General features: G+C 43.5%; 1 protein-coding gene across 1 annotated transcript; it reads right to left on the bottom strand.

Moving 5' to 3' along the window:
- Nucleotides 1-21,308: 21,308 nt before the first annotated feature.
- On the bottom strand, nucleotides 21,309-99,913 carry HSD17B2 (hydroxysteroid 17-beta dehydrogenase 2). Its single transcript, XM_021702668.2, has 5 exons — nucleotides 99,367-99,913; nucleotides 59,467-59,679; nucleotides 53,496-53,681; nucleotides 24,336-24,473; nucleotides 21,309-21,715 (listed from the first exon to the last, which is right to left on the bottom strand). The coding sequence occupies exons 1-5, from the start codon at nucleotides 99,632-99,634 to the stop codon at nucleotides 21,372-21,374; spliced, it is 1,149 nt and encodes a 382-aa protein (XP_021558343.1). The 5' UTR covers nucleotides 99,635-99,913; the 3' UTR covers nucleotides 21,309-21,371.
- Nucleotides 99,914-118,170: the final 18,257 nt, after the last annotated feature.

Here is a 118,170-nt window from a genome sequence, read left to right as displayed (position 1 = left end):
TCTCCCACTCACAGCAGGCTCTCACACCCACATCCCCCTGTCTGACCTCTGCTTTAATCATTGTCCCCAATGGTCAGTCACTTCATCACGTATAATATCTGTGTCAAATGGATTCTGTCCTCAAATCTGACACCTCTCTGCTCCTGCCTCTGATTCTCATCTAACCTCATGGGGATGCCCACAAGTCAGAAATGGAGAATAACATAGGAACAAGGCGGGGGGGATTTGCCATTAAATGTTAGCCATGTGCCAGCAACAGTTCTGACATTCATTTGTTTAACAAACACTGAGTTCGTACACTTGGCCAGGCACTGCATTGTGGGCAGGGCTTGTAAACTATCATCTGTGCTTTACCCATGAAGAAAATGGGCTACACAGACCTTCAGTAACTCACTCAGTGCCACACAGCTTTTAAGTGCTAGATTTAGGATTCGAATGCAGATCTGACAAAGCCCGTGCTCTCTCTCTGATGTCACCCTGAAGGGGAAAGCAAAAGAATAGAATTGGGAAACAGGCAGAAAATAGCCTGGCCCCAAAATAAGACCATACTTTTTTCTAAACAATCTTTCAGAATCCTACTGTACTACCTATACATAGTATTATTGTACTATGACATTTTAAATTATATCCTTTTTTATAATCTTGCTTTTTATAGATGATATGAGTTAAATTCACATTAACCATCAATTTTCAACACAAAAGATTAATTTTGTAAATAGGGTATTCTCAATATTAGTGATCCAATATTAAGAATGTAATGTGGGGCGCCTGGGTGGCTCAGTTGGTTAAGCGACTGCCTTCGGCTCAGGTCATGATCCTGGAGTCCCGGGATTGAGTCCCGCATCGGGCTCCCTGCTCCGCAGGGAGTCTGCTTCTCCCTCTGACCCTCCCCGCTCTCATGTGCTCTCTCTCATTCTCTCTCTCTCAAATAAATAAAATATTAAAAAAAAAAAAGAATGTAATGTGAATATATGATAGCAAGAAAAAATTGAAAAAGCAATTATTTAGTTAGTGCTCACTTGAAGTATAACCATATATAATCACATACTCATTTAGATCATTCTATAAAATATTACCTAATTTGAAAGCAGGGACTATGCCTCACTCTTTGTCTGGTTCCAACCCCACATTCTTCATGCAGGGATTTATAAAAAATAGGTGTTTCATAGATAACAGTGAATCAAATGAAAATTTTCTCCTGTTTACCCAACCTCACATAAGCATTTTGAGTGACTCTTCGGAGAATCCACCTAACACATAGTGGACTCCTCAAAGATTTTGCAGTATAATTCTATCTGCGGGCATATATTCACAAACTCAAAATCTTCAAGCCTCAAGAGTAATGAAGTAGAATACACTATTTTCCCCAGGAGATCTTAAATATAAAACCCTTAGTTTGTGATGAACCACTTGCTCCCTTCTTATTTAATCCAGGTACCAAATTGTACTCACTTCTGTCAAATGTAAGATGCAAAGCATCCAAGGCTGGTTCTTCCCAGAAATGAACTCCAGGACCCGCCACATCTGGTAAGATCTGGCTGGGGAAATTGTCAGGCAGCACCTTAAAAGGGACAAATGGCTACTTCTGGCTGCCTCTGGTAAATTACAAGACAGAGATAAGAGAAGGAACCATTTGGTTACGTAGCACAGTTTAGAGAAATGTTGAGAGCCAGGCTGGTCTTTCCTAGCAAGCAAAAGGTTCTGAAAATAAGGAACTGAAGAGATGAAAGCTGGAGTGTTGTCAATAAAATTTGGTCTCGGGATAAATTTTTTTTTTAAAGATTTATTTATTTATTTGACAGATAGACACAGCGAGAGAGGGAACAGAAGCAGCAGGAGTGGGAGAGCGAGAAGCAGGCTTCCCCCAGAGCATGACCCTGAGATCATGACCTGAGCCGAAGGCAGGCGCTTAACGACTGAGCCACCCAGGCGCCCCTCAGGATAAATTTTGAAGTAAGCCCTCGAAGTCAAGATGCAGCTGTAAAACCATTTTCTGATTTTGAGATGTCAGAAGATATCAGGAGGGTGTGTCTCCTAGACCCTCTGTTATAAGAGGGATTCCAAGAACCTTAAGGGCGCGGTCACTACGTTTGGGGGTAGTTTGTCTTGTAGCAATGAATAACAAATACCAACTTCAAAACGTTCTCCACTCTTAGGTGCACAAATGCGGCATCTCAGCGTTTATTTCCATTTCTCTGGCTGCTAGTGAGTTTGAGAAGCTTTTTTGGAATACCTGTGATTCCCCACCCTGCCCCCCCCACCCCCGCCCTTGTAAATTAGATGACAAGATTTGAAAGGAGGAAAAAAAGTTTCTCTGAATTAACCAGGAGAAATCCGTCAAATGGGATAAATTACAATGTAGGTATTGCTGGAGAGAAAATTCAAGGGAAGAAAATAATGCCAGAATGTTAGGTTGCTGGCTGGCCCATCCCTACTCAGGACTGTGGTAACATTATAGCTGCCTTCAGAAGAATTGCTCAACAGATTATGGCCTGGATCCCCTTGATTCTGGAAAGTTGACATCTGGATTTTTAGAAATGACAGTCCAAATGGTCAAGTGAACAGTTCTGAAGTTGCTACTATCGTCTCTACCAAAAGGGACGGGAGCACCTGAAAGCCTCCAGCAGGAATCGAGCAGGTCCCACTGGGTCAGGAGCCTCAGTGGAAAAAGAAAGGCTAGAACACTTATCCTCTTATTGAGGCAGAGACAGTTGGGTGATAGCAGAGGGCTTCAAAACACGCTCCAGCACTGATGAATTGACAGCAATTTTCAAATGAGAAATTATTTCCAAACTTTATACCTGAGAGCAGAAGAGCAAAACTAAGAAATGCCTGAAGTCTCCCTGAGCTTGCTTATAGATGAAGAGATCACTAAAAACAAGGTCACTAAATAGGTATCAATGATTTCAAAGGTGGGAAGAAGTAATAATTAGGAAGCTACAAAAAGCTTTCTTGTGAATATGAATTATGCACACCAGAAGCTTATTGGCTTTAATACTTAAAAGTGTTAGTATCAGGGGCGCCTGGCTGACTCAGCCAGTAGAGCATGCAACTCTTGATCTCGGGGTTGTGAGTTCAAGCACTGTGTTGGGTGTGGTGATTACCTAAAAATAAAAAATAAATAAATAAAAAATAATTAGTATCATCTTATTCCAAAAACTCCAATTCATATTAAATCAACTCTGAGTATAAAAATGCTAATATAAACTCACTCTTCATTTCCTTGATGAAGGATAAATACTTTCATTCTTAAGAAAGGAAGGGAGGAGGAAAAATGGAAAGCTCTTTCTTTACTGAGCTTCCCCGAGAAGGGACCCAGGAAGAGATTAGCTTCAAGCTGAAGATTCTAAAAGTAACTCCTTTAAAAGTTTGGGACCACCACATCTTCACCGTACAGGTCTTTTGTTTCAACACTGTCAACCGCTAAGACAAATCCTTTTTAGTCATCGCAGAGGTGAAAGCAGGAACTCCACCCCCTTCCAGTTACCTGTAGTCAGTGGCAGTCCAGAAGCAGATGATCCTCCTTCTGATGTATGGTCAGAGGTCAGTAGGAGCCCAACACTACGCCACAAGTGCCTCTCCTCACTCCATCGCATCGTGTAGACATGACATCTCACGTCCTCACGAGGAGAGTAAGTACAGCACAAGGCCAGCAGGCAAAGGGAAGAGTCACTCTACCAGCAGGAGTAATTCTCATGGACTATCCCACAAGATTCTAAGGTTGCTGCTGCAGAATGGGGACAGACAGGAGTATGTATGGTACCCCAGGAACTCACTGGGACTCCTCTTGGTGTCTCCATGTCCAGGGAAAACAATAAATGGGAATTGCATGCACTATTACCTCACAAGGGCATGGTAACCAAAGGTTTGCAATTTTCAGAGATGAAGCTCTGGGTTACCTCACTGGAAAAGCAACCTAGACCACCAGAAGCACTGACAAGTGAGAGGACTCTAGTATGAGTGGTGGAAGAGGGAAATAATGCAGCAAGGACTGTAATTTGTCTCACTCATCCTCCGAGTTTTTATTTTTTACACTGTGACTGGCCACCACCTTGAAGAAGCACTGACTGGGCGGAGAGAACTAATGTGGAACACAAACAGGTATGGATGGTGTAAGGTACACGCTCGAGCAGATACTCTTGGTGACTTGCCCATTTACCTTACATCCCCACTTCATGGTGCCCCAGCCAACTGGATGCCCCTCTCTGTAGAACTTTCCCAAAGTTGTGGGAAAATGTTCTCCCGGGTTCTGCCTGGGCATAGCACACCGGAAGTGCCAGAGACTGCTTCTTCTGGGAGCAGCCTCAACCGATCACTGATCAGAGTTGGTATCAAAACACCCCATCACCACTCAGGAGGGACCATCTGGAGATATGTGTTTAACACCATTTTGGAGCATTTTCCCAGCAATTGAGCTCCAGTTGCCCTCAGTGCTGACTTGTTTGATCAGGCCGCTAATTGGCTGTTTTCCTTTCTCCTCACTCCCCTACAAGGGTTTCCTGCACCTCCAAAATAAACTGCTTCACCTGAATCCTCATCCAAGGATCTGCTTCTGGGGACCTCAAATTAAGACAGTATCTCTAAACCAGGCATGTAAATAAGTGTTAAATGTAAGTATAGATACACAGGCAGGCAGGCAGATGGATGATTGGTAGATAGCTGATAGATATGTCTATATGTTGTGATTGGTTGATACTTCTTTAAGTTTCTTTTATTTTTTATTTTTTAGATTTTATTTATTTATTTGAGAGAGAGTATGAGAGCAGGCTGAGGGGCAGAGGGAGAAGCAGAATCCCCACTGAGCAGGGAGCCCGATGCAGAACTTGATCCTAAGACCCTGGGATCATGACCTGAGCCAAAGGCAGATGCTTAAACCAACTGAATCATCCAGGCACCCCTCTTTAAGTTTCTTTTAATCTGTATGTTCCCTACTCCATCTCCCTCTTTTTCTTGCAATACATTTGTGGAATAATTGCTTGATAAATTTTAATTTAACAAAACTTGGTCAAATCTAATTCAAATTACATTTTTTTGCTTCCTATGAGTCATGCAATTTATAACCCAGGGAAAAGCCAGTGCTTTGGCGTGATTTCTTCCTTTTTTGCAGACTAATGCTGGAAACTTTTATTTATATTGTGGAAGGCATTCTCAGAATGTAAATGCTTGGAGGCTGTGGAAGCAAGACATATGTATATGAAAGTAAAATCAAGGGCTCTGAGAAGCTGGATAAGTAAAGTGAAGGAGAAAGCCAGAAATAAATGCCAAATTAATTTTTAATTCTGGGAATTGATCATGTTTGAATTGAAAATGTTTCTGTGGCTTCCCATTACACTGAGAATAAGAACCAGCCCTGTGTAATTTGGACCTGTCTTTGGATCTCACCTCATGAGTTCCTCTCCTTGCACCACTAGTAGGGTTTATGCACATGCTGTTTGCTCTGCCTGGGTAGTGCTTGTTCCCAAGTCTAAACCGGCTACACTGCAAGTTTAAAACCATAGATCAAACCTAGAAACAAGAAGTGAAATATTCCAGTGGCCACCAGGGGAACTTAGCCTCAGTAATAAGCAGAAATCAAAACTGTGTGGCCCAAGTGCAAAATGGTACAGCCACCTTGGAAAAGTTTTGCACCTTCTTACAAAATTAAACTTACTCTGTATTGTAATAGCTTCGTATGGTGACAGATGGTAGCTACACTTGTGAGCACAGCATAACATATAGAGATGTTGAATCAGTATTTTGTACACCTGAAACTGATGTAACATTGTGTCAGTATACTCACTGAAAAAAAAAATTTTTTTTAATTTTTTGAGAGAGACAGAGATAGTGACAGAGATAGCGAGAGAGAGCACAAGCAGGGAGGAGTGGGAGAAGCAGGCTCCCAGCCGAGCAGGGAGCCCGATGCAGGGCTCAATCCCAGGAGCCTGGGCAGATGAGCCAAAGGCAGATGCTCAACCAACTGAGCCACCCAGGCGCCCCGAAAAAATTTTTTTGAAGATTAAACATACCCTTACCATATGATCCAGCAATCACACTCCTTGGTATTTACCCAAAGGAGCTGAAAACTTATGTCCACATAAAAACCTCCATGCAGATGTTTATGGCAGCTTTATTCATAATTACCAAAATTTGGAAGCAACCAACCAACCAAAATGTCCCTCAGTAGTTGAATGGATAAATAAACTGTGATATAACCAGACAATGGAATGCTATTCAACACTAACAAGAAATGAGCTATGAAGGCATGAAAATTTACGGTGAAGCTTCAATGCATATTTCTAAGTGAAAGAAGCCAATCTGAAAAGATTACATACTGTATTCCTCTTATATTACATTATAGAAAAGACACAACTTTGGAGACAGTAAAAAGATCAATGGTTGGGGCACCTGGCTCAGTTGGTAGAACATGAGACTCTTGGTTTCAGGCTTGTGAGTTCAAGCCCCACACTGGGTGTAGAGATTACTTAAAAATAAATCTTAGAAATACAAAAATCAGTGGTTTCCAGGGTTTGGGGAGAGAGGGGAAAAGGGATGAATTGATGGCCTTAGGGGATTTTTAGGGCAGTGACAGTGATAGATGCATGTCATGATACATTTTCCAAGCCCACAGAATATACAACACCAAGAGTGAACCCTGAGGTAAACTGTAGACTTTAGGTGATTATGATGTGTCAAAGCAGGGGCACCTGGGTGGCTCAGTTGGTTGAGCGTTGGACTCTTGATTGCAGCTCAGGTCATGTCAAGCCCCATATCAGACTCCACACTCAGCACAGGGTCTGCTTGAGGATTCTCTCTCTCTCTCCCTCCTCTGCTCCTCCCCCAACTAACGCACATGCTCGCTTGTTCTCTTAAATAAATAAATCAAATCTTAAAAAAAAAAAAAAATGATGTGTCAATGCAGGCTCATCACTTGTAACAGATGTTCCCCTCTGGTGGAGGATGTTGATAGAGGGGGACACTATGCAAGTGTGGAAAAAGGGGACATACATGAAATCTCTGTGCCTTCTCTCCAATTTTGCTGTGACCTAAAACTTTTCTTTAATAAAATCTTCTAAAAAATAAAAAGCAAAAACTGTAGTTCATATGAGGATCTGGACAAGATGAATCCTTTAGGAAGTAGACCTTGAACTCAGGTTTAGAAACAGAATCAGTCTTTTTTTTTTTTTTTTTTTTTTACAGAGAGACACAGTGAGAGAGGGAACACAAGCCGGGGGAGTGGGGGAGGGAGAAGCAGGCTTCCCGAGGATCAGGGAGCCTGATGTGGGGCTCAATTCCAGGACCCTGGGATCATGACCTGAGCCGAAGGCAGACGCTTAACGACTGAGCCACCCAGACGCCCCCAAAACAGAATCAGTCTTGATGGTAGGTTATTTAGGTATAGAATTCTGGATTGAAAATTTTTTTCACATACCCAGAAATCAAGAGCTATTATTTTTCACAAACCCTCTCTGAAAGAAGTATTAAAGAATGAATTTAGAAAAATAAAGTTGTGTCATGCAAGAAGAATTAGGACAGGAATCAGCAAAAATTGGTTGGAAAATCTAAATATGCACTGATTATAAATTGTGTAATTATTTAGATGATTTAAATGTGTATTGATTGTAAATAGTCTAATTATCTGGTTTGTAAAATAATACCAGAAAAAAAAAAAAACATGAAAAATGGGAAGGCAACATTTTCAGGGAAGTTAAATTATATTAAGATCCTCATCTTACTCAAGAAAAGACTAGAAATACAAATTTATGTGAATATTATTTTTAAAAATACAACATTAAGTATACATGATAAAATTTTGAGTAATCATCAAAGGAATTGAAATAGAATATAGTCAAGTTAAAAAGAAGAGGTTAACGGGCACCTGGCTGGCTCAGTCGTTAAGCGTCTGCCTTCGGCTCAGGTCATGGTCCCAGGGTCCTGGGATCGAGCCCCACATCGGGCTGGCTGCTCAGCTGGAAGCCTGCTTCTCCCTCTCCCACTCCCCCTGCTTGTGTTCCCTCTCTCACTGTGTCTCTCTCTGTCAAATAAATAAATAAAATCTTTAAAAAAAAAAAAGGTTAAAAAAATTCATCCAATAAAAGATTTAGAAAAATAAGAAAGAAAAACTACATGGCAATGGCACAGGATAGACAAATAGATCAATGAAATAGAAGAGAATCCAGGAATAGACCCATATCTATATGGTCAATAATTTTTTTATAAAGTGTCACAGCAATTCGGTGGGGAAGGTAAAGTCTTTTCAACAAATGGTATAGGAACAACAGGATATCCATAGTGACAAAAGTGAATCTTGATTCCTACTCTCACCAGTGTGGGCTACACAGGTGCATTCATTTCTGAAAAATTCATCGAACCATATACTTGAGGTGAGTGTGTGTGTGTGTGTGTGTGTGTGTGTGTGTGTGTGTGGTGTTTATCATACATAAAACAATACTCAATTTAAAAAATCTGTTAGAAATGATTATGTCTAATTCCTTTTTTTTTTTTTTAAAGATTTTATTTATTTATTTGAGACAGACAGAATGAGAGAGACAGAGAGCACATGAGAGGGCGAGGGTCAGAGGGAGAAGCAGGCTCCCTGCCGAGCAGGGAGCCCGATGCGGGACTTGATCCCGGGACTCCAGGATCATGACCTGAGCCGAAGGCAGTCGCTTAACCAACTGAGCCACCCAGGCACCCCGATTATGTCTAATTCCTGTTCAACATTTTTTCTCAGCCCAAATGTTCCCTCCTCAGAGAGGTTTTCCATAACCACTTTAGACCTTCAGCACCTTCAGCCTTCTGGATTGGGCTGACTCAAACTTGCAAAAGGTAAAATGTTATCCAGCCAAGATTCCTTGTCCCCCTGCTCTACAACCTTCCCGCATCCTTCATGCTCACTCGTTCTTCTACCCTTGTTGAGCCCCTTCCCCTCTATGTTTGCACTGTTCCCTCCAAGCACCTCCAGCACCTTGCTCTACCCATTCTCTCCTTGTCTTCCCGTCCCAGTCTCCTCGTCCTCTCATTAGAAATGCCTGCTAGGTTGCATCTTGCAAGATGTTGAGGATGGCAAGGCAAGAGGTAAGAGCAACCACTTCTGGTGGTTAGTTTGGGCTTTCGAACCCCAAATTTGCTTGCCCTGCCTTCTGGGTATCTTATCAGAGTCTGTGCTGTTAATCCTTACTTGATGAATTGCTGGTCAGGATCCAAAATCATTTTTGCTACCCCTAGAGCAGAAGGCCTTGCAGGGAGGTAGGGTCAAAGCTGATTGCTACATTTTCTTCTCCAGTAGCAACTGCTCATCCTCTTCATTCTGGCACTAACTGAAGCATTGCAGGAGGCATTCTAAGGAAGGGATTGTGGAAACTATCCTTGGAGACCATAAAGCTGGGCAAGGCTGTCATGCATGCTTATGCAGGTTATGCATTTCACAGTATACCCTGCTAAGGCAATAAGAGGGGCCTGAAATCCAGCCTTCAACCCCCTTACCAAGCTCTGAATCCTTGGGACTATGTCTATCTGGCAGACAATGTTAAATTGTTTGCTAATTTGTAAAAGGTTCCATAGAGACTAGTATCCACCCTGAAACTTAGCCAGGGGAAGACAGGAAGGCACATTGGCTTTGGCTGGATTCAGGGTCCTGAGGTCCCAGAAGGCAATGGCAAAGTTCTACAGGCTTCTCTGGGTAGATCTGAAAGAAGGCAGCCTAAAGGCGTGAGCCAGTTTTCAGTGAGGCCTGTTATCTCATGTTTAGCAATAGTGTAAAATCAGTCACAGCTCCTGTGCCCAAGTTCCATCATCCACTCAGCTTTGGCCAAAGAGGTCCTTACCCCTTCTTGGTCCTCTGCCACCTGGCTTGTGCCTTGGTGTTTCAAAACCAGTTCCTGGATGAAACCGATTCTGTGGCTTCACACAGGCTCCTCCTTATGGCCCAGGGCTTATGGCCCTGGGTGCTAAACCCCTACACTGGGGCTGTCTTTAAGATCAAGGTCTGCAGCATCATGTGTCCCCAACAGGTGCCAGATGGGGACTAGAGTCACTTCTCAAGAGTCTAGGAGCAGGAAACATCTGAGTTAGAGTGACTTGAGCAGCCTAAGATGTCAGGCAATTATTCAGGGGAGAGCTGTTACCTTCTCACACCTCCTGGGGCCCATAGTCAACAAATTTATTTATGGGCTTCTTCTCAGAAGAGCCAGTGGTGGTTGGCTTGGTGGTTGGAGCCCTGGTAGCAAACAGCTAAAATCAAGAACCCTTTGTAATACCTGTCTGGAGCTCCCCGGGCACTCACTCTTAATAGTACTGATCACACATCCACATTAAACAACTATTTATTGAGTTGCTGCATGTTTGTCTTCCCCATCATACTGTCATTTCCCAGGACAGCAGGGATCCCACTGACTTGTTCCCAGATATGCTTCCAGTGCCTAGCACCATGCCTGACACAGGTAAGAGCTCAGGAAAAGCTTGAGTGGGAGAGGGAGTTGCTAATGCAGTGGATGGAGAGATGAAAAAGACAAGCTGGGGCTTGACGTTGAGTCAGGACCCTCTCCTGCTAACAGTATGGGTTGAGTGCACAAAGTGGACTGGGTAGATCAGAGAAGGCAGAGCAGCTAGGAGTCACAGAACAGAAACCTCTGGGCTCCAGTTGGGGTGTGTGGGATAGATAATGTATGAAATGCTTCTTCCCTTAGAGTTTACTTTGGTATTAGTATAGCTACACCAAGTTACTTTTGATTAGTATGTGCAAGTATTTTTTTTTTTAAGATTTTATTTATTTATTTGAGAGAGAATGAGATAGAGAGAGAGCATGAGAAGGGGGAGGGTCAGAGGGAGAAGCAGACTCCCTGCTGAGCAGGGAGCCCGATGCGGGACTTGATCCTGAGACTCCAGGATCATGACCTGAGCCGAAGGCAGTCGCTTAACCAACTGAGCCACCCAGGTGCCCCTGTGCAAGTATTTTTTTTAATCTTCTTGCCTTCAATCTTAGGATGTTTCTCATACCGATGCTCTCTTCATTTTCAATGTCTTTGTGGGCACTGACCCTCAGAATTTTGAGGAAAGTCTCGTTATATTCCTATCTACCACACAGTGAGTTTTGGGAAGACAGGGGCTGTCTCCTTTATTTTGGATCTGCTTCTCCCTCGCACAGCTGCTCACTCAGTGTCATTGCTTCAACATCTACCAGAGTGGAGTTGTCTCCCACCTCTCAGCAAGGCAAGAATTTCATTGTTGGTTAACAATGAAGCGGAAGTCATGGGACACCAAGACATAGAGATGAGCCACATCTTCCCCTTTTCCTTTACTGCATATGAATCATGAGGCAAGGTATTACCTGCTCAGCTTCTGGTCTCTGCCTCCTTGTGCTTTTCTTCAGTTGTCCATTCATAGCTGTCTTTAGAGGGAAATGTGCTGTCCCCTTTTATGAGTTCACTCTGGGCAGAAATAAAATACCAAAATGACCCTGAATTACTGTTCTTTTTGCCTTATTTGAAACATGGGTGAACCATCTTTTCCCCAATTCTGCATAGAAATATGAATATCAAGTGTAATTTTCAAGCAGGAAATGTTGACAATTGAAAGTGCATAATTATTGGGGCGCCTGGGTGGCTCAGATGGTTAAGCGTCTGCCTTCGGCTCGGCTCATGATCCCAGCATCCTGGGATCGAGTCCCGCATCAGGCTCCCTGCTCAGCGGGGAGCCTGCTTCTCCCTCTGCCTCTCTCTCTCTCTCTGTCTCTTATGAATAAATAAATAAAATCTTTAAATAAATAAATAAATAAATAAAGTGCATAATTATTACAAGAAAGCATAATTATAAGAAAGAACATTTCAACAAAGGACACAGACACACTGCTTAAGTCTGCTCTCTAACTACAGATGGACATGTCTTTATTGGAAGAGCTACATAGGCCCTGCTATAGCTCACTTAGGAAACTCATTACACAGTGGTACCAGAGGTCTCATGATGCTTCTGGGGGAGACACTCTCCAACAGCTTCCAATGGGCTTCAATGAAGCTTGACACACCATAGGCGACAATGAATGATTATTTCTCTTCCTGGGTCCTAAGTCTTCCCATTTCTCTTGATTATAGCAAGTCCATTTACTAGATAGATGGACCATACACCTCTGTAAAGTCACTAGCAGTACCCACCATAACTAAAAACAAATTTCCCATCTACTCCCAAGTTACTCATGCACTTAACGTACACCTCTATACCCGATGCAGACAAAACAACCCATCAACATGAGATAAAGAGCTCTGAAGCCATGGAGCTTATCTATGAAAGCCTGACTTAAGAAGAGCAAGTGAACATCTGTCTAGGATGGAAAAAACAAAAAAAAATAGCTCCCTTTGACCTCAAATTTTCTTTGCCCTTTCACCTTCCTTCAATGAGAGATGGTATTTATTTAGGTCTTTCTTTGTGGCTAAGCCAGAGATTTTGCTCTGGTTATCTACTGGCCCTCTCACTAATGAGTTAAATAAAACTTTGGTGTGTGTTCATTAGGTACTTGTATGAGATTTTAACATCTTCTGAAAATTATTCCTTGCCACTGTGGAAGAAGGAGGGGGATGGCACGGAAGTCCTGAGTCCTGCATTCCTGGCCTGGAGTCCAGAGGAGGAGAGGGGTTTGAGGAAGACACCTACACAGGCTTGCATTCTCCAGCTCATCCTAGGCTCTCCATCTGCAGGGAAGCCCACTCTGCAGGTAGAGATGAACATAGTATTATCAGTATCCTGCTCAGGCTACCTGGTTATTTAGTGATGAGAGAGATCTTATTGCCTTTCAACATCAGAGAAGATTTTAGAGACCTAATGAAACCCCATCAGTGTTATATCAGAAAGAAATATATCACCCCAAGTCCAAGCCCACTCTGCACATCATCATCTTCCATTCCTTCACACAATGCTCATGTTCTAGATCCCCACCCATCATTACTACGGCACCCTATAATTAGGAATATGGAGTAATAATAACTAATACTCATTGTGTGCCTACTATTTCCCAGGTAGATTCTAAGTACTTAATGTGGATTAAATTATTTAATACTATAACCACTCTATGAGATAGGTACCACTGATAATCACCCTCTCCATGTACACAGCAAGGTATGGAAGCACTAGAAAAATCAAGTAACTTCTCCAAGATCTCATAGCTCATCAAGGCAGAACTGAGATTGGAACCCCCGAGGAATTTGTGCTCTTAACCATTGCACGACAGTTCCTTTCAGAAATTAGAAGTTGAACAAACTTGGCTTAAAAAGCTCAACCCTTGGGATGATGAAAAATTCTGGAAATGGATAGAGGTGATTGTTGTGCAACATTGTGAATATACTGAATGCCACTGAATTGTACACTTAAAAATGGTTAAAATGATAAATTTTATATTGTGTATATATTTTTTTAAGATTTTATTTATTTTTTTTAGAGAGAGAAGGCACTGGAGCAGGGGGGAGATGGAGAGGGAAAGAGAGGGAGAAGGAAAGAACCTCAAGCAGATTTCCCAGTGAGTGTGGAGCCTGACACAGGGCTTGATCTCAGGACCCTCAGATCATGACCTGAGCCGAAACCAAGAGTCAGACGCACAACAGACTGAGCCACCCAGGTGCCCCTATATTGTGTATATTTTACCACAATTAAAAAAAATAATAATTCTTCTACATAATAGCTTTGAAGTGTGACTTTAGGCAAGTTCACCTTGTAAGCCTAGTTTCTTATCTAAAACATGGAGATGATAACAGTAGATATGTCATAGGGTTATTATAAGGATTAAAAGGTTCCTGGCAGGGCGCTGGGTGGCTCAGTTGTTTTAGGCGACTGCCTTCGGCTCAGGTCATGATCCTGGAGTCCCGGGATCGAGTCCCGCATCAGGCTCCCTGCTCATCGGGGAGTCTGCTTCTCCCTCTGACTCTCCCCGCTCTCATGCTCTCTCTCTATCATTATCTCTCTCAATAAATAAATTTAAAAAAAAAGGTTCCTGGCACATAGCAAGTCATAAATGATTGTTAGCTTAAAAAAAGAGAAGGAGTAGGGATTCTTATCAGGAAAAGTAGAAGGTATAAACCGTTGTTTGTCCATGAAAGATTCCCTTGTGCTCTTGTGGGAAGAGCATTAGCTGATTGGCATTGAAAGTCCCCATTTGGATCAGAATGTTCCTAAAGTCCCGGCAGCAAAAACACAGAGTAATACTGGCCTTCCCACCACCTGACCTCTACCTAGAGAGGACACACCAAGGTGACCTGTGTCCATGGTAAATGCACTCCCAGGGAAAGGGGAACTAAACAACTACTATTACTCCATTTGTGGGGCCTGTGTTAAATGCCAGGCACTGGCTAAATCTTTTGCTTAATTATCCTATTTAATCATCACAACAACTGCATGAGATTAACATTACCACTGCCCCTATGTTTGGAGTAAAAAGAAAAAAAAAATAATAACCCTAAGACACAAAGAAGTTAAACAGTTTGCTTAAGGTCATCCAGCTATTGAACAGCAGACTCAAGATTTGAACCCAAGGGGCGCCTGGGTGGCTCAGTTGGTTAAGCTGCTGCCTTCATTCAGCTCAGGTCATGATCTCATGCCCCGCATCAGGATCCCTGCTCAGCCGGGAGTCCGCTTCTCCCTCTGCCCCTCCCCTGCTTGTGCTCTCTCTGTCTCTGTCTCTGTCAAATAAATAAATAAAATCTTTAAAAAAATTTAAAAAAAAAAGATTTGAACCCAGGCCAGTGTGTTTTAGCCAGTTCAGGCCGCTATAATGAACACCACAGACGGAGTGACTTAAATGACAAACATTTTATTTCTCATAGTTCTGGAGGCTGAGAAGGACAAGACCAAGGTGCTGAGAGATCCAGTGACTGGATCTGGCTTGGAGATGGTTATCTTCTCGTATCCTCGCATGGTGAGAGAGAAAAGCAAGCTCTCTCCTTTCTCTTCCTGTAAACGACACAAATCCCACCACAAGGGCTCCACCCTGATGACCTACTCACCTCCCAAAGCTCTACCTAATACTATCACATTGAGGGTTAGGATTTCAACATCAGAATTTTGAGGGGACACATACAACCCATGACCCTGTGCAACTCCAAAATGCCCACAGCATACCACCTGGCCACTCAGACACCAAGAATGTGACATATTTGAAGCAATATTAACTGGTATTCCAAACATGAAACAAAAACAAATCACTGTGCAGGGGGAGGAGAGAGCGGTCCTTTGACCTTAAAGCAAAGACAGACCAGTAGAGCCATCAGCTCTTTGTATAAACCTCCCTGGAAAAGGTCTCCCTCCAAAATCCTCTTCCTTTCATCTCTCCCAACCTGCCCCTTACATCACAGCCCAAAGCCTTCTGTCTGGGGGTTATAAAGATGTTTCTCAGTAGAAACCAAAAAGAAGAGATGGGAATCCAGGACCTGGCTGGGTCCCCATCCTGCTGCAGTTGTGCAGGTGGGAGAGAGCCCTAGACAGAGCAGGAGAGGAGGAGAGGGCCACTGGCATGGTGTACGGGGAAAACACACATGCCATCCCTCTTTGTAAAGGGTGCATCTTTCTTGGTGCCGTTCACCCTGAGGACCCATGAAGATGTGGAGCTGTGTATTGGGAGTGGGTCTTCGAAAATGCTGTGGGAATGAGGAGGATGCAGAGGAGGATGTAAATTAGAATGCTTATGGTTACAAGCAACAAAATCTGAGTTCCGTCTTTTAACAAAATTTATTTATTTATTTAGTTAGTTAGTTAGTTAGTTAGTTAGTTTGTTATTTCACATCATCAAGGGAAGGTTGAAGGATCAGGCTTGAAAAATTGATTAACAGGACCAAATGTCTCCAAAGGGCTAAGCAACAGGAAATGCAACTATCATTGTGGGAGACTGCCACCATCACTCTTCATATGCCTCAATTGACATTCCATGTCCCAAGAAGGTCATAACATTTGTTCATTATACCCAAATCCTAGAGGCTGAGATGTGGGCAGAGGCAGGATTTAGATCTGCTGGCTTCTGTAGTTGGAGGAAAAGCATTGCTTTCCACCAAGATCTCACACATGGGAAATGGCTTCCACATAGGAAGGCAAGTAGATGCTGGGCAGTGTCCTCCCTCCCCCACAAAAAAATCCACCATTACAATGGCAATGACATGTATTGGCCTAGACCTCTTATGATTTTTCAGACCTGTTTTGTTATTTACCATGGGTATTCAAGATGTAAGTGTGAATTTTGTGTTTATCAATGAAATCTTTTTGTGCAAATATGTAAGACTTACCTAGAAATCGTACCCAAACCAAAGGATAGTATGTTTCAAGTTAGGACCTACTCTCTATGGAATTCATCTTGAATAGTCAAGAGAGAGAACATGGGACAATGCCAAAGAGAGAGGTTACATTATATCCATCAATGGATCATTACCTAGTTTGAAAATAGGAGGAAACACAGAAAGTAGAGCTAAATAGGAAAAATTTGTGGGGTGATTACCAGGTCACTGGAATACACTGACCATGAATGGACTATCCTAAAAGTAAAATAATTTAGCCTTGAGTTTGCTTATTAATCTTCCTGTTTCCCATGGTAAGCTGGGATTCTCACTTTAGTCATCTCTACATTTTGCAATATGGTAATTAAGTTTTATGATGAACCAGGACAGAATGTCTTATCACCCTAGACACAATGTACCTTACACTGTTTTCTAGCCAAATATCATTCCAGTAGTTTAGGACTGCCAGTGATGAGCTGAAATATTTGGTTTGCACCATGAGGCTCAGCAAGGATTTTGTTTCACCTTATTCCAGAGGCACCAGGTTCACAGACTGTGTGGATAAAACCCCAAAAGAAATTTTAATAGAAAAATTGCTTTTCTATGAGAGAGGGCCACTGAATGGTAATACTCACTCTTAACTCCGGTCTTATTTTCTTTAGTCTCATCAATTTCTTTCTCCCCTAGAACACTGTAGCATTATTTTCCTTGTTCTTCACTGAACTCTTCCCTAGAATGTGTATTTGTCAGGAAATAATTCTGTTGCTAAAGACAGAAAGCCAGCCTGAAATAGTTTAAAGGAAATGTATTGGCTCACCCAACTTGGAAATCAACCTAAATGGTGGATCTGTAGGTGTAGCTAGATGAAGGTGCTCAAACTGTGTTATCAGACCTTGGTTTTTCTTCATCCTTCTGCTCCATTTTCCTCTATCCTGGCTTCATTGTTGGTGGGCTCTTGGTGGGCTCTAGAAGCTTCAGTTAACATGGATACCCTTTTTCTCCCATTGCCTTAGCAATTCTCCCACCCCTGGGAGCCAAGATTGGCTCTTCTTGGATCAGAAGCCCACCCCTGAACCAATCTCTGAAGCCAATGGTATGAGTTGATTGGCCAGCCTAGGTCACATGACCCCTCCCTATGGTGGGGAGGTGGGGTCTCTTGAATGACAAAATCCCCCAAAATGGAATACTGAGCAGGCAGAAGAGTATGCAAATTCAGACTACACACATTGAGATCTCCCTATTTTCAGCCTTCAAATTAGTTTCCAATCTCTCTTCCTTTTGATTCTTATTTCTTGATGTGGAATTTTGAGCTGGGAATTGAACAGAGACTCAGAAACACCCATCCAGTCCTGCCACGGTCATCCCCACGCCTGAGATCCTGGAAGGAAATATTGGGTTACAAGACAAATGGGTAGAAAAACACTTTATTTTGAGCCACTCCAGAGCAGGTGTTCTAAGCCCCCACTGAGTGGACCACTGTGTGTGACCTGGACTGGGGACTTTCACTGGGCAGGAGGTACTACCACTCCACAGAGCTGTTTGCATGGAATTATTCTTCCTCAGAATTACACCATCCAGAATAGCATTCCAAAACTTGTTCTTTACCACCAGTATAATGAAACTGATGAAATTTAATGTTCCATTCAAATAATACAGTGAGGTTTATTTGTAGGCATTTATCAGCTCCTTATGTAATAAAGTAATCATATTTTCACTGGATGTTTTCCTAATTCCTCCCTCTTATCTCGGGTTTGTTGTAAGGATTGCCCACTTTCCTGCTTCCAGCATTGGGAAAATATAGAAAAGGAAGAGATAAAGAGGAGTGGGCGAGGTTTTGTATGCAATTTATGTGTGATGCTGTGTGACCAGGTATTACATGTGCCTTGTATCCTGACCTTGAGCAGAAGAGCAGGACTGGGAGGATGAAATATTTTTTGCCAAGAGTCCTATTGTTGAAACACCTGTTTGTTCATCATGCTGGTCAAATTGTGGGCATATTGGGGGCTTCTCTCTGCCATTAACTCTTACTGGTTTCTTATGGTAAACCAGGAACACCAATACTGGGCAGACATGGTCAGGGCATGGAGGTGTTTTGTATGTAATACTTGTCACTCTTGTTTTCTGAGAAACTATATGTATTGTGCTAAAAATGAAATATGTTTGGGGGCACCTGGCTGGCTCAGTGGGTAGAGCATATGACTTGATCTTTTTTTTTTTTTTTAATATTTTATTTATTTATTTGACAGAGAGAGAGATAGCGAGCGCAGGAACACAAGCAGGGGGAGTGGGAGAGGGAGAAGCAGGCTTCCCGCCGAGCAGGGAGCCCGATGTGGGACTCGATCCCAGGACCCTGGGATCATGACCTGAGCCGAAGGCAGACGCTTAACGACTGAGCCACCCAGGCGCCCATGACCCTTGATCTTGGGGTTGTGAGTTCAAGCACTATGTTGGGCATGGAGCCTACCTTTAAAAAAAAAAAAGAAATATGTTTAAATGCTTTTCGATACTTTCAGATTACAATCTCTGCTGCTTTAAAACAGGGTCTTCCCAATGAACGTGCAGTGGCATGCAAGATTCTCCCCCCTTCTCCTTCTCTTGTCCTCAGAATCTGGGTTCCTAAAGGCTGGTGTATTTGCACAGCACCGAGGATGTGACATTGTCTCTTACTCACTGGCCTCCCTTGGATTTCTCATCCTCACTTCAGCCCCCAGCCCAAGGCTGTTTACCAAGTGGGCTCTGCTGCAACACACCCCCACCTGCCCCAAGGGCATCCAGATACTTCATTCTTAGCTCTATTCCCTATTGTCTGCAGGAGCTTCAGTGACTTTTCCAGACATCCCCACTTCCACCCAGACCCAAGGGAGTCAAGATGGGAGTGGTGGGAAGAGGTTTTCAGTCTTTCTCTGGCTAAATAGACCACCTTGTGGTATACTTCCCTCCCAGGTAACCCCAAGGCAGGGTGGAAGCCCTCCTGGGGGGAACCAGTTAGGAGCTTCTCAGATCTGGGATTCTCAGCCCCTCTGGGTCTGTATCCAGCACCTTCTCCCCATGCCTCATGGAGTTTTCATCAGAACAGAAAGTAGGTCCCACACTGGTTTCCTAAAGGCTGGTGTATTTGCCCAGCACTACTCAGCCTGATGTCTCCAGCTCCCTCCCACTAAGCCCAAAGAGCTTTCCCCCTCCTTTTGTGGCCAACGTGCTTACTCTGTGGCCTAGAGCAGGGGTTCTCAGACATGGGTGTGCATCACCTGGAGGGTTCGGTACAATACACCCCCAGAATTTCTGATTCAGTGGATGCTGTCAGTAGAATAAAGGTCCCTAGTAATGATCATAGTACATGAATCCCCAGGACCTGTGAATATGTGACCTCATGTGGCAAAAGGGACTTTGCAGATGCGATTAAATTAAAGATCTTAAGATAAGGAGATTATTCTGGATTATGTGTGGGCCCAGTGCCATCCCAAGGCTCCTTATAAAAAGGAAGCAGAGTCGGAGGAGAGGAGACCACAGCAGCAGAAGTTGGAGTGATGCAGCCACGAGCAAAGGCATACAGGAGACTTGGAAGCTGGAAGAGGAAGCAAATGAATTCACCCCTAGAGCCTCCGGAAGGAATGAAGTTTCGCTGACAACTTGATTTTGGCTCCCTGTAGGAGCCATTTCAGAATTCTGACTTCCTGAACTGTAAAATAATAAGTGTATATTTTTAAACTGCTAAGTTTTTCATAATTTGTTACAGGAGCCATCATAAGAACCTAAAATATGATTGCGTTGGCCCCTGAGAATCTGCATTTCTAATCGATGCTCAGGTGTTGGTGACGCTGCGGTCCAGGGATCACTTTGAGGACCACTGCTTTATAGTGAAACACGTAATCCTCAGTCCTCCTCCAAATTCTGGTTACACAAACCCTTTGCTCTCTCAAGATCTGAAGCATGCAAATGAAAGCTTTGGCCTTGACAACTCTCATCTCCAAAAAGTAACCTATTCTGGAAATCAATGGTTAAAGCTTGAATTTTTTTTTTTTCTTTTCTTTCTGTTCTGCCGTAAAGCAATGATGGAGAACTACGGGGCAGTTGGCATGACTAGCCATTAAAACTTTATCATATTAATAATATCGTAACTATCTATCTCACCACCTTATTATTTATTCTTTTCTTTCGGGGGAAAATGCGGAACATCATCAGTTTATCTATTCTCCTAAAATCTCCATGAGGTTGGAAAATAGAAAAATAACCTGCACATTCTAGAAAGGAAATGGGACAAAGAGATGTTTACAATGTCTGGACCTCTGCTTCCCTCATGTCAAGCTGCTGTTTTTTTCTAGTTCCTTTTATGTGCCCCCTGTTCACCAGCTCCTCCCTTTTTGCCTCCCCCAGGTGAACTTGACCCCACCTCTCTTGGTATCTGACCTTGCTCCCTTTGGCTAGCTTCTCCAGGTAAAGATGTTGGCTTTTCCATCCTGGGATGCTCAGATGGAGGTGACAGTGATGGTTACTATGGACACCAAACCAGCCACTCACATGCCCTGGGTTTGCCAAAAGGCCTCTGGGGCCCTTCTTGAGAGGGGAGACCTCATCCTCTTATCTCCAGGCCTCCAGGGAGAGGAAGGGAGAGGAGGTGCGTGGAGCGCTGATTACACACTGGAATCAATACCTTGTATACAGTAGGTACAGCAGGCTATCAATTCATGGTGAGAAAAACTCCCCTTGACTCTGGTCCTTGCCAGTTCCTCCTCTCTTTTCCCTTCCCTACCTCATTTTTCCCACCATCTCTTTCTCTTCCTCCTCTCCTGACAGGCAGTGGAGCCTAACTCCACTGGAGTCAATTCTAACTGCCTTTTGCTAGCTGGGTGACAATGAACTAGCAACCTACCCTCTCTGATCCTTAATTCCCTTACCTGTTAAGTAGGGGTGGAGATACCTACCTTGGTTCTCTGATGAGAACTAGATGAGAGAATATCTGAAATGTATCCGTGCAGAGCAGGCACTCGATTAACGTCATTTCTACCCACTAGCCTTTTCACCACTAAGACCTAGTCAATCAACAGAATTCACAGGGAATGCAAGGTAGGAAACCACAACTTTAATGGGAAGTTCAAGTTTCCCTTTCGTTCCAAGACATTTCCCACGTATTTGCCCATGTGGCTTATTCTTCAGTTAGGCCTGTTTAATTAGCGCCCTGGGCAAGCCCCCTCCAAAGTTATGCAATTTTTTGCTAAAATAATCAAATATGCCAGTAGGACTAAAGGAAACAAAGCAGATCAACGAATAAGCCATTGCACCCGGAGCATAAAAGGCAAAGGGGCTCTTAGCAGACACAGCATGTCGGATGTCCAGGAGCACAGGGGACATATCTGTGCTGGCCTTCATGTTGATCAACTTAAGATAATTCCGCTGCTCGAGGATATAGTCCTGGCCATAGTCTTCCTGAACGTCAGAGGTAAGGTGGTCCAAGAGGTCCTTCTCCTGCTTGCTCCACACTTCACTGGTGCCTGCAATATCTGTGATGCAAGAAGAAGGGGGGGCTCAGATACTGGGGAGGCCAGATCGGGCATGTCCAACCCCTACCAGGGAAGCAGGCCCTTGTGAATTGGCTTCTGTTGGGAAGGAGGGGCGTTCCCAAACACCTTTTTATTTAAATGTGCTTTAAGTGGTATTTAATATATTTTTTTGACATACATACAGAAAAGTTCACACAGGACTGGGTTTCCACAAACTAAATAGCCCACGCAACCAGCAGCAGAACAAGAAGGCAAACCGGCCTGGAAGCCCCCACTCCCAACCCCCTTCCCAGGAGCCACTGTCCCAAGTTAACAGAATAGAGCAGTTTTGCCTGGATTTGGACATTATGTAAATGGAATCACGTATTACGCTGTGAGATTCATCCATGCACTGTGTGGTCATTCCTGTCAGTGCAGTTTTCCATTGTATAAATATGTCATACGTTATTTGTCCATTATACTGTGATGGGTATTTGGGTTGTTTCCAATTCAGGATTCTTACAAATAGTGCTGCCACAAACATTCTATTACATCCATTTTCATGATAATTATATACAATATAAAATGTAACATACAATATAATATACATGCATATATATGCATACCCATATATACATCTATAATTTTTTTAAAAGATTTTATTTATTTATTTGAGAGAGAGAATGAGAGAGAGCACATGAGAGGGGGGAGGGTCAGAGGGAGAAGCAGACCCCCTGCTGAGCAAGGAGCCCGATATGGGACTCGATCCCGGGACTCCAAGATCATGACCTGAGCCGAAGGCAGTCGCTTAACCAACTGAGCCAGGCGCCCCACATCTATATATAATTTTTAATATAGAAGTGATACCTATTTCTAGGTATAAAATTAAATATACAATGTTGACTATCATCTTATCTATCTAATAAATATAATTTTAAACAATACATAATAAATATACATTTAAATATACATTTAAATTTTAACATATAAATTATATGTGATTAAATATATAAACATTTAATATAGAAGCAATGGTTGCTTATCATATATAACTTAATTATATATATTTACTTTAAAATATAGTAGCAATGCCTGCTCATTACATAAAATAAAGTAAATAATAAGATGTATATGTTTTTAAAATTAATCTCCCCTAAGGTAACTTACAGTTTTGTGTGTCCTTCTATATTCCCTCCTTGTTCATACAAACATATATACGCATAGAAGGCTTTGGTTTAACTTTATATTATCAGGAACAAACAAAAACCAAAAAGGATCACACTATACAGTGTTTTCCAAAGATATGATTGCTTGCTTAGTAATAAATCACAGACCTGCCTCTGATAGTCAAGCTACAGATTTAAAACAGAGCAGCGGAAATTTCCCATTGAACAGCTTTTAGGCAACCACTTCTCTATCAAAGGACTTTGCAGTCATTCCTAGGTTTCGACGTTTCAGTGATGTTGCATAAATAGCCTTGCACAATGCATCCTTTTGTATTTTACTGTCGTTACGTCTGCAGGCAGCTCCCACAATGTGGTTAGCTGGTCAAAAGGCACTTGCATTTTGAATTTTAATACCTTCTGCCAGATTACTTTCCAGAAAGGATGCAGCACCCCATGCTCCCTCCTGCAAAGTGTGTGATCGCTCCAGGGATGGCTGTGAGATGAGCCTGGGTTTACTAGCTTGGGTGACTCCAGGATATCAGGTCTGTGGGGAAGCCTGGTTGTGAAACGTAAGCCAGTGACATCCAATTATACTCACAGAAATGCAAACGGATTTGCTCAGTTCTTTTCATGAAGGCACAAGACCACACGTAAAGAAATGATTACCCTGACAATTACTCTAGAGGTTTCTGGGTCTGGAACAGCATGTTGTGTGAACTATGTTCCTCCAGCTAACTCTCCCCCAGTCTCTGCTTTCTCAGGCTGAGGGATTCCTTTTCTTCTCCACTTCCTCCCTCTCTAAACACCTCATGGACTTTCTAACCACTTCTGTGGGTACTCTGTGCAGAGACCCCAAAGCTCGCTTTAGTGGTAACAAAGCCACCAGATTTCTGTCAACTTTCATCTGCCACTTTTGACACCCACAAACCCATCCCCTGCCACTTTGGGGCCATACACAACGAAATTGTTAGGGTGACCTGGACCTAAAGCCCATCTCGGACTCATACCACCTCTGTGGCTCTTAACCTCTCTGAGCCTCAGTTTTCTTCCTACCCCCCGCCCCCCACCGCACTCCTGGGTGGGATGTGTGACACTCCTCGGAAGCTCCCAACTGTCTTAATGTTAATGCCTTACTAAAGGGGAAAACAACCTGAACTTGACAATGGCAAGGCCTCCAGTATCTTGGAGGTCCTCTTTCGTATATGAAAATCCTTTTGAAACCTCCCTTTTCCTTACCTCCCCCAACTCCCAAGTATATAATCAACCACCCCTCATAATCCTGGTGCAGCAGCTCTCTCTGCCCTTGGGTCCTGTCCCTGTGCTTTAATAAAAACATGTTTTTGCCCCAAAGATGTCTCAAGAATTCTTTCATGGCCATTGGCTCCAGACCCCACTCCACCAAACTTCACCTACATTCCAAAACCACATCCAAAGGACCTTCAGCATCCCTGGGGCTCTTAGGCTTAGACACCTACTCGTCCTGAAGCCTCCAGGCTGGATGACAGAGACTTTAATTCCCCATTTGGAAAGCTCCTGTCTCATGACTGCTGAGAACATGGTCAGAGCCGCCTTGGATGAGCTATAGGCTGCCAGCTTTTCCATTGGGACCCCTCCTGTGGGAATGAGAGAAAAAAAATATCAGGTCTGATGTTTTCATTTGTTCATCCACTAAGTGTTTAAACAGGACCTACTGCATGCCAGGAACTGGTATCAGTGGTGACTAAGGCAGAAAAGGGGCAGGTAAGGGGCTTCTGTACCCAGGTTAGTGCTTGTTCTTGGTCACAACCATGACCTGGCTTCCCTTGCTTCTGCCGTCCATGACGGCTCCATCACAGCTGGTCCAATGACAAACCAAGTGTAAAGGTCAATCTGTCCTGGTTTCTAAGCTAAATGTAATTCAGGTGAGTTAAAGAGGATCTGCCCCAGCCTCTGACCTTCTCAGTTCAACCAACCACTATTCTGAGGTTCTGGGTGGACATATCTGGAGCACTGTAGTTGAACAAATTGGATCTAATACTTGTCAAAACAAGCAGTAATGCACACCATAGGGAACTGTGGGGCACCTTTGTATGAGGGAGTGAGAAAGGGCTTATTCTAGGAGGGCCACCTAGGGCGGGGGGGAATGCTCTTTATTGCACCTGGACCACACTTTGCTTAGAAGCTGGGAGAAACTGATCCTTCAACCGGGTCTATTGTTGGACCACATGTGCAGGAGGAGCTATGGAGAGCAGGAGCAAGGGGAGCCAGAGAAGTCAAGGGACCTTAATGGAATAAGAGTCTCTACAGATGTAATTAAAGTACGGATCTCAAGATGAGACCATCCCAGATCAGGATGGGCCCTAAATTCAATAATGGGCTTTCTTGTAAGAGACCGAAAACAAAACACACAGAGAACCAGGGGAACAGACCACGTGAGGGTGGAGGCAGAGATGGGAGGGATGCTGCCTCAAGCCAAGGACTGCCTGGAGGCACCCAAAGCTGGATGAATCAAAAAGACATTCTTCCCTAGAGTCTTTAGAGGGAGTTGACCCTGGTGACACCTTAATTTTAGACTTCTGGTCTCCAGAACTGTGATAGAACAAATTCTTGTTGTTTTAAGCCACTGTAATTTGTTACAGCAGCCCAGGAAATGAATACGGATGTGTTCCTGGTGTTCTTTTCTGGAAGACACCGAGACTGGGGTGGGCTGAAGACAGTGAGGCCTCACAGCACTCAGGGGACCTCATGGGGAACCCAGGGTGAGTGGACCATGACATGAGGGCTCCCAGCTTTGGCCAAGATTTCTCTAGTCAAAGAAGCAAGCACTGGGTGAATGACTAAACAAACTCAGACACAGCCATGCAATGGAATACAACTCAGCCATTTTAAAAAGTTCATTGAAAGGAATGAACTTGAGGGGCGCCTGGCTGGTTCAGTCGGTGGAGCATGAAGCTCTGGATCTTGTGAGTTTGCACCCTGTGTTGAGTGTAGAGATTACTTAAAAATTTTTTAAAACAGAAAGGAATAAACTTGATACAAACAACAGCATAGATGAGTCTCAAAATAATTACGGTGAATGAAAGAGCCAGACAAAAAATAGTATGAACTGTATGATTCCATATATTTAAAATTCTAGAAAATGCAAACTGATCTATAGTGATATAAACAGATCAGTGGTTACCTGCAATGGGGTGGGGGAAGGATTAGAAAGGGGGACAAGGAAGCTTTTGGGGATGATGGACAAGTTCACTATCTTAATTGTGGTGATGGTTTCCTGGGTACATACATATGTCTAAACTTACCAAATTGTGCACTTCAAAGATTTTATTTTATTTATTTTAGAAAGAGAGTGTGCATGAGCTGGGGGAGGGGCAGAGGAAGAGAAGCAGACTCCCTCCTGAGCACCGAGCCTAATGTGGGGCTCGATCTGATGAACCTGAGATCATGACCTGAGCTGAAACCAAGAGTCAGATGTTTAACCAACTGAGCCACCCAGGAGCCCCACAAATTGTGTTCTTTAAGTATGAACAGTTTATTTTATGTCAATTATAACTCAATTTTTTAAGGAAAGGGAAGGGAAGGGAAGGGAAAGGAAAGGGAAAGGAAGGGAAGGGAAGGAAGAAAACACCACCATCTGGCTTCCAGAGACCATAGACACATCAAGAAATGCCAAAGATGACTTCATCGTTATTTTTCTCTACCTAAATCCCCCAGGACATTTGCACAACTATCTCTGCATGGGTGGAAGACTTCCTGCGTTCCCTGCTCTTAACCTTTCCAGGCATCCCTGTCCCCCTTGCTTTCCCAGCCTTCAGCGATTTCTCAGCAAACCAAACATGGGTCCAGTTTCCTACATGTGCTTGTTTTTGTTCTTCTGACTTCACAACTTTGCAAATGATTCCATTCCCCTGCCAGAGTCTCTTTTTTTCTTCTAATTGGGTATGTTTCATCCATGGGAGAACATCTTCCTAGCCCTGAGTTCTCTTGGCCTGCATCCTACCTCTATCCCCAAATTAAAGATGTCAGTGTATTTGAGACCACAAAATATGGCTCATACTCACATCTAACATTTACTAAGGATCATTTATCAAGGTATACTTAAGTCATCACCTTATGGTCTGTAATGTGTAGGACAAACCACTGTTTTTTGATAGGCTTTCCACTACATCTTCCTAGACCCCTATAAAACACTGAATTCATTTCTGCACACAAAGAAAGCATGACTGCAATGACATTAGCTATTTCCATGCCTTAAATTTGATTATCTAGCCTTGATCTCAAAGCAAAGAATGCAATTAAAAGGAAAATGAGGAGGGGGCGGAGCAAGATGGCGGAGGAGTAGGAGACCTGGATTTCGTCTGGTCTCAGGAATTCAGCTGGATAGGGATCAAACCATTCTGAACACCTACGAACTCAACAGGAGATCAAAGAAAAGAATAGTAACAACTGTCTGAACAGAAAAGCGACCACTTTCTGGAAGGTAGGACGTGCGGAGAAGTGAATCCGAGGCGATATTCGGGAGGATAGACAGCGGGGGAGGGGCCTCCGGCAGCCGCTTCTGGCAAGTGATAGAGCCGCGGAGCACAAAATCGGAACTTTTAAAAGTCTGCTCCGCTGAGGGACGTCACTCTGGTGGCTAAGCGGGGGGTGGAACCCTCCGGGACAGTGTGGTCTCAGAACCCTCGGGGTCACAGAAAGACCGGGGGTGCCCCAGTGTGGCAGAGCTCCCAGGTATCGGAGCAGGGAAGCCAGCTGCAGAGGCGGAGCCCAGGCGGGGGCTCTCAGCTCGGGGTTGCCATAAACCGTGATCCGCGGCACAGTCGGGCCCCTGCTCCTCCAGCAGGGACCCAACAAGCGGCAGATCCGGGGAGACTCACCTTCCTCCCCTGGGAGGAGCCACGCGGGAGCGCACGGCAGGGATCTGCTGGGTTTGGAGACTCCACCCGGGGTCGGGTGCCAGAGATAGAAACGCGCGGTCACAGGCCGGGTGAGCAGGGAGTGCGGCTGGAGACTGGGGAGACGGGAGTGACTGACGGCTTTTCTCTGGGGGCTCACTGAGAAGCGGGGCCCGAGTTCTCGGCTCCTCCGGGGCAGAGATTGGGGGGCCGCCATTTTCACTCTCCGCCTCCAAAGCTGTACGGAAAGCTTGCAGGGAACAAAAGCTCCCGAGAGCAAACCGAGCGGATTACTTACCCCGGACCTGGCAAGGGCGGGCAATTCCGCCTCTGGCAGAGACATTTGGAAACCACAGCAACAGGCCCCTCCCCAGAAGATCAGCGAGAACAGCCAGCCAAGACCAAGTTTACCGATCAATGAGAATGGCAGAACTCCAGCGCTAGGGGACTACTGCACATAGAATTCACGGCTTTTTTACCATGATTCTTTAGTCTTTCAAAGTTAATTTTTTTTTACTTTTTTTTTCTTTTTCCCTTTTTCAACCAACATCTTATCAATCCCTTTTTTAAAAAACATTTTTATTTTTAATTATTAGAGTCATATTCTATTCCTTCATACCTTATTTTTGGCATATATATATAAGTTGTTCTCTCTTTAAAATTTTGAGATACAGTTTCTTCTAACAGATCAAAATATACCCTAAATCTCTAGTGTGTGGCTTTATTCTAGTCTCCTGCCTGATCACATTCTCTCCCTTTTTTTTCTTTTTTTTTTAATCCTCTTCTTTCTTTTTTCAACCAACTTCTTATCTTATCAATTCCTTTTATAAAATCTTTTATAATTTTCATCTTTACAGTCATATTCCATCCCTTCATTGTATTAACCCTTATTTTTGTACATATATAAGTTTTTCTTTCTTTAAAATTTTGGGAGGCACTTTCTTCTAACAGACCAAAATACACCCAAAATCTAGTGTGTGGCACTGATCTATGCACCAGCCTGATCATATTTGATCATATTCTGTTTTTTTGTTGTTTTGTTCTGTTTTTGTTTGTTTTTATCTTTTTCTTTTTTCTTCTTTTCTTTTTTTTCTCTTTCCCTTTCTTTTCCCCCTGCTTCAGGTCTTTTCTGATTTGTTTAGAGTATATTTTCTGGGGATGTTTTTACCCTGTTAGCATTTTGTTCTCTCATTAATCTATTCTCCTCTGGACAAAATGACAAGATGGAAAAAATCACCTCAACAAAAAGAAAAAGAGGCAGTACCGACTGCCAGGGACCTACTCAATATGGACATTAGTATGATGTCAGAACTACAGTTCAGAATGATGATTTTTAAAGATACTAGCTGGGCTTGAAAAAAGCATAGAAGTTATTAGAGAAACCCTTTCTGGAGAAATAAAAGAACTAAAATCTAACAAAGTCAAAATAAAAAGGCTATTAATGAAGTGCAATCAAAAATGGAGTCTCAAACTGCTAGGATAAATGAGGCAGAACAGAATTAGTGATATAGAAGACCAAATGATGGAAAATAAAGAAGCTGAGAAAAAGAGAGATAAACAACTACTGGATCACAAGGGCAGAATTCGAGAAATAAGCAATATCATAACATGAAACAACATTAGAATAATTGGGATCCCAGAAGAAGAAGAAAGAGAGAGGGGGGCAGAAGGTATATTGGAGCAAATTATAGCAGAGAACTTCCCTAATTTGGGGAAGGAAACAGGCATCAAAATCCAGGAGGCACAGAGAACCCCTCTCAAAGTCAATAAAAATAGGTCAACACCCCAACATCTAATAGTAAAACTTACGAGTCTCAGAGACAAAGAGAAAATCCTGAAAGCAGCTCAGGAGAAGAGATATGTAACCTACAATGGTAGAAACATTAGACTGGCAACAGACCTATCCACAGAGACCTGGCAGGCCAGAAAGGACTGGCATGATATATTCAGAGCCCTAAATGAGAAAAATATGCAGCCAAGAATACTATATCCAGCTAGGCTGTCATTGAAAATAGAAGGAGAGATAAAAAGCTTCCAGGACAAATAAAAATTAAAGAAATTTGCAAACACGAAACCAGCCCTACAAGAAATATTGAAAGGGGTCCTCTAAGCAAAGAGAGAGCCTAAAAGCAACATAGACCAGAAAGGAACACAGACAATATACAGTAACAGTCACCTTACAGGCAATACAATGGCACTAAATTCCTATCTTTCAATAGTTACCCTGAATGTAAATGGACTAAATGCCCCAGTCAAAAGACACAGGCTATCAGATTGGATAAAAAAACAAGACCATTGATATGCTGTCTGCAAGAGACTCATTTTAGACCCAAAGACAGCCCCAGATTGAAAGTGAGGGGGTGGAAAACCATTTACCATACTAATGGACACCAAAAGAAAGCTGGGGTAGCAATCCTTATATCAGACAAATTAGAGTTTAAATCAAAGACTGTAATAAGAGATGAGGAAGGACACTATATCCTACTTAAAGGGTCTATCCAACAAGAAGATCTAACAGTTGTAAATATCTATGCCCCTAACATGGGAGCAGCCAATTATATAAGCCAATTAATAACAAAAGCAAAGAAACACATCGACAACAATACAATAATAGTGGGGGACTTTAACACCCCCCTCACTGAAATGGACAGATCATCTAAGCAAAAGATCAACAAGGAAATAAAGACTTTAAATGACACACTGGACCAGATGGACTTCACAGATATATTCAGAACATTCCATCCCAAAGTAACAGAATACACATTCTTCTCTAGTGCCCATGGAACATTCTCCAGAATAGATCACAACCTAGGTCACAAATCATGTCTCAACTCGTACCAAAAGATTGGGATCATTCCCTGCACATTTTCAGACCACAATGCTTTGAAACTAGAACTCAATCACAAGAGGAAAGTCGGAAAGAACTCCAATACGTGGAGGCTAAAGAGCATCCTACTAAAGAATGAATGGGTCAACCAGGAAATTAAAGAAGAATTTAAAAAGTTCATGGAAACAAATGAAAATGAAAACACAACTATTAAAAATCTTTGGGATACAACAAAGGCAGTCCTAAGAGGAAAGTATATAGCAATACAAGGCTTTCTCAAGAAACAAGAAAGGTCTCAAATACACAACCTAACCCTGCACCTAAAGGAGCTGGAGAAAAAACAGCAAATAAAGCCTAAACCCAGCAGGAGAAGAGAAATAATAAAGATCAGAGCAGAAATCAATGAAATAGAAACCAAAAGAACAGTAGAACAGATCAACGAAACTAGGAGCTGGTTCTTTGAAAGAATTAACAAGATTGATAAACCCCTGGCCAGACTTATCAAAAAGAAAAGAGAAATGACCCAAATCAACAAAATCATGAATGAAAGAGGAGAGATCACACCAACACCAAAGAAATACAAACAATTATAAGAACATATTATGAGCAACTCTATGCCAGCAAATTAGATAACCTGGAAGAAATGGATGCACTGCTAGAGATGTATCAACTACCAAAACTGGACCAGGAAGAAATAGAAAACCTGAACAGACCTATAACCACTAAGGAAATGGAAGCAGTCATCAAAAATCTCCCAACAAACAAAAGCCCAGGGCCAGATGGCTTCCCAGGGGAATCCTACCAAACATTTAAAGAAGAATTAATACCTATTCTTCTGAAACTGTTCCACAAAATAGAAATGGAAGGAAAACATCCAAACTAGTTTTATGAGGCCACCATTACCTTGATCCCCAAACCAGATAAAGACCCCATCAAAAAGAATTACAGACCAATATCCCTGATGAACATGGATGCAAAAATTCTCACCAAAATACTAGCCAATAGGATCCAACAGTACATTAAAAGGATTATTCACCACGACCAAGTGGGATTTATCCCTGGGCTGCAAGGTTGGTTCAACATCTGCAAATCAATCAACGTGATACAATACATTAATAAAAGAAAGAACAAGAATCATATGATCCTCTCAATAGATGCAGAAAAAGCATTTCACAAAGTACAGCATCCTTTCTTGATCAAAACTCTTCAGAGTATAGGGATAGAGGGTACATACCTCAATATCATAAAAGCCATCTATGAAAAACCCACAGCGAATATCATTCTCAATGGGGAAAAACTGAGAGCTTTCCCCCTAAGGTCAGGCATGCGGCAGGGATGTCCACTATCACCAGTGCTATTCAACATAGTATTAGAAGTCCTACCCACAGCAATCAGACAACAAAAAGAAATCAAAGGCATCCAAATCAGCAAAGAAGAAGTCAAACTCTCACTCTTTGCAGATGATATGATACTTTATGTGGAAAACCCCAAAGACTCCACCCCAGAACTGCTAGAACTCACACAGGAATTCAGTAAAGTGGCAGGATATAAAATCAAAGCACAGAAATCGGTGGCATTCCTATACACAACAACAAGACAGAAGAAAGGGAGATTAAGGAGTCCATCCCATTTACAATCGCACCCAAAACCATAAGATACCTAGGAATAAATCTAACCAAAGAGGCAAAGGATCTGTACTCAGAAAACTATAAAATACTCATGAAAGAAATTGAGGAAGACACAAGAAAATGGAAAAACATTCCATGCTCATGGATTGGAAGAACAAATATTGTGAAGATGTCAATGGTACCTAGAGCAATCTACACATTCAATGCAATCCCCATCAAAATACCATCCACTTTTTTCAAAGAAATGGAACAAATCATCCTAACATTTGTATGGAACCAGAAAAGACCCCGCATAGCCAGAGGAATGTTGAAAAAGAAAAGCAAAGCTGGCGGCATCACAATTCTGGACTTCCAGCTCTATTACAAAACTGTCATCATCAAGACAGTGTGGTACTGGCACAAAAATAGGCACATAGATCAATGGAACAGAATAGAGAGCCCAGAAATGGACCCTCAACTCTATGGTCAACTAATCTTCGACAAAGTAGGAATGAATGTCCAATGGAAAAAGACAGTCTCTTCAACAAATGGTGTTGGGAAAATTGGACAGCCACATGCAGAAGAATGAAACTGGACCATTTCCTTACACCACACACAAAAATAGACTCCAAATGGTTGAAAGACCTCAATGTGAGACAGGAGTCCATTAAAATCCTAAAGGAGAATACAGGCAGCAACCTCTTCGACCTCAGCCGCAGCAACTTCTTCCTAGAAACATCGCCAAAGGCAAGGGAAGCAAGGGCAAAAATGAACTATTGGGACTTCATCAAGATAAAAAGCTTTTGCACAGCAAAAGAAACAGTCAACAAAACCAAAAGACAACTGACAGAATGGGAGAAGATATTTGCAAATGACATATCAGATAAAGGGCTAGCATCCAAAATCTGTAAAGAACTTCTTAAACTCAACACCCAAAGAACAAATGATCCAATCAAGAAATGGGCAGAAGACATGAACATTTTTCCAAAGAAGACATCCAAATGGCCAACAGACACATGAAAAAGTGCTCAACATCGCTTGGCATCAGGGAAATCCAAATCAAAACCTCAATGAGATATCACCTCACACCAGTCAGAATGGCTAAAGTTAACAAGTCAGGAACGACGGATGTTGGCGGGGATGCGGAGAAAGGGGAACCCTCCTACACTGTTGGTGGGAATGCAAGCTGGTGCAACCACTCTGGAAAACAGTATGGAGGTTCCTCAAAAAGTTGAAAATACAATCCAGCAATTGCACTACTGGGTATTTACCCCAAAGATATAAATGTAGGGATCTGAAGGGGTACGTGCACCCCAATGTTTATAGTAGCAATGTCCACAATAGCCAAACTATGGAAAGAGCCAAGATGTCCATCGACAGATGAATGGATAAAGGAGATGTAGTATATATATACAATGGAATATTATGCAGCCATCAAAAGGAATGAGATCTTGCCATTTGCAACGACGTGGATGGAACTGGAGGGTGTTATGCTGAGTGAAATAAGTCAAACAGAGAAAGACATGTATCATATGACCTCACTGATATGAGGAATTCTTAATTGCAGGAAACAAACTGAGGGTTGCTGGAGTGGGGGGTGGGTGGGAGGGAGGGGGTGGCTGGGTGATAGACATGGGGGAGGGTATGTGCTATGGTGAGCGCCGTGAATTGTGCAAGACTGTTGAATCACAGGTCTGTACCTCTGAAACAAATAATGCAATATATGTTAAAAAAAAGAAAAAGCAAAAGAAGAAGATAGCAGGAGGGGAAGAATGAAGGGGGGGAAATCGGAGGGGGAGACGAACCATGAGAGACGATGGACTCTGAAAAACAAACGGAGGGTTCTAGAGGGGAGGGGGTTGGGAGGATGGGTCAGCCTGGTGATGGGTATTGAGGAGGGCACATTCTGTATGGAGCACTGGGTGTTATGCACAAACCATGAATCATGGAACACTACATCAAAACCTAATGATGTGATGTATGGTGATTAACATAACAATAAAAATAAAAAACTAATGATGTAATGTATGGTGATTAACATAACAATAAAAACGTTTTTTAAAAAGGAAAATGAACGTGAAAATGTATGGAACGAAATACACACAGGTACAGGTCAAGTTGGGAAAATCTGAATAACACTGGTGGATTATCATTATTAGTATGCTGCTTATAATATTGTACTATAGTTTTGCAAAATTTAACCATTGGAGGAAACAGGGTAAAGGGTACATAAGATCTCTATTCTTTCTTAAAACTTTAGGTAAATCTATGATGACCTCAAAAATTTCAATAAAAAAAGAGCATAATATCTGCACCCTTGTGTTCATTGCAGCGTTATTTACAACGGCCAAGACATGGGAAAAACCTAAGTGTCCATCAGTGGAGGAATGGATAAAGAAAACTTAGTATATATATGCAATGGAATATTATTCAACCGTTAAAAATTAGGAAGGAAATCCTGCCATCTGCACCAACATGGATAGACTTTGAGGATCTTGAGGGCCTTGAGGGCATTATGCTAAGTGAAATAAGTCAGAAAGAAAAGAAATACTGTGTGATCTCACTTTATAGATACAGGGAATGGGTTGATGGTTACCAGAGGTGGAGGGTGGGGTGAAATGGGTGAAGGTCAAAGAGTACAAACTTCCAGTTATAACATAGGTAAGTTCCAGGGATATAATGTACAACATAGTGACAGTTAATGATACCGTATTATACATTTGAAAATTTGCTAAGAGAGTAAATCTTAAAAGTTTTCATCATAAGAAAAAGAAATTGTATCTATGTGAGGTGATGGATGGTAACTAACCTTTTGTGGTAATCATTTTGCAATATACACATATATCAGTATATTATGTACCTTAAACTAATACAAGGTTACATGTCAACTATATCTCAATAAAACTGGTGGGGGGGATGGGAAGAGCATAGGCATTGAAGAAGAGAGACCTAGAATAATTCAATTATCATCCTTATTCTTACATGATTATTAAAACTTTGGTCTGGCTCACATAATTTCGTTTTGGGAAATACTCGTCCTTACCCCCTTGTTTTTGTAGGAAGACTATTGATTAATGGTTCTGTCTTCCTCATTGAAAGGGGCAGACTGGCCCACCACAATACTCCATTCCCTGGCCCAGGAGATTGGGTTGGGGCTGAGCATGTGATCTCAATTGAGCCAGAGTCCTGAGGGTGGTGGAAGGGAGATGACCTTATTGTTTATTCCTGGCTACGTGAGTATGATAATGGTGGAAAACTGGAACTCCCAGGGGTCATTTCTGCTACCACATCGGAGAAGGTAAGCAAAGGAAAGCAGAGGAGCAAGAAAGGGAGAGCAGAAGTTGTTAAGTGGGGGGTGGCGAAGGGAAACAGGAAGAGGAGGTGGGGGGAAGAGCTATGATGAACCCACCTTACAACTTAGTTCTAGTCAGTGGGTGAGCTAATTAATTCCTTTTCCCTCTTCTGTTTTAGTTTGCGGATTGACCCTGTCACTTAAAAGAAAGAGTCCTGAGGCTTAACTGAGGAAATTTCATTATAGCATCTGGCATCAAACACTAGACTCTGGGGGAGACAGAGGGAAAAAAAAAAACCCCATTAAACTCTGGTTCCTGTCTTGCCTCAGATAACCAGCTGATTTTTCTTTTTTTTTTTTTTAAACATAGGCTCCACACCCAGCATGGAGCCCAACCCAGGGCTTGAACTCACACCCCTGAGATCAAGAACTCCACCCTTAACTGACTGAGTCACCCAGGTACCCCCAGCCGATTCTTTTTAAAGTTTTAGTTTCACAAAATGTTAAGAGTTCCAAACCCAGCTTTTTCCTTTTACTGGTGAGAAAGGCCCAAGAAGTTAAAGCAACATGTTCTAATTTGCAACCCAGTTTGCAGAGTTACACCCATCTCACTTCTCCACAATTTTACAGGAGAGCCTGTAATTTTATAGGAGAGCCTGGCTGGCTACCATGTCGGTTAGCAGAGGGCCGTGGTAAAGAGCCGATTTTGGAGCCAATGCTGCCTAGGTTCAAATCCCAGCTCTGTCATTGATGAGTAAAATCAATTAAAATCAGGAAAGTCATTTTATGTTTATGTATCTCTGTTTTTTCATCTGTAAATTGAGAATAATGATAGTATATGCATCACAGAGCTGTTGTGAAGGTCAAACATATTAATATATTAGAATAGTGCCTGGCACAAAGTAAGCTCCTTGTAAGAGCTTTCTTGTGTTAGGGCTACTTGAGGTTTTCAGAATTTTTCAATAGCCCAAAAGGATCCATATGTTTGGTGTTTCTTAGAATAGTTACCGCACCTGTTTCAGGCTCTACCAGCAGTACTTGTTTATGTGGATTTCTAGGACCTATCCTAGACCTACTGAATCAGAATCTGCAAATGAAACCAATCCAAGTGATTCTTTTGAATACTAAGCCTTGAACTATTACCTTAGGGTTTTGGTCACGTATTTCTGAATATGTGCTTTCAGGGTGACATACTGCGTTACAGATGGTAAGACAGGTGGTAAGAATTCATCATATCCCATATTACCAAACTACACAGAAAACATGCTTTGGACCAAACAGTTAAGACACATTTGTCTTTTGTATGATATCGAACCCTGTGATTCCTGGGGGCATAAGATGAAATAAGTGCAGATGTCCGAGTCTTGCTGACCGAGATCCTCACAGGGTCTCAGCATGCTCCCTTCCTGACTTTATGCACCCCTTCATTGCCTGTCCAGCTAGATTTGTAATTTCTGTTTTTGCTCCATTCAGGTTAAAATCCTATTGCCAGAAGGCAGGAAGGCAAGAACGTGGTAAGTTTATTTCCATTTCTAAGGGAAAACTTGACTTCCAAAATAGAGGGCTTATCTATGGGGACGCAAGAGAACTCGTGAGGAACATACAAGCCTGGGTAAACGTGTGGGTTATAGCTCTAATGACCATGCAGAGTACTGATGTAATTCCAAGAAGGCTAAGTCTTAGAAATCTACATACTCATCCACTAGCTGACATTAAATAAAACCAGAATGCCCGGGCGCCTGGGTGGCTCAGTTGGTTAAGCGACTGCCTTCGGCTCAGGTCATGATCCTGGAGTCCCTGGATCGAGTCCCGCATTGGGCTCCCTGCTCGGCGGGGGGTCTGCTTCTCCCTCTGACCCTCTTCCCTCTCGTGCTGTCTCTCATTCTCTCTCTCAAATAAATAAATAAAATCTTTAAAAAAAAAAAAAACCAGAATGCCCAGACGGACGAATATACACTTTGTGCTTATTTTTAAATTTTGTTTTTAAATTCCAGATCTGTGGTATATAACTCAGTAAGCACACTAGAATCACCTTGGGAACATTAAAACACAGCAAAACAAAAAACATAAACAAAAAACTTAATGCACAGGCCCTACCCTAGAACAATGAAATAAGACAATTCTGGCGGTGGGACCTGAACATCAGTATTTAAATAAAACTCTGAAGGTGATTTTAATGTGAGGACAGTTTTTCTGAGTCAGTGGTTCTCAATGTCCATGAGTATCAGAATCACCTGGGGAACTAATGAAGCACCCAGAGGTCAAGGTCCTTCAAGGAGAAACGAACCTCGGCTTTTGTGGTGTTCCCACACTCCCTGGGTGAACCTGATTTACTCCTGTGACCCCAAATTTTGAGACCCTCTGTTAATTGTTTTAGAGCGATAGTTTTCATACTTAGTAGCTATTGGAATTGCCTGGGGAACTTTAAAAAAAAAAATCTATTCCTCCCCCACCTTCCCACGTGATTTAATTGGTTTGTGGTTCATCATAGGCACTAGAATGTTTAAGAAGCTCCCCCAGGGGCGCCTGGGTGGCTCAGTTGGTTAAGCGACTGCCTTCAGCTCAGGTCATGATCCTGGAGACCCGGGATCGAGTCCCGCATCGGGCTCCCTGCTGTGCAGGGAGTCTGCTTCTCCCTCTGACCCTCCCCCCTCTCATGTGCTCTCTCTCTCTCAAATAAATAAATAAAATCTTTAAAAAAAAAAAAAAAAAAAGAAGCTCCCCCAGGTGATTCTACTGTGCAGATAGTGTTGTTAAACACTTCTAGAGAACATTTCTGAAAATTTTCCATATATTTCTATCCTCTGGACATGTAAAAGCTCATACCAGCTTGAGATCTGAAAAAAAACCTAATCTCTGATTTGGCTGTAGAAGGTGCATATGATCTCAGAGGCTGGAGAGAGACCAGGCAGTGTTTACCCTTGATCTAAATCTCACAGATGTGAGGGGTAAGATATGTTGTGTTTTGGGAACTGGGATTAAAGAAACTTTCTAATGCTGTGCTGGAAGAAGGTGAGTTTTTGTGAGCTGTGTAAGCCTGGATCAAAATATATTCCTTTCAAATTAATTGAGTGAAAGCCAGTCTCAAAAGGTTGCATATTGTATGGTTTCATTTATATGACATTCTTGAAATAAAATTACAGAGATGGAGAACAGATTCATGGTTGTCGGGGTTGGGAATGGAGTGAGGGAGTGGATGTGGCTATAAGGGGGTATCTTGGAGGATCCCTGTGATGGAACCCTTCTGTGTCTTGATTGTGTCAGTAGTTACAGGAAGCCCACACATAAGTGAGTGCAGATATAACTGGTGAAATCTGAGTAATTCTGTGCACTGCAGCAATGTCCTTTACATGGTTTTTAAAATTTAAATTTGGGGCGCCTGGGTGGCTCAGTCGTTAGGCGTCTGCCTTCGGCTCGGGGTATGGTCCCAGGGTCCTGGGATCGAGCCCCGCATCGGGCTCCCTGCTCGGCTGGAAGCCTGCTTCTCTCTCTCCCTCTCCCACTCCCCCTGCTTGTGTTCCCTCTCTCGCTGTGTCTATGTCAAAAAAATAAATAAAATCTTTTAAAAAATTTAAATTTAAATTTAAATTCAATTTAATTAACATATACTGTATTAGTTTCAGAGGTAGAATACAGAACCCAGTGCTCATTCCATCAATTGCCCTCCTTAATACCCATCACCCAGTTACCCCATCCCCCACCCCCCCTCCGGCAGCCATGTTTGTTTCCTGGAGTTAAGAGTCTCTCATGGTTTGTCTCCCTCTCTGTTTTTGTCTTATTTTATTTTTCCTTCCCTTCCCCTCTGTTCATCTATTTTGTTTCTTAAATTCCACATGAGGGAAATCATATGGTATTTGTTTTTCTCTGACTGACTTATTTTGCTTAGCATAATACCCTCTAGTTCCATCCACGTCATTGCAAACACACACACACACACACACACACCACATCTTCTTTATCCACTCATTGTCGATGGACATCTGGGCTCTTTCCATACTTCGGCTGTTGTGGACATTGCTGCTATAAACACTGGGGTGCAGGTGCTCCTTCGAATCACTGTTTGTATCCTTTGGATAAATACTTAGTAGTGCAATTGCTGTGTCGTAGGGTAGCTCTATTTTCCACTTTTTCAGGAACCTCCATACTGTTTTCCGGAGTGGCTGCACCACATTATACGTGGTTTTGATACTCCATGGTTATGCAAGATGTTATTAGGGGAGGTGGGGTGAAGGGTAAAGAGAACTTCCTTGTACATATCCTTGCAACTTCCTGTGAATCTATTAGTTATTTCCAAATAAAAGTTTAAAAAATACATACTCCCTTTAAGACAGGCTTAACAAGGGAGAATTGCCTAGCTCCCATGTAGGTCTTTGGCTGAATAAAGGTCCATAAAGTCTCCTAAAATTTTGGTAAATAAAACTAAAAATCTAAGTTTTTGAAGTTTGTCATTGGAGGCCAAAAAGTAAGGCCTGGCTTATTTGAAATTTTAAAAGATGAAAAATCCTCCTGGACAAGCTAGAGCTTTAGAAACATCTGCCAAGGGTGCAACCACATTTAAAGTGACAGTATACTTCTTTCCTGATGAGGGAGCAGAAGGCAAGCTGAGGACAAAGCACAAGCTGACACCCCACAAATCCCAACCCCACTACTCCTGGGTGGGATGTGTGACATTCCTCCAGGAAGCTCCCAACTGTCTTAATGTTAATGCCTTACTAAAGGGAAAAACAACCTGAACTTGACAATGGCAAGGCCTCCAGTATCTTGGAGGTCCTCTTTCGTATATGAAAATCCTTTTGAAACCTCCCTTTTCCTTACCTCCCCCAACTCCCAAGTATATAATCAACCACCCCTCACAATCCTGGTGCAGCAGCTCTCTCTGCCCACGGGTCCTGTCCCGTGCTTTAATAAAACCACCTTTTTGCACCAAAGACTTGTCTCCAGAATTCTTTCTTGGCCATTGGCTCTGGACCTCACCCCACCAACCCTCACGTATATTCCAAAACTGTATCATTTCTCACTCTATCCCACGCATACCCCCATCACAGATGTGGCTAATGTAAAAACAAAACTGCACTTAGCGCAGTACTTGCTTAGGACATACCAAAATTGAATGTTAGGTTTCCCCACAACAGATTCTAAGTAGCCAATTCCAATAAAATACTTGGGGTGACTTACTTACCCAGTCACCAATGGGGTTTATTTTAACCAACCACATACAGACCTATAGACTCTTTCTGATGTGGGAAACAAAGGCAGAAGAAATGTAGATAAAATTAAACGTCCTTATAACTTGCAGCTCATTGACAAATGCTTTAGGCAGGTGGAGTATAAGGTTCTTCCAGGAAACACCTGACGGTCTTAATGGGAAAAACAACCTTAGCTTGACACTGGTCAGGCCTCCAGTATCCCAGGAGTCTTCTTTAGCATATGAAAATCCTTTTGGAACTTCCCTTTGTCTTTACTTCCCCCAACCCCAAAGTATATAATCAATTGCTCCTCACAGTAGCTCTTTCTGTTCATGGGTCCAGTCCCCGTGTTTTACTAAAACCACCTTTTTGCATCGAAGATGTCTCAAGAATTCTTTCTTGGCTGTCCACTCCAGACCCCAACACTACTCCAAATCACATCGTTTCCACCCTCTCTCCTAACTGCAAACTTTCTATCCTTACTTAGTGTAGCCACCGTGACTATAGCATCCCACCCTTTCTCCAGAAGATTCCACATTCTACTACCTAGTTTGTCTGTCTCAGGGAAATATTCAGTGACTTTGTTCCCTGGCAAGTGAATAAACTCAGCGTTCATGTTGTTGATACTGTTGATGTAGTTTTGGAATACAGGTGGGGTTTGGTGGGGTGAGAAGGTTGTTCTTCCCTCTAGTAAGGCATTAACATTAAGACAGTTGGGAGCTTCCTGGAGGAATGTCACACACATTCCACCCGGGACAGGTTGGGGGGAGGTTGCAGGATGTCAGCTTGTGCTTTGTCTTCAGTTAGCCTTCTGCTCCCTCATCACTGTTGGTCATGGACTAAAAATGAGGGAAACTTGAAGTTACAATTTTGGAGCTTTCAAAAGAATAGTGTCGACCCCCTCTCTCTCTCTGTGCTGAGGCATGGACTTTTCCTGACTCCCTTGGTATGGCATAAGCAGTAAGTTAGTAACATATCCTAAGGTTCTACCAGACAAATGGCCCTGATGTCCCTTGAGATAACACGGGACCTCAAAAACTCTTCAGCACTGTCTGATCACTACCTACCTGATCCTCTCTTTTCTACCTAAAGCTAGCATATCGGTACATAGGAATTATGGGAGTCAAAGGGTTTTGCAAGTGGATGCCCCAGCAGGGGACAGAAATATTGCAACCTTTCAGCCTGAGGCTGTTGATACTGTGATTTATAATAAGAGATATATATTTGGCCCATTTCTAGCACAGAGCTCCTAAAACCCTTGGGATTTCCTAAGTGATGACCTCAGCAGATGTCTTTTGTTATGTTAATAATGAATGAGAAGAACTCACCTAAGGGCGGGGACTGGTTGCCAAGGGAACCAACCAGGTGATTCAAGGAGCAGAACTTTCAGTCCTTCCCCAACCCCCCAGCTCCTGGGAGGGGAGAGGGGCTGGAGATTGAGGTCAATCATCAATGGCCAAAAGATTTAATTACTAGTGCCCAAGTAATGAAGCCTCCATAAACACCTAAAAGGAAGAGGTTTGGAGAGTTTCCAGGCTGGTGAAAACATAGATTCAGAGAGTATGGAAGCTCCCTGGCCTTTCCCTATGCCTTGTCCTATGTATCTCTTCATCTGGCTGGTGATTTGTAGCCTTTAATATTCTATGTAATAAACTGGTATTCCAGTAAGTAAGCAGGTTTCCTGAGTTCTATGAGCAGCTCTAACAAATTAATTGAACCCAAGGAGAAGGTCCCTGGAAACTTCCTTCTATAGCTGGTGGGTCCGGAAGCAGAGGTGACAAACTGGCATCTGAAGTAGGGGGTTGGGGGGATGTCTTATAGGACTGAGCCCTTAAGCTGTAGGATCTGATGTTATCCAGGTAGATATTGGCAGAATTGAGTTGAATTACAGGACTCCACAGTGGAATTGCGTATAGGACACATTTATAGGGTGACAAAAAGAAAAACCATAGGCCCAAAATGGAGTCACTTATGCTAGGCCACATCACCCAATGAGGCTTAATACCTAACCTAATTACATTTTGAACCTCCTACAGAAATATAGTCTTAACTGGGTCAGTCAGGAGTTTTCTGGTCAACACCAATGAGTAATCTGTCATGAGGGCCCTCTCCATTCCCCCACCACCACCCCCAAAGGAAGATGAAGTCTTGAATAGACCCTCTGCTCTTCCCCCTAAGGGAAAGTGAATTTATCTGAAACAGTCCTTTCTTTTGCTAATAATCTCCGTGCCCCACTCTCCTTCCTATAAAAACCTTCCGTTTTGTACAACTCCTCAGATTTCCCCTTTACTTGCTAGATGGGGTGCTGCCTAATTCATGAATCAGTTAATAAAGCCAATTAGGTCTTAGAAATTTGCTCTGTTGCATTTTTGTTCTGTAACAAGGGGTCCCAAAGTCCCATGCCCACAGCAGCTGTCTCATTCTCTAATACCTTCCTAAGCCAGAACTCGGATGACCTTGTTTTACGAAAATGTAATGCGGGCTCCCAGCCAGTTTCTCCTTCCTCCAAGGTCATCTGGAGTCAACTCAAGTAACAAAGTCCATTCCTTTATTGAGCTTTTCCAAGCTGAAAATACAGACTAAGCACGTGGCCCCAAGAGAAGCAGGTTTGCTAATCTCCTTTAGGCATGGTTCACAGAAATTTGAGACTAATAGCATTTGGTTGTTCCTTGTAATCCGACAGTCCCTGGGGATGTGACAAACCATTTGAATATCAAAGTCAAAGTCTGGGACCTTGTCATTCAAAGTGTGCTTGGGAGCCAGGAGCAGCCCTTGGAAGCTGTTAGAAGTGCAAATCCTCAGGTCCCACTCCAGTGCTATTGAATCAGAAATCTGGGGGGTGGGCTCAATTTTTTTTCTTATTGTGGTAAAATGCATATAAAATTCACCATATAACCTTTTTAAGGTACACAATTCAGTGGCATTTAGTATATTCACAATACCATACAACCATCACTGCTATCTAGCTCATTCTCATTGTCTCAAAAGAAAAACCTATAACCATTAGGGGCACAGCTGGTTAAGCATCTGGCTCTTGATTTCAGCTCAGGTAGTGATCTCGGGGTCTTAATCTCAGGGTCATGAGTTTGAGCCCTGGGACAAGCGCGCATAAAGCCCCCTGTCCAGCCCGGAGTCAGGCTCCACACTCAGCCCTGAATCTGCTTAAGTTTCTCTCTCCCTCTCCCTCTGCCCCTCCCTGCCATACTCATCTGCTCGCTTGCTCTCTCTCAAATAAATAAATAATCGAGAGAGAGAGGGAGAGAGAGAGAAGGGAGGAAGGGAGGGAGGGAGGAAGAAAGAAAACAACCCTGTAGCCATTAAGCAGTCCCTTCTTATTCCGTCCTCCCGCCCCTGACAAAGGCTAATATGCTCTCCATCTCTCTGGATTTGCCTCTTTTAGACACTTCATATAAATAGGATCATCCAATATGTGGCTTTTTGTGTCTGGTTTCTGTCACTTACCATAATCTTTCCAAGGTTCATTCATTCTGTACCATGTATCAGTGCTTCATTCATTTTTATGGATTAATAATATCCCATTGTATGAATAGATGACGTTTTGCTTATCATTTCATTAGTTAGTGAACATTTGGGTTGTTTCCACCTCTATTATGAATCATGAATGCTATAAACAACCATGTACAAGTTTTTGTTTGAACACCTGTTTTCTGTTCTCTTGAGTATATGTAGGAATTGAATTGCTGGGTCATATGGTAATTCTATGTTTAAGTCATTATGGAACTGCCAAGTGTTTCCATAGAGGCTGGGCCGTTTTATGCTCCCATCAGAACTCAGGAGTGTTCCAATGTCTGCACACCCTTGCCATCAAGTGTTGTTTTCTGGGTTTTGTTTTGTTTTGTTTTTTGTAGCCATCCTAGTGGATATGAAATGTTATCTCACTGTAGTTTTGATTTCCCGCAGTTGTTTTTAACTAGCCCTCCTGGTGATTCTAATGCATCGGAAACTTGAAAAAGTTGTCCAGGGACCAATAGCATCCACTCAGAAGCTAGTTTTAGAAATGCAGAGTCTTAGACCAATTAAGACTGTTCAGTCAAATTCTGCCTTTTAATAAGATCCCCAGGTGATCTTTGAGAAGCGCTGGTGAAGGAGACATCCCTAATTGTTAACACTTCCTAATCATCTTTTAAATTTGCTAGAGTGAGGGTCTGTGTTTTTAATGCCCCATTTATCTAGTTTATTCTTGTTGGACAGTCTGGAAAAGCGAGAGGAACACAGAACTTGGAGTAAAACAGGCAAACCCAGGTTCCACCACTGACTCTTGCTCACGGGCTGGATGACCCCAGGCTAGTGTGCTTGATCTAGAAAAGGAATTAATATCTGCACCCTGCACCCATTAGAGTTAAAAGACTTTAGCCATGTGTAAGCATCTAATACAACTCAGCGCCAAGGAGTTCACTCAGTCTGGTTCTACCTCCTCCCCTCCCTACACTAGCCCTGGTTATCTTATGAGAGTTTTAGGGAAGCAAATCTCAGCTTTGGCCTTCTGTCACATCAATGAGCCTCTGAGGGACTGGCTAAATGATTTGCCAGATGATTTCCTTAAGGCAGCCAGCTTGGCAAGAAGTTTAGGATTGATCCCACAGTCAACTTCCCTGGACTAAGTAGGACCTTGCTCAAGGCTGGAACTGTGAATTCTATGGGATATTTACAATTTATAGACTTGTAAGAATCTCTAGGGCCACTTACTTTTGGTGTAAAGTAATTTTAATGCATTTTCAATAGCTTAGTGGGGTGGGCACCTATTACTGTCTCTCAGTAGAGAAGTCCCGTTTACTAGGGTACTTTCTCTGCACCAGTAGCTATTACTTTCTAAGCACTCAGAACCCACAGTGCGTTTAAATCTCCAGCCAAGACCAGAGGTTCTCGACTAGGGGCTGTTTTGCACGCGCACGCGTGTGCACACACGCGCACACACACACACACCTCCCCCCAGGGGACATGTGGCAACACTACGTGCATCTACTGGGTAGAGAACACAGTCACTGCTAAACATCCTGGAATGCATCAGGCATCCCCACATAGAAAGACAGCCTCTCCCCAGATATCAATACTAATGAAGTTGAGAAACACTGCCCTAGACTCAGGGGCTGCATCAGCCTATCACAGACAGATGATAAAATGGACTCTTAGAGATGTGGGGTGACCTGCCTGCGATCACCCAGCTAGTGATAGAAGAGCAGGATTCAAACCACAACTGGCTCAAAATCCCTGAGGCCGGAGTTGTTTTATAATGTTTGTTTTCAACCGTTCCCGTTCAAGCACAGCTTGCAACTGTTTACTCTGCAATTTAAGAGGAAAACTGGCCAGAAAAGGCTTTCAGACCTCTCAAAGATTTTTCTCCTGCCCTTTGTACAATCAATCAGAGCCACCTCCCAATTCCTCCGAAACTTGTTTAAATATTTATCCAACTGCCTTGCAGGGATTTGGGTTAAAGAGCTATTCCACTTCTGAGAGGGATGATAAACACGCTGATAGGGTTAAGATTGTCCCAGAGCAGGTGTGGTGGGAGGTGAAATAGTGACTTGGAGTTATCCGCCCAGGGACTAGTGTGTGACAGGGAGCAGCAGGATGAAGGTAACGCAGTGTCACAGTCCGGGGTGGCCATGCCAGTACGTGCAGGATAGAAAGCCACAGGCACACATAGAGCCAGCCTGTCCCCCAGAGAGGCCCCTTAGGTCTGCCACCTGCCAGGTGTGAGGCTCCCACTTATGTGCATGTCATTGCATGTGGTCCCACCATGGCCCTAAGAAGCAGCAGTTCTTACGCCCATCATCCTGTGAGGGCACTTGCACCCAGAGGCTCAGGACCTTGGTCTGGGCCACTCAGTTGCCAGTGATTAAGACAGTATCAAAACCTGGAGGCAGTTTGTCTCCATGCTGTGTGGCTGGCTTCCTCTTCTTTCTGAAATCGGATTCTACCTGCATAGCTACATGGTGTCTCTCTCACTCTTTCTGTTTCTTGTTCCTTTCTTCAGGGATGGGATGTGCAAGGGAAGGGTGTATTTATAATGTGGTTGACCCCTGTTTATCTTCTAGAAAAGAGTTTAAAGAAGCTATGTTTCTTCCCTGCCCCGATCCTAGAACTTCCCAGCAGTAGGAGCAGAGTTAGATGTAGGCTCTTTGACCTCATCCCCGCCCTGGGAATGGGGGTGAGGCTGGAGCAATCATTCAGCAGTGGGGCTAGTAGGAAGAGGAAGATGGTGGAGGTGATACCTTTGGGAAGATTCCTTGAGGCTCTTGGCTTTGTGGTTGACATTGTGGTAACACCTGCACCAGCTGAATCAGCAGGGGAGGCTGTAGCTTGGTGAGTCAGAACATGAAGCCAAAGTTCAAATTTGAGCTCTAGCTGGAGGGCCAGTCACATAACTCTTCTGGACCTCGGTTTTCACAGCTGCAAAATGGGGATACTAATACTATGCAAGGTTGTTGGGATCATATATCTGATAGTACTCCAAAAATGCTTGAAGCATGAGGAATGCTTTGTAACAACTGTTAATATTTATTAGATATCCACTACATGCCAGGCACTGTTCTGAGTATTTTAACATCAGTTCTAACGGTGACGACTGTCCTGTGAGATAGGTTCAGTTACTACCTTCATTAACTCTATCTGAGAAGATAAAAAATCAAAGTGCAAAGAGCTTAACCTGACACTCAAGGTCACAGAAAGTGATAGTAATAGCTAACTCTTACATAGAATTTTCAGTGTGCACACAAACACTTGCACGTGAATGTTCATTGCCATGTTACTCACAGTAGCAAAAACGTGAATGTCCATCCACTGATGAATGGATAAACAAAATGTGGCCTGCCATACAGTGGGGAACTACTCAGCTTTAAAAAGGAATGGAGTTCGGATACATGCTTATAAGACGGATGAACCTTAAAAAGATGAACGAGGAAAGATTGTGGAACCAGCAGGGGGAGGGAGAAACTCAACCAGAGGAGAGGTGTCTAGTGGCTGAAGATCTTGGGGAGGAGAAAAGAAGCATCTAAAAGGGTTTTCATTAAAATGAGTTTTGTGGGGCAGTAGCTCCTTCTGCCCATGGGTCCTGTCCCTGTGCTTTAATAAAATCACCTTTTTGCACCGAATAAATAAATAAGTAAATAAAATGAGTTTTGTGGTATAGGATATAACCTTCCTTTTCTTCAATCTTTGTACAAAATCTTTTTTTAATTTAAATTTTAGTTAACATACAGTGCAATCTTGGTTTCACGAGTAGAATTCAGTGATTCATCACTTACAAACAACACCCAGCACTCATCACAACAAGTGCCCCCCTTAATACCCATCACCCATCCAGCCCATCCCCACCTCCGCCTCCCTCCATCAACCTTCAGTTTGTTCTTTGTTGTTAAGAATCTCTTAGGGCGGGCGCCTGGGTGGCTCAGTTGGTTGAGCGACTGCCTTCGGCTCAGGTCATGATCCTGGAGTCCCTGGATTGAGTCCCGCATCGGGCTCCCTGCTCGGCAGGGAGTCTGCTTCTCCCTCTGACCCTCCCCCCTCTCATGTGTTTGCTCTCTCTCATTCTCTCTGTCTCAAATAAATAAATAAAATCTTTAAAAAAAAAAAAGAATCTCTTAGGGCTTGTTTCTGACTCTCCTTTTTTTTCCCCCCGTCCCATATATTCATTTGTTTTGTTTCTTAAATTCCACATAAGAGTGAAATCATATGGTGTTTGTCTTTGACTGACTTATTTCACTTAGCGTTATACAATCACTCCATCCACACCGTGGCAGATGGCAGCATTTCATTTTTTGATGACTGAGTAATATTCCATTGTCTATATACACCACATCTTCTTTATCCATTCATCAGCCAATGGACATTTGGGCTCTTTCCATAGTTTGGCTATTGTTGATAATGCTGCTATAAACACTGGGGTGCAAGTGTTCCTTCGAATCTGTATTTTTGTAGCCTTTGGGTAAATAGCCAGTAGTGCAATTGAAGGATCATAGAGTAGCTCTATTTTTAACGTTTTGAGGAACCTCCAAACTGTTTTCCACAGTGGTGGACCAGCTTGCATTTCCACCACAGTACAAGAGGGTTCCCCTTTCTCTGCATCCTCACCAACACTTGTTGTTTCTTGTGTTGTTAAATTTAGCCATTCTGACAGGTGCACAAAGTCTTGAATAAAATCTACGCTAAAGATCTGAGCCAATCTGACGTTGGCTTTGCTTTTGGGGGAATGCAATAACGTGCTAAGTATTGATTCCATACAATATGAAGGGTGAGGAGAAAAAGCTGTCCATGCAGCCCGGGGGTTGCATAAGTGTGTTAAGATTTTGAGAAAGTAAAATGTTTGGAATAGGAAATTAGGTACATATGATAAGTTATTCATCAGAAATAATTCAAGTTTGACATAGAGAAAGAGCCAAATTAGGATTGTAAAGCATGTACTTATCACTGCAGGGGGAATTGATGGCACCTTGTTGCTTAAGTTGAATCAAATGTTGACAGTTCTTCAGGCATTTCTACTATAATATTGGAATTGAACACATTGGCCAAATAAAGTTGAAATTGAAAAAAAAAAAAAGAATTGATGCCTTACTACAGAGGATGTCTGTCTGGGAGTTCAAACTCCCAAAAGATATCCTCCAGGAGTGCCTAGAAGGCTGGGGGCAGAGTGAGCTTTGATATGGATAGCCAGTGCCAGGTATTAGAAAGGAAGGCCAGCCCTACAGTCTCCCCCTCCCCCACCACCGCCCCACCCCCACTAGTGGGGAAGGCAGGGAGGAGGTGTAGATGTACCTCCATCCACCTTTAAAGAAACTGGGATGGGCCCAGAGGTATTACTTTGTGGCAAATTACCACAAACTTAGGGGCTTAAACAATAAAAATGTATTATCTTACAATTCTGAAGGTCAGAGGTTACACTGGGCTAAAATCAAGGTGTCAGCAGGTCTGCAATCCTTCTGGAGCCTTCAAGGGAAAGTCAGTTCCCCTGACTTTTTCTGCTTCTGTAAGGTGCCTGCATTCCTTGGCTCCGGGTCCCTTCCCCCATCTTCCAATCTCTCTTTGACTCTGACCCTCCTGCCTCCCTCTTATAAGGACTCTTGTATCGGAACCATCTAGATAATGCAGGATAATCTTGCCATTTCTAGATCCTTAACGCAATCATACTGGCAAGGCCCCCTTTTGCCAGGTAAGGTCACATATTCCAGGTTCCAGGAATTAGGATGTGCATGGATTTGAGGAACCACTATACTGTCTACCAAACCGGTTACCTACCTACTCACACCAGCCTGAGATACTTTTTTGGGGATTATTTGTTATGCAGCAACAGATAACTGGAACAGAATGATTGATTCCAGCTCAGCTCCTCCTGGCTGAAGCAAACTTCCATGATAAATCTACCCCACTGAAATTCTTGTCATGCAGAGGGTGGAAGGGGTACACCAGGCTCAAGATAACCTGATGGGTCAGGGCTACCATGAGCTCCTTTAAAGAACACTTATTAGTGATTGATTGCCTGTCTCTCTCCATGACCCCTACTTCAAAATGAGAAAAATACCAGGGATGAATTCCCAGATAAGCACGTTTTCCAAAATTGCTATTATATCATTAACTTTGCCAAGAGATGCATCAAGTTGGCATTAAGGTGGATGCTAATTTCTATGGATTGGTTGGTTATTTATTGTCTTTTATCCATGCTTTGACTTCCCTGATCCCCCGTGTTACATTCTAGCTCCTTATCGCCCTGCTCAAAATCTTTTCCATTGTTTTGCAAAATTCTTGTCAGCCAAGTTGTAGGGATTCCCTTATTTTGTTTTCTGCTGAATTTCTCTGCTTCTCATCACTGAAGGAAACTATAAGCATCATTTAAGAGTTTTGCTCCTATCTTTTTACAAACGCCTGCTCTATCAGGTACATATGCTTCCCATCTGTTCTGATTTCTTGCTATTACTTTAACAACTTTATAAAATACCTTAGGTGGCTTTGGAGTCCGACAAATGAACTTATTTCTGGAGTTTCTTTGGGACATAAGGATTTAAAACTGGATGTGATAAAGGAAGACTCCATACATCTTGGTGACTGACTGGGTGGGAGAAAGCAGGGAAAGGCAGAGGGAGAAACAAATCCAAGAAGGCTCAAAGCTCTGCAATTCAACAGACAAGGAGAAGAACTGAAAGAAGAGGAGCAAGCTTTGACTTGCTGATAACAACTTTGGTTTCAGACATGTTGACTTGGTGATGATGGTAAAATGATGGAATGGAAATAGTAAGGCTGGATGTAAAGAATTTGCACGTCCACGGTGAGAATAAGAGTGAAGGTATGTGATTTATTTTAACACTCAAGTTTCCCTCCAGTGGAAATATATGAGAAGAGAGTACTGAGTCTTGGCTTAGAAAAAGCTTTAGAAGGGCGCCTGAGTGGCTCAGTCAGTTGAGTGTCAGACTCCTGATTTTGGCTCAGGTCATGATCTTGGGTTGTGGTATCAAGCCCCGCATCAGGCTCTGCACTCAGTGTGGAGTCTGCTTGGGATTCTCTTTCTCTTTCTCCTTCTTCCTCTGCCCCTCCCCCTGTTCACATTCTCGTGCTCTCTCTCTCTCTCTCTCAAATAAATAAATATTTTTAAAAATTGCATTAAAGGGGCGTCTGGGTGGCTCAGTTGGTTGAGCGTCCGACTCTTGATTTCCGCTCAGGTCAGGATCTCGGTTGGTGGGATTGAGCCCTGCATAGGACTTTGTGCTCAGCGGGGAGTCGGCTTGGGATTCTCTCTCTCCCCCTCCTCTGCCCCTCCCCCACTCATGCATGCAAGCGCATTCTCTCTCCCTCTCTGAATACGTAGATAAAATCTTTTTTAAAAAAAGGAAAGAGCTGTAGAAGCCAAGTTGAAGATGTATGAATGGGCATCCTCTGCACTGTAAATTCTTTACTCCTTCATTCATTCATCCATGCTTCATTTATTCTCACACTTGCATTTCTTCATTTATTCATTGAGCTTCCTATATGCCAGACACCAGGCCCATAGCACATAGTGTGCATGTTAGGTGATAACTAAAGTAAAATCTTCTGAATGGGCTTCTCCAAGTTGAGAACAAAGAAAAGAGAAAAACTGGGGTGCGTGGGTGGCTCAGTCAGTTAATCGTCTGCCTTCGGCTCAGGTCAGGATCCTGGGGTCCTGGGATCAAGCCCTGCATGAGGCTCCCTGCTCAGCAGGGAACCTGCCTCTCCTTCCCCCTGCCCTGTAGCCCCCTGCTTGTGCTCCCTCTCTCTCTGTCAAATAAATAAATAAAATCTTTAAAAAAGAAAGAAAAACTTTCTTGTCAATGTGTCAAGAAGCAGGTAATGATCAGTTATTTCAGTAAATATTTGTTGAATGAGTGAGGCAAGGAACATGGGAGACTTTTTCAGAAGTACCAGGCTGTGCCAGGGCACTGAGAAAGGTGAGGTTTCCACAGAGGTAAAAATTTGAAGGTGGAGTTCAGAAGAAAGATAAGGGTGAAATACTGCAAATGTGCTTTCCCAGGATTTGTTTGCTTCTGCAGGTAGCAAGAAATTGGAAATACTTCAGGGTCCTCATACAAGTTAAAATATAATACTCATTGGGGCGCCTGGGTGGCTCAGTCGTCGGGCGTCTGCCTTCGGCTCGGGTCATGATCCCAGGGTCCTGGGATCGAGTCCCGCATCGGGCTCCCTGCTCAGCGGGAAGCCTGCTTCTCCCTCTCCCGCTCCCCCTGCTTGTGTTCCCTCTCTCACTGTGTCTCTCTCTGTCAAATAAATAAAATCTTTAAAATATATATATATATATATACAATACTCATTGCTCTTAACCACCTTAGACTTCTCTCTCCCCATTCTCTTTCTCCTCCTCCCTCCCTCTTTTCCTTCCTTCCTTGCTGCTTTCCTCCTCAGGCCAACCAACAACTTAGTAACACACACTCACATAGTAGCTAAGTTCAAGGAAGTTGAGTGAAAGCCAGGAAAGGGAGTATGATGGACAACGATAATTGCCTAGTTAATACAAAGAACATCCCCTCAAAAAACAATGAAACAAAATAAAATAACTACTGGATGCCTCATTAAAAAAAGAAAATATTCTTTGGAACCAACTGATCAAACAGAGACGAGCAGTGTTCCTCTATTCAAACGCAGGATCCTGGAGTCCAAGCCTCCGCCCCCTTGGCTTCCCCTTCACCCATGTGGTGTCCTGAAAGACAACTCCAAGGACATTCCCAAAGCCAAGTCAGGATCTAAGGAACCCCAGTTGTAAAATAAAACCTGTCCCAGAAGAAAGGATGTGTTATGGCATACACGAGCATTGTTTATGGAAGGGAGGTTGTTAAACCCTGGACTCAAGTTGCTGATTCTCTGTTCTTCGAGATGGAAGAAGATGAGTCATCAAATGTCACATCTGACCCAACTGCCTTGAGATGGTAAAATGATGGGAAGGATCTTAGGGAAAGCTCCAGTGGGCAGCCAACCAAGACGTGAGCTCCGGCTGTGCCAACAGTGGAGACACTTGCCTACTCATCTCACAGGGAACAGAGTGTGCCCAGTTCAAAGAGGGTTGAAAACGGATTACCAGTAACTCTGTGTGGGATTTCCTGTCCAAATCCAGGAAGCTTATGTGCTATGAAGATATATAAAACCCTAAATCCCCGGTAATGAATAGATGAGTTGAGAGGTAATAGTTTATACATGAAAGGATTTGAAAGGCAAGGTTTTATTGTATTAAGATCAACAGTAAACATAGAATTTGACTAATCTTGACCCAGCCCTGCAGGAGCGTGTCCTGCTTTCTCGTTTGGCGCACAAAGAATGTAACAAGCCAGGTCTTGCACAACATGCATCGCACAACCTTGAGGGAAAAGGCCAACTCACCTGCCATGCTGCTGATGTTCACCAGCCTGCCCTTGGATTTCCTAAGAAGAGGCAAAAATGCCTTCGTGACCTCCACAGCCCCGAAGAAGTTCACAGCCATGCATTTTTTGTACTCAGTCATGGGAATGAGCTCCCCGTCGGCTGGTAAGCCGATGATCCCAGCATTGTTGACCACAGCCCACAGTCCTGAGGACAGAAAGGAATGGCTTTGATGTCCAGTGATGCTGAAGAGCAGGAGGATTTTTAACACTTGAAGCTCTGGAGTGTAAAGGGCCCCTTTGAGATTTAGGATCTAGGCAGACGACTCAAACCCTTGGACCTTAATCTCCTTGAACACCTAAAACTACCTACTCTGGGGGGTTGTGTGGAGAGTGAATTTGAAATAGTAAGCGATGGGTTTTTGGAGGTATTTTCTCTTCCTTAAAGCACTTCCCTAGATATAGCTAGATATTTGCAGTATCTGGGGACAGAGGACACAGCAAGGGGGAGAGTAATAAAAGTCTATACCATGTTTCTCCCTCAAAGGACTGTGTAGAGACAGTCTAATATCTTGAGGACCAGGCAGGATGATATACGAGCCTTATCCCTAGGCTAGAAGAGATCCCCTAATTCAGGGAAACAAGAAAACTAGAGAGGTGCCAAGAACTAAGAAGACTGCAGAGTCCCTGAGCCCTAGTCCCTTCCCCAACCAGCCTAATCCTGTTGATTGCATCAGAATCACCAGGAAGGCTTGTTCAAACAGATTGCTGGGTCCCACCTCCAGAGAATCTCATTTAGGGTGTCTGGGATGGGACCTGAGAATCTACATTTCTACCAGGTTCCCAGGTGATGTTGATGCTGCAGGTCTGGACCACATCCACAAGTAGTGGTTTTCAACCTTAACTGCATGTTAGAATCACCTGGGGGGCTTTTTAACGCCCCACCCCCACCCCCCAATGCCCAGCCACATCCCAGCCAATTAGATCAGAAATTCTGGGGTAGGGAAGAGAAGGGACCTTGACATGGAATTTAAAAATTCCCCAGGTGATTCCAATGTACAAATAAGCTTGGGAACCATGGCCCTAAGAAGCAGGAAAGAGGTAATACAAGAACTCCAGATCTTTTTCAGGGGGCAGGATCTGTAGCAGAGGTGAGTGACCTGGGTCCTCTTTACCCGACAGAGGTGACAGAATCTGGGGTATGTTTAGTTAGGCAGACCTGAAGCAGATTCTCTGAGTTCCCTGAGCCTCAGCGTGGTTTAGAATAATGATCCTCAAGATGAGGTCCAGAACCAGCAGCATCAAATGGAAACTTAGAAATGCAAATTCCAGGGGCATCTGGACAGCTCAGTCGGTGAAGCATCCGACTCTTGGTTTCGGCTCAGGTCATGAGCTCGGGATCATGAGATGGAGCCCCGCTTTGGGCTCTGTGCTGGGTGTGAAGCCTGCTTAAGATTCACTCTCTCCCAGGGCGCCTGGGTGGCTCAGTCGTTAGGCGTCTGCCTTCGGCTCAGGTCCTGATTCCCAGGGTCCTGGGATCGAGCCCCGCGTCAGGCTCCCTGCTCCTCGGGAAGCCTGCTTCTCCCTCCCCCACTCCCCCTGCTTGTGTTCCCTCTCTCGCTGTGTCTGTCAAATAAATAAATCAAATCTTTACAAAAAAGAAAAAAGATTCTCTCTCCCTCTCCATCTGCCCCTCCCCCTCCCCTTGCACGTGTGCACTCTCTCTCTCAAAAAAAAAAAAAATGCAAATTCTAGAACCCCACTTCAGACCTGTTGGATCAGAATGGCGATCAGAAATTGTTGTTGAAGCTCAGCATCTGTGACAGGACATGCCCGCTCCCGTGCAGGAGCCTGCGGTAGGTACCGAAGCCGAATGAGCCTCAGCGCTAACAGAGACACAAATGGCAGGAGGTCCAGTCCTTGCTGGCATCAAGGAGGTAGGTGGCAGCCAGATTGCACAAGGACTGGACAGAGCATTGGACATCTCCGAGGGGGCCAGCATGAAGCATTGATGATCGAAGATGAAATGTCTCATCCCCAGGAATTTAGACGCTACCCTGGGGAAATGAGGTGAAGCTCAAACTGAAATGGTTCTTGGCACACGGCAGAAAGACAGCTCAAAATAGAAACAGAGTTGAGTTGTAGAAAATAAATGACACTTCTCATGCCCCTGAGCTGGGGGTCTGACATTTGCACACAGTAATGACTGGGGATATTAAGTGAGAGAATGCCCGGCTCGTAGTAAGAGCTCAACAGCTATTAGGAGGATGCTGATGGGTGCAGAGGATGCTTGTGCTAGCCCCTCCAGGTGATGGTTTTAATGCGCTCAGCCTGATGCACACCTTTGACAGGCAACATTCAGGCAGCAGCTTGAGGTTGCACTAGAATAGGGGTGAGCAAACGTTTTCTAGGAAAGGCCAGATAGTGACTATTTTAGTTGAGGTGCTACTGTTTCAACTCTGCCATTTTAGTGTAAGAGCAGCTGTAGACTTCATCTGCAGATGAATGAAAATGGGAGCAGGGCTCAAATAAAACTTGATTTATGGACATGGACGTTTGAATTCCATTTAAATGTCACTTGCCAAAATAATATTCTTCTTCTGATTGTTTTAACTGGGTGGCTCTGTCGGTTGAGCATCTGACTCCTCATTTCAGCTCAGGTGGAGATCTCAGGGTCATGAGATCGAGTCCCGCATCAGGCTTCCCAGGGTGTGGAGCCTGCTTAGGACTCTCTCTCTCCTTCTCCCTTTGCCCCTCCTCCCCAGTCCCCACCGCCTGCTGGCGCTCTCTCTCTCAAAAATAATAATAAATAAAAATAAAAATGTAGCATGAGAGAGCTTGGTGGTGATGGAACAGTTCTGTGTTTTGATTGTGGAGTTTTTGCACAAAGCCACACACACACACACACACACACACACTTGTATATATAGCTGGCAAAATCTGAATAAGCTCCGTGGATTATACCAATGCCCATTTCCTGGTTTTGATATTGTACCATACTCATGCAACATGTTAACATTATGGGAGACTTGGCGAAGCATGCACAGGAATTCTCTGTACATTTATTTGCAACTTCCTGTGAATCTACAATTCTTTCAAAATAAAATGTTAAAACAAATAATAAACCAGGGCCATAGTTTGCCAACCCCTGCCATAGAATTTTAAGCTGGCCGGGGCGCCTGGGTGGCGCAGTCGTTAAGTGTCTGCCTTGGCTCAGGTCATGGTCCCAGGGTCCTGGGATCGAGTCCCGCATCGGGCTCCCTGCTCGGCAGGAAACCTGCTTCTCCCTCTCCCACTCCCCCTGCTTGTGTTCCCTTTCTCACTGTGTCTCTCTCTGTCAAATAGAGAAATAAAATATTTTTTAAAAAAAAGAATTTTAAGCTGGCCAATAAGCTCATTATACCTGTGGGGACTTATTAAGTTTAAAAATAATATTAATTAGGGATGCCTGGGTGGCTCAGTCGTTAAGTGTCTGCCTTCGGCTCAGGTCATGATCCCAGCATCCTGGGATGGAGCCCAGAATCCAATCAGGCTCCCTGCTCAGCGGGAAGCCTGCTTTTCCTTCTCCCTTTGCCCCTCCCCTCAGCTTGTGCTCTCTCTTGAGCGCGCACTCTCTGTCTCTCTCTCTCAAATAAATAAAATCTTAAAAAAAAAAAAAGAAAAGAAAAGAAACAGAGACTGAACCCTGATGACATTGCTTAAGGATCCAGACATGGCTGAAGCCAACAGGTCTTTTCAATTAAGCATATACAGTCCTTTGTACATTAGCAATTTCGAATAGGGCCATGCCACTGGCATCTGAAAGAATCCTTATGGAAACATGGATCTGGTTCTTAAGGAACCTAGCGGTGAGGAGTGGGAGATGGACAGATATTTATAATAATGCAGTAATACAAGTGTGTGCAGGACATAACAAGTGAGTGTCCAGAAGAGGAAGTGAATAATGTAACCTGGATCACGAGGAAGGTCATGCAAGAGATGTTATGTTTGAGCCAGGTCTCCTGTGGGAGTAGAATCTGCAGTTGGACAAAGTCAAGAGTCTTAGAAAAAGGGAATAGAGGCAAGAGTGAAATTTGGGTAAGAGGAAGCTGAATGTGCAAAGATGTGGAACATTTAGCACATTCTATTTTGAAAACCAATCAGAATTTACTGAGTAGACCATCAGGTATTGCAAATTAAGGGTTTGTCCGGGGCTATTATCCTGAAAGCCCTCAAATCCTTGTGAAGATGTTTAGATTTTATTTGGTGGTGGATAGAGAACCACTGAACCATTCAATGAGACAAAGCAAAACATCTACCACAGGCTGGTTCATGGGAGGAACACAGACATGGAGGCTCTGTATGTCCAAGGGTTTTTAGGAGATGGGTGACATTGCAAAGTGCACATTGTAAAGATTGCTGTCCATTTGGAAAGTAATGGGAAAGGAAAGCTATTGAGGGGCCCCGGTGGAAGGTGAGGGCCTGCACTAAGCCATAGCAGCCTGGTGATGACCGAAAGGGACTGGGATGATAAAGATCTAGGAGATAGAACTGAAGGACTTGGGACCAACAGGATTCAGGGACTGAGGGTAAGCTGCAGGTCTCAGTGACCCCCAGGCTGCTGGCTTGGATGACAGACTAGATGGCAGTATCAGGGTTGGAGCAGGGTGAAGCTCATTTGCAGACCGGCAACCGGGGAAAAGATAATGAGGTCAGGTTTTGACAAACTGAGGTGGGATGCCTGGCAGACAATTTTATATACATAGAAGTCCAGATGTTGAGAAGAGGGCTAAGTTAGTAATATAGATCTGGAAGCGACTGGCATACATCTCACTGTTTCTCAACTCTGGCAGAAGACTGGCATCACCTAAGGAGCTCTCAAATATACTGAGACCTGGGCCCCCAAATAGGATCTTCTTTACAGCTGACATTCCTAGCAAAAGGAGAGCAACAGTAGCAGCCCCCTTATTGCAGGATCAGCTGAGTCCTTCCATGTAGACACTGATTTAATTGTTTGGAGGACGGTGCCCAGGCTGGGTGGGCATCATGGGTGCACCGCCTGTGCAGCCACACAGGGTCCTGTGCTTCTGAAAGGTCTCATGCTTGTTTTAATTCTCTGTTAGCATCATCTTCAAGTCTTAATCATTTTTTTAAACAAGGGGCCCCACAGAATTTTCAACTGGGTCCTCCAAGTTAGGTAGGCCATCTTGGGCCCAAGCACGTATTTTCAGACATTCCCCAGGTGATTCTAATGTGCAGCTGGGTTGAGAGTCCCTAGCACAGACAGAGAACAGCTCAGCCCAGATAATGTGGAGTGGGAAGTTTGGGGATGGAGCCCCTTGGAAACATTCACATCTATGGGAGGAATGGAGGAAGGGGTTCATGCAAGAGAAGCAGAAAAATGATCAGAGAACTAGGAAGGCAGTGTGGGGCGGGGGCTGGAGACCCCGAAGTTAAGACAAGGGAAGGTAATGAACACATTGAAATATTGCTGAGAGGTAAAGAGCTTGGTGTTCAGGATGATATTTATTAGCTCGGCCAGACCAGTTAGCCAACGCGGGATTGAAGGTGAAGAAGTCAAAACAGGGCAGTAGGGTTCCAAAGAGCTGGACCACAAAGGAAAGGGAAGAAAAAGGGCTGTGGCTAAAGGAAGAAAGTGATGGTTAAACTTTTTTTTTTAAATCTGATCCATGTTAATATTAGTAGGAGGAGAGCAATGGGGGCTGCGGGCATGAAGGTAAGTAATGGAAGAGCAATCAAGCCAATGTTGGACGAATGGGTTAAGTAATTCTTCAAGTTCTGTGAGGATGGGCCATTCCTGACTTACTCATACCATCTTTGTGTCTGCCAGAGGCCCATGTCAGGGGGGGCAGTTGAACAGGTGACAGGTGGCTGGTACAGGTGTCCTCAAGGTGTGGTCAGCAGCCAGATGGACTAGAGGGCAGTAGGAACCCGTGTTGGTCATTTGTGAGGAGGTGGGGGCAATTGAGGACACGGACAGATGAAGACAGTACCTCTGTTCTGCAACTTTTCCACCACTTTTCTGTGGGCGTCTTTTATCTGCTGTGGGTCGGTGATGTCCATCTGGAGCACAGAGAGGCGCTCGGAGCAGGTTCTTCGCAATTCCTCTGCTCCTGATCCTGTTTCATCCAGAACTCCCACAAATACCGTGAAGCCAAGCTCATCCAGATATTTAGACAGAGCATGGCCAAATCCGGAATCGCCACCTGCAAATGGTTAAGGCAATACAGAGTGGGTTCAAACCCAAGTGGCAGGAGAAATTACTTAATAAAGAAAACACTGCGTACTATGTATGATTCTCCATGTTTTCTGGAGCGAGTGGGACTTGAGGACCTTTCTTTATCTGCTAAGTGGGAAAATGGGCAGAGAAGCTGAAACAGACACATTTCTCTGTATAAAAAGAAGAAAAGCAAGGTAGAATTTGGAATGGGGGCCTAAGTAGGAGGAGAATTGCTGATGAAGGGATGGTCTAGGAGTGGTTGGTGGTTAAAGAACTGAGGAGGGAGAACTAAGACATCTACTGGAGATTTTTCTATTAATCTCCATTGTGTCATATTTGATGTAACCTCCATCACTCCATAAAATCTTCAGTGAGTCACTCATTGCAAATTAATATTTTGCAGTTGGTTTGGGGTTTTAGAAATCTAACAAAATGTTGGGTCCTGCTTCAGAGTGGACACAAGTCAACAACAAGAGGCTTCCCAGTTCCTTCTAGGTTATGAAAGATGGTGGCTCATAGCCACCTGCACTTAAGAGTGGGCACTCCTGCGACGATGGACTCTGAAAAACAAACTGAGGGTTCTAGAGGGGAGGGGGGTGGGAGGATGGGTTAGCCTGGTGGTGGGTATTGAGGAGGGCACATTCTGCATGGAGCACTGGGTGTTATGCACAAACAATGAATCATGGAACACTACATCTAAAACTAATGATGTAATGTATGGGGATTAACATAAGAATAATAAATAAATAAATAAATAAATAAATAAATAAATAAATAAGAGTGGGCACTCCTGCTCCTCAGGCACCCCTATTATGGAATGAAGGCATCGAGTTGCCATAATTGATTGCATTTAACTTTTTAAAAGTTAGAGTTGACACAATGTTACCTTGGTTTCAGGTGTACAACATAGTGATTCCACAGCTCTATACATTCTGCTGTGTTCTACACAAGTGTAGCCACCATCTGTCCCCACACAGCGCTCTCACAATACCACCGACTGTATTCCCTATGCTGTCCCTTTCATTCCCATGACTTATTCATTGCATAACTGGAAGCCTCTACCTCCCACTCCCTTTCCCCCATTTTGCCCAGCCCCCAGCTGCCACTTTGTTCTCTGGGTCTGTTTCTGGTTTTTTGTTTGTTTGTTTGTTTGTGGTTTTTTTTGTAAATTCCACATATAAGTAAACTCATATGGTATTTGTCTTTCTCTGTCTGACTCATTTCACTTTGCAGAATACCCTCTAGGTCCATCTGTGTTGTTGCAAATGGCAAGCTTTCACTCTTTTCTATGGCTGCAGAATATTCCAGCATGTACATGTGGTGTGTGTGTGTGTGTGTGTGTGTGTGTGTGTACCACATCTTCTTTTTCCATCCATTTATCAATGGACACTTGGGTTGCTTCCATGTTTTGGCTACTATAAATAATGCTGATTGCATTTAACTTTTGCTCCATCCCCTTCCTCCTTGTATGTCCATGTCTAAACCCAAGTCCATGCCTCTTCATCATCCTGGACCAGCCACCTTCTCCTTTATCTGTATAAGTAGAGAGGGGAGGTATGGGGAAGCCAGCTCCAGAATGGTCCTCTTGTGGCCCAGCAAGGAAGGGTATGATTAACCTAAAAATAACTAACTTAGAACCAGATTGGAGTGAAGAGTGGATCTAGAGCTGGGTTATACATGCTCCACTGGGTGAGGCCAGGTGTTCATGGAGGGCCCCTCCCACTTGTAAAGCACCACACCCTGTGTTTCTGCTTCCTGTTGGCACAGCTGGACATATTGGGGCCATGAATTTTAAAGCTTCCAGTTCCCCTGACAGGTTTGTGTCCTATCAGGTGCCAGCACGTTCCCTCTCTGCACAGAGAATCATTCTGCTGTGCAGAGATGAAGGCTGTGGCCCTCGGTTCCATGCAGCAAAGTCAGCCAGGGTATGTACAGAGGAAGGTGAGAATCTGTTGTCCACCCTAATGTCTATCAATTGATGATTGGATAAAAAAATGTGGTGTATCCATACAGTAAAATATTATTCAGACATAGGAGGGAGTGAAGTTGTGATACACACTACAGCAGTGGTGAATCTTGAAACCTTTACGCTAAGTGAGAGAAAAAGGAGACACATTGATCCTGACCCCATGTTCTCTGAGCAGAGAACAATCTGGAAGATATTTTTGAAGGTAGTGCCTTTGACCAGCTTCGTGAACCTCGGCCTTAACTCTCTCTGGAGAAAGTTCCTAGGAAGATCCTGGCAGATAGTAGATATGGGCAAACCTCAGAGATCCTGCTGGTACAGTCTTAGACCACCACAATAAAGCATGTCAAATGAATGTTTTGACTTCCCAGTGCATAGAAAAGTGATGTTTATATTATACTGTAGTCTATTAAATGTACAAAAGCATTATGTCTAAAAAAAAAAAAAAAACCAATGTACGTGCCTTAATTCAAAAATAACTTAACGGGGGCGCCTGGCTGGTTCAGTCAGTAGAGCATGCGATCCTTGATCTCAGGGTTGTGAGTTCAATCCCCACGCTGGGTGTGGAGCCCGCTTAAAATAAATTAATCCATTTTAAAAATACTTTATTGATAAAGAATGATAATCATCATCTGGGCTTTCAGCAAGTCATAATCTTTTTGCTGGTGGAGGGTCTTGCCTCGAAGCTGTTGGCTGCTGACCAAGCGGGATGGTGGTTGCTGTGGCAATTTCTTAAAATAAGATAACAATAAAGCTTGCCACATCAATTGACTCTTCCTTTTGCGAACAACTTCTCTGTTTCACGTGATGTTATTTAATAGCCTTTTACCCACAGTAGAACTTCTTTCAAAATTGGAGTCAATCCTCTCCAACCCTGCTGCTGCTTTATCAACTCAGTTTATGTACTATTCTAAATCCTCGGTTGTTGTTTCAACAATCTTCAAAACATCTTCACCGAGAGTAGAAACCACTTTCACAAGAAACCACTTTCTTAGCTCATCCATGAGAAGCAACTCCTTACCCACTGAGAGTTTTATCGTGAGATTACAGCAATGCGGTTCCATCTTCAGGCTCCACTTCTGATTCTGGTTCTTCTGCTCTTTCCACCACACCTGCAGTGACTTTCTCCCCTGAAGTCTTGAACCCCTCAAAGTCATGCATAAGGGTTGTAATCAACTTCTTCCAAACTCCCGTTAATATTTTGACCTCTTCCCATGAAACATGAATGTTCTGAATGGCATCTAGAATGGTGAATCCTTTCTGGAAGGTTTTCAATTGACTTTGCCCAGATCCATCAGAGGAATCACTACATATGGCATCTTTAGCCTTACAAAATGTGTTTCTTAAATAATAAGACATGAAAGTCAAAATTATTTCTTGATCCATGGGCTGCAGAATGGATGTTGTGTTAGCAGGCATGAAAACAACGTTAACGTCATTGTCCATCTCCATCAGAGCTCTTGGGTGACCAGGTGCACTGTCAATGAGCGGTCATATTTTGAAAGGAACTTTTTTTTCCTGAGCAGTAAGTCTCAACAGTGGGCTTAAAGTATTCAGTAAACCATGTTGTAAATGGATGTGCTATCATCCATGCTTTTTTGTCCCATTTATAGATCACAGACAGGGCAGATGTAGTATAATTCTGAAGGGCTCAAGGACTTCCAGAATAGTAAATGAGCACTTGCTTCAACTTCAAGTCACCAGCTGCATTAGCCCCTAATAAGAGAGTCAGCCTGTTCTTTGCAGCTTTGAAGCCAGGCATTGACTTCTCCTCCCTAGCTATGACAGTCCTTCTGTTGAGCGAAAATCTGTTGGTCAGTGCAGCTGCCTTCCTGGTCTCAGCTCGATCTCTGAAGAACTTGCTGCAGCTTCTACATCAGCATTTGCTGCTTTGCCATGCACTTTTAGTTGTAAAGACGGCTTCTTTCCTTGCACCTCCTGAACCAACCCCTGCTAGCTTCAGACTTTTCTTCTGCAGCTTCCCCACCTCTCAGCCTTCACAGAATTGAAGAGAGTTAGGACTTTGCTCTGGATTAGGCTTTGGCTTAAGGGAATGTTGTGGCTGGTTTGATCTTCTATCCAGATCACTGAAACTTTCTCCATATCAGCAATAAGGCTGTTTTACTTTCTTAACATTTGCGTGTTCACTGGAGTAGCACTTTTCATTTCCTTCAAGAACTTTCCCTTTCCATTCACAACTTGGCTAACTGGTACAAGAGGCCTGGCTCCAGCCTATCTTGGCTTTCAACATGCCTTTCTCACCGAGCTTAATCACTTCAAGCTTTTGACTTAGAGTGAGAGATGGGGGACTCTGTCTTTCACTTGAACACTTTGAGGCCATTGTAGGATTACTAACTGGTCTAATTTTGATGCTGCTGAGTCTCAGGGAACAGGGAAGCCCAAGGATAGGGGGAAGAGATCTGGGAACAGACATTTAATGGAGGAGGCAAGACACACACCCCCTTTATCAGTTAAGTTCACCATCTTTTATGAGCACACTTCATGGCACCCCAAAACAATTACAACAGTAACATCAAAGATCACTGATCACAGATCACCATAACAAATAAAATCATAATGAAAAAGTTTGAAATATTGTGAGAATTACCAAAATGGGACATACAGACATGAAATGAGCAGATGCTGTTGGAAAAAATGGCGTCAATAGACTTGCTCGATGCAGGATTGCCACAAACTTTCAATTTGTAAAAATCACATTATCTGCAAAGCACACTAAAGCAAAGTGCCCTAAAAGGAGGTGTGTCTGTACTGGATGCAAACTGAGTGATGACACGTTGATCTCTGCCAGGTCCTGTGATCCTGGAAAACAGCAAACAGAAATGTCCCTACTCTTTGTGTTTTCGGAAACAACTTAATGCAAACAAGTCACCTTCCCCATGTGACTTAGATAAGACTCATAGATGTCCCCCTCGTTTACCAATGGTAAGGCCAGTCCCAAGCCCTCCAAACTTCCATTCAATGCTTCATAAATGATTAGCCAAACTGCCAATTGCCAATGAATCATTGAAACAAAATACTTGTTAGCTAAACTTTGGTACAGATCCCAGGTCCTGGCCAACCCTCAGCCTGAGCCAGCACACAGCCCCTCCTGAGAACAGGCTGGTCTCAGGGGGAAACATTCTCTCCTCTTCTGTCTGGTCATGTCACTCCTGTCCATCCCAATTCCCCTCACCTGGTTCTGTGGGGACACGTTTACTCCCATGAAAGCAACGTTCTTTTTTCGCCTAACTCTTGGGATACTTGCAGACCTATGGTCAGAGTGTTCCCCATACTGCAACAATCCTGTCCCCCCACAATAACCCTTTCAAATAAAGTCTCTCCTTACTAAATCTGTATTTGTTTTTATTTAATGGTGCATTAATAAAGCCAAAGTTCATAGGAGGCCATCTGCTTGTCCTTAGGAAGCGTAGCATAGAAGCCTGGGGGTAAGCCTGGGTCCCACCATCCCTACCTGTGCAACCCTGGTCTGTTTATTTAGCCTCTCTGTGAACTCCGTTTCCTCATCTATAAAATGGGCTTAATAATGGTACCTCTATCAGTTAATATTTGTGATGTGCTTAGCAGTGTCTGTTCCAAGTAATTATTTTAGAGATTTTTTTTTTTTAAATAAAACTGTCACCCTTCCTGATTTTCAGGCCTGTACACGCACAAATTGGTAGATGGGGAATTTGTGTCTAGTGAGAATCAACTAAACATCTCGGTTAAGACCCAGGCTGCCTGGGAAACAAACTGAGGGTTGCTGGAGTGGGGGGTGGGGTGGGAGGGATGGGGTGACTGGGTGATAGGCACTGGGGAGGGTATGTGCTCTGGTAAGCGCTGTGCATTTTGCAAGACTGTTGAATCTCAGATCTGTACCTCTGAAACAAATAATGTAATATATGTTAAGAAAAAAAAAAGAAGAAGAAGAAGAAGCTGGTAGGAGGGGTAGAATGAAGGGGGGAAATCGGAGGGGTAGACGAACCATGAGAGACGATGGACTCTGAAAAACAAACTGAGGGTTCTAGAGGGGAGGGGGGTGGGAGGACGGGTTAGCCTGGTGGTGGGTATTGAGGAGGGCACGTTCTGCATGGAGCACTGGGTGTTATGCACAAACAATGAATCATGGAACACTACATCTAAAACTAATGATGTAATGTATGGGGATTAACATAAGAATAAAAAAAAAAGAAAGACCCAGGCTGCCTGAATCTGCCGCTTCCAGGTATGAGCTTTGGGGAATGTTCCATGGAGTTGTGTGGAGCTTCCATGGAAGTGGGGTTGTGACAGTACCTCTCTCCCAGGCTGATGTTGGGAGGGAACACGCAGAGGATGCCTTACGTAAGACCCACCATGCTGTAAGTGGCTGTTATCAGTAGCATGACTCTAACCTGGACATCCTCTGTGATTTACAGTGTTAAAGATCAGGCTGTCTTAGCCCTGGTTTATTAAAATTTTTTTTAAAGATTTTATTTATTTATTCATAAGAGACAGAGAGAGAGAAGCAGAGGGAGAAGCAGGCTCCCCACTGAGCAGGGAGCCCAATGCGGGACTCGATCCCAGGACCCCGGGATCATGACCTGAGCCAAAGGCAGATGCTTGACCATCTGAGCCACCCAGGTGCCCGCCCTGGTTTATTAAGGGCATAGGCCTGTGCAGGTATCAGAGGGCCTTAGAAAAGTATATGGCTGGGGAGCTGCTCCCTGTTGAGACAGGATAACCCTTGTGTACTCTGGAAACCCAGAATCAAGGCTGGGGCCTTCCGTGTCTACCAAGTTCCAGCCAGCCTTCCCCATCCTAACTCGTTACACCCTCCCCACCACTCTGAAAGGGAGGTCCTTTCTCTGTCGCCAATTACAGAGCAGGAAACTGAGACACAAAAGGGTTAAGTCATTCACCGGAGACATGGCAGAGTTAGGTTGGAACCTAGGCAGCGTTCAGGATGTAAACATCTGGGATGTTTTCTCAGAGTGGAATGTTACTTCTCCTAGTGGAAGGCACAAACAGAAACTGAAACCCTGCTTTGTGTTGATAAGAAGATATGGTCTGAATATGCGTTTTGTTTGCACAGGGTATCTTGTGGAAATCTACACTCATACTTAGAATCAGGTGATTTCACCTGGGAATCCAGGTCAGTGGTTTCTCTTGATTACCCAGAAGATGGGCCAACTCCAGTCTTGCCTTCCAACAAGGAGCCCATGAGTTGAAGCTGAGGATCCCGATGGCTGCTCTCTTCCAGGGGCCAGACTCTCAGAGCAGGGCTCCATGGTAGGCACAGGGCCACTGCAAGCATTCCTCACTAATGATACCACCCCCACTCCTGTAGCCTTTTGATCCCAAGACCCCTGATATCCTTTGTCCCACTTACAAAGGTTGTCTGGGTTCAGAGCTGTTTATCTTGGAACCTGAAGAAAACCAAGGAGGAAAGGAGTTTCTTCTCCCTTGTTTCAGACTTAAACAATCCATCAGATTGCCACTCTCATGTTGACACTGCCTGTTCTCTATAAAATAGATCAGGGTATGATAAAATGGTAGATAAATAAAGTAAGACTCTAGTGCACTTAAGACTTCCCTGAGGGCCATTTAAGGCTCAGCTTCAAGTCCAAGAAGAGCAAATACTTGACAGTTATACCTTCAACACTCATCTCCTTTGCCCGTTGAATTCTCAAAGGGTAATAACTGTTGGGTGGTGAGGCCCTGGGGAAAGACCATTTTTTAATGGAAGTAAATGCATTTTTCCTGGAACATAACGTTTATGAATGAACGCTATTGTTATTCCTATCTTAAGGTAGGCAACTGAGATGCCAAAAATTTTGGTTACACAGCTGGGATATGCCAGAATTGTCTTTCTTTCTTTCTTTTTATATTTTATTTATTTATTTGAGAAAGAGATTGAGCGAGAGTGAGAGAGAGAGCACAAGTGGAGGGGAGAGGGAGAAGCAGACTCCCCTCTGAGCAGGGAATCCAACATGGGGCTCGATCCCGGGACTCTGGGATCATGACCTGAGCCAAAGACAGACACCCAACCAACTGAGTTACCCAGGTGCCCCCAGAATTGTCTTTTGAACCCAGATTTGCTCTTTCTAAAGCTATGTTCTTTAACTGCTATGAGTCGTTGTCTCCTTGAGCACCTTGGGCAGGGTGGTGGGGGGGGATGCACAAAGTGGGGACACCAATGATGAGAGCTATCTGCTAGAGAAGGGTCCCCATCACTGGTGTCAGCTCCCTTCATCATCCGTGCAACAGCACAACTTCTGACAGCTGCTCTTCCAGAAAGGAAAATGCCATGATTTGTTCTCAGTGGTGCAGGAGGGAACAGCTCCTAGCATGGCTGCAAAATAAGCAACCAATCAAAGTAACTCTGCTGGGTTTGAACAAGAGGTTGTATTCCCAGACTACAGTCCAGTCCTGATGCCTCTCCTGAACTTTACCTGCTGGCACCCCCAGTCCATCCCCAGTTGCTTCAGCTTCTGGAATTACTTGTTCTCCTAACTGGCATCCCCCTCCTTGCAGTTACCCAACACCAATGCCTTCTCTCCTGATCCTCACCTCCATTCAGTACCCTTGCCTTCCATCCTAAGATGTTGACAACTGTCTCCATACCTCCTTTTCTGCATCTCATGACAAAAAAAAAGCCAGGTCAACTCAGCTCAAACCGCCCTCAGATTGCTACCAAGTTGGGGATATACTTTTTCAGGTGCGGCAGAAGATGACATCATAATTGTCCAAAATTTCACACTACATCTGTTGAGATTATACCAGTTAAGAAACAATAGACATGACTCTTGATACTGACATCCCTGAAACTGATGCTGATGGGGATGATGTGATCAGAATTTCAGAAATCCTTGGCCAAGACCAGAAGCCATTAGAAAGAGGTAACTTAAATATCCAGATTAGGGTGGGAAAACTCCCTGTTGGCAGTACTAAGGGCCTCAGCCAAGACTTCTCAGTCCCTTTTCCTCTAAGGGTGTCTTTACAGCGGTTTGGAGAGTCCTTTTTTTTTTTTTATAAATCCCTACTTCATGCCCACCTTCTCACGAAGAAAGAAAATAGGAAGAGACTATCCAATAGTTGGTATCCATGACCATAAAAAAAGGTGGTACGCTGCTGGCTTTCCCCAAATGCCACTTTTAAGATTTGACATGTCTTCCTGTCTCTACACATTTATTCATTTGCACATGCATCATTCATTCAGAGATCACTGTGTTAGGTCCTAGGAACACCACCATAAAAGAGAGACATCTCCCCACATTCATGGGGCTTACTGCCTAGGAGACAGAGCTTCTCAATCCTGAGTCCCACTAGAATCTCTGGGACACTCTACAAAAATGTCAGTACCCAGGCCCCATGCACAGACAGTGTTGTTTAGTTAGTCTGGGATGGGGCAAAGTACTGGCAACAGTTTCTAAAGCTCCCAGATGATTCTAGTGTGCAGTCAGGGTTGAGAAACACTGACCTGAGGCAGGGACCTCAACCGGTGGTGACTTTGCTCCCCTGGATATTGGGCAATATTTGGAGGCATTTTTGTTTGTCACAATTCTGAGGGTGTTATTGGCATCCAATGGGTAGATACTAGGGATGTTGCCCGACATACTAGGGCGCACAGGGCGGTCCCCACCACAAAGAATCATCTGGCCCCAAATGGCATAGCGCCGAGGCTGGGATACGCTGACCTAGGAGGAAGACAGACATTAGGTAAATCGTTACAATACAGAGTGATAAACATTATACGTAGAAAGTTCTAGGAACTGTGGGCCATAGCTTATATTTACAGAGAACTCCAAGTCCCTTCTTTAGTAAACACTCCATCAGAGAAGAATACAGGCAGGAAAGAGAAGGAACGAGGTCACCTCCATCAGGCAGGGACTCTCTTGTGCTATCTAGTTCACTGTTCTATCCCCTGTGCCTAAAACAGTGCTGGGCATGCTGTAATTGCTCAGTAAATATTTGCCAAATGACAAAACGCTCAGCAGATTAAATGGAGGTGTCAGGTACCCTCACCTTTTTCATCACCTTGCTCTGCATGCGTTTCCTGGACTCACAGCTCCTCCTCCCCAGCCTGCTAGCCCCACCTGCCATCTCTCTGGCCCACAGTGCCCACTTCTGTCCCTGAGCTTACCTTTCCTCTGCTTCACAGCCTCAGACATTTCCACCGACCGTGGGATAAAAATCAAGTTCTTAAGTCCAGTGTCCAAGACTGCATGATCTGATTCTAGTCTACATTTCCAAGTTTATCTCCTCCTATCCTTCCATGTGCACGCAGAATGTCACACAGAACCGTACCTGGAATGTCCTTTGTGCTTCCTTACCCACATCTTTGATGACATTGGACTTTCTGCCTGGAGTGCATATACTTTTACCATTCCTTGCCATTTTAATTTTCTAAAAACTATTGCCTACCAAAAAAAATAGAGAATTGTATAATGGGCTATGTATAATGGACTTCCATCAGCAAGAATTGTCAATATTTTGTTTTTATCTATTTCCTCCCCACACACTTTCTCTCTTTTTCCTGAATTTTAAAGCAAATCCCCAACCTTCATATCATGTTATCCATACACCTGTAAATACATCAGTATACACCAAGAACAGACATGGACTTTTCAAACCCAACTCTATGGCCGTTGTAAGCCTGCTGAAATGAACAGTCCTTCTTTAATGTCATCTAATACCCAGGGTGCATTCAAATTTCCCTGTTTATTTAAAAAAATTTTTTTTAAAGTTGGCTTGATTCAAGGTACAAACAAGTTCCACACATCACATTCGGTTTTCATGTCTCTTAAGTCTCATCTATTCTCCAAAATTCTTTTCCCTTTTCCCGTGCCATTTATTTATTGAAGAAACCATGGCGTTTGTCCTTTAGAATATCCCACATTCTAAATTTGGCGAATCGCTTCCTTGTGCTGTCGGTTAATTTGCTCCTCTGTCCTCTGTATTTCTGGGAAAGTTAGATCTAGAGGCTTAGTGTTTGATTTAGGTTCATTTTCCGCCCCCGGGACTGCCTTGTAGGTGGTGCTGGGCTGCCTCATGTTGCACCACCAACAGATGCAAGGATGAGTCCTGTCCCGCTTTTCATGATGATGATTGATCAGAGAATTCAGGTGTTGTCAACCCAACCATATAATTCAAAGTTCCCTATTGACCTTTCACACAAGGTTTAGCTACATTAATGACAGTAATGATTGTTGCCTCCGTTCACATTTCATTCAAGATAAAAACAAAACAAAACAAAACACAAGGAGTTTTCTACTTCTGTCATTTCTTTTGCATTTGTTAGCTAAAATTGTGAAGACTGACAGAAATTTTAAATTGCATTCGTTAGCCTTATTATTATTATTGTAATTTCTTATTACTTTGAACTGTCATATGTATATCAAGAATAAAGCAAATGAAGTATTATGTTAAAGTATTAGGAACCAAGATGTTCAGCATCAAAGGAGTTCAGTAAAAGTCTTGTCATCTTAAATTTGGATTGAGGGTCACCTGGGTGGTTCAGTCCGTGAAGCGTCTGCCTTCAGCTCAGGTCATGATCCCAGGGTCCTGGGATCGAATCCCATATCAGGCTCCCTGCTCAGCAGGGAGCCTGCTTCTCCCTCTCCCTCTGCCCCTCCCCCCATCCCTGCTTGTGCTCTCTCTCTCTCGATCTCACTCACTCTCTCTCAAATAAATAAATAAAACCTTTAAATTTAAATCGAAAGTATCAGGACAAATTCATGATTTTTTTTCCCCTCTCTAAACATCACATATTCCTTAGTTGTGTCCCCTGAAAAGGCTTCGAAGCAATAATAGTCCCCCAAATTCATATTTTAAAACCCCAATCCCAATGTGATGGCATTAGGAGCTGGGGCCTCTGAGAGGTGATTAGGTCATGAGGTTGGAGCCTCGTGAATGGGATTAGTGCTCTTATCAGAAGAGGTCATAGAGCTAGCCTGCTCTCTTTCTACCAGGGGTGTGGGGGGGTGGGCAGGATATGAGGAGAATCAGCCACCAGCACCCTGGAAAGAGCCCTTCCCCGAACCTGACCATGCTGGCACCAGAACTGTGAGAAATATATTTCTCTTGTTTATAAGCTGCCTGGTGTATGGTATTTTGTTACGGCAACCTGAGCTAAGCCACTGCTAAGCTGCCAACGATTTAATAATCAGCTCCCCAAATTTCTCAATATTTAACACTTGCCTCTCCAGCACACCACTGGAAGCACACAGCAGCTTGAGAAAAACCTGCAGTTAGTTATCGGGAACCTAGAAAAGATGTACCTCAAGGAGGAAAAAGAATATTAACTTATTATTCTTAGTGGCTCAGGTCAGATGTATCCATACGAAATTCTTTCCTACCTCAGGACCTTCACACATACAATACTTCTTTATCTCATGCTCTCTCTCTTTTTTTGTTTTTTTTTGGTTTTGTTTTGTTTTGTTTTGTTTTTTGGCCTTGTTGACTCATTCTCATCCTCCAGGCCTCAGCTTAATGTTACCACCTCAGAGAGACCTTCCTGACTATTGTGTTTAAAGTAGATGTCCCCGGGGTGCCTGGGTGTCTCAGTTGGTTAAGCGGCTGACTGTCGGTTTCAGCTCAGGTTGTGATCTCAGGGTCACGAGATTGAGCCCCGCGTCGGGCTCCATGCTCAGCACGAGATTCTGCTTCTCTCTGTCTCTCTCTGTCTCCCTCTGCCCACCCCTGCCCTTCCTCTCTCAAATAAAGAAATAAAAATCTTTAAAAAAATAAATAAAGTAGATGTCCCCTACCTCTGGTGGTGGATGCTCCTGAGATGTACCACCCCAATTCCCTTCCAGAAGGACTCGCCCCAGATGCTGGGACTGCTGTCGGCAGACAGCCTTCAGAAGTCAGCTCCTCCACAGGGATTGTCTCAACTAGAGAAAGCCACCCTCCCAAATGTGGTCCACATCCAATCATTGATCAGTGCAAGAGCACAAGCCAAGGCCTGGCCATTTCAGTCCAACCTGAAGGGAGAAATCCCAAGGGATTGACCATCCTGCTTCCTTCTCCCCTTCCCACATATCCCAGAACATTCCTTAAGAAATTCCTTGCAGGCTCAACTCTGCCTCAGAGTCCATTTCCCAGGGGACCCAACCTGCACCATTCCCCATCCCAAATCTCATACCCCATTATTCTTTATCTCAGTCTTTTCACTGTTTCCTTCAATTCAAAAGTTAATTGTATTTGTTGATTGACTTGCTTTTTAAAAAAATTCCCTTAGTAGATGGGCACCTAGGTGGCTCAGTCGGTTAAGCGTCTGATTCTTGATTTTGGCTCAGGTCATGATCTCAGCGTTGTGAGATGGAGCCCTGGGCTCAGCGGGGAGTCTGCTTGAGATTCTCTCTCCCTCTCCTTCTGCCCACCCCCCTATAAATAAATAAATAAATAAATAAATCTTTTTAAAAAAATTCCCTTAGTAGAATATAAAGTGACAATTTATGCACAGGGGCTATTTGTTCTTATATCCCTATGCTATCACAGTGGTCAACATGTAATAGGTATTCAGTGACTTTCTTTTTTTTTTTTTTTTAATTTTTATTTATTTATTTGACAGAGAGAGAGATAGCGAGAGCAGGAACACAAGCAGGGGGAGTGGGAGAGGGAGAAGCAGGCTTCCCGCAGAGCAGGGAGCCCGATGCGGGACTCGATCCCAGGACCCCGGGATCATGACCTGAGCCGAAGGCAGACGCTCAACGACTGAGCCACCCAGGCGCCCCTCAGTGACTTTCTTAAAAATAAATTCTCTAAGTATAATCAATGCTGCACTGATGGACCACAAAAAGACCCCCACCCCAAATTCGGATCCTTTTTTTTTTTTTTTTTTAAGATTTTATTTATTTATTTGAGAGAGAGAATGAGAGACAGAGAGCACGAGAGGGAAGAGGGCAGAGGGAGAAGCAGACCCCCCGCCGAGCAGGGGGCCCGATGCGGGACTCGATCCCGGGACTCCAGGATCATGACCTGAGCCGAAGGCAGTCGCTTAACCGACTGAGCCACCCAGGCGCCCCAGATCCTTTTTTTAACAACCATTTTCATCCATTCATTTTTTAACATACACCTGACTTGTTAAAGGTTTCTCAAATTTTATATTCACAAATGAAATTAGAGTACACAAATGACTCTAATTCAGCATTCTACTGAGATCTGGCTGAAAATCTGCTTTGCCCCTAGGGCATACAGGAACCAATAAAAAGCTGGTATGGCAATGGGTGGAGTAGACAGGCCCTAATGAATTTTGCACCATCTAAGAGAACCAGGTTTCAAAGGTTTGAGAGCCTTATGTTTATATTTATTATCACGGTGCCTGGGTGGCTCAGATGGTTGAGTGCCCAACTCTTGTTATCAGCTCAGGTCTTATCTCAGGGTCATGAGTTCAAGCCCTGCATTGGGTTCCATGCTGGGGGTAGAGCCTACTAAAAGAAAAAAAAACAAACAAACATTATTTCATTTCATGCCTCAGATCTCAAGGTGAAGTGGGTCTTTTTTTTTTTTTTTAAAGATTTTATTTATTTATTTGAGACAGAGAGAATGAGAGACAGAGAGCATGAGAGGGAGGAGGGTCAGAGGGAGAAGCAGACTCCCTGCCGAGCAGGGAGCCTGATGCGGGACTCGATCCCGGGACTCCAGCATCATGACCTGAGCCGAAGGCAGTCGCTTAACCAACTGAGCCACCCAGGCGCCCTGAAGTGGGTCTTTTTAAAAAATAGATTTTAATTTTTGAAGCTCCTGGCTGGCTCAGTCAGTGGAATGTATGACTCTTGATCTCGGAGTTGTAGGTTTGAGCCCCATGTTAAGGGTAGAGATTACTTAAATAAAATCTTTAAAATAAATAAATAAGTAAAAATAGATTTTAATTTTTTAGAACAGTTTTAGATTTACAGAAAAATTGGGAAGACTGTGTAGAGTTTCTGTATACCCCACACACAGTTTCCCCTACTATCAACATCTTGTATTAGTATGTGACATTTTCTACAATCAATGAACCTAAATGGATACATTACCATGAACTACAACCCATATTTATTCAGATTTCCTAACTTCTTACTTAATGTCCTTCTTCTGTGCCAGGACATTCCATTTAGTGCTCAGGTCTCCTTGGGTTCCTCTTGGCCATGGCAGTTCTCAGTCTTTTTTTGTTCTGGGTATCTTTGATGGTTTTAAAGAGTACTGGTCAGGTGTATTGTGAGATGCTCCTCTCCTGGAATTTGTCTGATGTTTTTCTTCTGATTAGACTGCAGTTATGGGTTTGAGCGAAGAGATCACAGAGATAAAGTGCTATTCATCATATCATATGAAAAGTACATACTATCATCATGACTTATGAGTGTTGATGTTACCCTTGATCACCTGGATGAAGCAATGTTGGCAAGTTTCCCTACTATAAAACTACTCTCTTTTCCCCTTCTGTAGTTTGCTGTTGGGAAGGCAATCTCAGTGCATAGCTCACATCGAAGGAGTGAGGAGCTATCTTCTCTTCTTTTAGAATGAAGTATCTATGTGAATTATTTGGAATTTTTCCACATGGGAGATTTGTGTTTTCTCCCTCATGTATTAATTTATTCCATTATTTATTTATGTCATTATGGACCCATGGTTATTCATTTTATACTTCGGGTTATAATCCAATACCATTTTATTGCTCATATTGTTCCAGCTTTGGCCATTTGGAGTTCTTTCAGCTGGCTCCTATAAAAGTATATCTTTTTATTCCTATTTTAAAGTTGGGGAAACCAAGCTTCAAAGAATATAATGTTTCCACCATCATTCAACTAACAAGAGTAGAGTTGCAATGAGAATCATTAAGATTCTACAGCACATGTCTTTGGTTTTGTTTTGGTTTTGTTTTTCGTTTCCCTACTTATCATGTTTCATCTGAATATAGTCAATCTTTATAAATCAATGACTAGTGTATATTTCACGTGATGGAGTTATTTAAGGCATTAACAGTTTTGAGACTATCATTGCTCTGTGTACATTATAGGGGAAGTTTCTTAGCTACTTTTTGACTTTTTATAGTGTACACCATGATGAATTTTCAGAGTGAATCCACTTATGCAGTCTGCACCCAGATCAGGAGTTACCAGCTCACCAAAACCCTCCCTGTGCTCCCTTCCAGTCATCTCCCACGGCCAAGGGTGCCACTATCCTGACTTCTAACAGCACAGATCAGTTGTGCCTGATTTTTACCTTAAATAAAAGGAATCATACATTAGTCCTTTTAGAGGCTGGATTCTTTTGCTCATTCTCCTGTTTTCATGTGGTTGGGTTAGTGGAATTTTTTTTAAGGTTCCAGCTATATATTTCACAAGAAAGGTTACAAACATTTATACTTGTAAAAACACGTTAAGCAACTACATAAAAAACACCACACTGTCACATAAAAAGTAAATTTACTTAAGAGGAACATAACACAAAGACGGGAAAACTACCTAGAGATGTAGCTAAATTGCCCCATTATCCTGAGGTGGCTTAGGTCCTCCTCCCTATCATTATCTGTAGTTTCATCTACAAAGGGCTGCCTTTAATAACATCTCCCTGGATCTTTTTCACAGGAAAGGTGTTTCCTGAGGGACAGGATGACATTCGTGCCAACATATAGCCCAAATCGCATCTGGCTGCTTCTAACATGTAATGGTACAAGACACTACCTGCCAAATTTGACTAAAATGCTGAGCAGAAACCCAAAAGATCCCTGATTTACAGTTCTCTGTTTTTGTCTCAATCACAATCACCACCATTGACCCACTGACGTGGTTCCTGGATCCAACAGGGGTAGCAAACCCTTGAGGCCTCTGCCATCACACCCTTCTGATGCCACCATGGACATTGTTAAATTGAAGCACTCTCTCCCCTAGAACCTACTCGCCCCAACACTCCTAACCAAGCAGAGATGGCACAAGGGAGAAAACCCGTGTGCCACCCCTGCCCACCCCCCACAAATCGTTATGTTAATTTCTAGTTGGATCCAGGTTTCCATTGCATTGTTTTCCAGTTGGATTCAGGCATCTAATCTCTACTCCATCCTTATCACATCTCTCCCCTCTTTGTGAAACTACTCTGGCTCCTACTTGTGTGATAGGTAATAGATAAAGTACCCAGCCTGGATACAATCAACAATAGCTGGATTTGTTCACACCCAGCCAAGCCCAGCTTCCAGACCTACTTTGATTCTAGTTCAGCTGTTTTCTTCACCATCTCAACTATGTCCTGCTTTTTCCATCCTGTGTGTTCCTTCCTAAGTTTCTAATAGTCATACATTGATGCATTAATTCATTCTTTCAAACTTGTCACATTCTTTCAACATATTTATTGAGTACCTCCTATGTGCTACACACTCTTTTAGATCCCAGGGGTAAAGCAGTACCTAAAACCATCCAAGTCCCTGTCCTGTGGAGCTTACATTGTAGAGGAAGATGCAGTACATTCAATATACAAACAAATGCATACGGTGTCAAGTGGTGGTGAGTGTTATGAAGCAGAATGGTGACTGAGGAGGAAAATGCCATGTTCTTTAAGGAAGTCAGGGAAGGCAACCTGAGCAGGGAACAGTTGAGCAGATCCCACAGGGAAGGGCAGGGACAAAGGCTCTTAGACAGGGACACAGTTTTGGAGGAGGAACAAGGAAGCCATTTTGGCCAGAGCAGAGTAAGTCAAAAGACAATAGTAGAAGGTAAATCAGAGCAGTAGTTCAAAGCTAGTTCGTGTGGGGCCTTTAAGCCAAGGGCTCTCGAAGGGGGTGATTTTGTCCCCCGGGGGACATCTGATGATATCTGGAGAGATTTTTGGTTGTCACAGTTGGGTGGTGCTACTGGCATCTAGTGCGTAGAGTCCAAGGATGCTCCTTAACATCCTGTACCACGTAGGATAGCCCCATAACGAGGAAGCATCCAGCCCCACTGTCAGTAGTGCCAAGGTTGGGAAACCTTACTTTAAACCATGGTAAAGACTATGGTTTTTATACTAAGTGTGATGAGATGTCATTAGAAACTTTGAACAAAGGAGTGATATGAACTAACTTAAATTTTAAAAGGATCACTTTAGACACTGTAGTAAATCACACCTGGAATAATAAGAGGGATATAAAAGAGTGACACAATTTATTGAGCACTTATATTTGAGATACTGTGCTAAACATCTTATCTAAGACATCATGGTATTTTTCTTCATTGTTCCTACCACTGCCTGACATTGTATTACATGTTGGCCCATGAATTTCTGAATATTTGTTTCCCCCCAACAGAATGCACACTAGGTGAAGGCAAGAACTTCACTTGGTGACCTGCTGAACCTCCAGCACCTAGGACAGTGCCCTGCATACACTGGGCGCTCTGTATCTGTTGAATGAATAAATGGCTTCTAGGGTCAATTTGTTCATCCCCATTGCACAGACAAGAAAACTGAGTTTCAGCGTTAGTTGCCCATACCACAACTGTGAGCAAATCTGCATCCAGTGGCTATCCTACCATAAGACTGGCTGGCTTGAATAACAGAAATCCATTCTCCCACAGTTCTGGAGGCCAGAAATCAGAGACCAGGGTGCCAGCATGGTCACGTTCTGGCAACAGCTATCTTGCTAGCCTCACAATGTCTTCGTATGGCCGAGAGACGGAGAGAAAGAGAGAGTAAGAGCAAGAGAGAGCCCTCTGGTATCTCTTCTAATAAGGACAGTGATCCTATCACTGGGGCCTCACCCTCATGACTTCATCTAAACCTAATTACCTCTCAAAGGCCCCACCTCCAAATGCCAACTCATTGGAGGGTTAGGGCTTCAACCAGTGAATTTTGGGGGAACACAATTCAGTCTATAGCATTGTCCTCACAAAATGTACCATTCAGTGTGGGATATAGAGAGCAGTACATGCATGATGTAAAAAAGAAAAGCATGAATTGTGGTAAGCTCTACAAGGAACTATGGAAAGGAAAACAAATGTTGTGATGAATGATTGAAGTGTCAGGGAGGAGGCAAATCATAGAGGACTTCCATAAGGAAGCAACATACAAACAAATCATCAAAAATCCAGTACCATGAAAAAAACCTCATTAAGAATTTTTATACCCATTATATGTTGAAATAATATTTTGGATATATTGAGTTATATAAAACAGACTATTAAAATTAATGTTACTCATTTCTTTTTTACTTTTGAAAATGTGACTACTAGAAAAATTTAAATTACTTATGTGGCTTGCATTGTGTTCCTATTGGACAGCACTGCCATATACTATTCTCTTCCCACTAAAGACACCAGTGTGGAAGGAAAGAGTGATTTCCCCAAAGAGGCAAGGTTGAGTGGGAATGGAGACCAATATGGCAGGGGAGGTTGGGAAGTCAAGTTGGCAGAATTACTGATATTTTAAGAATGGGTAATCTGCTAATGGTTACAGGTTTCTTTTGGGGGTGATGAAAATTTGGAATTAGACAGTGGTGATGGTTGCATAACCTTATGAATATACTAAAAACTACTGAACTGTACACTTTAAAGGGTGAATTTCATGGTATGTGAATTATAACTCAATAAAAAGTAAAATATGAAAAAACAATAGGACAGTCTAATATCTACAGCATCTGCTATAACAGAAGACCCTTGAATTTTCTGGAAAGCTTCTACTTTCAGCTGATGTGTGTGTGTGTGTGTGTGAGGGTAATTAAGGAAAAAGAATTCTTACATGTTTTGGCTGAAAGCAGGGAAAGAACCAGAAATCACCTTCACTAAAAATCAGAGTCAGAAGTGACTTGGAGGAAAATGAGCTTGGGAATTTGCAAACATGTTGTGAGGGTACCAGAGGACCCCTCACAGGGTATAGGATAGGGACTCAAGCAGACAATATATAGAGACTACTGGGGCAGAGTGCCTTTCCCTGATATCTGAGTCACTTTGATTATTAGGAACAACTGTTTAATTAAATCAAAATGCCAACTTCTATCTATGATTATATGTTTTAGGTTAGAACCTCCCTTGTGTAATGCAAAAGGGATACTTGGCCCATTGGGCACTCTCCATATCTAGCAGCAACCTGAGGTAAACTTCCTTTCCAGGGGCAACAGCATACACAGTCAAGAGTTCTCTGCACAGTCTCAGAGTTGATTTAGAATATCCTCAGAGGGCGCCTGGGTGGCTCAGTTGGTTAAGCGACTGCCTTCGGCTCAGGTCATGATCCTGGAGTCCCTGGATCGAGTCCCGCATCGGGCTCCCTGCTCGGCAGGGAGTCTGCTTTGCCCTCTGACCCTATCCCCTCTCATGTGTTCTCTCTCTTTCTCTCTCTCTCAAATAAATAAATAAAATCTTTAAAAAAAAAAAAAAAAGAACATCCTCAGAAGCCAGCTCCAACCAGAGCGTCTCACTTATTAATTCACTCAGCTTCTCTCTGCCCCACACTGGGCTTGGTACTAGGGGTCAAATGATGACCAAGATGGACCCAGTCCCTGCATTTAAGGGGCGACAGGAACTCAGAGGTTATGGCTGGCACTTTGAACTTTTCCCCACCCTGTTAAATTTCTTATTGGTTATACTGGTAATTGTCTTAGTTGGCAACCTCTGTCATTGTTTTTTGTTGTTGTTGTTGTTTAACTCAGGAGAATGAAAAATGGTAATGATTTCAATGACTTCTTACGTCCTCTGTAGACGCCACACAAGGGGTGTGTTCATATTCACCTGTGGACTGTGGGCCTCTTCCAAATCTCCCCTACTGTTAATATTTTTTGGTTTGGCTTCTTTTCTCTACAGTCCAGTTACACTAATTCCCTAATTGTGCTGGCTTCTGTACCTCTGCTGTTAGGAAAACGAATTCTTAGAAAGAACCTTTAATCAAGGAATGATGACAATGCAGCCCTGAAGTAACACAGAGAACCGGAAGTCATGACCAAGGTCGGTCATTTAGTAAAATGTTTATTTAATGAGGAAATGACAGGAGAATGAACATTTCTTAGAAGTGTAGTGGACATCTGTTGCTTTTCCTGATGCATCAGTCAGGATCCCTAGAGCAAGGACATGGCATAGTGGGTGATTGCAAGAAAATTCAGTAAAGGGTGTGGGAGGGGTTAGAGTACCCCTGGGCACGTTAAAAGTCAGAGTACCCTTTCCTAGGCCTGACGGAGCAAGGGGAGGGATTACTGGAAGGAGAGTTGCTGGAATTTAGCAAGGGTAAACAGTGACCTTCAGGCAAGGGATTTGAGCAGTCCACGGTGACCCTGCAGGGAGGGTGCCGGGGGAATAATCTGATTTCACATTTCTCCCTTCCTACAACCTCTGTCCCATGTTCTCCATTGGCTGACGTCAGCCTCCAGGATTGAGAGCAGAGAGGGGAAGATGAATGCGGAAGGGAAGGTACAGTACGGATTTACCTACAACCAGAACATCGGCTCATCTCCCATCCCCTCTTCTGGTAATGGGATCTTGCGTTGGTTTGGGAGAATGTTATAAGTTAATTGTGTCCCACCTGCATCCCCAGAAGATATGTTGAAGTCCTAATCTCTACTACCTCAGAATGTGACCCTGTTTGGGAATGGGGTAGTTACAGATGGACTTTGCTAAGATGAGGTTATAGTGAAGCCTGTGGGTCCTTAATCCTATATGGCTGGTGTTCTTATAAGAATAGGACATCTGGATGCAGACACGAAGGGAAGAAGGCCATAGGAAGAAGGAGGCAGAGGTTGGGAGTAATGCTGCTACAAGCCAGGGACCACTGGGGGCCACCAGAAGCTGGAAGAAGCAAGGAAGTATCCTCTTCTAGAGGCTTCAGATAGAAAGAAGCCCTGCCTGACACCTTGATTTTGGAGTTCTAGCTTCAGAACTCTAAAACAATGTAAAACGACTGTACTGTTGTTTGTGGTCCTTTGTTACAGCAGCCCTAGGACACTACAGATGGGGCTACCCCTTCTTTACCACGTATGGTCTTGGTTGGACAGCCCAACCCTGCCCGGGCTGGGGGAAAGGATGCTTTTCCCCTGGAATGTGGATTTGGGGAATGATAATAGGGAGATGGACAAGACCTAGATTCAGATCCCAGCTTTGCCTAGTGGAAGTGGGATGAGCCAGTCCCAAGGGAAATGCACACCTCAGGGCTGGCCTCTTCTAGAGATTTCCTAAGCAGATAGGATACCTCAAAAGGATGCCTCTTGAAGAGCTAGTGCCATGAGGAAACTGGAACTCATTGTCAACTCTGCTCATGAGAGCTCTTTTCTAGAAGCATTTTGAAGATATGAAGATTAACTTTTCTCACCAAAGCCTAGAGAAGAAGGTGGAAATAGAGAGGTAAGAGGATCCTAGCCTAGCTTCCCAGTTTTCTGCAAGAAGCCAGAATGCTCACCTGAACGTGGACCTACAACAAAGAGGGCTACAGCCTCCCCGGCATCATGACCCACCAAGAAGGGACTTGGGATTGATCGTTTGCCCCAGGGATGAGCCCCATAAGAATCATCTCTGCAGACTGGCCATGGTGCTGTGATTAAAGCACAGATACAACTTGGCTCCTGGTTATACTCTGCAGAGCTCATTGGCTGAGCACCTCAATATGCTTGGGCATGGCGGTACACTGTTGTTCCCATCCTCAGTGTTGGTGAGCTCTGAAGGAGACCAGCATCGGCAGCCAAGGGCATGTGAAAAAGCATCAAAATCACCTGGGATCTGGGAGAGAGCAGGAAGAACTACATAGCTGATCAGATGCTCAATGATAGCCCCCCCATTTCACAGATAACTATACTGAAGCTCTGAGAGGTTAAGTAAGCCATCCCAGGTCACACAGCCAGGAAGCCAGAATCCACTGGTCCCAAAGTCCATGCTCTTTCTGCCATGCTAAATCATCCTCCACCCTGGGGGGGAGGCACTTGCATACCCAGCAGTACCAGCTTGCTCATTCATGCATGCATCTGTTCAGTGCATGTTTATTGAGTATGTGCTATGTGTATCTGTGTTACAGGCTGGTAATACAGAACTGGGCTAAATAGTCAAGGTAGACCAGTAGGGAGAGTGCGGACACAGACACTTCCTAGAGAAATAAATGTATATTTCATTTCAAGGTGAGAAGAACACTATGAAAGTAACAAAATATGGAAATTGAGAACACCAGCTGGAGACTTAAAGCCCGCCCACTAGGGAACACCTCCTCAAGAAGGTGATATTTCAACCAATAGTGTTTCAACTGGCCAGCAATGTCCTCATGGGACATTTGGCAATGTCTGGAGACATTTTGGTTGGGGAGTGAGATGCTACTAACATCTAGTAAGCAGAGGCCATGGATGCTTCTAAACATTCTACAATGCACAGGACAGCTCCAGCAGAAAAAGAATTTTCTGGCCTAAAATGTCAGTGGTGCCAAGACTGAGAAACCCTGATTTAGACTAACAACGAAAATGAAGAAGAAGCCAGCCCTGTAAAGGAGCTCCCCACCCAAGATTTCCAAGTGAAAGGAACAGCAACGGCTATTAATTCCCAGGAAAAGCTTGGTGTTTCAACCTAATGAGTACAGGAGAGGGGAGTGAGATGAGAGAGGCCAGATCATACAGGGCCTCTGGTCTTGGGCAGAAGTTTGGGATTTTATTCTGTTTTTTTTTTTTTTTAAAGATTTTGTTTATTTATTTGACAGAGGGAGACAGCGAGAGAGGGAACACAAGCAGGGGGAGTGGCAGAGGGAGAGGGAGAAGCAGGCTTCCTGCGGAGCAGGGAGCCCGATGCGGGGCTCGATCCCAGGACCCTGGGATCATGACCTGAGCCGAAGGCAGACGTTCAACGACTGAGCCACCCAGGCGCCACCGGGATTTTATTCTTTACAGTTGAAAGCCTTTGATGGGTCTTAAATCAAAGAGGGGCACTCTGGCTACTCTGCAGAGAATGGGTTGGAGAGGCAAGCGTGGAATCCCAAAGGCCAGGGTAGCCCAGGAAGAAATGACAGCAGTTTTGACTAGCACAGAGGCCTTGGAAAAGGAGCAGTGCATTTATCAAGATGCATTCTGAAAGTACCAGTTACAGTGCCGGGAATGAATTGGATATGGAAAGAGAAGGAGGAGAAACAGGGATTAACAGTGACTCTCAGAGATTCTGGTCTCTGCATGGTGCTGGGTAGAGTGGCTCACCAATGTGAAGTAAGACGGGGTCCCAAATCAAGAGCTCAGTTTCAGACACATAAATTCCAAGACACTCAGTGGAATTGAGTACATAGGTGTTAGAGAGAGGAATTGTTAATATAATGCTTTGAGCTCTGGTTTATTCTCAATGTGGAGCTACACTTTAGCTTCACCTGGGGTGGGAGTGCTCTAAAAAAACACCAGTGCTCAAGACACATACCTTAGATCAGGTAAACCTGAGCTCCAGGAGCTGGTGCCCAAACATCGGTATGCTTTAAAGCTGTTTCTAATGCACAGTGATGGTTGACATCCACCAGACTCCCAAGGTGGAGTTGTTCTCTCTGTGCACGGCAGCCCACAGTGGGCTGAGAAGCCTCACCTTTGTGCATTGTACCCAAGAAATGCTCTCTATTTTGTGTCTATTTAAAATTCTATCTCTGCTGCTTCAGTGGTTGGCTGAATTCTATCTGTCAAAACAACAAACGGCTCATAGTCTTGGGTGTTCTTGTGTTACCTGTGGTTCCAGACCCTTTGTTCTGTGACTCTCTTGTTTATAGCAGTGTCAGTCTCCTGGTGAAGCCCCAGGGCTGTTCATCTTTTCTATCCCTTTGGGGATAGAATATATGCAGTCTCTTTTGTGAACTTTCTTCCCAAGTAACTCCCAGCACCCTCTGCCACTGTGTACTCAAAGCAGAAGAAAATACATTCAGACCTGGTCTATTCTGCAAGCTCCAGTCCAGTCCCCATTTCCTTTTATTATTATTGGGTGCCCATCATGGAACTTGCTCTGTACCTGGCACTTGGGGATCCCATGATCAATGAGAATGAAATGGCCCCTGCTCTAGGGAACTCACACTCTAGCACGGGGTGTTTCATCTCAGCAGCATTAACACCGAGGCAACCACACCTGAGATCAAACAGTTCTTTGTGGTGGGCTGACCTGTGCATTGTATGCTGTATATAGCAGCATCCCTGGTTTCCACCAGCTAGATACCGATAGCATGTTTCCTATGCCTCCCCAAAAATATCTTCAGACAATGCTAATATGTCCCCTGAGAAGAAATATTTCTCCCAGTCAAGAACTGTTTTAGGAGGAAGGAGATTTTTTTTTTTTTTTAACCAGCAAAAATGGATTTATTCAGGAATAGCAAGGAATAGCAGAGAATGGCAATCTGGGACCAGCAAGCTACAGCAAAACCAAAGGCAAGTCCCTAGGAGGAAGAAGATATTAAATAAATGCTCATAAAGGTTGATACAGGTGATGAAAGGGGCATCAACAGGAGAGATCTAATTTAACTTATAGAGAGAGATAAGTGCCCAACATGGAGACTAACTGTTCCAGCCCAGGAAATAGCGGGTATTATTTCCACTGTGATGCTTTCTCTGATTACTTTATTGTCTTTTGTCTCCTCCAGTCTCCTAAGTAGCAGTCACCGATTAGGTCCTATGCAGCCAGGTGCCATATTAAGCATTTGGCATGCCTTATTTCACTTTATTCTCATCACTACCCTTTAATAACAGGCACCACAAACTATTGAGGATTCGCTGTGTAAGTAAATTGCCTTTTTAACCAATAGTTTTGCATATTCGTCTTGTAAACTAACTAGAACAAAAGCTGAGACGCTCAAGGCTACTACTTTCCCTTCAACAACAGCTTCCTACTTCATCAATTACCACAATCCCTTTTGCACTGTCATTGTCTTCTTCATTGAGTCCTTCCTCCGGGGCCTCCAAAATCACTCCCCAAAATTCCTCCGTCCCTCACATTTCTTCTTTTGATCTTACTGTTCCCTAGAGCTAATCTCCCATCCTGCTTCTTGCTTTTTCCACCAGGGTTGTCAAGACTGCAGGGTTGCCCACTAACACTATCTCCCCATCATCTTTACACTGGGGCTCCTTCTCATACCCTTTACTGAAGGAAGCAATTCTCTCCAATCGGTACTTCCCAGGGCACTGAAGCCAGAGATATCTTGTCATCCCATTCAATGTCTCCTTCATTTTTGTCACTCTTTTCATCGGAAACGTTCTGTTCCTTGGAACCCTACACTATTGCAGGTCCACTTTCTACCTCCTATCTGTGGATTTGCGTGGACTCCACTGTCTAGTTCCTCCACTGTCCTAACCTCTATCTATATTTTTCTCTCACATGCCATTTTAGCTTCCAGAGCTTCATTTATCCCACCTATGTGGAAGATTAACCCAATTGTATCTCCAGTTTTGGACTCATTCTTGGATTTTAGCCTCACTTCTCCAAATCCATCTGGACATCTCCAGTTGGATACAACCATGGCAACTCAAATTTAACATGTCTCAAACAAAAGGCTTTATCTTTTCTTCAAAGTCAGCATCTTCCCCCTCCGTCTCTCAAAATCTATTGTTTCTTAGTTGTAAGAATCATTCTCAGACCCTCAGAATTATTCTCTACATTCATTTGTTCATGAATTCATTCCTTGAGCCTGTTGTGGGCACCATGCTTTACACATTGTTGTCCTCACAGAGTCCACAGTCCATCTGGCAAGACAGATGGGCAAAAGGAACTACAAAAGGCTTTGATGAGGATTGCAGGAGGGCAAGTCCAGTGTGTGGTGGATCTTTCCTCTTCTTCTCTACCTAGATCCAATGAGCCAGCAAGACCTCTGATTCTTCCACCACAAAGTCCCTTTAATTCACTGCTTGTTCGCCAAACCCATGGCCTCTGTCCCAGCCTCATGGGTGGTCTTCTCTCCTCTCACTCTGCCCACTTCTCTGAACTCTCATAGGCTGCACTGCCTTGTAATGTCCTGGTTTCTTTCTATCTCCCCCACTACACTAGAAGTTTATTCAGATTGCATGCTATGTCACTATATGCATGAATGCTATGTCACTGTATGCATGAATGTCACTGTATTCCCAGTACCTGGCACAGAGCGCTCAATAATTATTCATGAAATAATGAATGAATGGATTCTAATCCCCCTTCCACACTACCAAAAGCATCATAAAACTCAACAATACACAAGGTAGGTTTGAAGTAATAACCTGAAGGTAGCCAAGTGACAGTCCCCCAGGCCCAGCTGGGAATATTTGGAAAACAGGGACTGACTCCATGAGAAATGAGAAGGCATCTTGCACAGGGCACTAATAGCTTCTCATTGGACACATAATAGCCCTGCTAATGGAGAGCAGACTCAGGGAAGTCCCTGGCCGTTCAGTCCTTAGGGTTCTCTGGAGCTGCCAAGGCAAGCATCGCTGGGTGACAGAGTTCTCTTTTTACTGCTGAAAGCCAGCTTTGCCATAGGACCCTGGGTCTGAATGTGGAAGCCAAAGATGCTTGGGGCAGCTTAGCAGAAATACTTGGTAGTCGTTGTCCCTTTGCCTCAGGGGGCCCGCCTGCCATTCCCCTGTCTGCACTGCATGTGCCATCCCTTGAATTCTAGCACTGCTGCTTACTTATTTTATGTTATATGATCTTAGTTATCTCTTGAAAGCCTCAATTTCTTCATCTCTGAATGGGATTAGTAATAGAAATTATCTCATCGATCGCTTGATCATGGTTGTTCTAGAATATGCATATTGGGCATGTTGTCGGTATTCATTCTACTTTTTGCATATTTAAAGCTTTTCATGTTTAGAAGAAATGATCTGATAAGGTGTCTGTGAGAATTAAGTGAAATTAGGCATGGAAATGCTAATCACAGGGCCTGACACATAGAAGCCTCCCATAAAAGGTAGCTGTTAGTAGTACGGTGAAACCATTACCCATGTCTTCGAAATCTTTCAGTGCTGACAGTACCTCACCTATTTATTGGTGTGTTTGTTGTATGTCTTCCTCCACTAGATGAAGCTTCATGAGGGCAGAGACCTCGTCTGTCTTTACTCTCCATTGTACCTCAAGTGCACGTAGTAGACAGTCGACAAGTGGTTAGTAAGACATGAAATGTGTCAACCCCTGGGAAAATGGCAACGGCCAAAGACCCAAGCAACCACTGTAGAATTGCCACAGCAGCAGGCTCTCCACTGTGTGAGCTGATGGGCCATGTCACTGGGTAACTTGAGGACAACACATTTGGAGGAATTCTATCTTGAAACTGACCAAACCCTTATTGTGTAAGACAAGACACTTGAATCATTGAGGATCCAAGTTGTGATCTGAATTCTGTAACATTTTTATAAGGGTAAAAGAGCACCACTACTCTAATTACTGTTACAAATAGCTTTATAATGTTAAAGACTCATTACTTAATTCTATGACTTTTAAATTTTCATTTTTTCAAATGATACATAAAACTTTACTTTTTAAACTAAATTTTAATGCAATATGTAATTTAAAACAACAACAACAGGGCGCCTGGGTGGCTCAGATGGTTGAGCGTCTGCCTTCGGCTCAGGTCATGATCCCAGGGTCCTGGGATCGAGTCCCGCATCGGGCTCCCTGCTCCTTGGGAGCCTGCTTCTCTCTCTCTCTCTCTGTCTCTCATGAATAAATAAATAAAATCTTAAAAAAAAAAAAAAAAACAACAACAACAACAACAACGTGAACCATGAAAACAAGCAGCTGTGTCTCCCACCACAGGTCAGATCAGTCACACACCCTCATCCCTCAGCACCACCACCCCCACCACGGCCCATACACAGATGGAGACTCAGAAGGAAAGGTGGCTGCTGAACATTTTGCCCAAAGCAAGATCTTTATAACTCAGTGCCCTCAAAAGACTCTCTCTCCAATAGAAAAACTGAAAAGACAACTCAAAGAAAAGGGTACAGACTGAGAAGAATCAAGGGAGAAAATTCAAGAGACCAGAGTGGTTACACAGGGAACCCTCAGATGAGGCCAGGGCTTAGCAGGGCAAGAGCCCCGGGTAGACATAGCACAGAACCAAGGGTCTCGGTACAGGAGAAGCCCTACTCACCTGTAAGAAAAGCATCTGTAGACAAAAAACTCAGATTAGGGGGCACCTGGGTGGTTCAGTCGGTTAAGTGTCTACCTTCAGCTCAGGTCATGATCTCAGGGTCCTGGGATTGAGCCCTGAGTTGGACTCCCTGCTCAGCAGAGAGTGTGCTTCTCCCTCTCCCTCTGTCCCTCCCCCTGCTCATGCTCTCTCTCTCAAATAAATGAATAAAATCTTAAAAAAAACAAAAAAAAACACCCAGATTAGACAGGCCTGCAGAAGCCAGTTAACCACAGAAAGAGGACTAGGCAGTCAATGAAAGGTCATAATACAAATGAACAAAGGGGCAGGACACCACTGAATGAGGCCAGGGAGCTGGCATTCATGAATAGCAGAGGAGGCAGAACTACCAAACTCCTCTTTTGTTTGTGTCTCCTTTGCCAAGAAGATTATTAGACAGGACAAGATGAGGAAAAGGGAAAAATCATTATATTTCATGAAGCATCTACTATGTGCCATGCAGCACGCATATATCATAATCTTATTTAATCCTGAGAACAGGTACCAGTCATGATTCCTGCAGTATAAGGACAATAACCTCAGAAAGGTGAAGCTGCTTGTTCAAGGACCCAGAGCCCGTGAGTGGTCTAATACTTTCATTTAGATATCGTGCATCTTAAGAGTGAAGTTTTGTGTATGTGTTTCTCTTTTTTTAAAGATTTATTTATTTATTTGAGAGAGGGAGAGAAACAGAGAGAGAGAGAGAGAGAGAGAGAGAGAGAGAACAAGTGGGGGAGGGGCAGAGGGAGAGAATGAAGCAGACTCCCCACTGAGCACAGAGCCTGACGCAGGGCTCCACCTCACAACCCATGAGATCACTACCTGAGGTGAAACCAAGAATCAGACGCCCAACCAACTGAGCCACCCAGGTGCCCCTGTGTATGTGTTTCTGTTGCGGGGTGTGGAGGGGTTGGGGGAGGAGGTTGTGGGCAAACAGCTCACCATTGCCTCCATTTAAGTTTTCAGTCACACCTTCCTGGACCTCTGTCATACAAGCTGCAGTTTTGAGAGGGCATCCTCCATCCAGAGAGCTGGTTTTCAGAGCCTAGTAGTAGGGGGAACACTTCTTCCCCAATTCCTATGCTTCCTTCAGTATGGAGGGATATCTATCAGTGTGACACTCCTGGCGGCTCTCTCCTCCCCTGCAAAGGTGGAGCAAAGTATTTGCTGGGTTTGACAGAACAGGACAAGAATGTTTCAGTCAATGCAAAGGTCTCTTGTCTCTCTAGGAGAAGAGCCAAAAGGACAATTCAGAGCAATTCACAAACTCACCACCTCAGAGTAGTCAGGACGAGAAGTGGACCAGAGAACTCAAGAGGTCAGAGTGTCATAGGGAAGCTTTCTGCTCTTCCTCAGGATCTCCCAGCTGGCGAAATGCCTGCGCTCTTGGGCTGGGATGGTGTAGCAGTTCAACCCAAGCCCTTCCCTATGGGTGAGGCTTGAGACTTTTCCACCCTGTCTTGAGTGGGTGCACCATGAACATTACACATCCAAGACACTTTCTCCAGTGCTTTGGTTGGTAATAAAGCTGAGGTCTCCATCCCCACCTGCCTTGCTTCCCTGTCTCAATCAGTTCAGAACTCAGCTGGGGAAAAAGGGTTGTTATGGACTGACTCCACCAAGCAAAGCAACAACATCCGATGAAGAACCTCGCATTTATTCTGATTTCATTTCACCTCATTAGCTCCAGTCTGGTTTGCATTGCTCATACCAAGATGGCACATGATGTTAAGTCTGAGTCAACATCTCAAAGGAATGACAAGTAACTGGAAATGGTCCAGAGAAGACAGTAGAATAATGAAAGTTCTGGAAACCCAGCCTTGGGGGGAATGGTAAAAGGAATGAGAAGATTTAGTTCAAAGCAGATTTGGTCATGACATGATACAGTCTTCACGTCTTTCAAGGACTCTCATGCAAAAGAGTGCTTTAATTAGATTATGTGACTTCCAAGGGCAGAACTAAGTGCATTGATGAATGTTCCAAGGAGGCATATTTTGGCTCATTAGGAGGAAGATATTTACAACTATTAGCATTATATAAGAATGGAATGATTTTCCTGAGGAGGTATTGAGCTTTCCATCACTGGGGCTATTCAAACAACCCCACTAGATGAAAGGGATGATCCTGAAAAGAGCATTGGGAGATGACTGGTTGTGTAAACCCCACAATGGCAGAGCGGGATGTTTTTCCCCCTCACCACTTCCCCCCTCCAACCCAATTACAACTGACCTGTAATGAGGGGAGTGGGCCAGGGGAGACCCCTTGCATGTGGCCAAACCCTGCCTGGGCAATAAGATACAGTGAAATCCCAACCCCTACACTGTTGCCCTATAATGATGCTCCCCTAAGATGACTTATTGGTTTACTGTCTGTGTGTGAACACACACTTCCTGTGGCTTACTCTAAAGCTTCTCTCAAACTGTAAGTGGGAAAAGGTGTGCATGTTAGGAGGGAGGATTCTGACGGAGTGATTTCCTCTGTCTTATATTCCAGGGCCTGTTGCAGTCATCCTCGCTCTCTTTCATATCTTTCCAGAGTTGGGGGGCTATTTTAGCAACCTTATCCTCTGACTATCTGATCATCAGCACCCTCAGGCAGCACTGTTTGGCTCAGGATGAGAATTACCACCTACAGATGGCCCTTTTTGTGTGTTATTTCATTCCATCCTGGCAATAATCCCAGGGAGATCAGTCTTATGATTAGCTCCATTTTACAGATAAGGAACTAAAGTTCAGAGAGGTTAACTCACTTGTTCTAGGTCAGAAAGCTAGTGAGTGGCAAGGCAGGAGTTGGTAGTCAAATTGGTCACTGTCTTAAGTGTGTCACCTTAACCACTGCACCCTCCCCAAATGACAGTGACCAGACCAGCAATTAGGTGTACATATGTTATGGCTCTGTTTGAAGAAAGGAACATAATTTTGGTTTTGTTTCTAGTTGCATTCTTTTTTTTTTTAAGAGAGGGAGAGGTCAGGGGAGGGACAGAAGGAGATAGAGAGAGAGAGAATCTTAAGCAGGCTCCACAGCCAGCTTGGAGTCAGTCCGATGTGGGGCTCGATCTCATGTCCCTGAAATCATGACCTGAGCTGAAATCAAGAGTCGGATGCTTAACCGACTGAGCCACCCAGGTACCCCTCTAATCACCTTCTTAATGATGCCTGGGTTTGGTTTGACTCTGTAGGCCTCAGGACTTCAGTAAACACAAGTCTTCAGAAAACAGGATTCAATGAATCCCAGTCCCTTTCCAGTGTTTCATTGACCTATCAGAGCCTTTGACTCATAAAAGTGGAATTTGGGTTCTATTCAGTCTAAGACCGTGTTGGGCACTGACTCAAATTTAAAATGTCCCTGGCCCAGGACCAGACCTTGAGTCCTCTGCACACAAAGGGCATTCAACACAAGGTTCCTAATGGTTTCTGTTCTTGGATTTTAGAATTGTTTCTCAGGGGACATATATCTTTCCATTGTCCTGCTTATGGCATGAAGTTAATGGGAGTTGGTATTTCTGAGCACAGAGGAAGGATCTTGTGATGTGGAGGAATCAGGGAGTGACAGAGTATAGCCTGTAGTGAATTCTTAGCTTAAGAGGAGATGCCGCTTTGTGATGACGGGTGGGATGGAACTGCCAGGGGTCACTGGATCATCCAAGCTGGGCAAGTTCCCCTATTCCACTCCATCACTGCTCCCTGCTTACTTGGCCCCCATCTTGTCCTCTTTGGGACCGGGATTTACTGATTTTCCTCATTCCAGGTCATCTGCTAATGTCTGTTTGGTTCAGTACAACAGAACTATCTGAACCATCTACCCACTAACCTGATGCCAATGGCCTTACCTCAGGACATTTTCCCACACCATGTCCTAGCACATACATATTGACAGCCTCTGATCTAACCTAATTCCGGACTCGGAGAGCCTAGCATCGAACACCAAAGTTAAGAGGACGGGGATGGGGCAAAGGACTAGCACCTAGAAAGTGTTCATGTTTAGGAGCATAAATAGAGAATTCCACAATCTGCAGGGTAATTAAGGTTAAGATACTGACGTACACAAATTGACAAGGCAGCTATGGCCTTGAGGGTATAGACAAAGATAATCTGATCATTTTTTGAGAAAAGAACTTGTTTGCACCAGGAACCTTCTGAAAAACTCAGGTTTTACCTCCCTGGCAACACTTGACCTGTCTTAGAGGTAGTAAATTTCTTTTTTTAAGTACAGTGGCTTGGATACCTTACAACACTGTGGAGAACTAATAGGTATCCAGAACTTCCCTGGAAATTTGGAGAGTAGAGATGTAGTATATGATACGACCTCTATTGTCAAGAACATTTGCACAAGACACTCAGACTTTCAGGGAAATAGAAGGATTTTAATGGGGACCGGTTAGCTTAAATTTTAGAGAAGCATTATTCTGGCTACAGGATGAGGATGGAGAAATGAGGGGTAGTGATAATGACCAAGACGCTGTTACAAGAGTCCACTTGAGAAGCTTTGACACAGGGAGTGGCAGTGGAACGAGAAGGAGGGGAGAGATTCAAAAGACGGTGAAAGGTCACCGAGTTATGAATAAAGACTGGTTGGATGAGGTAGAAAGAGAAGAAAGAGTCAAGGAGAACTCTCCAATTTCTGATTTGGGTGGCTTGATGGAAAGATTCAAAGATGGCTATGAATTCTCTGACTCAGGCAGATGGGTGGACAGTGATAGCGCCATCAACAGAGAGGGAGTATTGGGCTGATGGCAGGATTTCAGAGACACTTATCGAGTGCAGTCAGGGACAGGTGGACTCTTGTACATTTTGGGAGAGATAGGAAGGAGTGGGTATTTGCTGCTGAGTGCAGGAAACAAGGGACAGAGCAGTGGGGGAGAAGCATGGAAAAGCAGCATCCTGGAAGGCAAAGGAGGCCATGTCAAGAAGGAAAATACAGTCACAGCACTGGCACAGAAGTCAAGTTCCAGTGACTGGGACACCCGTGACCCTTGGGAAAGCAGTTTCAATAGCCTGGTCAGGACCAGAGGATGTTCTCTTTGCACCACATCCTGGGTAAGCAGGAGCATACTTAGAACCAAGTCATCGCAAATCTCTGTCCAGAACAAGCCAACAATTAAGTCACTGTAGAACAATGGGGCCTTCAGAGCTCAGCCATGTCACACTGTCCTTTCTACACAGATGACCCTAGCAAAATGAACGAGCAGAGTTAAGGACCTAAGCACGTGGGCAGATTGGGGCAATGCCTTTGTATCCGACCAATGACCACAAAAAGAGGAGGACGTTACACCAGCTTGGTTTGTTCGCTTATGGCTCATTCACTCATTAACATTGTATTAGTTCTCCTGGGCTCAAAGACTGAGAAGGAGGACACAGTCATGAAAGAGACCTGACCCCTGCCTTCAAACAGCTTACAATACATTTGGGGTGGGGGTGGGGCGACTTTCATTCCCCAGTCAAAACACTTCATCTAGAATGCCTAATAAAATCATATGCCAACTTTTACAACATTACCTGGGTTAGCAATACCTGTTTATGCTTCTTTGTAGGGGGGTAAGGTAAAGCTTAAACTGAATGATAAAACATGATATGTGCTCATATAAAAAAAATTCCATAGGCTGACTGGATTATAGGCTTATGGCGGACCATATCAATTCCTTACTATAGACTTCAAAGACCTCTTCCCTTGTAGCATTAACCATCACTATGTGACCCAAGTTTCTCCAGGCTCCTTCTCTAAACCTAACCAAGGCCTCATTCTGTATTTTCAACTGGCAGCGGCTTTCCACCTGCTCTTCCCCCTTCCTGCCCTCAAAATCAAAACCGAAGTCAAATTCACTATTGTGCCATCTCTGAAATCATCACCCTTTTCAAACAGCCCTATCCCTCTCTATGGTCCCTTCATTTTATCTTCTGTCACCTGGATCTCTTGCATCCAATCAATTGCCAAGTTCTGCATCAAACAGAGTCTTGTACACAGAATAGATCGTCAACATTTACTTGCTGATTGAATGAACACATTTTATATCCTAGACACCGTAACTAGTTAGTAACACTGGTAATGGCAGTGGTTAAGAGCATGGCTTTTGGTGGTAGGTAGGTCTGATCTGGTTTTAGCCCACCTCTGCTACTTAATAGCTCAGTGACTTTGGACATGTAGTGCCCTTGTTCACAAGATGTAAGTGATTAGGGTTGTGAGAATCAAATATAAAATGTAAAACTCTGAACACAGTGATGTTATTTCTTAGTCCCATGGCCCACTGTCAATATTTATCCATCTTAGTAATCTAATGTTAGATCCAAAGGAGCCCAAATCCCAAGCGACGCCAACAGTGTTCAGTTTTAGAACCTTAATTGGACTATTTAATAAGTCCCAGAAGGGGTCACTATCCACCTAGGACCCTTTGTTTAGAGCATAAAATAAGGACTTCCACATAACACAGATCCTTCTTCCAGCCCTTCATCCATCCCCCATTGTACGCTGTTTTGAAAACTCTAATTAAAAATTACCCAACTCAACAAGTTTTAACGAGTGCTAGTTGTGTTGTGTAGTAGCTGCTTAACCAATTAGCCTGGAAGACCTTCCTATTTTCCCTCTAGAAAGCTGCTTTTTCATTCCTAATGAGGTCCCTCTTTTGTCAAGCTTTCCCCAGCCTCTGACACAGGAGCCTGGCCCACCCCTGGGCTCCAGGCATTCAGGAACCCTCCTGGAGACACCTCTGTGCCCCATCGCACAACCATGCTTAGATATGGCCACATCTCTCCCAGCAGACTATGAAGCCCTCTAGGTGTGTGCCCTGCACCCAATAGATGCTGAATCAAGATGGTTGGGAAAGATGGAGGGGCCAGGATGGAAGGCCCAAGGGCAGAAAATCAAAGTTACCTTTGCGTTTTCCACCTAGTTCCAAGGGTAGGCTGAGAAGGATAATGCACCACCTCAGAGGAGGAGGAGAAACCCAGTGGTCAAAGGTCTAGGGAAACTGGAAACTTTGATCCCATCATTTGACAACATAGTGATTGCATGGGCTTTAATCTTCTTCCCCCATTGTTTCTAGATTGTACACCGCACATACTGAGCACTCAATAAATAGTTGTTACATAAATAAATGAATGTTTCTTCTCTCCATTTCTTTGTCAGACTTTCTTTTTCTTTGTTCTACCTAACCCCTACTCTTCAACTTTTCCCCGCACCACCTGATGCACAAAATCACCTCCCTTCTCCCTCCCCCTTTCCCTCCCCCTCTGTCTCATCCACTAAAGCCATCTATAAGAGAGAGAGAGTGTGTGTGTGTGTGTACTGTCATTTCTAGTCTACAGAGGAGGAAACAGAAGTTCAAAAGCCCAAAGCTGGGTACCAACGGTCATGCAGCTACTAAGAGTTATGTAACAGGTAATGTCATACTGCCCCAGATCCTTTGGCCATTTTTGTGTGCTCTAATCCATGGAGTTCTCCACTCTCAGCAGCCAGCACCTGCGACTTTGTTCCAGGGCTGCCCCAGGACACCAGAGCTCACTTTGCCAGTGAACATGGAAAACCACAAGTGCCAGGAGTTTAAGCCTCCCCACCTCCCCACCAGCAAGGCGGGGCGACAGCCCTTAACTAATGACTGACAGGTGTGAGGGCATTGGGACTACAGCTCCCCGGCCCCCAATGGGGACAGCTCTCATGTGTGACCCTCACTGCCTCAAGATCAGCCCGAGCGAGTAAGCCAACATGACCTTCAGCCAGCTCCCCTTGAGGCTGCACCCCAGCTTGGCTTCCCTTCCCTGCCCATTTTCCCTACTCCCGGACAAATATTCCTTGGAAACCTTCCTAATAAAGCCCTTTCCCTAAACGCTTATCTCAAGCCCGGCTTCTGGAGGATGCAGCCTAAGGCAAGTTAATGCAGGATTCAAACCCAAGCCTGTCAGACTTCAACATTTTTTTTCCATTATATTGTGCCTGAGATGCCATTGCAATTATATGGGCCTTCTCTTCACTAATTTCACAGCCATTTTAAAAATTGAATGGCTACATAGCTTCAGATGCCTTGAAGACAAATATGACGTTTCCGTAGCTCTATGCTTGCTTCTTTCTTCTTACTATAATTATATGTTTCTGAGACAAAATATCTTTAAATATCCTAGCAAAATGAAGTAAGGGACTCAAAGAAAAAAGTTACTGTTTTCAACTTATCTTTGTAATTGTCTTATACCGGGGTCCATAATTAAATAGGCACTAAAATGGACTTCATCCTTTTAACGTGATCCCTCTTTAAAATGTTTTCATTATAGAAGGAATAGAACTGCACTGGAGGAATTCTAGGGGAGACAACAAATCTAAGTGCTCGAGTCCAGCCATTCACAATTTCCTTCAGTGTTTTCCTATCCCTCTGACATGGGTACGGTCTTATTCAAACACCTGGAGCCGCTGGGTCTCCCATTAGCCCATCTTTCCATTTTGTGACACAGTCCTGTGGTTGTCATCTTTAATTCTCGTCCGTTGTTACACCCAGAGGATAGATGGTAACCTGTCACCATTTTAATCGCTTTTGATATTTCATGATTGTAAATGATGGCACTGAACAACACTGTGAATATGCCATGTTGTTTGCGTCTACCCTTTTCCTGTACTTCAGATTATTTCTTTAAGAGAAGTCTCCAAATCTTGAATTATCAGATAAAGGAATAAAATGTATGGCTTTTGATGTACACCACCACAGGTCTTCAACCACCCTAAAATGAGTACCCATTTATAACATAAGCCGACCTGAAACAAAGATTATTATTCCAAGTAAGGGTGCCTTATTTGTTAATGAGTTCTGCTCTAACTAGATGGATTCATTTTACATTTCTCCATTTAGTAGAAAGGTCTGGAAACCTCTAGAATTATACTGAAACTGTGGCATATCTCACGAAAATGACTTAGAACCTTAAGGGGACATTGCAGTCATCCTTAAATGGATGTAGCTCCTTTCTTAATTCCAAGCTGTCTAATTGCTAAGCATTTCATGGAGGGATTAGTCACTGGGCTTGAGTTCCTAATTGAATCAGTCATTTTACACACAACAAAACACAAGTCAGGACATTTCAATGGCTGATGTAGGCTAACTGACTTGGGTGTGTATTTTGTGGGTTTCTGCATGCCTACATCTTCAAAAACAGAGGATACAGTACACTGACAAGATAAATAAACAAGACAAGATGGAAGCAAATCAGGGCTCCTGTTTTCTCAGTCACCTTGAAGTTTGCCAGAGTTTATCCCAAGGTTTGGTATTTTTGCTTATTAGCCTAAGAAGTACTGCTCCCTGAAATTGATTTTCCAGGACTATTTGGACCTCCAAGAGATCATATCCCATTAGCATCAAGCACAGTATGACTGTTACGTATTTTTTTTTAACATGCTTAATTGTTCCATCTTCTTTCAGGCAAGTGGGAAAGTACAATAAATAAAAACCTGCAATTATTCTGAAGATCACGGGTACACACATGGTACACATAGAACAGAGGATTTTAGACTGCTATTACAGCTTTTCACTCAGCCCCCACCCCCATAAGAATTCTAGTGAAAAAGTGGAAAACCTACCCTGTCTTCTAGATGCATGATTCCAGACAATACTAGACATTCATTAGATAAACATCCTGTTGATCAACTATATTTTCTACCTTTGAACTGTTTGGGTAGTTCCCCCCCCAACCAACTGAAAAAGCTTGTTTTCCATAGCATTCCAAAACTCCAATAAGTGCCAACCTGCATTTTATCTTAAGAGAGAATTTCACTATCGGGTTAACGTCAAAGGCAAAATGGACAGGTTACTTGACAGTCCATTTCTCAGTGCAATGAGAAGAGCCCTGATTTGCTTCCATCCACACCCTAAGTTTGCCTTCATCCCAGTAGGTCAAAGCCACCTGCACACATCACCCAGTGTGGGGTGATGACCTCGGGGCAAATGCTTCTGCAGCGGATGCCTCACCTGGGCAGGACTTTCTGGGTTAGGATATTGGTGGGTAATCCTAATTAAAGCCCCATCCAAGCTCAGACTTCACAACCAAACAAACCAGTTTTACAACACACAGGAATTTAATTTGGCCTCACACTTGCAGTGGAAAAAAAAACACAAAAGAAGAAAAAGGCTGGTTGCTGAGCTAATGAGCAACTGCCTTCCAGACATACTGCCAACTTGATTCAATTAAGAAACATTAGCGGTCTAATGACAGATTTGAAGACAAAAGGTTCAGATGAGGCACGGTTTTGTGACCGCAGCCAGGCAAACTGCAAAATTTCCAACCTGGGTAAGCGTCCCTTCGATATTTCAAAAATACAGCAAAGTACAAGGAGAGGCTGATTTTGCAAGCTTTCTTGCACATCTAAGGAATAAGAAGAGCCTAAGCCTAGAACACAGCCAAACATTAACCTTAGAGCAAAATTCCATTTAAGCCTAAAGAAACCTATGTGGCTTTCCTGGGTCCAACTAAACACATGAAATACCAGAGGTTTGCTTATTCTTCTTTATCCTGGGAAATGAACAAAATCATGGCTTGGGTGCCCTTCCCCTCGTCAGTCCCTCTTACCTCCAGCCCTTTCCAGTTCATCTGGTGAAAAAAAGCAAACCAAAACACTGCAGTGAAAGATACTCGGGGATGTGCTTTCATTTACTCCATGCCAGGTATTTTATCTTTAAACCTAATTTGAAAATTCCCGCTACCCCAAAGCCCATGCTAGGTCCTGCCCTGAGTGAGAACTGCAGTACCATCCACTTACCTGTGATTAGCACCGCCTTTTGATCCACAGGTAACAGCTCTTGACCAGAGAGGTAAGTATACAGGAGGAAGCAGGACAGGAGGCAGAGGATCAAGCTCCAGGAGAGGGGCAGGCTGAGCAGCAGGTAAGCCCCTCCCCAGAGACCCGCCAGGCAGACCACCTTTCTGCCGGCCTGCCCTGGGCTCTTCTTGAGACTGCAAAGGGCTATTCCTGCTAGCACTACGGTGACAGCCAGGCAGAGCCACGCTGTCTCAGAGAAGGTGCTCATTCTCAGAGACGTGCTGCACTTTTGCGTGCTCAGGACCAGCGAGACAAGCGGGCAAAGGCTGGGTGGAGGCAGCCTGGGTTATATGTACAGAGAGGCAAGAAGGGAGGGGGAGAAAGTGGCTCTGGCACACTTCGGATGAGCAGGGATTAAGCACACACATACAGGCACATTTTTGCTGGTGGGTCCTTGAAACCGGTGAGCAGTTTCATATAAATACCAGAGCACTTCCTATTCAATAGCTCCCCCAAAGCCACCTGCACACATAACCCATAAACATACTCACCCACAACAAACGCACACAGGTTATTTTTTCATGACCTCTGGTGAGATAACTAGTTGGATAATAATTGACAGAATTCAATCTGAACACTGAATAACAAAACCTTTAGCTCACGGGAAACGTCTTCTGCTTTAGGAGCCTGGGGGTGACTGTCAAGTTCTTTTTCGGACCTGAGGTGGGGGCTGGAGGGATGGGGGGGATGGGGACCGTGTGTGTGTGTGTGTGTGTGTGTGCGCATGCGTGTGTAAATGCAAGCAACCAGTGAGGTTTGGAAGATCTAAGGGGAAGACCGCTCTGATTTTGTTTGTGTCTGCGCACCATCTCCCACCTGCGTCAGGCTGAAGTGTTGGATAGCGAGGGAAGATAGAATACAGAGGAAGAGATTCTTGGCAGATGACAAGTGTGCTGGTCTTGCCAGAAAGGAGGTATGCCAGGCAGAGATAAGAACAATGATAATACAATTATAATGGTCAATACCCACTGGTACTTATTTATGCCAGGGGCCACGTTCCGCTACTTATTAATTCATTCTCTTTTTTGAGACCCTATTCTCTGCCATGCTCTGCTCCAGGCATTGGGACTCAGCAGTCAATATGCCCCGTCTCTTCGAATACAGCGTCTTTATGAGGAAGGTTCTCTCTTTGTAGTGATTTTACAAGGGAGGACACTGAGGCACAGAGAGGTCAGAGACTTGCTCAAGGGGCGCCTGGGTGGCTCAGTTGGTTGGGTGTCTGCTTTCGGCTCAGGTCATGATCCCGGGGTCCTGGGATCGAGCCCTGCATTGGGCTTCCTGCTTGGCGGGGAGTCTGCTTCTCCCTCTGCCCCTCCCCTTGTGCTCTCTCCCTCTTTCTCTCTCAAACAAATAAATAAAGTCTTAAAACAAACAAACAAACAAACAAACCCAGAGACTTGCTCAAGATCACACAGCAGTGGAGGCAAGCAGCCTTGTTTCAGTGGCTCTGAGCCACTCGACTGCCTGCTTTAGGCAAAAAATAAAACGCAGTCAGTACGTTATGAACTAGCCCTTCCCTGCTTTAGGCTTGTTTGAACCTCATGAAACACTTAAGGGATCAGTATGCTCATTTACAGAGGAAAACTGCAGCTAGGAGAGGGTACGTTCCTTATGAAAGAGCAGGTGCATCCTGACCACGCCCATGACCCACTGGCTCAAGAGCCACACTCTGGAGCCTTGACACTTAATTGACCACCAGTGACAACACTGACAGTCCCAAAGGGCACAGCCGCTGGGCTTATGGCACATCTTACGTGTGCTGGGCAGAATTCTGATAAAGGCCGGGTATTAGCATATCTGGAGAGACGGGAAAAGCTCTCACTTGGAGGTCAGATTACCTGTATTCAAATCTAACCTGAGCCCTGCCGCTTACTAACTAGGAAGTCAGGAGGGTCTACTTCCCTAGACCCCCGATCAGCTGTAAAATAGTAAAAATACCAAGGTAAAGCACTTAGCTCACCCTGCCTGGCACACCAGAAGGAGTCTCATAAATGCTGGCAATGCATGCTTTTTATTTTTTAAGATTTTATTTATTTATTTATTTATAGAAGGAGCAGGGGGAGGGGCAGAGGGAGAGCAAGAGAGAATCCCTAAGCAGACTCCCCACTGAGCGGGGAGCCCAATGCCGGGCTGGATCCCAGAAACCTGAGATCATGACCTGAGCTGAAATCTAGAGTCGGATGCTTAACTGATGGAGCTACCCACGCGCCCAATTCATGCTTTTTAAACAGGGAAGGAAGAACTTCAGGAGTAGAAGAAATTGCCCAGTGGAATATATACTAGTCCCCAGATATGGCAGAAGTTAGCATGGGCTGAGGGGCCAGGAGGAGGGCAAGACTCCACTTACAGGGGGTGTGGGGGAGGCAGGACTTGGGAGGAAATGTACCCAGCAGTCTGTCAGGGACGAAGGTAGAGAGAATTTTGGACAGGAAGTTGGGGAAATGAGAATTGCTCATCTGCCCTTGGCCAGGGTAGTTACAAAGGCAGCCCTCCTAGGCTCAGGGCTGTCTCCAGGTCCGAGGGAGACCAGGTAGGAGGCAATGACTTGTGGACCTTACCGTACAGTGGAACTGTGTGGGGTGACAACAAAGACCTTACAGGGGTCTTATGTGGGGCAATGGCACATCTTGTCTGCCCTCCCAGCCGCATGGACACCTGAGGTGGGGAGATGTTGCTGGCTCCAGGCCAGGAAGCATTGGGGTGAGGATTTGGAATTCCCTTGGCTAGACCTGAGGTCTTCCTCCTTCCACACACCCCGTTCCCTCCTGTCGGCTGTGTGCACACCCATCCCGGGAGCGGGGTTCTCTCCTGGGCCTCATGGCCTCACCACCCCGGGAGGATTCAGTCAGGCTAGCTCAGGTATTGGATAGCTTTCTAGGTGAGGGTGCAGGACGGGTTATGGCTCTTGGCTGTGGACCTTGGCACTTCTTCAGGGCTCCCACACTGGGGCTGGGGCCAAACACCCTTGTGGGTTTCCTGATGTGGGCACATCCACTGAAAATGAAGCAAGTCTTCTTCTGGTGGCAGCTCACTTGGCTTCTCAGCTGCTCAGTCCTGGGGCTCCCGAGGAAAGGTCAAAAGCTGCCATGGCACGGAAGTCTAGGTAAGGATGCTCCGCGCCCTCTGATGGGGCAGGAGGTGCACAATATTAGGATGGTGAGTTGTAAAGCCCCATGGAACTGAGTTCAAATCCTGACTCTGCCACTTCCTAGCCCTTCCTGAGGCTCCATTTCTTCTTCTAAAGAAAGGGAACCCAGCCCTCTAAGGTTTTGGGTTTTTTTTTTTTAAGATTTATTTATTTATTTGAGAGCGAGAGTACACCAGAGGCAGAGGGAGAGACTCCCAAGCAGACTCTGAACTGAGCACGGAGCCCGACATGGGGCTGGATCTCACAACCCTCAGATCAAGACTTGAACCAAAACCAAGGGTTGGACACTCAACCGACTGAGCCACCCACATGCCCAGGTGCCTGGCACTGACTCCTGGGCAGAGGGGAAGGTTCTTGCCAGTCCCATCGTCACACGTTCATTTCTTCATTCAGTTCGTCACATAGCTCTTCCCCTTGCCATCCTTCAGACACCTGCTTCCATGTCACTTCTCGCCATCCAACCTCAATCTCTTCCATCACCACTGTATTCACCCCTTCCCTGCGGTTAGCTCCATTCATAATTCTGAAGATAATTTATTTTTAAGACTGTTCTGTCTCGGGGGGCGCCTGGGTGGCTCAGTTGGTTAAGCAACTGCCTTCGGCTCAGGTCATGATCCTGGAGTCCCGGGATTGAGTCCCGCATCGGGCTCCCTGCTCGGCAGGGAGCCTGCTTCTCCCTCTGACCCTCCCCCTCTCATGTGCTCTCTGTCTCTCTCATTCTCTCTGTCTCAAATAAATAAATAAAATCTTTTAAAAAAAGACTGTTCTGTCTCGGGACACCTGGGTGGTTCAGTCGGTTGAGCATCTGCCTTCGGCTCAAGTCATGATCCCAGGGTCCTGGGATCGAGTCCTGCTCCGGGCTCCCTGCTCAGTGCGGAGCTTGCTTCTCCCTCTGCCTCCCGCTCCCCCTGCTTGTGCTCTCTTGCGCTCTCTCTCTCAAATAAATAAATAAAACTTAAAAAAAAAAAAAGACTGTTCTGTCTCCCCTACTAGACCATGAACTTCATGAGGGCAAGAACTGTATCTGTTTTTTGTTTTTTATTCACTGTGCACCAAATGCCTAGCCTAGTGCCAGTCCCATGGCATGTACATAATTAACATCTGTTGAATGAATAAAGGAAAGAGCAAATCTTTACAGAGTGCCTTCTAGGTGGCCGATTCTAGACCAGCCATGAGGGAACTCAGCAGTAAATAATATGGACCCAGTTTCTGACCTTGGGGAGTAGCTGCCACAGGAGCAGTGACTAGTGGGGCTGGATGGTGGGGGAAAGGAAGTCTTTATACCAACTGGGAACACAAATGGAGTCACAGAATTCTCCAGTGAGAACTAGCCCAACTCTTTCTGACCCCTGAATGAGGACCTTAGGGTCCTGGTCTATCTGAGGGCTGCCCTGCCTCTGAATGAGGACCTCCTCCATCTGGCTGAGCTGATTTGTAACTCCTCTTTGTCCCCATCATTTTGTTTTAGGGCTATCCTTGAGGCCATCCTTGCTTGGAAGTGTCTCATTTTTTTGCACACTTCTTAGCTTTCTGGGGGAAGGAGCCAACTGGATCAAGTTATTCTCACTAATGATGCCAACAGATTAATGAGCTGCTTCCTTCTGCTGGCAGAGGTGCCTTCCAAAAGGCGCCTCTGAAGACAAGATATCTTACCCATAAGAGAGGATTTCCCAACCTGGGCCAAAACAAACAAACAAACAAAAAACATTTCTGAGAATCCTGGAATGAACACTTTCTTAATACCAGTGGCCCTTGAGTTTAGAAGGGAATTTGAAGTAACTTCGCGTTTGATTCTCTCTGTAACATCTCCACCAAGTGGTCATCTTGTCAGTACACCTCTGATCACAGGCACAGCCAAGCCTCTGAAGGCTGACTTTCCAGTTGAGGACATTATTAGAAAGTTCTCCTCTAGATCAAGTTTGATCCTGTGATCTGTCCTTTCTTTGCCACTTGGAGTCACACAGACCACATCTACTTGTTTCTTTCAGATATTTGAAAGATATTCCTTCTCCAGGCTGATAGTCTTCAATTCTGTTAAATGCCCCTTATAGACATTTTTACTCATATGTCCAAAGACTCATTTGCTCATTTGACAACTGAATCTTGTTCAGTTGACTCTCACTGTGTTTGCTGTCAAATAAAATTCCAGTTTTTGTAGGAATTTTCTTGTCATTTGAAGTTTTTTTGTTGTAAAATACATGTGGAGAAATTGTCCAAAATATAAATGTAAATAAATATCCATGGATCCATGCGGATATAAATAAATGATGGAATAAATAAATAAATGGAGGAAAAGAGACAAATGTCCCACATGGCAAAATTCCAAGTAACTTATGTAGATATTCCCCACTCAAGGAGGTGACACAGAACTCACTTAATGAGCCTGGCAGCACAGCTGGCTTCCTTCTGAGGAACGCAGCATGGAGACAGGGAAACAGAGTAATCTGATGCTGGAGAAACCTGACAAACACAGCCTCAACCGGGTAATCAAGGTCAACATCAACAGTGATAAGTCATGTGATGAAAATGGCCCCTTTGTCATTGCAGAACATTCTAGAAAAGGCCTGATGAGCACTGTCAAGGTTATCCAAAAGAAGGAACTTCTGAGAAATGGTCACGGTCAAGAGGAACCTAAGGAGCCATGAGCAGTAAATATCATGCGGGATCTTGGATATGACCCTGGAGCAGAACAAGGACATCAGGTAAAAACTAAGAAAATCTGGGGGACGCCTGGGTGGCTCAGTCGGTTAAGCGTCTGCCTTCGGCTCGGGTTGTGATCTCAGGGTCCTGGGATCGAGCCCCGCATTGGGCTCTCTGCTCTGCGGAGAGCCTGTTTCTCCCTCTCCCCCTGCTCTTCTCTCTTTCTCTCTCTGTCAAATAAATAAAATCTTTAAAAAAAAAAAAAAAACTAAGGAAATCTGAATAAAGCATGAACTTTAGTTAATGAGAATGTATCCGTATTGGTTCATTAGTTGTGACAAATGCCCCATAGTAATGGAAGACGTTGTGAGTATGGGAAAGCGCCTGTGGGTACACAGGAACTCCATCCTGTCTTCAAATTTTTCTGTAAGCCTAAAGGTATTCTAAAGTTAAAAGTTTATTTAAATATATGATAATATGTAAGTATGATAAATATTAGTAATTTTATAATAATATAATTTAATGTTTTAGATTTATACCTCTATGAGTATATGATAGTAAATATATTTATTTATAATAAAAATAAATAGATGTAAAAATATATTTAAGTAACCTTTTTATTTTAGAATAGATTTACAGGGACACCTGGGTGGCTCAGTCAGTTGAGTGTCTGCCTTCGGCTGGGGTCCTGGGACTGAGTCCCATGTCTGGCTCCTTGCTCATTGAGGAGCCTGCTGCTCCCTCTGTTCATCCTCTCCCTCTCTTTCTCTGACAAATAAATTAATTAATTAATTAAAAAAAAGAATAGATTTACAAAAAACTATGAAGATAGTTTTATTTATACATATACATATGTAGCAGTATATATACATATATAGTAATATATTATTATAAATATATTATATATAAACATATTTATATTATATAATGTATATATAATTATATGTATAATAATATATGCACATATCTCAATGAATGAAAGAAATTATAACACCCCTTTGGTCAAGAAGAACATTGTCAGAAACCCCGTTCATGCTCCCTCCCAATTACTCTCCTTTCTCTCTTCCTCAAAAGTAACCACTATCCTGACTTTTAACAGCATAATCTAGCTTTGCCAGTTTTTTTAAACTTTATATAAATAGAATCATATAATATTAATGTCAGCTGGGTCACTTGACACTATAGATCCATCCATGTTGTATGGATAACTAATTTTCATTGCAGAAAACAAGGGTTGGCAAATTACAGACGAGGGGACAAATCTGGTCTGTTAACATGTTTTGGTAAATGAAGTTTTATTGGAGTACAGCCATGCTCATTTATTTACTTATTTCTGTGTCTGTTTTCCTGCTACATGGCAAAGTTGGTTAGTTGAGAAAGAGATCATAAGACCTGCAAAGCCGAAAATATTTACTATCTTGTTCTTTACGTAAGCATTTTGCCAACCTCTGCTGTAAAGCATTTTGTTACATAAATATACCTCTATTTGTTTCTCCATTGTATTAACGGAAAAATGAGTTTTTCACTTTGCTTGCTATCATGAATAGTGCTACTATAAATATTCTTTTTTTAAAGATTTTATTTATTTATTAGAGAGCGCATGCATGCACGCAAGCTGGGTGAGGGGTAGAGGGAGAGGAAGAGAAAATCTCAAGCAGACTCCATGCTAAGCACAGAGCCAGAGGAAGGACTCAACCTTACGACCCTGAGATCATGACCTGAGCCAAAATCCAGAGTCAGATGCCTAGCCATCTGGGCCCTCCAGGTGCCCCTGCTATAAATATTCTTATAAACGTATCTTGAAGCACATGTGTATCCATTGCCCTTGGGTACATTCAATGGAGTGGAACTATGGAATCCATGGCATATACATGAATTCAGCTTTAGTGCCATTTTTTTCCCCCTAAAATGATTGTACCATTTCCAAGTAGACTATGAGAGTTCCAGTTGCTCCACACCCTTCCTCAAATTTGGTATTGTCGGGCTTCTTCATTTTAACTATTCTGATAGATCTGCAGTTGGATCTAATTGAGTTTTACATTTCTTTTCTCTGATGACTAATAATTTTGAAAACCTTTTCATATGTTGATTGGCTATGTGATATTCTCTTTGTGAAGTGCTTTATCAAGTTTTTTCTAACTTCTTTAGATGGATGGTTTTTTAAGCCTTTTTTCTTTTTAAACTATATGCATTTTAAGGCTGTACAATATTTTGAGGTATGTCTGAGTTGCATTCCCCGTGTTTGGTATGAACTATTTTCATTATTGTTCAATGAAAAATGTTTTATAATTTCTATTAGGATTTGTTCTTTGTTACATGGGTTATTTAGAAATTTTATATTTTATACTTTCAGGGGCGCCTGGGTGGCTCAGTTCATTAAGTGTCTGCCTTTGACTCAGGTCATGATCCCAGGGTCCTGGGATCAAGCCCCAAGTTGGGCTCCCTGCTCAGTGGGGCGTCTGCTTCTCCCTCTTCCCTCCCCCTGCTCATGCTTGTGTGCTCTCTCTCTCACCTCTCTCTCTGAAATAAATAAAGAACACCTTTTAAAAAAAGAAATGTATTTTATAATTTCATATGGGAAATTTTAATGATACCTTATTGCACTTCCTAGCTTAACTTTACTCATGTTAAAAACATATTATGTGTGATTTCAGTCCTTTGAAATATCTTAAGTCTTGCTCTATGGCCCATCACATAGTTGACTTCTATAAACGTTCACATGTGCTTAGAATGTATATTCTGTGGTTTGTTCCACTGATCCATGCATATCAAAGAGGGTCTTTTCCATCCCTCTAGTTTCAATTATGCTGAATTCTTACATTTCAGATAGTCTCTTCAAAGCACCAGATACTAGGGTACTCGTTTTCTTTTCCAATATAACAATCTTTGTCTTTTACACAAGCAATTTAGTTCATTTACATTTCATGTAAGTATTGATATGTTTAGTTTAAATCTATCATTTTACTGGTTACCTTCTATTAGTCTTTTCTATTCTTTATTACTTTTCTTCTACTTTCTTGATTTCCTTTGAATTAATTATTCTTTGTTATTCTTCCACCCTGCCCCCCTCATTACCTTGACACGTATGCACTCTTTCTGATCCTTTTAACAGTTACTTAAATGACTTACCAAAGTCCACCATGACTTGGTATTTTTGCTCCCTTGGTAGATCATGCCAGGACCTTCGAACACTTGCACACCACTCCCCACCATCCTGAGTTATATGCTATAGTCCTCATAAATTTTTATTATCTAGACATGTCAAATCCCACAGGATGTTATTATATTTGTTTTATACAGTCAACAGTCATTTAGATTTTCCAACAAAGTAGTTACCCTTTTGCGGCCTCTCCTTCCTTCCCAGTATCACCATGCTTGCCTTGAGATCATTTTTCTTTAGTATTTCTTTTTCTTTTTTTAAGATTTATTCATTTATTTATTTGAGAGAGGGAGAGAGTGTGCAGGGAGGGGCAGCGGGAGAGAGAAACTTTAGCAGACTCCTCACTGAGCTTGGAGCCCGACGCGGGGCTTGATCTCACAACCCTGAGATCATGACCTGAGCCAAAACCAAGGGTCAGACGCTTAACCAACTGCACCACCCAGGGGCCCCCTTTTTTAGTATTTCTTTAGTGTGGGTGCAAGTGATGAAATCTGTTTTTGTTTTTCTGAAAATGTCTTCATTGCATCCTTTTTGACGATATATTCACTTGACGGGCATAGAATTTCGAGTTGGCAGTTGTTCTCTTTCAGCATTTGACACTTTTGAGGAGTTATATTTTATCTGGCTCTGTTGGATAAGCCCTCAGCAAGAGAGTTGATCCTAATTATCTTCTTTGCCATTACCAGAAGCAAAGTTCCTAAGTCTTTTTTATACTGTCTGGTAAGGCTCAGCTCTCCCTGTCCTTATAAGATATTTTATTTGTATCAAAATGAAAAGGAAAACCCTGGTAAATTTCATGTTAAGATTGGGTCCTCTATCCCTTCCTCCTAGTGACATATCATGGGAAAACCTAAGTGAATGGTCCATAGCTTTATAAGTGTTGAAGCAAGACATTTCATAAGACGGTCATTCATTCACCACATATTTACTACTATGTGCCAGGTGTTGTTCTAGGTACTGAGAATACAACAGTGAGTAAAATGACTGCGTTCCTGCCCTCACAGAGAAGCCTAAATTCTAATTAGGGAGACAGACCAGTAAATAGACAATTACAATATAGCTATGAGACACATACCTCTGGAAATCTTTCAAGTTGATATTAATCATCTGACGTTTCTTTATCTTGCCAACAATGATATCAAAAGTGACTTTGTCAAATCCCTTGCTGAAATCCAAAATCTGTGTGTTTACTCATTCCACTAATCCGTAGAGTCATCCTAATCTCACATGTTTATTTATTGGTCAGCCATGTTAGGTCCTAGTAACCATCCATTCCTCTTCTAAGATTACCCAAACCACTCTTTTTCTAAGAGTCATGAAGAGAATCAGATTCCCCTCTGCTCCATGGTTTTCAGAAGACATTTTCTTTCTCTTTTTGAAAAAGACAAAAATTGGGAGCTTGGGGCTTTCAGAGCTCAGAAGTGCTTCTCAGAGTTATTAATCTATGAATATGCTCATGACATCAAAGGTGTTTGTTGATAAAATCCAAATCTGGATTTTAGTATTATAGAGAAAGTTATCCTACCTTTAAGTTTAGAAATGTTTTACATTTTTTAGTTTCTGTACTGTGTAATCTTCTTACAAATCTTTGATGTGATTCTAGCTGATAATTTCCTGGGACCGTAACTAAATAATTAGACTGCAACTAAATAATAAAATTGCCTAGATCAGTACTTCCCAAATTTTGTACTTCATAACCAGTGCAATCTTTTTAAAAGGAGAGAGATACACATTCAGTCTCCACCATTTAACTTTGCCAAGTGAGAATGCATTTAAAAATCAACTATCAACAGTCTACAAAAGAAAAGGTATTTTAACACTAAAAAAAAAAAAGAAAAAAGGAAACAGTCTCAGAATGAAATAAAGTCTCATACTGAATAAATTTAACTTTATGAGAAATTTTCTATGTTGTCCTCATTTTTCAGAGAGTCCCCCCCCCGCCCGCCCCACCCAGCCGTAAAAGTTTTGTCACTGTCAGCAGGCTATGTGGGAACAAAAGTGAGAAAGCTATAGGGCTCTGCTCTTAAGACAACAGAAATTCATACTCATGAGATTTGGGGAATAAGTGCTAGATTCTGTGAACAGGAGGTGGCATGCTAAATCCTGATATTTTTATCTGTGCTCTTCTTGGGCTGATTTCCTTCTCTTCTCAGCACTAACCACAGCAAAGAACAAAACAGCATCAAGAATGGAAAAGTCAAACACATGAACCCATTGTCCTTGCCTCCCATACATTGTGTATCAAAGCAAAAACATTAGGAAAGAGCCAGCTTGAAAGATCCCTGAGTTCTATTTGACATTGTATAACCAAACAGTAACATTAGGGAGGGGAGTGGGGGGGATGGGGTAACTGGGTGATAGGCAGTATTAAGTAGGGCACGTGTGGTGATGAGCACTGGGTGTTATATGCAACTAATGAATCGTTGACCACTACATCAAAAACTAATAATGTACTATATGCTGGCTTATTGAACACAATAATAAAAATAAATAAATATAAAAATTAAAAAATTTAAAAAATAACATTAGTAAAGAGCCAGCTTGAAAGATCCCTGAGTTGTATTTGGACTTACCCACGTTATTTACTGACACAGGTTGGTTCTCTACCTATACAGCTTATTTCTCATGCATACATTAAGGAATCAACATGAATAAAACTATTTCTGCCCATGCCTCCAAATCACTTTCCTTTCTCGTTCTCCCTTAAATGCCTTGCAATTAGTCTACAGCCTCTGTCTTCACCTCCTTTCCTCCCTCTTGGGAAGGGCCAGAGTGTGAAAATTCTACTCTGAATCAAGGGGGATAATGGCATGAATGACCCACTCTCACTAGGCTGAATGGTTTGCCAGCTTCTTCCTGCTGCAGAGGGAAGGCCATGTATCTCCTTCCACGCGGGTCAGCTAAGCCCGAGCAACCATTCCATCAAGGCACTGATGATCATACAGCTTCTGGAAGCAATTCTTAAATGTGCTCTAGAGATAGTAACCACTTTTCACTGGCCCATGGTGACATGATGGTCCAGTAAGCACATCTGCTGAGTTTGCATGAGACTGAAGTCATTCAATTTCAAGTATTATCCTCAGAGACTATAGCCTTCCTCTCTTTTTGGCAATAAAATATATTTTGGTGAATGAAATGGTGATGAGAGGATACCACAGTTTAGTTGTTGTTTCTGTTTTGATGCCCTTACTTGGCAAAATTAAAAGCTGGCAAGCCTATGTGTCTTCCCAAATTTTGGTCTGAAATCTTACCAGTGTTCAAAATTCAAAAACGTGGCTTTGAGCTAGCTGAGCTCTGGGTAGAAATCCAGCTCTGTTATTTACTTGGCTGTATGAACTGCTCTCTCTGCTCTGAGCCACAATCTCTTGCCAATAGTGGGATGATAATTCATACCTCATATTGGTTATAAAGATAATCTGTGTAAAAGGCCTGGCATATCAGAGTTTTCAATGGCAGCCATTATCACAAGAATCTTTTCGGTCTCAACAAGATTTCCTTTCTTTCAGTTTCTGTCCCTTTTCCTTGGGACTTGCAAATTGAGAAGTAGGGGCTGAAGGCACCAAGGCACAGTTGGGCATGGCTTCTCTCATATACTCGTGGCACCCAGGCTGAAGGTTCACAGAAGGAAACACACTTGCATCTGTATCTCCAGACGGGAGATTAAATCTAGGATGAGTCTATTAGAAAGACAACATTTCAGAATTGGTGAGCACAGCTGAATACCAAAAGTAAATTACACCATAAGCCAGATGTTCCAAGAACTTCTTTTCCATTTTTTTTTCTTTTGCCTGAAGGGAAAGTTTTAGTTCATAAAGAAAACAATGAGCAGAAATTGCTATCGCAAAATTGTTCATGGTTATTTAAAATAAGCCCATTTGAAAATAATCAAAGATGTACACAATGATTTACGGAGGAAGTTGTTCATTTCAGTGTTATTTATCATATGTATAACATAGAAACATCCTAAATGGCTAACCATAAAGGATTTGTTATATAAATGACAGTACTTTCATTTGATGGACTGCTATACAGCCATTAAAAATCATGTTGTTGAAGAATATTTAATGACTTGAGAAAACATTTGCAGTATTTTTTTGAGCAAGGAGAGCAGGTTACAAAGTAGAACATATAATATGATCACATTTTATGTCCTTATAACACAGATACCAGTTGGAACTTCCTAGTCGGGGTCCAGATAAGATTGGCTCGAATTCCCCGTTCTATGGCCTAGGGTCATCAAAGCCTTGCCTATATTCCTCGAGATCCTAGGGACCTACCCTCTTAGAGTTCCTTCTGCCTTCTGTCAGTCACTGCTTCTCTCTACCGTTCTGAACTCAGCAGGAAACTCAACTTCTCTTTTCTGTTTGCAAAACAAGATGTATAGCAGTAAAGTCAGCCATAGCAAAGTTCCTCTGGATTTTGACGACCTGAGAGTTGGGCCTGGGAGAGAGGGAGGGATGGAAGAATCATGTACATCACTGTAGTGGGTTGAATAGTGGCTCCCAAAAGATACGTCCATGTCCTAACTCCACGAACCTGTGAATGTGGTATTATTTTGGAAAAAGTGTGTTTGCCAATGTAATTAAGTTAAGGATCTTTTTTTTTCCTTTTAAGAAAAAAAACTTTTTATTTTTTTGCGGTGAAAAAGTTTATGTTTCGATTTAGCCAGTTGGACTCAGTTTAGATGATCCCAAATTTGTTGGCAACATCCAAAGCATTATCATCAGGAGCCAGTTGAACGTATGCCTTCTTCTCTCCATCAGGCCTGATCAGGGTGTTGATCTTGGCCACGTCAGTGTCCTAGAGCTTCTTCACAGCCTGTTCGATCTGGAACTTGTTAGCTTTGATGTCCACAATGAACACAAGTGTGCTATTGTCTTCTATTTTCTTCATGGCTGACCCAGGAGTCAGGGAGAACTTGATAATGGCCTAGTGATCAAGCTTGTTTCTCCTGGGATGCTCTTATGAGGATATTCGAGTACTTTTTTGTGTGTGTGTGACTGGGGATGCCTTTCAGCACTGCTTTCTCGGCGTTCCAAGCCTTTGCTTTGGCTTCGGCTTTGGGAGGGCAGAGGCTTCCTTCCTCACCTTCGGCACCACCTTCATGATAGGAAGTTAAGGATCTTTAGATTAGATCATTCTGGATTAGGACGGACCCGAAGTCCAATGACAGGTATCCTTGTAAGAGATAGAAGAGAAAAAGACAGAGGGAAATATGAGGTGAAGGCCGTGTGAAGATGGAGGCAGAGAGGGGGGAGATATGGCCATAGCCAAGGAATGCATAGAGCCTCCAGAAGCTGGAAAAGACAAGGAAGATTCCTCCCCTAGGCTTCAGAAGGAGCATAGCCCTGCGGCCACCTTGATTTCAGACTTCTGGCCTCCAGAACTATGAGGGAGCACATTTCTGTTGTTTAAGCCACTCAGTCTGTGGTAGTTTGTTAGGGAGACTAACACAGTCACCACAGTGTGTGGAACAGTGACAGGAACTTTACCTACTAAGAAGGTCCTTCATGTCCTCCTCTCTTCACCACACTGGACTCTACTGACCTCATAGATGCTTCCTTGAGCTTCTCTCCCTCTCTCTTTAACCCCCTCCTCTTCCTCCTTCCCTTACTGTGGCATGGCCTTCCACTTCTCCTCCCTCACCCTGCAGAGTTACAAGCTCACAGCTCACTCTGGGCCTACTCCCAACGAGTACCTTCCAGAAGCACTTCACCATAGCCTTCCACATCTCAGTGAGGCCAGTGGGGAGCCTGCTTCTCCTTCTCCCTCTGCGTGCACTCGTTCTCTCTCTCTCTCAAATAGATAAATAAAATATTTTTAAAAAGGAAATATGAAATTTTTTTTCCCTAACAGCTGATCATTAAATATCATTGGGGGCATATAACTCAGAAAGAACTCAAATACTTCAGTTTGGCTGATTGACTTGGCAAGGCGGAATGGCTTTGCCAATTATATGATGAATATCTTCCATAGTTGAAAGAGGTAAATCGGTTACAAAGTTGCCGTAAAATATATTTAAGACACTTGGTCAAAGTATTTTAGCAAAAATATGACACACGCACAATATGGCACTTGTATTGAAATTAACTGTTTTGATTTACCCAACTCTGAGTATACCTAGTTAAACAAGATTCCTCTGAGTGAAAGAACAGTGGCCACTCCACAGAGCCATCCCATTGATAGGCAGGAGCCTCTCCCCGCTCTCTCTCTCTCTCTCTCCTTCCACATTCCCAAGTCCTGTGGTCCATGTGGTGCCCCGGCATTGCCCCATTTCATGTCCTACTCTCTTACCTGGGGCTCTCGCTCAGCTTCGCCTTACTGCACAGGACTGGAGGCAGTGAGGTTTTTAGACCCTGGGAGGGGAGGAAGGGAGTGAGGAGGGAGCTCTGTGGCCTGGCCTCAAGATGGATTGTCTCTAAGAGATATTCACACTCTGCAGACAGCCAAGATTAACACTCTGACACTCTGGGGTGTTACCCTTGTTAGGAGGCCATCAGGAAAATAGAAAGGAAGCAGAAGCAATGGAAAGAGAGAATGAGTCTGAGACACTTTGCAAGGCAAAAGTACATGGATACGAGAATGACGGAAAAGAAGGAGGTGTCAAAATAACACAGCCAATACCGGGTGTTGCTGGAGAGAAGGAATATACCTCTGGACGTGAGGTTCAGATAGGGGGACTTCCCCGTAAATAGCTCCCAGGGGCAAGATCATATATGTCTGGGAGTCCCTCGTGCAGGGTTAAGAGTTGAAACCAAGATAACTAGAGAGTTCTTTCAGGCAAAGGATGTAGATGGAGAAGGAAAGAAAGCTGGAGGTTGAATCTTGGGCTGGGAAGAAAGATCAAAGGAGGCAAAGAAAGAAGATGAAGAGGAGCGGATGAAGGGGGAGGAGAAGGAGGAGGAAGAGACAGAGACGAGCATAAATAGGGGAGTGTTAGTCAAAGGAGAAGGGGTCCCAAAGGAAAAGAGGGAGAGTGATACTGTCCGTGACAGAAATTCAAATACCAGGCAACTAGCGAGGAAAGGGTCTTGCAAAAAGGAAAATCTAAACAAATGGTAAATTTTAATTTGTCTTGCATAACTGAATCCCTAATGAAACATCTGTGCAAGAATTGCATTTAGTATCATATAATGAACTCATCGCACTCACAGGATTGCCTTTAGTTTCGTAGATGCAGCTGAATAGGATACACGTTTTTCTTTCAAGAAACACCACCTGAATGTTCCTTACAAACGGAGAGGGGGAAATAAAAGGAATTTCATTTCTGTACCGTGCATACCTATTCATATTATGTTGTACTGCCATGCTCTCTGAGGGAGGAACACCTTTGGGTATGCTGTGGGTTAGGTAAACACCCACTAAATATTGATGCCTGCATAATTAGAATGACTAAAATAATCCTGGCATAAAATTACCCTAGCAGTTAGAAGAGAGACAAAATGAAGTAATTTGATCATGAAAATCAATACAAGTCGACTCTCGGTTTTCAATGCAGCTAATTGGAAGCCATTTATTACACAAACCCCGCTTTTGCTCGTGGTCTGTACTCTTTTCCCTCTGAGAAAGAGGAAGGGGGGAGGAGAGTCCCGGGAGCAAAGCTGTCATACTGGGATGGTGGAAAGGAGAAGTATGCTTACTTCTCGAAGGCAGCGGCTCCTGAACTCTTACCTGTATTGATTTTGTCATCTTCTGTGGGCATGTCCAGGATGATTGGCCATCCTGTTCTCTCCTACTCAAATGACATTGCAATTGCAAAGAGACAGACATTATTGTAGGTGTAGTCTTTTTTTTTTTTTTAAGCTTTTATTTATTTATTTGTCAGAGAGAGAGAGCACAAGCAGGGGAGGGGCAGAGGGAGAAGCAAGCTCTCCGTGGAGCAGGGAGCCCGATGTGGGGCTCGATCCCAGGACCCTGGGATCATGACCTGAGCTGACGGCAGATGCCTAACCGACTGAGCCACCCAGGTGTCCCATGGTTTAATCTTTTTTAAATAAGAGTTTTAATGAGCTATATAATTCACATATCATAAAACCCACCCATGGAAAGTGTGATTTACAAATCAGTGATTGTTAGCCTTCACAGAGCTGTACAATCATCACCATATTTCATCACTGTAGAAAGAAACCCTATTTCCACTAGCGCTCACCCCCCGTTGCACCCCAAACATCCCAGCTGCTGGCCACCACCAATCTGCTTTCTGTCTCTATGGACTTGCCTATTCTGGACATTTCATATAAATGGAATCATGAAGTATGTGGTCTTTTGTGATTGGCTTCTGAAACTGGCTAATAAAAACATGGGCACGATGTTTTCTGGGTTCATCCATGGTGTAGCATGTATCAGTACAGATGGCCCCTGACCTAAGACTTAGGATGGTTCGACTTTTGATTTTTCAACTTTCCCACAGTGAGGAAGCAATGTGCCTTCAGGAGAAACTGCACTTCGAATTTGGAATTTGGGATTTGGATCTTTTCCCCCAGGCTACCAATATTTAGGATGATCCTCTCTCATGATGCTGGGTGGCAGCAATAAGCGAAAGCTCCCAGTCAACCATGCGATCATAAGGATAAACAACTGAGCCACTTACAACCATTCTGTGTTTCACTTCCAATACAGTACTTGATAAATTACACAGATACTCAAACTCTATTATAAAATGGGCTTTGTGTTAGATGATTTTGCCCAACTGTAGGCTAATGGAAGTGTTCTGAGCACATTTTTTTTTAAAGATTTTATTTATTTATTTGCGAGACAGAGAATGAGAGACAGAGAGCACGAGAGGGAGGAGGGTCAGAGGGAGAAGCAGACTCCCTGCCGAGCAGGGAGCCTGACGCGGGACTCGATCCCGGGACTCCAGGATCATGACCTGAGCCGAAGGCAGTCGCTTAACCGACTGAGCCACCCAGGTGCCCTTCTGAGTACATTTAAAGTAGGTTCAACTAAGCTATGAATGTCAATAGGTTAGCTGTAGTAAATGCATTTTTGACTTAAGATATTTTCAACCTACAATGGCTTTCTCAGGACATAACCCCACTGTAAGTCGAGGAAGGTCCGTACTTGGTTGCTTTTTACAGCTGAATAATATTCTGTTTGTGTGGATGTATCCCATTTTATTTATCCATTCACCCATTAATGGACATTTGGGTTCTTTCTTTTTTGGAGCTATTATGAATAATGCGGATGTGAACATTCCTGTAAACGTTTTGCACGTATAGTCTTGAAGGTGATCTGTAACAGGAGCAGCGAATATTGCCCGGCAGTTGTCTGTGGGGGACACAGACCTCACCTTATCTCATCAGCTCAGGACTCCTCTGTGAAGAGTCGGCATTCAAATCCCCACTGCTCTGACTCCAAGGTCTGTTTCTTACTTCCTTGCTATACCTCCTCTAAGTCTAAAGACTAGAAAGGGGAGTTATTCATTACTTCATGCTCACTACTATACTCTAGGTAGGACATTAGTTATAACACCTGCTAGCTGATCACAACACATACCGTTTGAAAACCGCCAACCATGAAAGTGTGGCCTCCTGGAGAAAGGATCTCAAGGGGCAGAAGGAAGCCCTCAAAGTGTATCAGGACAGTGTTTTTCAGATACTGCAATTCCCTGAAACCACGGCGGAGGTGTAAAGAAGCTCCAGTATCTGAGTAGTATGCAGAACCGTATTTCCCTTTTCCTCCTAGGACAGACATAGCCCGCACCTCTCTATTCCTTAGACATATCACACTCAATCCCGACTCTACACTTTTGCCCTGTTATTTCTTCCACCAAAATGTCCCTTTCTTCTCTTCTCGG

The sequence above is a fragment of the Neomonachus schauinslandi genome, chromosome 16 (assembly GCF_002201575.2).
Source record: "Neomonachus schauinslandi chromosome 16, ASM220157v2, whole genome shotgun sequence".
Lineage (NCBI taxonomy): Eukaryota > Metazoa > Chordata > Mammalia > Carnivora > Phocidae > Neomonachus > Neomonachus schauinslandi.
This window is presented reverse-complemented; position numbering and strand designations above follow the sequence as displayed.

Excerpts from the sequence above, each read along its gene's own strand:
- HSD17B2 (XM_021702668.2), bottom strand. The coding sequence starts at position 99,634 with ATGAGCACCTTCTCTGAGACAGCGTGGCTCTGCCTGGCTGTCACCGTA. Across the intron at positions 59,680-99,366 it reads AAAGGCGGTGCTAATCACAG|GTGGCGATTCCGGATTTGGC; the intron begins GTAAGTGGATGG and ends AACCATTTGCAG. Across the intron at positions 21,716-24,335 it reads GCCTGGAGGCTTCAGGACGA|ATATTGCAGGCACCAGTGAA; the intron begins GTAGGTGTCTAA and ends CTTGCATCACAG.